This window comes from Lonchura striata, chromosome Z (genome assembly GCF_046129695.1).
Source record: "Lonchura striata isolate bLonStr1 chromosome Z, bLonStr1.mat, whole genome shotgun sequence".
NCBI classification, from domain to species: Eukaryota; Metazoa; Chordata; class Aves; order Passeriformes; family Estrildidae; genus Lonchura; species Lonchura striata.
In genome coordinates this window covers 2,535,275-2,678,445 of record NC_134642.1, presented here as the reverse complement: position 1 = coordinate 2,678,445, position 143,171 = coordinate 2,535,275, and the positions used below count along the sequence as shown (strand labels likewise).

Below are 143,171 nucleotides of genomic sequence, written 5' to 3'. Positions count from 1 at the left end.
ATCGATACAATTTATTTTGCTAACTTTAATATAGGTACAATATTGTACACTGTTTTATGTAGTCTACTAGATGTACATTTTGGTTTATACCGTGTAGTAACTCTGACTAAGGCCTTGGTTATCTGCTCTCTGTTGAACAAATAACTAATTTTATGAATAGACCTGATCTGCCATGCTTAGAACTTGCAGGCTGAAGTGATTTTAGGTGTGGGCGACCCAAATTTAAGCTGTTGCCAAAAAATCTGGGTTTTAGGCAGATTTGCTTGAAGCTCCCACTCGATCCATGACAATGGGGAGGTGATGCTCCAGATGCTGCAGCCTCTCCTGGAGGAATACACAGAACAGCTGGTTGATGGCACTGCCAATTTCATTGTGGGCCAATGCAGTGAGGAAGCCCAGAGGCTGCTGCGCTCCCATGCTGCTGGAAAGGAGGACCCAGCCCTGAGGCCAGCTCCTGCTCCACCAGCTCCCAGGGAGGGACTCCCACTGGCATCCTATCGCCGGCCGGGGGACAATGTACAAATCACGGATGGGATGGGACTGCTGGGAAACGTGGCTTGAGCTGTTTGTTTTCCAGTACCAGTCTCATTCCATGGTTATGACAATGGGAAGAGGCCAGCAGCTCACATCCCAGCAGCTGACCAAGAACTTTATGTTACAACTTCCCTTAAAAACTTAAACTCTTAAAATAGTCAAAAACCCGTAAGTCTTCACTGGGAGCTTGCAGGTCCTCCCATGGTCATGGGCACACTTGGCACTGTATTTCTACAATTTTTGTAAGTTTAGCAAGTTAGCATATTTAACAAATATTGTCCAATTAGAAGAGCAGTTGGTTAGGTATTTTTCCCTGGGTTCTGACCACTGGAGTTGTTTAAGGGGCTTTCTGGTTATGTCTTCTAAGTTCTAGTGTCCTTGAAACACAGTGAAAACACAGTGTCCTTGCTAGCCTAAAAAAGCAAGACTAAAACAGTATTTCAGGAATGTGTTAGAAGGTTACCTTTCTGTTCTGAAATGTAGGGGTAAAGGGTAGGAAAAGTAGAACCATGTATTAGTAGTCTACTAATCTACAAATACATGAAAAACATAGAGAAAGCAGAAATCTCTAAACATCAAGAGTAGCAGCCACCGTCCGACTGTTCCTTGTCAGGGCTAGGGACGCTTTCACAGTGACATCCCTAACAGAAGAGGGCTGCTGGCCCCAGTCTTGCAAGCAAACCATTTTGCTGGCAGAACTAGCAGGGGTCCAGCACATTTATAGACTGGAAAAAGGAAATACATTATTTCTCTCACACAGTCTCTGGCTGCTGCTTTCTCCCCTTTCTGCTGCCTTTCCCCTTCCCCTTGTGCCCCACTGTGGTTGGCGCTTGCCTGTTAGGGAGGCAGGATATTGAGGAAGTTGCAGTTGCAATGGGAGCTGCAGGCTGAGTCTGGATGGGAGCCAGAGGCCATGAACTGCCAGCCTGGCTGGAAGATGCCCAAGCCTTACACCCTTACATTTGGAAATGCCAGCAAGCCCATAACTCAGATTTCTGATCTTCCCTCAGACCCTCACTGCACAGCAGTGGTTGCAGAGTTGGTGAAGTCCAGCAGCACCTGGGAAAAGAGAAACTGCCGAAAACCCCTGGAAACAAACACCTGCTCCAGCAGGAGCAGTGAGTGTCCAGTGGGAAGGCAAGTTCTGCCACAGGAACCAAGGCCAACATGAGGGAGTGAAAACTTGTGCAGTTTGGATCTGCATGAGCCACTTTGGAGTCCTGTGGGCCTGCTGGAGGATTTCTTGGGGCTGTGCCCTGGAAGAATGTCCATTAGATTTTAACCTTTCCATTATTGTGTGTCCTAGACTTTAAACTTTCCCATGGACTCTGTTTTTTTGTTGCAATGTACGTTTGATATATTATTAGTCTATAATATAGGTATAGATATAATATAGATACCTATATATATAGCTATATAGTGATCATATTGTGACATATGCCATCTGCCCTCCTTTTCTGTGCCCTTGATTACATATATATATATGTGTGTGTATATATATGTATATATATGTGTGTGTATATATATGTATATATATGTTTGTATATATATGTATATATATATATATCTGTATATATATGTGTATATATATATATATATATATGAGATCAGCAGTGGCTGGACGTGCAAGACACAACAAGCCATGGCCTCTCTCAGCTCATTTCTGTGAGATGTAGCTCACTTTTTGATAGAATTAAGAGGGGACAAAATCTTTGAAGCAAAAAGTATTTATTGACACCAACAAATCAGCTGAATCAGGTGTGTGTCTCTCCTCCAAGAAGTGCACACACACACACTTCGTTGAAATGGAAACCTTTTTATACCCTTTGCAGCCAGGGGGGTCCCTGTTGCCTTTCCCATTTGTTGGGTACTCAGAAAGTTAAAATCTCTCCCCACCACTTACCCTTCCCCCAGAACCTCCTTTCCCCTCCCTTCTCCTCCTTCTTTTGGCTGCATCTTCAACCCTGCTTTTGTTTTGGTTCTGGACAATACTTAACAGGTGCCAGGAACAGATCAAACAAACTCATCTCAACCATAGAAAACAGAATAGAAAACACAACTTTTCCTTTGCTTACTCCATATTCCTACTTGACTGAAGCAAAATGATCTTTTTTTTTTTTTTTTTTTTTTTTTTTTTTTTTTTTTGTTGCCATGTCTGATGGCACCCACCACAACTGAAGGAGGTGCCCAGACAGAGCTCCTCTGGGGTCACACTGGATGAGAACCTGGAAGGAGGCACAGCCAGAGCAGGTGACCCAAAGAGGCCAAAGAGATATTCCAGACCATCGGACATCCTGCTCAGTATTCCAAGCTGCGTGCAAGAAGACGGAAGGAGGGGACATTTGGAGTGATGGCATTTGTCCTCCCAAGTCACTGTGAGGTGTGAGGGCCCTGATGTCCTGGAGATGCAAAACTCCTGCCTACCCATGGGAAATGGTGAATGAGTTCTTTGGGGTTTTTGCTTGTGTGTGCAGCTTCTGCATTCCCTGTGCAACTGAATTATTCTCCCCCTGTGAGTTTGCCAGCTTTTACCCTTCTGATTCTCTGCCCAGTCCATCCTGCTGGTGGGTCATTGAGCGAGAATGACTGTGTGTGGTGCTTGGTTGCTGTCTGGGGTTAAACCACAACAAGAGAAATAGAGAAGAAGTGGTTTAAATGCTAGAGGAGGGAGAATGAAGCTTCCAAATTTTGGAATGGTGGTGGTTTTTCTGTCTTCCTAAGCCTGCCTTCCTCTGGCCTGTCTAGCACCTGGTGTGTGGTCTCTCTTTCACAGCTTCCAGTTTTGCTGGGACTGGCCCATTTGGGCCCACTGCTTTCCTCCTGCCAGCACTTTGTGAGTTGTCCCACAGTGTGTTGGAACTTCTCTTTATTTCTTTACATGCATAGCAGGCAGTTCCCTCTCATGCATGGCTGTGCCCAGGGAAGTTCCCAGATGGGCAAGGCTCCTTGGAAATGCCACAGCAGTGCAGCAGCAGGATGATGTGTTTGCAGCGGATATTTTGCTTGGCATTCCATGCTTTCATTCATCCTACCCTTTGCAGATCTGTGTCCCACCTTGTTCTGTGTTGAGCATTTGAGAAGTTCTATGAATGTGTTTCCTGAGACTTGGGATGCAGCAAGGTTGACGTGGTTTTTTCAGTCCTCAGCTACATTACTTGCTTGCTGATGTTAGCTCTGAAGTAAATAGAGAAAATGACAGGCTTTCATGTTAGCTCTGAAGTAAATGGAGAAAATGACAGACTTTCAAGTCTAGGCAATTACACTGGATATTGAAAACAATTATTCTTCAACAGGATTTCAATATAGTACTGCAGCTTCTCAGTGTTTGGATCAATTTTCCAATTCTACTCTCACTCATAGTTCGTGCAAGAGTTCATCCAAGGCTTTAGCACTCCCACCCTCTTTTCCTGATCTGTTATTTCACAACTGACCCAATAAGGTGTGTGGTGTTCATTATAAATTATTTTCAGGCTGAACAAAGACACCAGATCCCGTGTAAGAGAACTGTTACTTGGAAATGGGGTGAACAGAGAGAGTGCAAGAGACAGAGAGAGAGGGGGACTGATCTGCTTCCTTTTATAGTTTTCCTGATGTAGAACAGATTTTGGCACTGTTTCGGGCCTGTGCAGTCAGCCCTTTGGTGCTTTCCAGGAAGGGAGTCTGGAGTGGGAGTTCACACAGCAGCACTAAGCACAAATCTCAAGGCAGAAAGAGATGTTGGCTCAGCTCAGTGCTTTCCCATCTCCACAACACCCTCTCTTCCAGTCACAGCTTTTCTGTTGCAACAGTCAGAATGAGATAAAACATTCTTATGCCTGGTACTCCACAACAGGTGACTGTGTAAGTTATTATCTTGTTATGCATAACACTAATGGTTTACTATTCTAGTAAAAAAAAAATAAATTTGAAAGCATGGAGCTTTATAATATCTTTTGAGATTTTGAAAGAGAAATGTAGTTTTTATGTTTCTTGAAGAATTGCTGGCATGGAGGTTGAAACATGCAGTAAATAGCATGAGTCACCAATATGAGGAAAGCTACTTGGTTTAGCTGAAATCCCAGAATCATAGAATGCTTTAGGATTTCAGGGATACTAAAGACCAGCTAGTTGCAACCCCTGTGCCATGGACAGGGTCACCTTGTCCAAGGTTGTCCAAGCCCTGTCCACTGGCCTTGAACACTGCTAGGGAAGGGACAGATGCAGCTTCTTTAGGCAGGCTATGCAAGTGTTTCAGCATGCTCACAATGAAGAATTTATTCCTAACATCTAATCTAACCCTGTCCTCTCTCGGTTTGAAGCCATTTCCCCTTCTTCTATCACTACATATCTTTGTAGTGTCCCTGTTCAGCTCTCCTGTAGCCCCTTTAGGTACCAGAATGGGCTGTAAGGTCTCCCAGAGCCTTATCTTCTCCAAACTGAACAAGCCCAGTTCTCTTGCCTGTCCCTCATAGCACAGGTGTTCCATCCCTGTGATCATCTTGGTGGCCTCCTCAGCACTTACTCTGATAGGTCCGTGTCCTTCCTATGCTGGGGGACACAGAGCTGGATGTAATGTTTTGGGTTGTGTCTCACAGAGCAGAGTGAAGACACACCCCCATCGACCTGCTGCCCAGGCTGCTGGTGATGCAGCTCAGGACACAGCTGGCTCTCTGGGCTGTAATCCCAGCTTTGTTGAAGCTGATGAGGTTCCTGTGGGCCAACTTGTTGAGCTTGTCCAGGTCCCTCTTGATGGCATTTCACTCCTCATGTATGCCACCTGCTCAGCACGGTGTCAAAGGCAGGGACCTTGTAAGACAGGAAAACTGGACAGGACAAATGCAGATCAGGCCAATGTGGCCAATCAAACATTCTCCATTTATTAGTTAGAAGATGGCAGTTTACATACACTTTAATATAGTTTACAGTTTACAAAGGCACTCTCATTGGCAAGCTAACATTGTTTGTCTTTGTCTTAAGGTGGACTAAACTCCACACTATAAACCTATACTAATTCACACCTAGAAAACTCAGTGCTTCACATCCACACCTTAATATAATTTCTAACTGCGCCACAAGCTCTTTTTCTTACCGTGTCATAGGCTTGGAAGGCCTCACAAAGCTCATATCTGAGGCCTAGGCTGGAGGAGCTCAAATCTCATTCCAGACATAAATCATGCCCTCTCTTTCTCAAAAATTCTGCAATATGGTGTCACCCCCAATTTTGCTGAGGGTGCACTAGATCCCTCTGTCTTATGTCCTTGGTGAAGATGGCACTGGTTCCAGTATGGGCCCCCAAGAAACGGCCCCCAAGAAACACCACTTTTCTCTGAGGCCCATAGGCACTCTTAGCCATTGACTACTACCATCTAGATATGCCAGTCCAACCAATTCCACTTCCATTGAACAGTTCCATCAAACCCACCTCTCTCCCATTTAGAGCAAAGGATGTTGTGGGGAATAAAGCCCCAGATCTGTAGCTTTTCCCTTATCCGTGAGTGTGTTCACTCCATCACAAAAGACCACCACCATTTCCCCTGGATGAGTGTCTGCTGGTTGGCCCCTTCCTCCTCCTGAGAGAATTTTTTTGCCACCCAGGTTCTTGTGGGCTGAGTCATTCTCAGAAGGCATCTCATGAGATGTTTGTGAGGTATACAGCACACTATGTCTGGGAGCCAGCACAGGAACATGCAGCAGGACAGCAACTGCCTGTCCAGTCACTGAGCTTGCTGCTTGCTGCAAGGAAGTGGCAAATCTGCAACTTCCCCCCTGTGCTCCATCAGCCAACCTTTTCTCTGGCCAGAATGAGCTGTCCTAGACACTGTACGAATATGAGAAAGGCAATGTGCTAAATGTTATTACTTCTCCTTCCTCCTTCAACTGTCTGTATTAACTTCTTTCTGCTCTCCAACAAACTGATCACCCAAAATACAAGCTTAATGTGTCCAAAAATAGTTTACAAAGTTTTAAAGAACAGCACTTCTATTTTTTGCTGGGTTTTGGGGTTTTCTTGGTTGATTGGTTGGTTTTGGTTTTCTTGTTTAGTTTTTTGAAGAATATCTGCAAAACGTATAATTAACATCCTTAGAAACAGTGCTTCTGGTACTACCTCCTCTTCCACTCTCCAGTTTGATGCACATTTCCTTTTCCTCCTGACCTCTTTTTATAGTGGTCTACACTAACATAGATCAGAGTGCATCTACGTTAATGCAGATTATAGCACATTCTACATTAATGCATAGGTCTTTTCCCTCACACTGATTGAATGAACTCTAACTGGTTGTACCTTCAGGCTGTACCAGTCCTCTGACTGTACATCATCAAACTGTACATTTTGTGTTAATGTCTTAGGCAGAAATTGTGCTAGGCACTAAGAGTTTTCCTCTTCTCATGTGTTGAATGCCTGGTCAGTCTTTCACTCCTGAAACCTCTGGTAGCACATCCCAGTGTTTGTTCAAAAGCTTTTCAATCACCACAGCTGCAGCAGGATTTCATGTGAGGAGGTACTGTGGAAATGGCCCTGGAGTCCTGGGGGCTCTTGGCTGATTGTGGAGCACAATGTGCAGAGAAAGGCACCAGAACAGGGAGAAAGCAGCACTCAGAGACTTTGTCAGACAAATGACAATTTATTTCTTTTTTTCTTGGCTGAAGAGTCCCTGGATGTGTGCTAGTGCTTCTGGGGAGGTGGCCTCTTCTTGGGTCTGGGGGAATCCTGGAAGCTGGGGGTTCTCTTCTTTCAGGCACGCTGGGGCTCTCCAGAAGAGTGGTCCCTGCCCTGGTCAGGAGCAGAGGGGCTGCAGCCCTGAGCAGATGGACCTGCCACTGCCACCGTCTGCTCCTGCTCTTCCTGGGGCTGGTCCTGCTCTGAGCAGGTAGGTGAGGGGTGGCTGGGACTCTGCTGGAGACCAGTTTCTTGTGTACCAGCTTCCTCCTCTACCTCAGAGTCTGTGGATCCCCTGGCAGGCATCACCTCCTGGGAGCTAATGTAGCTGGGGCTGCCAGAGTTGGTGCTGGCATGATGGAAGCACAGCAGCCTCTGGGCTTCGCCAGAGCACTGGCCTGCAATGACATTGATGATGCCATAGACCAGCGATGCTGTGTGCCCATTGAGGAGAGGCTCCAGCAGCTCGGCCAAAGTCTTTGCATTTGGACCACAGAGACAGAGGCCATGCAGGATACAGCCCTCTGCAGCCTCTGCTTGCCACCACTGGTCCTGATAGACTGCTGCCAGCCTACAGTGCAGCCAGGGAAGCACAGGGTCCAGCAGTTGCTGTTGCCTTTGGAAAAGTTCTGCCCAGACCTCAGGTGGGAGGCCACCTATGAACTCTGGCTGAGCATCCCCCTGCTCATCTGGAGACAGCACCCTTTGTGGAGAAGGCAGAGGGGATACCCCAGGGTGGTGGGGGATGTTTTGGGTCAGGTGGAATGGAGCATTCCCTGCCTGGCTGCTGTCCTCTGCCAGCTCTTCTGAGGCTGTGATGGCAAACTGTAGATAGTCCTGTTCGCTCCGCTCAGAAAATCTGACAATCTCCATAGGTCTGCTGCAGAGTGGGCATGCTGGATTTGTCTTTGCCCACCACAGGATGCAGCCAAGGCAGAGCTGGCCATTACAGGGCAGAGCAGAAGCTACACCACTCCGAGTGTGGTGGAAGATGGGGCAGCTCCATTCTGTCCCCGTGGCCACGTCTCCTTGCTGCAGCAGGCTGGGAAGAGCTGAGGGCCAGAAGGAGCTCCCACATGCAGACACACTCAGTAGAAGCCCAGGCTTGAGCTAAACTGGCTCTGCAGGCACACATACAACCAGTGAGGGATGTGATATCACAGTCCATCTCCTGTTGCTACCACCCAGTGATGCCACAGTCAAAGGATGTCTGGCCCCTGAATATAAGCAATGGGGGATGTTAGGTTACAGTCCATCTCCTGGTGATGCCATCTTCCCACCCACTGGTGTTGTACTGGGACATCCATCTCTGCATTTCCTTGTGCCTCTGTGCATACATCCATGGCCACTCCAGCTCCATGTTACCCTCTCTCTTCTCACCCATGTCTCTGGCTCACCATCACAGTTAAATGCCAGGCACCAAGGCCTTGGCCATGTCTCCAGTTTTAGTATCAGTTCATCACAGCATTTCTATGGATATTCCTGTGAATTTTTTAGGTGAATTTTGATTCCTTATTTTGAGCAGGTTTTCTGTTTATGTGTCTGATCCACACTGAGTTTCATTTTTCCCATTTCCTACCAAGAATTTCATCACTCTTATGAGGCCACAGTAGTTTCTGGAAAGAAGTAGTTAAAAGATGTACAAGGTGGAAGCAATAGAGTCCTTTTGAGAGGGAGGACCAGGTCAAACCCCACAAAAATAATGGCCTGAAAGAATAGATATTCAACTGGAAAGTCAGATCCAAAACCTGGCTCCATTCACAGAGGTCTTTGCCAAACCATTCTAAACTCATTTCCACATTAGGATGATGGGTCTTTGGGTGTATCTCTTCCACTTCCTTTGTTCTCCATTTTCACTGGAAGCAGAGAATTAGAACAACAAAAAAAAAATACAAAATTTACCTTTTCTGATAAAGGAAACCAAACAACAAAGGAAGTCTTTTGCTCTGCTTCAATGTTCTCCCTTTCTAGGCTGCAATTTTTTTTTTTTAAGCTCACAGTTCAACTGGAATTAGTGCTCAACAGATGTTTTTCAGTAAATGCATGCTGGGGTTTATATCTGAAAATTAGTGTAAAGGGAGATGATTACTACAAAAGCTTTTCTCAAACCTAGAGAGAGTTGGGTAGAAAGGTAGGTGAGTAGGTGGGTAGGTAGGTAGCTAGATATCTGGACAGATGGATGGACAGACATAAAAGCTGCCTTGATGTTACATACAAATTTAATGCAATTTTATATTAACCCTAGGATGCTTGGATATTAGAAATGTAAAGAAAATAAATACATATGTTAGTTGTATATGTAATTTAGAAAATCCAATGGCTAGATCTAAAAGGCAATAGCATAAAAATTGGACAATACCATCTCCGTTGCCCTTCATCATGAAGGAAAATCAGCAGTATTTAATCAAATAAGCCATATTTCAGGAAAGCCCCCACACTTTTGATAAGGAGGACCAGGAGAGAGAATTAATACGCTATGCAGCTAAGAGTGCTTACTGAAGTAATGATGAATTGGCTCCCTGTCAGAGACTCTGAAATGGATTTTCATCTTGCCAGCCTTGTGAAACAAGATTCATCACTTGAAAGAACAGCAATGGTAGCAGTAAAGTCAACAGCATGTGACAGAGGTGTATTGAAGCAATGATTTAAGTTCAGTCTATAAATTGAATTATAAGGCTCAAAATGGGGTCAAAAGTCCTTGCATTTCATGGCTCTGTAGGAATGTAAGAGTAATGGGAAAAAAATTCCTTGTTTCAAGAAAAGTAAGAGGGGATTGTTTCCTTGAAGTTTTTGTGCATGCAACCCCACGTGTACAGGGATATTGTCTAAGCTGAAAATAACTGCAAATGATTCTGTGAAGGCAGAACTTTCTTAGAGATCTTGCCATTTTCATGGTAATTTGAATTGAAATAACCAAAACAGAAGTATAAAAATTTTTCATCTGACCTTTGATGACTGTAAACAATCAGAGTCTCTGTTAAAATAAAGCAGAGTCACTGGTCATGCTAACAAAGTATCAGCAGTTTGGCTTTGAGCCTTGTAGTATCTGTTTCTCCACACAATTGGACTTGCTGCTCTTGACAATCAGCATGTTGGAAGTGGTTAACACAAATAGATTGAGATACCACTCACCACTTATGCTACCAGACTTAGAGGAAATACATAATCTATCCTCCAGGCTTTCATATCCTCAGGGTATATATCTGTATTTTGTTAGAAATTGCTGGAAGATCAGATTTAAACCACATTTTTGTTATTTATTTAGTAGTGTAAGGAAGGAAAAGAAAGTCACGAAATATTGGGGAGAAAATATCTGTGAGCCACAAAAAAAAATCTAACACATATCTGTCTAGCATTGCTAGATTAGCTTTCCTTATTCACTAGAAGAAAAATGTAATCCAACATCATGCTCTGTAGAATGACAGTAGATGTTCCCTGAGAAAACTGATTACAACTAGTTCATCTGTAATAAGAAGTTAAAAAGGAACATTTTTCTTTTTTAACAGTTTTACTTGCTGGTAGTATCCTTCTCTCTTATATATACAAGTGGGACAGAGTATTATAGAATTAAAAATTCAAAATAAATATGTCTTGTGGCTTTTCCAGGGCTATTCTAGGTGTGTCTAGAAATATTACTTTGCTTTTTGTTAATTAGTAAATGACTCCTAATTTTCTGTGTCACATGCAATTTCACATTAACACAAGCTCTCTCAGTGTGCCTTTTTACTTACATACAAATATAAACAACAGACACCAACTCAGTGTTGCCAGGTGTGGATATTTATCATGGTACAAGCACAAGAAGGTCAGTTAAACCCAATGCCCATCTGCTAGGACATTTAGATACAAAGAGAGCTACCAAGCTGCAGCCTACAACAGAAAAGTCAATGGAGTGAGCATTCAAATGTTTGCATTGAATGTTCACATTTGACATTTTAGCACGTCAAACACATGTTAAACAATGTGTAGAACTGTCATTGTATTCAGTAGAAGACAAGGGCTTATAGCTTATAACATGGCACAAAGGCAAGAGCTGCTCATCACCCTGAATGAAACCCTTGATATTCCTCACTCTAGGATATGGCAGTATTGAATTATTTGCATCGGAAAAGACCCTTAACATCAAGTCCAACTGTAAACCAAAAAACTTGTTATAAGTGCAAATCCAATTATTTAAAGTTTCCTGCAGGGTGAGGAAAGGTATTGCTTTCCCAGGTGCTGCAGAAATGCATACACCAAAAATGATTCCTGACAGCAAAACAATGAAGGAAATACCTAGCAACAAGTGTGATCCATCAGGGGTCTAACCTGGGATGTTTCCTGTTTAACCTGTGGGCAATGGGCAAAGCAAAGAACCACCATGACACTGGCAGATGATGATAAACTAGGGAAGAGGAGGAGGAGAAGAAGGAGGCTGTCATTATGTACAAGAGCAGAGCTGCCATCCGCAGGTAGCAGAACTGAGGGAAGAATGAGCTAAAAGGAATCCTATCACATTCAGCAAGGACAAAAGGGATTATCACTTCTGCTGCATATGGATCCACAAATGGATCCTGCATCCAGGTCCTGATCCACAAATCAAGATGGAAATTGGCAAAATTCAGGGAAGGCCTCCATGAGAGTGGGGCTGAGGCATAGACTCTGATAGGTGAGACCACGGATCCAGGACTGGTTCACTCTGGAGCAGAGGTGGCTGTAAGGTTTCTGAAAGCACCTTGAGGCTGTGGGATGGGATCAAGGGGCTGAGGCCATGCTCTTCACAGGCGTGCCTCACAGGAGAAAAGAGAAGGTGGCATCAGCTGAAGTTACAGAGGGCTGGAAATAAGGAAAAGCTTATTACAACGTGGAGGAGTGAGAGTCCAGAGAGTATTGCATCCTTTAACTGGTAAAGGCCCAGGCAGCCTGGTCTGACCCAAGGAATGGCCGTGCTTTGAGCAGGAGGCTGAAGGGGAGATCTTGCAAGGTGACTTGCAGCCTGAATGATTCAGTTCTAAATTTTCCGTGGCTGGTGAGCTCATCAGTGTCCCAGAGGTTCATTGTAGGGTCACCCCACCTGTCTGAGGGATGGGTTCGGCGTAGCTCTCGTGTCACGGCCACTGGGGCTCGATGTTCCCTCTCGTGTGTCGCGACTGTCACCAACTGCACGCGATGGAGGAGCCTCACCCACTGCCATCAGCCCCACCCCGGCTGATCTCAAGGTTTCAGGCCCTCGAGTGATTTACTAAAATATGAATATCGATCTAATATTGATATCCAACTGAGATGGACAAAAACTCTCTAACAGTTTAAAGCTAGAAAGTGTATGTTTATTACAACAGCCAGGCAGTATGTAGGATAATTTCCTAATGCACACTGCAAAAATCACAGGTATTACAAACCCCTTTTATTTACAGAAGTCTTGAATACACAAAATATGAATGCATATTCATATTCCTATCACTCTGTCTGCTCTGCTTCATATGCTAATTGGCAAAAAGGCATGTGTAGTTTTGTTCCCTGAAATGACTCAGGGGTCCATTTTGGAGAGGGGTCTCCAAAAGAAGAAGTAAAATAAGTCTTCATCCTTCTGACCTTCCTACCTTTCTCATGCATATGTGATAAATGAACCCTTGGTTTTCCTGTGTTTAGTGGATTCCTAAAGTGTGGGAACTCTGCAACTGTTTTTGTGTCCCTGAAATCTGTTTATCACATTCTGTTTCTTGTGATAAGCACAGCTACCCAAACATAAAGTTGACAAGCAATGAGTTAATGGATCCGGCTACTGTTAACTATGAACAAAGTCTATTAATCTACTTCCACTAACCCAGCAACATCTAATTTAACTATCATCTTAACTTTCCTAAAATTCTTAATTCTTCAAAATTAATGTCTCACAAGGAGGTTGTTCCGTTGTCCCACCCTGAACTGGCTGCCTCTTTGGAGGCAACTCTATTTGACGACGATGCTGGGGTGTGCACTGAGAGATTTTCAGTGCCGTCACCTGCCTGAGAAGTAAAAGCATCTTTAGTTAAGTGCTTGTTTATTAAAAGCAAAATTTAAAAAAGAGAAGTGAATCAAAACTACCCCACATTCTGGAGCATGTGACCATTGCTTGGGTTGGCCAGATTCAGGTGCTCATTTTCAAAAGAAAAATGCACATTTTAGATTCATGCACGTAGATGAAGTGGAAAGTTTTTAGGTTATGTTTTTAATCCGAGTATTTTGAGAATTGCCACAGAAGGCAAACATTTTTGTTGAAAACCCAGGGAAATGTTTAGATGGAGTTACTAATTTTATGTCTTCTATGGAAAATACAATTTTTAAACATTTGGTTGGTACAAAGTATGCCCATATCTTATGGCACCTGACAAGTTGTGAATGTCCTTTGCTCTACCTGTGGTCCTTCTTGTATAGAAAACTGTAAGTCTCATGTGCAGAGAGGGGCATGGGAGAGGTCATTCTATTAGAGCACCAAATGCACTCTCTCTTTTTGGTTTTGAACACAAAGGAAAAGAAAAAGGTTGGCTGCATCTCTTGCTGCTTCATGAGACCTGCCTATTATGTAGGCACTTGTTTGTGTATGTGTTGGAGCTACACTTTTTTTATTTTGTCCTCTCAGTATCCTGATGCCTTCAATTAAGTTTCTACATGGGAAATCCTCAGCTGGTGCAAACTTGCCACTAATGCTGTCTGTGTTGCAATGATCAGTCATCTTCCTCTTGGGTGTCTTTCAGAAAGATGCATATTCTGATGAATCCCTTACAAAGTTCCATCCTGGACAAGGCTGTTCTGTTCAGTGCTGGGTAGAGACGAGCGTGTCCGTGTGCCAGTGCACACAGAGGTGGCAGGACTACTTCCTCAGTGCCCACTAAGTGAATTACCTTGCCTGCACTTCGAACTTTTATCAGTTTTGACAGCTTTTCAACAGTGTTTCGAGAAGTGTATATTTTCCATTGTTGAAGGCATTGGCAATTAGAGCCCAGATTTCATCCTTAGGAATAGAGGGATTAAGTGTGTCAAAGTGTCTTGGTTTTGAGTCCTCATAAGTTATGTGTATGATGAGAAGGTTATTGTTGATCCTGGATGTGAAGTGGTTAAAGATTTGCAGCTTATTCTGTGTTGAAGAGTAGTTCAGGGACTACTTGGCCTTTGGTTTGACAGCTTCATTATTTTGATTAAAAGTCTTTTCTTTAACTCTTGGCTCTTCCCTGGCTGTTTAGCTCCTGTATTGACGCAGCCTTTTTGCATATTTTCATATGGCTTCATCAAAAAATGCCTATTTCTATTAAAATACACAGTCATTGTCCTTTAAATATTTGAGTAAGAGCAGACTAAATGTGGGGAGTGTGATCTTTTGGAACTATCCATTTCCTTTTACTCAGTATGATGCCCTTTTTTCTTCTGTAAATTCACACGTACCAGTTTTCAAAAGCCTTCTCTTCCTTAATAGAAGGAAATGTTTCAGGCTCTAAACAATCATTCATCTTCAAGATAGTGATGGCTAGCCAGTTTGCAGAAGAGACTTACATTCTTTAACAGGTGATAATGAGAATATCTTTCTGTCTAAAGATAAATTCCAGGTACTTAACTTCAGGCCTTTACTTCCTTAGTGGAACAGAAACCTAACTAGGTTGTCTAGCTTTATAAGGTTTTTTTAATCCTATAAACTTTTGCCACATAATAATGGAAACATACCTGTGCAGTAAATTGTTGCCTACAAAATACATATGGAGCAAGAAAGAAGAGCTCCAAAAAGCAAGCCACATGTTATCATTTAATAATCATTAAATTATTAATTTGTAATTAGACCTAGTAATTTTATGAGGTGAGTGAGAGTCACAGCCAGAAAATTATGGCTTATGAATGTAGTTTTGCAGCACATAGACCTGTGCAGTGCTTTGAGCGAGATCTTTCAGTAATAACACACATGTAAGTCTAATGGTAACTAGGAAGGCGCCTTGATTTCTCCCTCTGGGTTTCTTCTTGTTTCTTATAGCTAGTCACAAGCAAGGGCAAAGTTCCGACTGCGAGGACATGTATTCTTACTTGCTGTATTCTGTTTTTTTTTTTTTATTTTGTGTTTTGATTAATAGGTATTTTGTAAGAGTTTGAGTTTCCATTTGTCAAATATCTGAATTTAAAAAGCTGGTCATGTTAGCAGTGTTAACCTTGTGTTACATGTCCTTCCATGGCGGAGAAGAACAATTATTACTGTGTCCCAAAAATGATTGCAAGAAAATAGCAAGTGATCATTGGGTTTGCTTCTTTTTTCTTTTTGTTTTTATTCTTTTAAGAAGAATATTTTGGGTCAGTGTGTGTCTTCAGGAAGTGAGCCTGTGAACACTGTGGTGGGAGAGCTTCTCTTGACAAAGCATGAGCTGTGGGAACAGTTCCCTTGAGCCAAAGGACCCTGGTGAGAAGAGATTCTACATGTTTTTAGAGATGACTGAGACAGCTACTCTGAGCCTGACTTCTACAAAAAGGGAAGATCAGAGAAGTTAATCCAAGAGCTGAAGAAAGAGTTGAAGAAGAGGTTACTCACTTCACAGGGTAGTTTCTCTGTCCCAGGTAGCAATGTTAGGTAATAACTCATCTCACAGTGCCCATCAGTTTCTCCCATTTAAGTGAGGAGTGAGGTCTCTTTGTCAGTACAAAGAATAAACAAGGCTGGAGTTCTTTTCATGAGATGTGAATGTCTCTGTTCAAAGTTCTTGTGCGTGCCATTTACAGTGCTAGTGTTGCAGCTTTTTTCAGGATACTTCAAAACTTTAAGGTTTTGAAAACTTGGAAGAATTCCTATTCTTCAAACAGCAGGTTCAAATTTCCAAGGGAGAACCTGCCTTTTGGACAATGTTTTATAGTCTGTGGTAAAAGTACAATTGCTAGATGTGCTGCCAGGGGAGACATAAACTAGGTCCAGTGTTGACTCAGTGTTCCCTTTACTTCCTAGATGTCCATCTGCTGTACCTTTCCAGAAAGGCTGCTCTGCATAAGAGGAAGCTACCAAGGGAAAGCCTGTGAAAATGGACCTGGGATCCCTCTCTATACACTTACGCTTATAGATGTATTATGTTATTATACTTACACAGTTAGAGGTATATGGATATTTAGATAGATATACTGATATTTGCATGCTTAGATATAGGCAGTACAGTTATAGCAATCTGCGATAAATTAAATTTTTTAACTGAAATGGGTATTTGTCTATTTATATGTAGTCAGCAAACTCTCTGCCCATGTCTCTCTTCTGGGCAGGATGTACATCCTGCCTTATCCCTGAGAGTTCAGCTGAGCCTTCCAGGGTTAGGAGGAACAGCAAAATCACTGCTGTCACTCTCTGTCGTCCTTGCAGACCCTGAGGGCTGTGGACACCATGCTGGAACCAATGGTGCTCAGATCACCTGCCTCCAGAGTCAATGATTAGATATGCATTAGATCTCTGATCTCTGGCCTGTGAAAAGGCTGGACATCACAGGGCTGTTCCTCACCCTAGGTAGGAGGGATTGCCCACACCTGGGTAAGTGGTTCCAGCCCAGTGCCATGCAGGCAGTGTGCTGTGGGGAGGGTGCTCAGTTTCCCTAGAGAAGCACCAGGGGCTGGCACCAAGCTCCTTTGGAGTACAGTGGCTGCAGGGGTTGGCATCTGCCTTGCAAGAGGGTTGGCCTGGAGCCTTTGTCCCAGCTCTGAGAGGGACTCTTGGAGCAAGAGCCTACCAAGACTTTGCTCAATGTCAGAGGAAGGCTTGAGGGACCATGCAAGTCTTCCCAGAAGTGGAGTCACATCTGCTCATGAGCCTGTGGAGAAGCCCGGCTCCCTCCCCCTCTGCCCCCAGCAGCACAGACACTCCCAACCTTTCCCAAGAGCTGCGGCACAACCACAGACACAGCAGCATGCCCAGCACTGACACCACTGCTCTGCTCCATTTGGCCCTACTCTGCTCCTCTAGTCACAGCTGCCAGCCTGTCTCTCCACAAGAGGTTGTGGTCTGGAGGCAACAAAGGCAGAAGACCTTTGCCCGCTTCCAGTCCATGACACAAACCCCATCTATGGCTCTTCCCACATTTAAGAAACACCTGAACATTCAGAAGCAAATTTAGAGCTTATTCACAGGGTGAGAACAAAGGGAAACTTCCAACACAGTGAAGGTCTTACTTATTGTAATAAATGGGCAGGAGATGATTCTCCTTTAAAATGCCTTTCTTTAATGAGATCAGCTCAGGTGGGGGCCCAACAGGCTGTGCACACCGCCGCTGCTTCCCGGAGGGACGCCGAGGAGGAGGAAATGCAGCTTTGTCCACTTCACGTGCAGGCAGAGCTGGGGGATCTGTCGTCACAGGAGTGGCAGGGTTCTTCCCCTTCTTCTCACGGTCTGTGCTATGGTCTAAGGTCCTCACGCTATTCGAGGTCTCTTGTGGTTAGAGCGACAGATTAAAAGCATCTCTCTAGGTACTAGAGTTAATTGCTCAACCCTTCCGCAAGTGTCCCGGTCCATAATTTTGTGAAAGTTCATAGTTCTAGGTGATTCTAGCATAGTTTCTGAAGAGTTCCTGTATTTGCATACTGTCTCTGATGGCCCGGGGTGTCATTTTCTAGGAAGCAACAGCCGGCAGCACAGTGAAACAGAACCTAACACAGAAAGATTTCTAACAAGGAATGAACACAGGGAAGTGATTAACAGTAATAACAACATTCTAATAGAGGATAATTCTATAACTAGGTTAGCATAACTTTATAGCCCTTCTTTTTATAACAACTATTATCTTATTTGACTACGATCTAAAGAAACTACGAACTAGGACCTATAGAACAGAAACTAGAAACTACAAAAAACAACAATGGCCTCTTCCAGGGCTAGTATTTCCTGTCGGCCATAAACTGCTGCATTGCCACGATCAGAGGCGTCAGGCTGGAGGTCGGCTTGGCTGAAGTTACAAACGGATGCTGCCCAAAGAGAAAAAGAAGAAATTAATTTCTACTGACCTCACAGGCTGATACTGGATTTCTCTGGCAACCAGAATCATACACAAACGAGGGCATTCCCTGCACCTCTGTCTCCACATACAGGACCTTGCTACATGAGGCAAACACGACTCCCAATCCCACAAATCCATTAACCAAGATGGCTACAGATGAAGGAGATTTGGTCTAGGTGACCTCGAAAGGCTCCTCCCAACCCATGCCTGGCCAGGATTCTCCTCTGTTTTCCTTTGAAAAGCCCCCAGACTGGAGATTCTCAGGAGCAGGGCCCATCTGCTGCGTTGGAGCAGACGAGGAGCCCCTGGCAGCCGCTTTGCCTTTTACCTGCAGAAGTTCCTGGGCAGACCAGCGCCTGTCCTCGTCCGTCTCCAGGCAGCACTGCAGAAAGTCTCGCAGCCAAGCCGACTGTTGCCTGGGCTCCTGCAGCTTCGGGGTGCCCCTGGTGCTTATCAGCTGCTGAACCTAGAGAAGAAGGAAATGCCACGCTCCACCTGCCACCTTCACACACCAAACTGCTCACACAGATCCCAGTGGAAAAGCTTCACTCTCCAGTGATTCTTCACTCCCTGCCAGAGAAAGGGAGATATCTTTCCTACTCCTACTAAAAGAACCCAAAGCCAGAGGCAGCCGTAGCCAGTCCAATATGCAAAGGCTCTTGCCTTGACCCCTGATTTCATGTGCTGATGGAATTAGGAGCAAATCCATCAGCAGAAGCACACTTTGCTTCTCTGAGCACTGACACCTGCTCTACAGGCAATGTGGAAGACAGACTTTAATCTAACTTTACTATTTCAAAGGATTCTTGATAAAATCCATCTCAGCTCTGCTCACTGCTCCCTTAGGCAAAGATTCCATCAAGCAAAAGGCATCATGATTTTCTTGTGCTGTTCATGATGAAATGCCAAAGGGATAATCTGGACAAGAATAACAGACTATACAGCCTGGCACCTTTCATTTTCAGGTGTTAGCAAGCTTCCCAGGCAGCAGAATGGGAGCAGATTTTGTCAGAGTGACAGCAGCATCTGAGAGTAGTTGCAGCGTACCGTGTGGGAGGTGTTCTGCAGGTAAGGAGGCGCTCCTTCCACCATCTCGATCCCCACAATACCAAAGGACCAGATGTCTACTTTGGGGCCGTAAGGTTTCCTGGTGACAATTTCTGGCGCCATCCAGTGAGAAGTCCCAACAACTGATCTCGGTTTGCTCTGCTCAGTGGTGAGCTGAACAGCAAGGCCAAAATCAGCTGCGGAGAAAAAACCCCTCGGGTCAAACCGGCGTGAAATAGGACAGCAAACAAAAGAATTCCCAACTGTACCAATGTCCAAGAAGGCAGTGTGGAATCCATCTGTACAAGGGGCCATGCTGCCACTCCTCGGGCCTGCAGCTGAGGAAATACTCAATTGTCCACTTAGCAAAAGCCCCTGGTTGCAGGCAGTGGCTTTTAGTCCCCTGAAGCTATTAGATTGCAGCTGCCTTGCTGGGGAAGAGACACACACAACCCAAAGGCACTCCTGGCCTCTTCTGCCCAGCAACACCTCCCTGCAGCTTGTGGCTGTGCTCTGGCTCGCAGCAGGGCAGCCTGCACTGCCACAGGCACCAGGGAACTGCAGCACCCAAAGGCAGACCCACACCGCAGCCCACCACGGCTGAGCCTGGCCAACAACACCCACCCAACTTGACAGAGCCGTCCAAGCCCAGGAGAATGTTGTGGCTTTTGATGTCTCGGTGGATCACTTGCTTGGAGTGAAGGAAATCCAGGCCTTGCAGGCACTGAGAGAGGAAAAAGAAACGTGAGAATGAGTGGATTTCGTCCCACAAGCAGGGCAGTGGCACACCTGCAGGACTGACTTCCTGGGGGATGGTGAGCCACGGCAGGACAGGCTGCTGGCAAAGGCAGCAGAGCTGGCTGCTCCAACACGAGGACAGCAGTGCTTTTCTAAGGGTGGGCTGTTTGCTTTTGAAAGGGAAAGGGCAATTGTTCCTCTGGCCAGCGCCCTGCAAACACAGACTCAAGGTGCACTGCTGCAGTGCCTGTACTCTCTGCAGCCAGAAAACAGTGGCTGCTTTTGCAAACACCACTTGGGGTGCAGGGCTCTCCTTTGAGGCTGAGCTCTGTGAGAGTCCTGCGAGTATCTCTTTGTCTTTGCCACTTGCTCGATATGGTGCCACCAGCACCTTTGCTCTTGTGCACACACAGGCTCCAGGCAAGGCTTTAGAGAGACAATCACAAACACACTAGAAGAAGGGCAGGGACACTGGCAGGCACTTCATCTGCTCTTGCTACTGCCAGGCATAAGAGAAATGCAGAAAGGAAGCTTGGAAGGGGAAATCTCTCCTCTCCTTATCACCCATTTGGAAGGACCGTCCCGACTGAGCCATGGGAAGCACAAGCACCGTCCCTTACCTCCCGAGAGACAACTGCTACCTCTCCTTCTGCCATACAAGTCTCCATAATGATATCGTGTAAGGAACCTCCGTCCATGTATTCCATCACGAGCCAAAGTTCCTCGTCCACCAGGTAGCTGAAAGGAGGAAACAACAGCCTGGAGATGAAGGTGTGCACTTACAGGACCTGATGGATTCTTGCTCCTGTGTCTCTCTCAGAGGAAGACAGGAGGAAGTTAATAGTCATTCACGATGCTCTACAGGGCTTGAACACTTTGCAGTCTAAAGGCTGCTTGGTGTCCACACCAATGCAACAGGGCAAAGGAAATACAATCTACAGCGCTTTGTCAGCACTTGAGACCCGTGGGAAAAAATCAAATGCCAAAGTGAACTGAGCAATGGTGGAGAGAGGACAGGAACTTGGAGGCTGTTGGCTCAGTAAGACAGGGCCAAGGCCAGTCTTTGAAAGCACACTTCAAACTATGTATGCCAGCAAAGATGAATGCAGCCCCAATGCAATCTCCTCCCAAGACGCTGTAGATCAGCCCAGAAACAGGAATTAACAGTTCCATTCTCTGCCAGCCACCAAAGGAGTGGTTGAACCTCTGGCTTGCTGGATGTGAATGACCTTTCACGGCAGAACAGCAGAACCACTCACCTGTCTATAAAGCTCACAAGATTGGCATCCCTATTGCCACGCATGACCTGGATTTCATTCAGGCACACCTCCCTGTTGCTCTCTTCCAGGAGACTAATTTTCTTTATGGCCACCTAAAATGACATGGAAAACCATGAACCAAAGTCGGTGACACAGAACCACCAGGGGAACATGGAGACAGTGATTATGGGGTGACAGAGCTGGGTTGGGCCAAACTGCCTTGTGGCTGGACATGAGACCACTTGCTTGGGCACCTCCCAGGACAAAGAGCCAGATACCCTTTCCTTGGAAACCTGGGAGAAATATGGTCTAAGTTGCCCACCTCAAAGCTCTAAAAACACTCTCCATGCCCACAGACTTCTCCCATGGCTTTACTTTAACATCCCCATTTTCATTCACACACCTCTTGCAGGCAGAAAGCCAATTTCTGCCAGTAAAAATGGAGCAAAAGTGCTGGGCAACCTTTGGCAGTTCTAGGGGGCTTGATCATTCCTCCAGCAACCACTGGCATTCTCCATTGCACAAAAGCAACAAAGCAAACCCTTCCAGACACCACAGATCAAATGCTGTCCTAAAATAGCACTGCAGATGCTGTGGTGCTGCTTGATGCTTACCTCTTCTCCTGTGGCAGTCTCCACTGCCATGCACACCGTGCCAAAACCCCTAGAAACAAAACAGCAGCAGGGAAAGAAGAAGTCCTTTAGTCCCTGCAAGTGCAGGACTCTGCAGTTCAAGAGGAAAAAAGTCCTGGGGCAAACAGTAACTGGAAGGGACTGTGGCTGCACTCACCCTCTGCCAATTGTTTCCAGTTCTATGTATTTAGCCTCAGGATCTCCCTCGCTCACCAGCATCTCTGTAAAAATCCCAAGGAAAGATGCTCCCTTCAAAAGAGATCCCACCCTGCAGCAGATCAGAAAGGCAGCCCCACTCTGGGACACTGCGCCCTTTCAACTCACTCCATCAGGAAACAACACCACCACACCACCACCTCAAAAACAGCAGCAGCAAGACAATCAGCCCTGCAGCATAGATGGCCTGTCCAAAACTAGAAGTCTAAATTAAAATCTAAGCACATCAAGAAACAGTCAGAGGAGACAGGGATCAAAAAACTGTAAGGAAGAGAAGTGATTGTTGCCTTCAGACATTAAGGGCAGCAGGACAAACATAATTTTTTTGTTCTTGGCAATGAACACTCTGGGACATTCAACTAAAGCTTTAATCCTTGCAAACATGCAAGCCATCTTGGGTTCTGGAATCCATTTTTATCAACAGCTTCCCTTTCCAGAACAGGAAGAATATTGCAAAGTGCTTCCAGCAGAGCTGAGATCTCCAGCTTTCAGCAGGACTTTGCCTAAACAATGCCCTTCTGCCTTCCAAGAGCAGCAGCTGATGTTCTACCCTACTGTGATGGGCCTTAGGAACGAGGTCCCTCAGCCTTTAGGACGGGCTGAGCTCTGAAGATGACCTTGGCCGTGCCCCACAGGAGCTCTGGAGGCCTCCCCATCCGCTCGGTCACAGCCTCCTGCTCATCCAGAAACAATCTCTGCTTTGCCTTTTGAGAGGGAAGCTCAGGCCCAGCTGCCCTCAGAGGCTGGAGCAGCAGCCCAGCGATCCCTCCCCACCTCACAGCACAACAGCAGCTCCTATGGAGGCCCCAGGAGCCGGCACTCAGTGAGGAGGAGCAGGAGCTGGGACAGCTCTTGCTGACACTCGCACACACCAGGCACTGCTCAGCACACAAGGGTCACAAAGGACGCACTCAGCATGGCCAGGCACTTGTCCTCCGTGCTCTCCCCCAGCTGCTCTCTGCTGCCAGAGGAACTCGTCGTGCTCCAGGTGCACGAGCTGCTCCTGCTTGAGTTTCCAGTTTGGGCACTGAAGGCTTCTTCAGAGCTTTCAGCTGCAGCCCATGCAGGTGCCACGACAGAGGAGCTGGAGCTCTGGGACAAGAAATTGATTTGGGTCACCAATGTGCCTGGCAGAGATGCCCCTCCAATCCCATTTCAAATGCAAGCCCCAACGAAGACGCTGCTGGCCACATCCAGGGCTCGTCACCTCTCAGCTTTTGCAGCCCACTTCTCCAGCTCAAGGCACAAAACCCCGCTTTTACATGAGGGACAGAATGACACCAAAGGCACTGCTAACCCAAACAGGCACTTACTGATGCTGGCTGCTCAGGCTGTGGGCTGACATCAGGGGCAGGCTCATTGGCACCTTCCTCCTCTCCAGCCTCTTCCTCAGGTGCAGAGGCAGCCAGAGCAGGTGCTGACACTGCGCTTGTGCCCTGTGCACAGACAGCAGCAGGAGGGTCAGGAAAGAACCTGTCATTCAGAACCTTACATCTCTTCAGCTACTGGCCCCGCTGCATCTCAGCTGTTCCTTCTGCTGCTGACTTTGGCTGTTCTGTGGGGAGGGCCAGGTCCCTCCTGGGGACAGAGTCTCCTCATATCCTGCAAGGCTGTGAACTGCACCTTTGCACTGCTCTCTTCACTGGGGACAAGGAGCCTGCACAGCCCCTGGGCACAAAAGGCCTCACTTGTACCCCAGGAGCATCCAAAGACATCCTAATTCTACCTCTTGTCTCTTGGTGAAACAAATTCCCAGTCCCTGTCAGAACAGTAGGGAAGTGATGCCTAAATGTCCAAGTTCCACACCCCTTCTCCAGGCCTCACAGGCTGAGGGAAGTGCTCTGGGAGAGCTGGAAAGATTCCAGCCCTCAGCATCTTCAGCCAGGCACGGCAGGTGCTGTCTGCTCAGAAACTTGCAGCTCTGCTTTGCTCCAGCCACGGGACTGCCCAGAGCTGCCACTTACTGATTCTGGATGCTCAGGCTCTGCAGTGGCAGCAGGTGCACTTTGGTGGGAATCTTCCTCCCCTTTGGCCTCTTCCTCAGGAAGACACGCAGCCAGAGGAGTCTCAGAGGTCGGTTCTGGGCTCTGCAGACAGACAGCAGTGTCAGGGACAGGTAACCTTTGTATTCAGCTCTAGAGCCAGATGCACTAAGGAGAAATCATCTGCAGAGAAATGGCATTCTAAGTTGTTCAGGCTCAAGTAATATGGTCCAGTTAGACGGGTCTGCACTCTCTTGTACAAGAGAAATTCCATCATGGCTTCGAGCACCAAGCAACCCCACTTTCAGCTGCTTAAAACCTCCAAAAAGGAACTGGAGAAAAGAGCCTGGGATCCAGCTCCTCCTGCAGCTGCTGCTGCTGCTGCAAAGAGCCTGGACTGTTCTTTCATTCATCCAACCAGGCTGGCACTGGACTGCACCAGGCCCAGCTCACAGCTTGCTCCACAACTGGGAAATGCTACCCACACCAAAGGCTCCTTTCCCACTCACCCAAGGAGCGGATTCTCTCCAGGCACGGGTGATGTGACCTGCAACATACAAGGGAAAAAGAACCAGATGCTGTAAGGAAACTGCCTGTGCTGGGCAAGCCCACCAAAAAGTCACCAACCAAAGACAGAGCATTCTGTTTTCACTCCATCACTCCAGCAGCAGCCCTTGTGCCACACAGCAAGCAAGGCAACAGCACAAACTACTGCCTCGTGTCTACCTTTTGTCCTCTTTGGCCACTCAACCCATAGGAACTTGAGACTGAGAAAGTCCCAGCGGTTCTGTAACAGGCATTCCAGCTTCTGCCCCACCCCACCCAGCAGGAGCTACGGCTCCCCTCTTTCCTGTACTTCAGTTTTCTGAAGAGATTGCATGCAGCAATTGCCATGAGCTTACTGAAAACCCTTCCCCAGAAAAGGTTCTCCCAAGTCCCCTGTAGCCATGGTGGCAGTTCTGTGATGTCACAACATGGGAACAGCTCCTGGGTTCCGGAGCATACAAGAACTGCTCTGAAATGTCCATCTCAGAGGCCTTTTCCAAGCTGATTCCCTGATTTCATCCCAGAAGGAATGGCTCTTTTAGCACTCAGGAAGTGTCAAGTTCACTGGCACATGCTGGGATGAGGGAATGCAGACAAGAAGATTTGAACTGAGGAACTTTCACTCTGTTTTGGAGAGCAGTGCACAGCTTTTCCAAGGACTCCTGCCAAACTCTCCCAAGTCTTCCTGTCTTGGAAGTTGTCTGGCTTGAGCCAGAAAACTGAGGAGATTCCAGACTCCATTGCCACAGGCTATGGCACGGGAGGAGCAGAACCCCTACAGGCTACATTACAAATGCTGCCCAGGCCCCTTCTTAGCTGCAGGTGCTGACAGCAGCTTTACCCAACTCAAGGCCTCTTGGTGGCATTTTGGTGTCCCCATGCCACACTGCACAAAACCATCCACTTACGTGCCAGCTGGGTGAGAAAGTACCCAGAATAGGCCAAGGAGAAAGCCGTGCAAGCTGCAGCACACACTCTCTCCATGGCCTGAGCAGCGCTGCTCAAGTCTGCACCAGACAACGCCTGTGGGGAAAACCCAAAAATCCTGCGAGTTCTGCTGGCAGAGACGTCGGCGATCAGCAGGTTCTGCCAGCAGTGAGCATAGCAGAGATGCTCTGCTCACTGAGCCCTGCCGGGCTTGGGCACAGCAACTCTGCCTTGGCAACCCTGGGATGCGGCGCTGACATCACAACAGCAGCCACCCTAGGCTGGTTTGTGAACTCAAAGAGTGCAGAGAACCAGACCTTCTCTACAGCTCAGGCCAATAAAAGCCTGCAAAGCTCTCCTCTGCTACAGAGCAACACAAAAAGCCCTCCTAGTCCATAACCTACTGCTCAAGGCATCCAAGAATAACTCCAAGAACACACTAAGCCCCTATAACCCACCCTGAGAAGCTGAGCACTGGGAACGAAGCAGGATGTGCTCTTTGGCCACTAATGCTTCTGAGCAAAAACCAGAAGGCTTCTTCCAGCTGGACCTTGCTCAGTTCTAGAAAGCAGCAAACAAGGAGAAGCACTGCTTCAATTCCATTTAGAGGTTTCTCCTAGCTACAGAGATCAGGTCATAGATCTTTCAGCACTGTTTATTCCAAACATTTTCCATCACAGCCATGGGTGTGATTTCAGCAGGGAAATGCAAGGGGGATCCTTCTGTCTGGCTCCCTCTAGCAGAGAGGCCTTGGGACCAAAGCACCACCACCATTTCCCCCCCAGTTTTGTCCTTCCACAGTATTTTTTAGGCCACAGGGCTGAGATGGGTGGCACGGAAGTGACAGCTCTGACACACAGCTGAAACCATCAGGGCCAGGGTGGCACGTGGGACTGCTTTTCTGCCCCAGCAGAACAGGGCAGCCCAGAGTGGTGACACTGATACCAAGTGAGGTCAGCCAAGCCAAAAGGGACTCCAGCCAAGCCCAGTGGAGCCCAGCAGGGTGGTAGGAAGAGGCAGTGGAGCAGCAGATCCGATTCCCACGTGCACGCCCAGCGAGGCGGACTGATGATAGCAGCAGTGCCAAACAGAGCTGTGCAGGGAGAGACACCCATCACCATCGCCACTGCCACCATCTGTGCTGCAGAGAGGGAGCAGGAAACTGCCACTGCAGGTCCACAGCTGCTCCAGGCAGCACCAGCAGCACCCATCTACCATCAGAATCCTTCTCTGAGCCCTCCCATCTTGTCTTTGTTCCAGGGCTCCATGTGACACTTCACCTTTGTTGGTTAAGCCATTACCTCTTTTGCACAATTTTCTTTTTATTGTTGTATACTCCATTTTTTGTTTTCCTTACTACAATGCAACTCTAACATTTTTAGCCACTCACAGATTGGTTTTTCTGTTGTCTCCCTCCATTTTCATGGAGAAGGGGAGAGAGGAGAGGCGTTACAAGGACTATATCAGGATGAGGATATAGAAAAGAGGGAACGTCTTAGAAAGAAAAAACAGCCCTCCTCCTGCCTCTTTTGGAAGCAATAAAAGTGCAGGATCTGTAATATCCAGACACAAATCTTTGGAGTCTTGACAGCCAAGAAGCATGGGAACCTAGAATGTTGTGGAAAATTTCACTGTCACCAGTTCCACATATGGTGAAGATGAAATTGCACCAATGAGTGATAATATGGTAAAGAAGATATAAAAACTTTGCTGTGGTTGAAACCCAGTTTTGGAGAATACCAGACTTGAAGCAAAATAATTGCATACATTTATGATGGCAGTTCAGACTCATTCTTCAGTCCCCTTTCCCTCTCATTGTCCCATGTTCTTTCTTTTGGTGATGTTATTTCAGACCAAACAACTGGGGAGTGATAGCAACTGGGTGGGAAGGGAGAATTCACAAAGCAGGTCATCCTCTAGTGACAAAATATGAATCCTCGAAGTGGTTTCTCAGTGTCATTCAAATCCCAAATATCAGACATCTGGCTGGAGCAAACTGCTGAAGGGGAGCTGTGGGATTTTAAATCCGAAAGATTGGTTTTCTGAGCCTCACTTTGCTGCTTCTGTCACTTACACAGCAAGAAACGTGGCCTTTCTGCTGTTCCTGACTGAGAAGATATTTAATTTGCTCCGTTCTGACATAAAGATGTCTCTGTTTTTCTATCAGTAATTATATGATAATGTGCTGGATACCTCTGGAAACACAGTTGAATAAAAAGACAAATGGTATTTCCTGTGTTGCAGCTGAGAACTGTAAAATAAAAAAGCAAAGTCAATTGGAAGTTTCCTCTGGTCATCCAGCTGTTAGGGAGAGGAATTGTCAGAACTGTGCTGGTTCAGATACTATTTTTTTCAGCAAAGAGGTACAAGACTGACTTTCTCACCAGTTTTGAGTCCTGTTTCCCTTTGTTCAGATGGAATTCTCCCTGTACTGGCTTGTTTCACAGCTGAAATTGACTGCAGCTTACCTAGTTACTGAAATAAAGGTCTCTCAGCTAGGATTTTACGCTGATTCTTATATTCCATGGATCTCAGCCACCCTTAAGTCAGGCCAGTTCCATCTGTGTGGCAGGAATGAGCCACCTCTATTTAAAATGCCAGAGAAAGTTCACTGACAACTCAGTTAACATCACAAAGCAATCATCCTCCAGAGCTTTAGAAATACATTTCTCAAGTTTTAATTTGACTTTTGTTATAAATATTCCTGATGTATGGAATGATACTCTTGCTTCAAAGCTGTGGCTGAGCTTGAAAAGAAGTGGAAGAGCTGGAGAGAAGCCTCTGGGGTGGAAAGGAAGCAGAGAGAAGGCTGCAGATCCATGCTGAGATACCACAGTGACACTCTGAGGATGTCAGCGGTGCATACAAGTGCTTCTGCTAGGCTGAGCTCCCACAGGCAGCCCCAGGAGGGAGTCTGGAACTCCTGAAACAAAAATATTTAAACATCTGAGTGTTAAACCGCGACACCGAGAAAGGAAAATTCTTGTCATGTAGATATTCTTCATGTGCCTTCTCTTCTCTGTAAGAGCAGAGGGAAAATATTCACTCTCACAGCTTCAGGACCTAAATTATTTCATTGGCCTGCATTGATAAAATTAATGTACAAACACAAGATGATGGACCAAATCCAGTCTTATGATCCCATGAGTGTTTGTGTGAATTTAATGGACCCAAAATTGTTGAAACTAACAGGCTCGATTTGTTATTAGCTGTGTAGTTGCTGTTAACAGAATGATTTATACAGGTGTGAAAGTTCAATGTATTTGCTTGTCTTCTGTTGCCTTATAATAAACGGACCTACCTTGATTCATGTAGCTCACAGGTTCCTCCAGGATTTATCTTATTTAAATGATTTTAGCAAGGCTTCAAAAGGCAGTTAGAGATAGCAGGGTGGACTAGGAGAATTCTTGATAGTAAAACCACATTAAGTGCCTATTTCCCCGTAAAAGCCAAGAAATCAAAGAATCCCAGAATGGTTTAGGTTGGAAGGGACCTTAAAAGTCATCTATTCTAATCCCTTGCCAGTGGCAGGGACATCTCTCACTAGACTAGGTGGTTCCAAACCCCTGTCCAACCTGGAAAAACGCAATGTTTATAGTAAAATCAATCAATCAATTGCCTAAATTAACAAAAAGCCATCCTTTGCCTTCACAGACTTCTAGCAGTTATTCTATATTGAAATTAGCCACCTTCTGTTATTTGAATCTCTGCTTAAATGTGAAACTTTGCAAAGCTTTATTTTAAAAGTAACTGAGTGGAAATTTGCAGGGGAAATGGATGAGTAAAAATAAACATCTCCTTCAGATGTTTTGATCCAGCAATTGGAAAACTCAGCAAATGAGCCTCTAGCCCAGATGGAAAGAAGTTGCTGAGGACATTCTGCCAGCTAGTTCTGGATCCTGTCTTTAAGGTAAAACAGTATTTTGTCTTGATTTGATTGCAAGAGGGTAAGTGTAGACTTTTTTTTAGTTTAGCAGGTTAACCCTTAGGACAGCCAACCTTCTTCTAAAGTAGGTCCATACTTTCTGTGGATATTAGGAAAAAAATAACAGTGTGAAAAATGTGGGACAGAAGAAAAATCTGAACAGTCTGGAATAACATATCCAATTGTCTTTTTATAACCTGGTCAGTGCTAAATTTGTGTGTCAGGAATGCCACAATATGAAATGTTGTGCTGGGAATAAACTGCACTGAACCTGCCATGGAGATAACAGGATGTGAGTGTGGTGCAGCACACAAAGCACACACCTGGTCTAAGCAAAGAGAGGAATTTTTTATTTCATACTAGAAAGAGACACCTGCCTCTTCTCAAGGTGTCAGTGTAATGCTGATACAAATGCTGTGTCTGTGCAATCAAAGTGAGATTTCTGTGGGCTCTCACAGATTCCAGTGTACCCAAAAAGACTGAATTCCAGACAGTCCCTGGCAGAACAATGCCTGAAAGCACATCTGCACTTTCTGTGCAGCACTGAATGCTAAGAGAATTTAAGAAGCTGCCCAGTTCTCTTTGTAACTCATGTTCTCCTCAGATCTGGTAAAACCCACAGGAAAAGGGGTCCCAGGGGATGTGTAAATTCCTTTAACTCTTCACTGGAGAAGGGAAATTCTAACACATCATTGTGACAAGTGGCCAGAGATTTATTAAAACATTTGTGTTTATTTTTTAATATTCTCTATATGGAAAATACAACCATAAAATATGGCTATCCATGGATTTTTTTATTTTTAGTAGTTATAGTACCGTTTTGGAGGACATTCTAGGCTTTTTTTAGGAGCTTCATATAACCCAAGATCCCAACCTTTGGCTGGAACGTAAGCCACCAGCCCACAGACTACAATGAGTGATGATTTTTAGTAATTCAAACACAGAATTGTGTCCAAATTGCTTGTTTATAAATAAGTATTTTACCCATAGCTTTAAGATTAAAAAGATTTAAGTAGTCATTGGGAAATCTCAAATGGCTGCCTTGACTTATTGAATTTAGTTTAATTAAATTGAAGTGAATCCATAACTTAGGCCTTCTATATGGAATCCAAGAAGTTTATTTTTATATTTGTTGTTATGTTTGTTGAAACAAGTTTAAATTCTAATATGAATTTTGGGTTCCTAGGTTGTGAATGATGTGCTGATGGCTCCCTGCCAGACATGCCTTGCTTCAGGTGATCAGCATTCACCTACCCTACCCTGTACCAGCAAAAAACCCACCACTGTGCAGTCCTCCATGAGGGGCCACCAGACAGTGAAGCTGCTTTGGGGAAAAAAAAAAAAAAAAAAAAAATTCCCCCAATACCAAGGGCTGTCAAAAATACAGCACTCCTCCAGCACACATGAGCAAAACTGCCTAAAATGGATTTAGATTAAGTGTTCTGTGTTATAATTAGTAATCTGGCACTGTTGAACAGAGTATTGCAAACAGAAAACAAGGAAAAAAAGCCTTGGGGTACCGCACAAAGTTTGGCTTATGTCTCTATATGCTGGATGCTGTTGTGTGGGAAATGAAATTGTATTTATTTTAGACTCAGAGAATGTGTGGAGATCAGCAGGAATATGATGGAGGAATGCAAGGATTAAATTCTAGCTCACTTAACTTTTTTGTAAAGGAGACAGAGCTCTCTACTAATCCCAGAGTAGTTTTGCTTGGAAGGGACCTTCAACCTCACCCAGTCCCACCCCCTGCCTTGGGCAGGGACACCTTCCACTGTCCCAGGCTGCTCCAAGCCCTGTCCATCCTGGCCTGGGACACTCCCAGGGATCCAGGGACAGCCCCAGCTGCTCTGGGCACCCTGTGCCAGGGCCTGCCCACCCTCCCAGCCAGCAATTCCCAATTCCCAATCTCCCATCTGTGCCTGCCCTCTGGCAGTGGGAGCCATTCCCTGTGTGCTGTCCCTGCCTGCCTTGTCCCCAGTCCCTGTGCAGCTCTCCTGGAGCCCCTTGAGGCCCTGGCAGGGGCTCTGAGCTCTCCCTGGAGCTTCTCTTGTGCAGGTGAACAGCCCTGAGCACAGGGGCAGAGGGGCAGAATCCTCCCTGCCCTGCTGCCCACGCTGGGGGATCAGCCCCGGGCAGGGGGGTTCAGGCTGGGGCAGGTCCAGCTCTCACCCACAGCACCCCCAGGTCCTTCTCCCTGGACTGCTCTCAATTCATTCTGCACGTGCCTGTACTTGGGTTTGCAAGTGCCAAATCATTGAATCATTGGAGGAGGAAAAGACAGTTAAGATCATCAAACCCAACTGTAAACCTGTGACAAAACCAGAGATGCCACAGATAGAAACCTAAATGTATTTTCACATTCACTTCCAGGAAACCACAACAACTCTGTTCTAATGCTGAACATTGAACAATGCCTTTAGATCAGTGATGCAGAAACTTGGAGAAGGGTTGGACTCAGAATTCCCTGGATTCCTGTATTCACCTCTATGGCCCCCAAAATAAGACCTGGACCTGTTGGAATAAAATCCAGAGGAGGCCACGGAGCTGCTGCCAGGCTGGAGCCCCTCTGCTCTGGAGCCAGCCTGGCAGAGCTGGGGCTGTTCCCCTGCACAAGAGAAGCTCCAGGGAGAGCTCAGAGCCCCTGCCAGGGCCTCAAGGGGCTCCAGGAGAGCTGCACAGGGACTGGGGACAAGGCAGGCAGGGACAGCACACAGGGAATGGCTCCCACTGCCAGAGGGCAGGCACAGATGGGAGATTGGGAATTAGGAATTGCTGGCTGGGAGGGTGGGCAGGCCCTGGCACAGGGTGCCCAGAGCAGCTGTGGCTGTCCCTGGATCCCTGGAAGTGTCCAAGGCCGGGTTGGGTGGGGCTTGGAGCAACCTGGGACAGTGGAATCTGTCTCTGCGCATGGCAGGGTGGGACTGGAGTGACTTGAAGTCCTTTCCAACCCAAACCATCCTCATTCTGTGATTCTAGGAGGCTTTTTATTCTAAAGTTATGAAAATGTTAAATGGAAATAGCAAAATGTGGGTGGGTAGGTAAATTGTTCTTTAGTAACTTCTGGGAAGTTATTATTTGGAGGTAACTTTTCTCCTTTCTTTCTGTCACTAAATCTTCAGGATAACAAGCAATGGGTAGCCTAAAGAACCAGAAAGAGCAGAAAGAATTGGGGGTTTAAAAATAAACTCTTTTTGAACTGTTTAAACATTAACTTCTGGCTTTTGAGTAACTAGATTTTCTTACTAAATTAAATTTTTCCACAAAAAAGCCTGAAAAATACATTCCATCCTAAAAGTATTTATCACTAAGCCCAGATTTTCACATACCAATTTGTCTTAACTATCTTAAAAGCAATCTGAAGATTTAAAACCTGTTTTAAAAATTTATTCTAGACCACAGTGCTGAGTGGTTGGCAGGAAATATACCCACCCAGCTCTTAAAAAATCTCTTGGCCATCAGGGCTGAAGGTTGTGAGTGCAAGGACAAAAGAGCAAATTGGAGAATTTTTTCCACCTCCATGACTTATGAGACCTATCCTGGCAAAGCAGGGGAGTTTTGCAGCTGTAGTGATATTTTTAAGCCAAATTGATGGGGTTTCTTTGGTACAGTATTTATCAGATTGCTTGTCAGCCTGTTGTCCTGTACATCTTCAGTTCAGAATAACTCCAGATAATTTACTCCTTTTTTCCTGGCAGCCAGCTCCTCCAGGCGTTGGTGCCAGCATATGGTGCCAGAAAGATGTGGCAGCTCCTGCACACTCAGACTTTTCCTTTTAGGTTGGGTTTCCATCATTTTAAGTAAAAATTTTCCTTTGCAGCAAGCCTAGGAGGAAGAGTTGATCACCAGCAGCAGCAGGGTAGATAATTTAGTACAAATTTGAAGCTTTAAAAGGAGGACACTGTGCCAGCCAAAGGACCTTCCATGACAGGACACCCCCTTGCCAATCCTTAGGTTACCTTTACAATAATGTGATCTTATGCTGCTGCTGAACATTTTTCAGTGTGCTACAGAGCCCTTCCTCTGGTACTGTGGTTTGGTTTTGTGTCCCATTTCACTCCTGCCTTTTTAAAAATGCACTTCAGGAGTATCCTGTAGCATTGGGAAGTTTCATGGGGCACATTTGGAACTCCTCACATGGAAAAACTGCAAGAAATGCCATGTTTTATTTTGGAGGTGTCTCCTTTCAAAGCATCACTGTGGTACCTGCTTAAGTAATCAAGTGATAAAAAAAGTGATTAAATAAGAGATGGCCAACTTAAGAAGTCTAAACTGGCAATCTAACTCCTTGAAAAAATAATTTACATACTTGCATAGCTGGGTTTAAGTATTTAGGAGGTTTCTGTCCCAGGTTTAATTTTTAGCCCTCTGGATCTGCTGCCTTTCCCATGCTGAGGGCCTGAGCCTGGCTGAGTGTGTTCAGGGCTTTGCTCATGTTCCCCTTCTGGAACCTTCTCTGCAGTAATTGCTTTGATAATAACAGAGCCACACTGCACAGGTTCATAAGGACAGGCTGTCACTGAACATACTGTTTTGTGTCCTGTTCCTTTCCTAACAGGTGCAAGCACTTTTATTTCTCATCTTGGCTGCTCCTGAACGCTGAATTAACACTTCTGGGTCCTTATGGTGGCCCAAGGAGCTCAAGCTGACCAGGTCAGCTCCTGTGACGTGTGAAACACCTTTTTCTCCATACCCCGTTCTATCTGAATTGAATTTTGCCTTTTATTGCCAATTAACTTGGTCACATGAGATCTTTCTGCATGTGGGAGTTAGCCTTACTTTTACCTGCTTTAAAGAATTAATTGGAAAGCAGCTGTTTCCTAGCTACCATTAGGGTGTTCTAGGGTTTTGTCTATGCAGAAACACACAATAAGCCTGTCCTATTTTTTCCTATAGCTAACTCATCCCTTTGTGATTTATTTTTCTTTTTCCTTCACAGTAGATTTTACTGCCAATTTGAGATCCAACACTGGCAGCCAGGTTTTTCCAGTGCATCTTTGATCATTGGCAGATTCTGCTTGGAGATCCTTGGCAAGTCGGGACTGAAACAGGTAAAGGCAAAGGCTTCAAGGAGTTTGTTCCACCTCTGGATAACTTCCTAGGTAAGTAGTAATCACTCTCTTTCATGGGGTGTGATGCACTGCCCTGTGGAAATTTATTTTAGAGTGTCACATTGAATACACAAAGTGTTAACAAAGTGTGGTGATGACATGACCACCCAATTAAAAAAAAATTTAACTTACATCCGAATTTGACATACGTGGTTGTTGTTGTTGCCGTATGTTGTCTGTGACCACTCCTGCCTGTGTCAAAAGCCCACTTTAAAAAAAAGCCACTTAGGACTGTTCCAGTTTGCCTAGACCACAATCATTTTTAACCTAGCAAGTGCCTCCCATCACTGTTGCTCCGGCAGCAATTCTTGCTGTATGGTCAGGTTTTGTCATCTCAGACAAAATACAGTTTCTTTGATTTCCTAACAGGAATCCTCTGTGCTCTGGGGGATGGATGGCAAAAGGCTGGCAGTTCAGAATCACAGAAAGAATTAGACTGGAAAAGCCCTCTGAGGTCATCGAGTCCAACCTGTGACCCCACCACCACCTTGTCACATCCAGTCTTTCCTTGAACACCTCTGGGGATGGTGACAATGTCTCCTCCCTGGGCAGCTCACTCCCATGAAGAATTTCTTCCTAATGTCCAACCTACACCTCCCTTGGCCCAGCCTAGGACTGCACCCTCCTTCTTTCCCTGTTCCCTGGAGCAGAGCTGTCCCCATGGCTGTCCCCTCCTGTCAGGAGCTGTGCAGAGCCACAGGGTCCCCCTGAGCCTCCTTTGCTCCAGGCTCAGCCCCTTCCCAGCTCCCTCAGCCGCTCCTGGGGCTCAGCCCCTTCCCAGCTCCGTTCCCTGCCCTGGACACGCTGCAGCCCCTCCGTGTCTCTCTCGTCCTGAGGGCCCAGAGCTGTCCCCAGCACTGGAGGTGCCTCAGCAGTGCCAGCACAGGGACGGGCACTGCCCTGGGGCTGTGGCCACACTATTTTCCAATTCATGAAATGCCTGTTCCTGCTACTGGACGGGTGCAGTCTCCTGGAGCAGGTGTGATGGTGTTGGGCAGCAAACTCCTGCCTCCATAGCTCTCCAGCAGCTTTATTGGATGGTGAATATGAAAATCAGAAGCCCTTTCAGGCTGAGAGCCTTTAAAGTAGATCTTCCTGTCACTAGGATTTTAGCAGCTAGCTCACTTCCAGAAACTGCAGAAAAACTCATAGCAAATGAGTAGGTGAGGGGAACACCAGTGTGTGGAGCAAGGCTTTCACAGCGTGGTGTTATCTGTGCAGAGGGGAGGAATTAGTGTGTTAATCTCAGCAGCTTTACTGCCCTTCTGCAGCTGGCTCAAAAGTGTATTTGATACGGTCCACTCCAAGCTGCAACCATAAACTCCCACAGCAGAAACAGGCAAGACCTTATCTAACCTTTTCTCCAAGCTTTTTCTTGTTAGAAGTTCCTGGACAGACATTCTGATGTGTTTTAGGGTTTGCTGAAAGGGAAATAAACAAAGCCACACCTAGCTACACTGGCCAGCTTGACTGAGTAGCAGGGCAGTGGTGCAGGCCCCACCTCAGCTGCAGCCCCTGTGCCCCTCCCCATCCAACCCAACAAATTCCTTGTTCTTTTGTGGAGGCAGGAAGGTGGAAGGGGGCACCGCACTGCTCAGCCACCTTGGTACACCCTCATCCCCAGCAGAGTTCAAGGATTCAGGGGTTACACAAGCCTTGTACTTACTGGCACTGCAGGAACGCACACACACCACGGCCCGTGACAATCCAGGCTGAAACGTCTTCAGCTTGCACTGTTGGTGTCACGGCTCTGGAAGGTTTTAGGCTGAAGAACACAGTCCTGCCTCAGCCCCAATTACTGCCTGCTACATGTGGCACAGTAATTTACAAAACTGCAGCTGTATTTTATTATACCCTGAGTGTTTAGAGCACATCCTAAGGACACCTGTCCTTATTTCACTTCTCTGATGTACATGTGAGATGCTCTCATCCCCTCAGCCACACTCGAGTTTGACATCAAGAGCACAAACAGCATTTTCAGCAGAGACCAGTTTTAAATCTTTTATTCAGAATTACTCTTGGAACCTCTTTCCACACTCTACTTACAGGTCAAGTCGACGTGCAATGGTGATGCAGAAAGCACTGATCTGCTGCAGGCCATCAAGAAAAACTTCATAACAAGCATGGTTTTATTGGAAATAAATCGTGCTAACAACTGATCCTTAACAGGTACAAAATATTAAACTGATAAGAAAAAAGAAAAGAAAGATTGGGGCACTATTAAGACCAACATGTGAACTCAGGACTGCGTGAAATATCATACAAAAAAGGCAATAAGGAACAGTAATGCAGCATTAAAGGTAGGTATACAGGGCAGACAAAAATTACAAAACATCCTGTTTCAATATATTTCATCCATGTACTTGGTTCAAATACTGTAACAGTACTGGAAGGCAAAAAGCACCAGACATCCAACTAAAGAGGTAAGAAAAAAGGAACATAAAATTAGCAAAAAAAGTAAGATCTGGTCATTAGGGAAGAAATAATCTCAAATACAGTTACTTAACAGAAATGCAACACTCAAAAAGCTGTTATTTCAGCATACATAGACAATATCATTATTCCAGCTCTATGGAAATGACTTGGTTTTCCTAGTCTGTAACCTCTTCCATATACAGTACTGCTGAGGTTATCCCCAGGTGTGTGTGGGCAGACACTGCATACACACTAACAAAGCAGCACAGTCATTAGAGGAATAAAACAGGGGAAAGTTGTTCCCTTTGAAGTAGAAAAGCAACAATCAGGAGGCCAGGAAATGTGGGGCAAAGCATCATTAAGCCCTGAACACACAATTCAAAATTAGGTGGGGACACTGTGCAGCTATGGCTTCTATTTCCTAAAAAGCCAAGCCTCCCTCACAGTCCACATGGAATACAGCAAGTGCTGAAGAGACATAAACCATAATCAGGAAATTCTAGAAAACATTCCTGCACTGGAGAAACTCTTTCATATTTATTCTTCTTACAGCTACCACAGAATGCAGCTGTGCATTCAGCTGTATGCTGGGAGTTTTTGGTGGTGGCAAGGTGTCCCAGTTGTAACACGGCAGCACAGAAGACTGTGTGATGCAGGGTTTGCATAGATAGTCTGTCCCCTTCCTAGCTCAAAAAACAAAAAAAGAAAGAGGTCACAGCTTAGGCTCTTGTTGCATTTATGAACGTGAATCTAGGCAAAAAACCCCCAACAACTCCATTTATAGTGGCTTCCACTATGTCCCCTTAATGGGGGATGTGGGGAACAAGACATAAAACACGTCATGGCTATTTCAAAGCTTCATTCTCTTAATGAAGTTTATTACAGGCCCCAGTGAAAATATTACAAATTCACTAATTCCTACACTTTTGCACTTTTTTCTAACTGCTGTCCTAGAGCGAGTAAGTGCTTTTCTTTATCAAAAAAAACCCAAAAAAACAAACTCATTTGTTTTTACATTATTGCTGTGTTTTACAACAAAATTAAAAAGCACTTATGGAATCCACACAACAGAAAGTCAGTATCCCCAGAACAAACAAAAAGCTTGAACACGTATTCTCAAAAGGGCCTTTTCTACACCAGCTATTCAACGAGCAGGAGAAAGAAAAAAAACCCAACCAAAAGTCATCCAATCGCTTCTCTTCCGAGCATCAGCGAAATTCACCCCACTCTCCCAGGAGGCAAATCCATTCAATAAATATCAGCGTGAGCTCCGAGGTGCTGGAATTCCGGGGTGGGGGGGAGGAGCAGCAGCAGCAGCTGTGTGCAATGCCTGCGGGGTCCCGTGCTGCCCCGAGGGTCAGTCCAGGGAGATGATGTCGGGCGCGCCGCCGCCGCTGCTGGTGATGACGCCGGCCTCGGCCCGGCCCGAGGAGCTAACGTGCGTGCTGCTCTCGTGGTGGCTGGTGGAGGTGATGATGCTGCCAGGCGTGCTGCTTGTTAAGGTTGAGGTGAGACTATCCAAAAACATAGGAGGACAGTACTGCTTGAAACAAACAACGAAGAGTGAAGAGACTAACTGCACGAGAGAAATGTATGCTCTGAAGATACATCTTCCCCACACAACAAGCACCAGACGTGTTCTAAGCGGGACCGCGGTGAGAACCAGAGTTCTGCAGATTGGTGACCAAGTGGGGATGGCAGCCATGAACCTCCTCCCTCAGCCTCCCCTTTTTGCTCTCCAGAATGGTTTGGGTTGGAAGAACCCTTCCACTACGCTAGGTTGCTCCAAGCCCTGTCCAACCTGGACAATTCCAGGGATGGGGCAGCCACAGCTGCTCTGTGCAGCCTATGCCCGGGCCTCAAATACACTCTGGGTATATTCAAGTTAGTGCTGAGTACATATTTACTTTAAAAAGGCAAACTGTCAGTAAAGAATGAGTTTCCAGGCCTGGGTTCATCATAGAAAGGCAAAACTGAATCCTGTTTAATGCATCTTCATTACCAGTTTTTGCTAGGTGCTCCTAGACTGTGGTTAGCTCTAAGCAAGTGAACTCCAAACACAGTTTGGATGACACCCTGATAATTACTGGAGCACAATGTCAAAAAAATCAGACTTGGAAATTAAACCGATAACAGATGAGAAACATACCTGTGAATCAACTGGGAATAGCGAAAGAACATCCAGACCTAGGAAAAAGAGAAGGATTATAAATAGTCAAGTCTCTCTTTTATTCACACACAACAAATTTAAGGATTTTTTTTTTTTTGTGGTTGTAGAATAGATTTTGCAATTCATACAGAGTTTCTAAATGGATACCACTGTGACACCACTCTCAACGACTACTTCAGGCAGCAGCAAAACGAATTATCTAGTACAAGTGGCTCTTTCTAATAATGAGGATGACATAATGATGTATTATTCACTGAATACTGCAGGGTGGTTCAATGTGGTTGCTTAGATGGAGGTTGCCATTTGGAGCTGTTGGTTCATTAATGCAAGTTTCACTGCATATTGTACCTGACTTGGCCAAACTGGGACATGAAGAGTGTCATCACATTAAAGATGCTGGAATGAAGTAAAGTCACAACATGCACAAGTCCAAAAACAAGCAGCAGGTCTCTTCCTCCACCCACGGGCAGCCAATAAGGAAACATTTCTAATATCATCCCCGTTTTGTGTCTAGACAAATAAAAGGAATGAAGAAGAGGAAACTACAAGTAGTTCAATGTATATCCTCTTAGAGCAGTCACAACTAGTGTCCATCTTAAACACCATTTGCGTGTAAGCACTTAGGGCAAGATGTTTAGAATTATGAAACCAATGAGAAATTACCACTTTTTTTTTTTTTTCTAAATATTGGCCTTGTGTTTGCTATGTCAACAGAAAGAAATGATATACTCCCTCCCTCTCCCCTCACCTCCAAATCTCTTCTGGCCCGTGAAATCTCTCCTCCTCTTCTCTATTAAGAGAAAAATTTTGAAGGAGATTTTAAAGGTCAGTTGCATTTACAGAACTGACAGCTTCTTTTGTCTGTACAAGTTCTAGAACTTGGTTGGTAAGAGCTGAACAACAGTTTTAGACTTCTGTTCTCTCAGCTTATTCTCCCATCCAATTTGGGAAGACTACTGATTTCTTAACAAGGGAGAAGTGGAGGGAGGGAGCAGTAAGGGAGCCAAAATGGACAGAGAAACAAGGGGAATGATATCCATCTCATTGCCAAACTGGTGCTGAAAGAAGAGGAAAAAACCCAGAGATGTTGCAGGGGAGGAATGGAGACAGGCAATGGAGCAGGGAAAGGGAAGTACAGGAGGCCAAAGTGACACCTGTCACCACAAGTCACCACTTCCTGGGCTCTGGGTTTGTTACAGCCGGCCAAGAGAACCCCCAGAGTCCCTATACACAGTGTTCTTTTCAAGGAGCCAGGATAGAAAACAATCAGTATCCCCACCTTTTGTCTGATATTTAGCAGCAGTGTTGAAGAATACATCATAGGCATTTAGGGTATGTCTAGGTAAAGAAAGTCAATAGAGGTCAGCTCACAGATTGTAGCTCACCTTAACCTTTTTCATACAGTCTAGACAGAGCACCACTACAATCAGCTAGCAGAGTAACTACACTGAGGGCTGGGATGAGTCAGCACCCTCACAGCTCTAGTAACTAAAACAAGCAACTACTCTCCTTCACATCTACAACACTTAACTACAGGATGTTTACACAAAGTCTGGCCAAGCACGGCAAGAGCAGTTTCTGGCTGCTGTGCTCACGTGCCAGTTTGTACCCCAAAAGCAGTGCTTTTCACATCACTGCTGCAAAATGCAATCTGAAAATGGGCAGACAGCCTATACTAGGCTTGTCTAGACATCACATCAGTGCCATACTGCATATAGACTTGTTCCATTAAAAAAAAAAGCCAAAACCAAAGAGTTAATAAATTCTTCCAATTTCTACCCACCCCATAAATTAATACTGCTGTCAGAACATACAGGAAAAACACCCAGCACCTACCTGGCAAGTCTGATGAAATACTGGATATTGGTGGGTGATGGAATGGTACTGGGTAGTCTGTTAATGAAGGAGGAATAGCAGCAGCATCGACCGTTGTCACGCTGGGCACTCTGGCAGTAGATGGCTGATACATGAGAACCCTGTTTCAGACAGCATGGGAAATTACAAACAACCTGGCTGTTAGTTGCACAAGGGAAACCATGCACTGCTGCGCACTCTCATTCACAAGTCACCGTGCAACAACACAACTACAGCGTGGCTACTCACTACACAGTACTCCACTCTAATTTCCTTTTTCATAACAGTCTTCACAATAACATGACCATATCTCGGCTCTCAACAGCAGCTGTGACATAAGAGCAAGTTGGCATTAAAACAAAGTACAGTGCTGGAGTCATTGGCAACAGTCAAAGACCAATGAGTGTCTGTGACCACCCAGAGGGATGTAAAAGTGACCAGAGCCAGGAGGAGAGTGTTCCATTTGATTTCTCCACAGAACTGCTGCTCAGTGCCCACCTATTACACCAAGGGCACAACTGGCCATTATCCTGCCCCACAGGATGACAGAGATTACACAGATGGGAATTAAATATAAGCCTGTTCTCACTCACAGCCTCCAGTTCAGCTCTCAAGAAGCATGTTACAACCCTTCTGCTTCCCCTCATGCTGCCTGATCTCTTGACAGCATTGTTACAAACACCGCCACAGGTGCCCAGGCACCAGCCACATGCATAAAACACATCATGAGCTCCAAGCAGGTGGAAAAACACAGAATTCTGCTCCCAGATGCTCTGCATTGCTCTCTCCAGCCTTTAGTGTTATCCACTCATCTTCCTTCCCACACTCCTACCTGTTAATCTGCTTCTGATGTCAGAACCTTGGATTTCAGACCCTCACTTCTCAGGCACCTCTCATACTTCAGCCTACATTGTTGCTTCCTCTAAGAAGACACTCTCGTTTTCCCAAAGCCAGCATTCACACAGCACTGCTTAAAGAAGCTAAACCCCAAAAGCCTGGCTTTGATCTGAATTTGAAAGATGAAAATATGCCACATCCATACCCAAAAATCAAGGAAAATACATGGGTCATAGAGAGAAAAGAAGTCAGCCCTCCTACAATTACAGTTGCAGGTACCCATTTCAAACATAGGAGCACAGAAGGAAGCCTTGGTGCCTTCTGAAACTTCATTAAGAGATCTATTTGTAGCTACACTTTCTTGTAAAAGTGAGGAAGAGTTTCTTGCAGAAGGACTCCTCCACAATCCTCACAAAAAAGCAACAGCATTGCAGTATCACTGCTCAAAGTGGTTGAAGATAACCAACTACTTGCTCACCAAGGACCACACAGACATTCCTGTGGACTAGAGACTCACCACACCTGCTCATTACTCCTGAAAGAGAAGGGGAACCTTCAAAACAGAAGGGGATTGGGTTGTTTATTATTATTATTTTAGTACAGGTCATAAGCCACTACACAGAGAGACACAGACACACACCTCATGCAGGCAGCAACACTAACTGATGGGCCACTACTAAAAGCTGAGCTTGGAGCAGTGAGTGCTGGTGAGCCTGACTAGTGGCCCTCCCTCCCTGCAGGTCTGGGGTGCCCCACGGGCCAAGAGCAGAAACGTGGGAGCACAAGCAGCACCCCAGCTGAGGTGCAGAGATCAGAACAGACAGAAGGTGGCACAGCAGCAGAGAAGCTGGTCAGCCTGGTGCTGAAGTCAGGCCTGACTACAAAGATGGAGGAGTTGCCAGAGGACTTGGGAATTCATTGGTTGTGCTAATCAAGGTGCAGGACTGACTGATGACCACAGCCAACAGCAGCATCCAAGACATTCCAGGGTTTAACAGAGAGACGGAGGAAAAGCTCATCTTGATTCAAAACAGCAAAGTGGCTTCCTTCCAAGACTGACAGGATGGATGAAACACACAACATAGTCTCATTCCCTGGGCACCAGAGCAGATTAGATAGAGGATATAGCAGACAGCAAGAGAAAAGCCTTTAAGATGACACTAACTCAGCAAGAGTGCATGAAGTTCCTCCACTTGGCATAATCTACTTTCTCACGAGAACACTGCCTACTAGCTTAGTCAGGTTCCTTTTCTATGGAGAAATGTCCCTGAAAACAGAGCAACAGTCAGCGCAAAAAACAAAGTTCTTTGTGAGGTAAAAATCTATTTAATAGATTTTCCCTGTACAAAGTTACTGCATCAATACAACCTTCTACAGGAGAGGCCTAGACATTCTCTTCAGCAAGTGCAGAGCTGGATTCCAATTACTCTACTGGATTACATTACTCTACAGATCAGTTCAGCTGAGACATTACAGAATAACAACTAACTTTAAAATTAACAAACCCTTTGGTTGGGCTCCCGTGTATTTCAGACATAAATATGCACTTCCTTTTGGCTGGTGGATCTTCTTCTTCATCAGAAGAGCTTTCTACTGTCAAATCGATAACATCAACCTTCTTGTTTACCTCACTGGCCACTGTCACGGAACATGGTTTGCTAACAACACTGGAACCTGAACAAGAAAATAAAACAACATTGTTCTCCAAAAGCTGGTTATATCAGCAGTTTCTATTTGCAAGAGAACCAGGAACCCAGATCCTGTACACTAGATCACCTTCCTGGCCATTACAAAAAATATTTTGCCCCAGTACCTGCTTTATGACTCTTCTGTGTCACATTGAGACTATCAAAGAACAAACTTTTGTTTTCACTTATCATTTTAAGGATGCAAACAAAAGTAGCTTTTCAGTTTCTTAACTGCTATTATAAAGAGCAAAGACAAAGATCAAAATGCACTCTTAGAGATACAACCCTTTCTTCTCTAGCTTAAATTACAAGAAGGTTAGTAGTAGTAAGCCCTCCACAAAACAAACACCAACATCCACACACATTATCCAAGCTACAACTAAGTCTCCAAAACTTTGTGCTGGTTTGCAACCAGTACTCAGATGTACATACTTTCAATTTTGGTGCACTGTGGACTTGACACTTTCACAGCTTCTTTCTTTGGCCTCATGGGGCACCAGGAGCCATCCTCCTGGAATTTGATCTCATCCACATCAGAACATTCATTAAGGATTTCCATAAAGAGGCTGAAAAAATAAAGTTTCCTTTTTGATTCTAAGTGACATTTTATTCTAAGTGAAAAGGAGACACAGATAGAAAGATAATTATGATCACTTTCTACCCACTGTGTCTCCTCTCCCCCTAGTTCCTTCCTCTTTACCTGAAAGCCTGTAATTACAGCCTTTGCAGATATCAGAAAATAAGATAATCCCAACCCATCCACCATAACTCACTCCAACACTACTGCAATGCATGGATTTCCATACTGAAGCAGAATCCATCACCCCTTGAACCAAGTTAGACAACTGGTACGAGTTAGAAGTTACATTTTGAAGTTAACACCTTTTAGGGATAGAGACATGTAAAAGGAAGACCTGTCCTTTTATGTTGCATTTATATTTCCCCAGAGGAAATACACTGAGACTCAGGAATTTGATGATGCAGTTAGGAGATAAATGTACATAGCTCATTATGGGAAGAGAAACTAATGGAAATGGTTCGCCAGTCTGAAGTATTTTGACAAAAAATAGTATGAAATGGCTAAACCTCAAGTCACAAAAGTAGCTCCTGAGTACATAATGAAAAACTTTCTTACCCATCTAGTATGAGGCTCTCGTAAGCTGCCTTTTTGTCACAGACAGGGCAGATCCAGGTAGGCTTCTTTTCATTCATTTGAAGATAAAGAGCAGCATCGAAACATTGCAGGTGTGTGCAAGTCACAGCCCTGCATGGGATTGTCAGTCTCATTTTTCCCAGCTGAAGGAGATGCATTTAAAGGGTGTCAGAATAAAAGACAGAGAAACAGGTCTGAATGGTTAACAATGAATCCAGAGGCACCTGGTGAAACAACTCTTCCTGCTCACTACAGAAGTGTCTGGGGCTAAGGGTGCTGCAACTAAATCCACCCCATCACAGCACCCACACAGAGCTCTTAAACGAAAAATTAAAACCCTGCTCCAAGGCTTCACCACACTGACAACAGTCAGAAATACTTCTAATGAACCTGAAACAATGTTATTTGCAGGATTTCATTTTTCTTAAACAATCAACTGAAATACCCACTTCTATAATTTTCTTTTAATTCAGTATTTCAGGTGTTTTCCTGAGCTCCAGGTACTTATTATTAATCTCAGAATGACCATTTTCTTCCTGACAAGAGAACCCCCAAGGCAGCATTACCTTGTTATAAGGTGATCACCTGTTTTTCTGTTTGCTTCTGCATCTACAGTATAGGCAAAGCCACCAAGATGAGGAGATAAGAGGTTTTAATTATCATTCCATTCTTTAATTATTCTGTCAACCTGCCTGATTAGCCTCAGCACGTCAATATAGGAGATAAATCCTTCTACAGGCCTCACTGTACACAAGTAGCAGCTTGACTCAGTGCATCACAGCTGAGGCACCCACTGTCCTAAACCACAGCTAGGTTACTGCTGCTTCTCCCCACTATTTTATCTTAGCTTGCTAATAAAATATAAAACAAGTGAGGTTTCTAAAGCAAGGCCTTTGAAAAGCAGCCCAGTTCTGCAGTACAGATGAAAATATGAATATTACCCGGAAACTTCCAGCCATACTTACAGGACACATCAGAGACACCCGCAGACTGGTTGTGGCAATCTCACTATCAGGATCTGCAGTTAGTTTTTCTTTAACTATTAAAATAAATTAAGAAGTTATACATAGAGGTCATTATTTCAAATGCTAACCTTGGTTCAGTAGTACATACACCTTTCTTTCAGCTATCTAAAAAAATTAATCTAGGAAACTAGTTCATATACAACAACAGTTTCATTACTTATCAGCAATGGGCAAACTGCATCACATTATCAGATGTTGTTTGACTGCAGATGCAGTAAAACCACACAGAGAAAACTCAACCCAACATGTCAAGAGATAAATAAACCATTGTGTGAGTGAGGTACAGGTGAAAAGAACTCAGGACATCTAGCTGCACCTTATAGCCCAGAATAGTAAGGGCTTGTGGCATTCCCAAAACCACATTTCAGATGGGATCTCTGGGTATGCTCCCTAAAAATCCTCACTGAAAAAGAGTGTGATGCCTCACCAACAGCCAAGAGAACCTGTGAAATCCCAGGCATAGACTTTATTCTCAAAATATAGCAAATATCTTCTGTATTACCAATTCTAGTTTTAAAGAGCCAATAACCACCCTCCAAAAGTACAGACAGGCAAGTTAATTACTTACTTAGAGCTCTGGAATGATCAGGATTTCTGATACCTTTCATTTTTAACCTCTGCAAAAGCATAGCTGAGGTGAGCTGGCGAACCAGATACACAGACATGGAGTAATTCTACAAAAAGAAGAATTAAAGATTAAATGTTGATTTCTTATCATACTCTCGCTAGGACAATAGATGACTACACAACTTGTAGCATACAGTAAAAACAAAAATGTGACTTTTTGCTTAATCATTACGAAGAGCATTGACAGACAACTTCAATTCTGTGGAGGTCCAACATTCTGCCAGAATTCTCTGGCCAGTCAGTTCTAATTACCAAACTCCAGTTATGACTGAATTAAGAGGTAATTTCACAATCAAGAGACAATCCGAGCTCTTCTCCTGGAAAGATCATATGCAACACATTTCATACATGTGGTCTTTTAAGAATTTCTTACATTTTGTCTCCTTAATCTTCCCCTTTTTTCCAGTGTCAGTGGGGAGCTCAAAGAATCACTTGACAAAAGATAAATGGTCTTTATGGTATAAACAACAGATTCAGATGGCACAGAGCTGCCCCAATTTCTTTGCACCTTTTCTTTAGCTTGTTCTCTGCTTCTAAACCCAGCCTTGTTACACCATGTCCGTTCCACTGAGCCTGGCCCCATTCCCCAGCAATTTCTACTCCTCCCTAACTCACACCACTTGTCAGCTTCTTTTGTTCACTGTTCACTCCCTCTTCTAGGTCACTAATGAAAAGTCTGCAAGCCCCAGTGCTGCAGGATAATAATGGTTTCATATCCACGTAACAAGAACAACCTGCGACCTCTTATTTCCACTGCCTGCCAGCCATCTTCCTATGGCTCCTGCACTGCCTGGGTACTACACAGGAACTTCAAAAAACTCCTACAGCCCTGCTCATCCTTCACCACCTATTGGAAAACCAGCTCTTACCTAGAGCAGCATATAAAGCATTTTAATTGCACATGAAAGCACTAAGAAACCCAGATTTTTGTTTTTTTCCTTAAAGAATGGCCACTTGTTGCCTTACAGAGGATTCTACAGGCTCAGTCTGCCCAGCAGCAAGGGGTTTATGCCCCCTTGGCTCAGCAGCCCTCCAGTATCAGCCCAGTCCATGCTAACAAGCCCTTATGTGACACCTGGTCACTTTGAGGATGAAAATTCTGCAAATTCTGGCACCAGCACTAAACCACAGAACTCGCTTCACCTCTCAGGCCAAGTGGAGGATGTCCAAGCATTCCAAGTCATCTGCTTCCTTCAGAGTATATTTTGGCATACAGGGAGGAAAGCTAGCAGGCCTCAGCATAAGAGGCCAAGACCACACACAGGACTGGAGCCATTTTAAGATTCTGTGCTTTGACTGGGAAGCAATGGCTCAGATATTTATCTCCATCCCTGTTCTAGAAAATCCTCCTTTGATGTCAGTACTGACCCCTCATTTATTTTTTGAACATTATCTTTCAATCCAATTTCTTTCTAAAATTTTATTATAAATGCTTATACTGGAGTCTCTTCTAAATTTGTGGTATTTTTAGTCCAGAGAATTTGATTTTGAATTAAAACTCGTAGAGAAAACTACTCTGATAACTGCATCCAGAATTAACACAAACAGTCACAGATAAGGAATAAATAGTTCTTGACTTGACAGCAGCTGAAAGGGTGCTGCAACAGTTTTTTAAACCTAGGTTGAAGTAAAAAATTCCTTGCACTCTCCTTTTCTTTCCTTAATAAATCTACAAGGGCATTTACTATTCACACCACAAAAAGTTTGTTATTTTTGACATGCATTTCAGGCAAACTCTAAAAGCAGACTTTTGAATGTGAACCCTGTAAGAAAATCTTTCCATCTGTATGTAGATCCCACATGTGTTACTGAAAACTACCACACTTCTAGAGCAAACTTTGTTTCCTGGCACTGACAGTAAGTTCAGCCACCTAACAAAAAACATTTGCCAGCCACATCAGGCAGGAAGGGAGCGGGAATGCTCAAATAGCTTATTTAGATGACTTCCTACATCCTACAGAACATGCAGGTTACCTTTCCAATTTCAGAAGCCCAGGAGATGGAAATCTGGTTTGGCACTGCTGATGACAGCCTGACTAGAGATGTGATATTCAAGGGACGCCCAGGTCGCTTCTGTTCAATTCCATTTTTTGGTGGTGGAGCATATCCCTGTGGAAAAAAGGACAATGGATGTGTTACCCAGACTCCCCAGTGCACTGAAACTGCTGACATGTACTTGTTAGTTTTAAACAGCAGATCACCAAACTCAAACACAGTTATAAGGCATTTATTGTTTTAAAAGGGTTTTACAGAATGGCTGGAAAAGTGATAGAGAACACAGTTTGGGTTCTGGTAGTTCACTGGAAGAGTAAAAGGTCATGTGGAAGTTCTGTCCTCTTTCTCACCATGCCCTACTGGAACACAGTGAAACATCACAAGATCATAGCCTTAGTGACAAACAGAGTAAGTAATGAAGACTTAACTCAGTGTCTCAGACACTGAAAACACTTCACTGATTAAGAAACAATTATACCTTGCTCCAAGAGCTCCACATCCCCTCCGTGACTTCTTTGCCTCGTATCAACTACCTCTGGCCCCATTAGCAACAGGTGTCACCTGTTCTCTGCCAAGGCCCCTGAAGGACTGCACATGGAGTACCCATGGAGTGTATTTAAGAGATCATGGAATCAGAATGGTTTGGATTGGAAGTGACCTTAAAGATCATCCTGTTCCAACACCCTTGTCACGCAATAAGCCTGTGGCTTATTCCTCTCACCCTGCATCTGTCATGATGACAACAAGCCAGTCTGACAGAGCCACTCTGAGAATCTCTGCTCTGAGCTCACAGCCAGCCTGCAGCCACTCATCTCAAACTCATCCTGCACCTGAAGGATGCCAGCAAGATGCAGCTTGGCCTCTTGCACAGACCTTATTGATGCATTAAACAAAATTACCGAGAAAGGATATGCCGAGAAAAAAAATAAGTATTTCTTTAGCCAGAGAAATACACACACATTCACAACCTAGTGCTTGGTAAAGGAGTTACTTTGAAAGATGCTAAGTCTGGAAATAAAAACAATAATAATTTAAAAAAATATATAAACAGCCTCTTCTACTCACTAGCCCAGTATGCCACAAGGGCTTTATTCCAGAACACAGAGGCAGCAGATATATGGGAACTGGTGATAATTTCACATTTAAAATATATAATTATTTCAGAAGAGAGTGAATGCAAGTTCTCTTACATTTCACAATTTTTTCTTCCAGAGAGAGACTCTGCAGTGCACATGCTTTGTTTCAGTAAAGCTTTTAGTTTTTTCTTCCACAGAGCCTATTCTTGAGAACAGGTTCACCCTCATACTCCTACAACAATTTGGAACCTTCCCTTCCTGTCTTTTTAGAAGCATTCTGTTTGCCTCCCAACCAGCTTGGCCTGGCACTGTTTAGGCAGGCTGCCAACTCTAGTGACAAGAAACTGCCAATATTATTGAGGCCTTGAAGTCTTCCATGGTTCTTTAAAGAACCACACTACTCAAGGCAGGTATCATCTGCCACAGCAAGGAAATTCATCAGGAGAAAGCCTAACTGATCATTTATCTGGCTTTTCCCAGTGACACAGATGCAGTATACAAGGAAACATGTTAACATTAGCAGAACCTGGTACAGTATTGGCACACAGGCAGCATTTCTCTGAAGCTTCTGGTAAGGATTGCAAGGAAGGAGATGACCAAGAGTAATTTACAGACTTCTGCAGAGGCATGAACTGCCCTACCAGGCAAAGACAGAAGCTCACTTATGAACTGTGCAAGTGGGCAACAGAAGCTGGCATCACTGGTTAATTACCTAACACTACTGGAAATGGAAAACAGTGGTCTTTGAAGCAAAGAAGTTACCTTACACTTCCTGCAACAGAAAGAAGTGCCAGATGATGCAGAGAGAGACCAAATGAACAAAAAAAAAAGTCTGCAGAAGCGCTCAGACTGAGACTCTATTTGTCATTCAGCTCACAGTGAATGAGGAGGAGAAGTTGCCAAGACAATAGTGATTTCTTCACTTTCCCACCTAAGGTTCAGCTGAACAGATTAAAAAATCATTTTACCACGTGCAGGAAGAGCCTAGCGGATTTAAGCCTAAAGCAAAGTAATAATCCAAGATTAGTAGTAGGTTTTGCTACAACTGTGACACCTTGTGCACAAAATGGAGAGCACAGCAGGGTGTAACCTATGTTAACAAGATTGAGAATCAGCTGACACTGAAGCCCAAAAGATAACATCAGACTGAATTATTTTTCATTGGTTGCTGAAAGACAATCTGCAGAAGAGAAAACCGTCAAAGTTATCACACAGAATGTAACCAGCACTTGCAGAAAACAATGACCAGAAAATGTGAGAAAGAAACCATTTATAACCTGAACACTGAAGTAGGAGGAAGAGAATCTAAGGAGTCTTATTTAAACTGAGTAGAGGCAAAAAAAAACAAACAAAAAAAAAGCAGTCAGAGTTGCATAGGGGAGGAGGGAAGGTATAAAACAATATGTCTGATACACCAAGGTGGTTAAAAACAATTTGAAAAAGAGGTTTCACACCTTCTCTCTCCACATGGTATCTTTGCAAACCCACTACTGAAAAAACCCTCTTTTCCATGACTTTTACCACACTTTATAGCCTCAAGAAGTATTTCTGAATGGGCTGTGCAAGGTGCAAGAGCTTCTCCCTGTTCTATTGAAAGAAAAAAAGAGAGAAACCCATTCCAGAGGTATTTTGAGAATGAGAAAGCTTTTCCCTTTCTGTCTATACCCAGGCCTCCAGATAACCCTGTGACTATGCACTAATTTTTGCAACATCAGACACTCCTGAAGTGTGACTGCCAACAGTGTTCTGTTACAGTATCAGCAATGTGCTAGGAACCCTAAAACACCTCTGTCCTTCATCCCCACAACAATGGTGCCCTAGCCAGACAGATGCAAAGCAGTGCACAAGTAGCACACAAGACGCTGATGCCATTTCCTCAGAAGAAGAAGGAACTCAAGCCTCTCACAAATACAGGCAGCCCACACAGCAAGGGCTACCACCCTCAAATAAACTCAGTCTGAGCACCTGTGAGGAGGATTCTCCATGCAGACAGCAGATTGGTTTTGAATTATTTAGTTACGTTAACAGCAAAAGACGAGGTTTGCTGTAGGGGGCTTAATCACATTTAGTTAGTGCCATGGCTGTAATACGATTAACAGAAATAATGGCTATCTCACACAGCAAATGTACAAACTCCACACCTAACATTAGAGCAATCTGAGTGATAACAAACAGCTTGACTGCTTTGGCAAGCTAACACTACAGAAAAACACATACACACTCCCCAAGTCACCAAGAAGCCACAAATACATATATACATACTTACTGGCAACGGGAACAGCTTCCCATTTACTTTAATGCACAAACTATTAGGATAATTATCCTCTTGAGGGCAGCTTGTCTCTGCTAGGCATAGCCTGTATCCATAGAAAGAGAAAGCATCATTTTCAAGTGTCCCCACGAACATCCATCAGCCACTTAAGTTTTCAGAGAACACTGCACAAAACGTACCTTAGCTGAACTTGGACTGTGTAATCTCTCCTGCCTCCAGGCAAAAAGTCCCTGTGACAAAGAGAAAGAAAAATAGAAGTATCTACTTAGCAGGACTCATATTGCAGCCATACAGAGAAACAACTGACACACCTGCCCCAGTGTCACTAAACTTTGCTCTTGTTTTTTTTTTTTTTTTATTGAGCTATGAACACCTTACAGGTGACATTTCTGTTTAACTTCTCCCAGGTTACACAGGGCTTCAGGATCAGCATCTTCCATCAAAAGTTCACAACAACAATAACGTAGGATGCTGCCAGGGATGAAAAAGCACCTACGGATTTTCATAGTTTACAACATCAACCCTGGGAAAAAAAGAAAAGCAGGCTTCCATTCCTGCAGCCAAGAGAAATGTGGGGAAGCTTTGCACCTCTCTGAACAACAACAATTATCTGGAACTGAGTAATTGCTAATTCTTTAACAGGGCATGATTTTCACAAAATGCACACAAATTCTGTGCACAGTTGTTCCTGAAGGAAACAGAACAGATATAAACTCAAGAGTAACTTCAGTGAGGATTATCACTCTGCATCTGTAAGTGATACAGTAAGATGAGAGTAAGTGATGCATATGGTGAATGAAAGCCTCACACTTTCTCCTGAAATTCTGTAGAAATTTACCTACACCATACCACATTCTTACTTCTTACCTGGAAATACAGATTTCTCTGACCTGCTGAGGTGTTAAAGCAAAGATAAAAAACTTCTCCTGGAACCTCTGAATACTGCTCTGTACTAGAAGAAGAAAAAAAACACAAAAGAGGTTGAACCATGGTGATTAAAGCCATTGATTTAAACAGGATCTGCAGTTTATGTCTGGAACAAGGAATTAAGTCACTCAAATGGTGGTTGAACTGCATGCAACTGTTAACAAAAAAAGCAATGGAATGAATCTTTCATTAAATTACCTTCAGATGGTTTAATATCACATCACACTTCAGTACTAAAGCAGCTTGGCAAACTGTTACAATCCTTTCTCCCAAAGGAGGAAGGTTCGAACAAATACACAACAAAATATTTCACTGGATATCTGACAGAAGGAATGCCACAGAGATGCCAACAACTACAGTAAGGTACCACAGGAAGAACATGTGCACCAGAAATTATTAATGGATAGCTGGAAAATTAACAAACAGCTACAGGTAATGGAATCTTTGGGGAGGAAGGGAGGGACCCCTCAAGCCAGAAAAGCCAGCTAGACTTCATGTCTGGAGTTACCCTTTAGTGGCATCTGACAAAAAAAATAAATACAATGTTCACACCAGAATATAACTTGTCTGTCAGTGATGGGAATTGGCAATATTTCTGTATGTAAAGGCCACAGTAGACATATGTCACTTTCCTACTTCCTTTAAAATTGAAGTTAAAAGTTTTGACCTGAAATAAAGGCAGATTGTGCATGTCCAATTTAAAATAAGCAACAGGGAGGACAAATGCAAAAATAGCGCAACTAAACAAGCAAATTTGGAAGAGTTGGACTGTCTTGTGCACTGTGACATTCAGTGGAAATGGCTCCTATACCCAGAAAATAAAAAAACACATAAAAAGGAGGCAAAGATGAAATGGAAGCCAGGTGGAGCACACACACCAAGTACCTCAAGCAATTCCAAGCAGATAAAGTGTGCATGTATGCACACACACACCACATTTGATATTTAAGGATACTACTTGAACACATGTAAAAAAGACAGTGGAAGTATTTTATTACTTAATTTGGTGTGGGTTAAAACTAAAGCCCACACTTACATTTGTGCTCTCATATTATTGCAAAGGAATACCACACTCATCCCCTCTCAAGCATGAAGCAATGAGGTGGACTATACTCCTAGCTGTCTGACTTAGCTGTAATTACTGTTCGTTGGTGAAGTTTTCTGGTAAAGTTTGTTGGTAAAGTTTTAGGTACAGGAGGATGGCAGATGATCAGTCATCCCTCAATGAGTTACGAGTCACAGCCTAAAAGACTTCATGATCAGTTAAAAAATGAAATTGCTTAAGAGGATGCAAACTATTTTATAAACATATTACTAAATAGTTACGGAACATGTAATTTAAGCCAGACTGAACTTCAAGACAGAAGATGTAGCTCCAAATAATTAAAAATATTCAAGACTGAGGCACTTGGAAAGATAAACCTGATTTCAGGCTATTTGGAAGACAATGTCCACTCCATATTATAACACACAGTATTGCAACAACTTTCAGGCTGAGAAACTTCACCACTCTGAGCACAACATCACAGCACAAAGTATCTATTTCAGTGCCAGATCTCAGAGCCTGCAGAATTGTTGCAAGTGAGATAAGGGTGAAGTAGCAAACCAACGAACTCCTTTTTACCCTGCTGCAAACTGTCAATTACTGACTCTGAAATCCCTTCTCTCTACTACTCCTGACAAAACGATCCTCATTTGCACTAGGCAGAAATTTCAGGTCCAAATCTTTCAGCCAAAAAGTGGAGGTTCAGACTAGGTATTAGGAAACATTTTGTAACCAGGAGGGTGGCCAAACACCACAACAAAGCTCAAAGAAAAGCAGTCAATGCTGTCAGCTGTCCGTGTATAAGAGGAATCTGGACAATGTCCTTAACTATTATTCTCTAACTTTTGGTCAGACAGTTGGAAGATCATAGTAGGTACCTTCCAGCTGAATAACCCTACTCTTCTTCTTAATATTGAAAAGGGAAAAATCTTTAATCGTATTACTTTTATAACAGAAAACTCTATCTTCTCAAGTGTGGTTTTGCACTTTTGGGGAAAATGGTAAAGAAAAGGAAAAGGTAAAGACATAAAAGGAAAGGAGTTTCCATTTGTCCCAGCTCAAAAAACTCACTGAAGTCTGGGCTCAGTATTGTCAGAAGCAAAGCGTATTTAATGAGTTAAGCAAGCTGCAGAGGTATTAAACACTTACCTAGACTCGTGGGTTTAATGAGCACGTCGAGCACATCGTAGAAAGGTAAGCTTTTCAGCTGAACATCAGGATGAACAGGCGGAATCGGAGGGGATGGCTGCTGCATCTCAAAGTGGGGCTTAGTGTCTTGGAGGAGCACAGAACTGACAGGTGAGGATGGCGACTGGGGCGTGACTGAAGTGGAAGGGAGTGGGTGAATGCCCGCGACAGCCAAGTCAGGCTCGACTGGAGAGGAACTGCTGTCCAAGTTGAATGCTGCAGGTTTTATAGCCGATAAATCCGACAGCCCCTCAATCGTCCTTGGGTACCGACGCCTATAGAGTTCTCGGATTTTGATCTGAACTGCTGGGCTGCAGCCGCTCTTCAGTAAGTGCAGTGCCCTCATCAGGAGGTCATGTTTGCGCCCACTTTTATTACGTCCAGCAAATCCCAGCAGCACTTGCAGTTCAGAAACACGAAAACTTGATACCATATTCTAAAAAGGAAAGAGAGGAAAGCACAGGTGAGCCAACAGCACCCCAAGGAGGCCTTTCCAGGAGTATGATGCGGCCTCTTTCATCTCTAATCTGACAACTTGTCACTTGGTTATGGGTGCTGCCCACACCTTCACAGAACACAAATGTATAGTTAGTTTAAAATGAAGAAACAAAGTGTCCAGGATGCAGGTTGAGTTTGCCCATGAAAGATTTGTTTCCATGCTCAAACAATAGTAGCAACAAAATCTTAAATTCACAAGCACAAGCTGTACCACAAAGAATCTGTCTCACTTTGTGGAACAAAATATCAAACAAAAAAAAAAAAATCAAGTGAATCAGTATTATCACCTGTCTCCCAACACACTTTAAGCACTTCCTTATTTTATTTTTTATTTTCTGAATAGTTTATTGTGAAACTCCCTTTATTTTGGACACTGTTAAAGGCAAGCATAAAGAGAGATAGGCATATTTCATTGCTGAAAGATATGCACAGCAAGGAGGACAGTTCTTAAAAGCTATATTACCTACTGTAAACTGTGGCATACAGTATGATACACAAACATAATTTATTCTTCAAATGCCACAAAGCACCTCCTGTCCTTTTCAGATCACATTCTCGTATCAAGAGTCACAAAGGTATCTTCAAAACAAACAATACTATTTACTTGGTTATCAGGTTAGTTTTGGAAGACTGAGGATTGAACTGTGAAGTTAAAAAAATTAGAATACTACTGTTTCTGAAAATGTAAATTAAAAAAAAAAAGAAAAGCCCACTATACAAAAGGAAACAATCTTGTGCCTCACTGCTTGTAAGAATTAACTTGCACGGATGCATCATCTCACAGTTTTGTGAGCACTTTATACCTCCATTCCAGAGGTATAAAGTTGTCCAGAGTACTTCTAGCCAACTTCCTCCCAATTTCTGGGAGACTCTTTCACCATAGCAAGAAGGTAAAGTTTTTAAAGGTGAAAGAAGACCTAACTTCAATCTGTGCTGCTGCAGCATGGTAACTCCAGACTCAAGGAATGAAGGTGCTAACAGAAGCTATGAAATAGTGGACATCAGGGATCATATGTATTTTTACCAACAGTTCAGAAGTGCATCTGGACTCTTACTCAGCTTTTGGCATTGATTTCAAAAGGGACACAATTCAAAACACAGTTGTTTGGACTTTATCATCCAAGACCTTACTACACAGAGTAAACACTTGTGTTCTGACACAGATCTGATCTCAGCTGAAGTTTTAACACAATTTTTGCCCAAACACAGAGTCAGTCACCAAGAAAAGTCAAAATCCTCCCTGTTTCCATGGCTTGTTCCCTATTCTCTTTTTAATATTGTGAAAATGGTTTTGGCAGTAAGACCAGGGAATTATTTCAGATCAAAACTGAACTTAAAATCACAGAATCATTAAGGTTAGAAAAGACCTCCAAGATAATGAAGACCAACCATTGCTCCAGCACTGCCAAGGCCACCACTAATCCATGTCTCTAAATGCTACATCCACATGACATTCAAATCTCTCCAAGGGTGAGGACTCCTCCACTGCCCGGAACAACTTGTGCAGGGTGGGACAACAGCCTTGGTCAAGAATTTTTTCCCAGTATCAAATCTAGACCTCCTCTAGAACAACTTGAAGCCATTTTGTCTTGTCCCATCTCTTGCTACCTGAGAGCAGAGTGCAACCCCCCGCTGCCCCCACTCCGGTCCCTCAGCCGCTCCTGGGGCTCAGCCCCTTCCCAGCTCCGTTCCCTGCCCTGGACACGCTGCAGCCCCTCCGTGTCTCTCTTGTCCTGAGCTGTCCCCAGCACTGGAGGTGCCTCAGCAGTGCCAGCACAGGGACGGGCACTGCCCTGGGGCTGTGTCACACCCTGGCTGGGACACCATGGGCACTTTATCCACCTGTGCACACGCTGGCCCACGCCCAGGCACGTGCTGTCTCAAGTCCAAGCCAATGGCTATTTCTCGTGCCATTGAAACACAGCAGGAGCAAGTAGCCAGGACCTGCCTTCTCAATGGCCACATTATTTATGCAAATCAAAATGACCATCTAAAACACTATGGTAGAAACCTCACCTGACACACCCTTTCCTCGTCATTGATGGGACAAGGTTATTGCATTTCAGCCCCTGATTTTCAATATTTCCAGACAACCCATTTGGATCCAGTGACTCTTCTATCAAGAAGCTGTTCTGAGCAGAGATAACACAGCAGCCTTCACACAAGTATTTCCCCAACACCCTGTTTATAAATGCACCATGGACACAGCAGCCAGCAAAAAGTCATGGGAGCTACTAAGTGGCTCACCCAAACTTCTGAAGAGGCCAACAGCAGACGTCACCTTAATTTCATCCCAGCAACTTCCCTCAACAAAACAAGATGGAGAATGTTAGTGTCTACCTGGCATCCCCCTTCTACTTTTCCTTGCACTCAGTCAAACAGAGTGATTAAAAGAAAGTGTTTCAACGTTCACAAAAAATGGCTTGGAATAAAGTAACAGTTTATGACAGAAAAGAGAAACTGTGTGAAAAGATAATACTAGTATTCATGAATTTACAAAATCATCTTGTCGCATGGTTCTGTAGATAACTGCCTAAGCTTGATAGCAATGCCAGCTTCTTTATTTCAGATGCAGGCAGTAAGCATGATGCTGGATTCCATAATCACAATGCAAATGAGTAAAATAATCCTTTACATGGAGATTATGGAAACAGCATGTATTGCAAAATACTGTCTACTACCCTGCCTGCTGCCTTTGGTGCATTCCTGCAAGTTAATCAAGGTGAAATGTGCAGTCAGTCACGCCTCAACACAGCTAACATTTCATACAAAAAAAAATTCACAAACTAGCACTTTGTTACAAGATGGATCTCATTCTACTAGAAGACATAGCCTGGCTTCAATACCATAGTCATCAAAATTTTAAATTAACACCTACATGGAAAATGCTTGCAAGTATAAAAATATACACTGTTTGTCCACCAGTGTAAAAATCTTACACGGATTTTAGAAAGAACACTTGCAAAAAGAGAGGTTTACAGGAGTATCTAAACAATAGCTTTTACAACACTTTCCCTCTAAACCTGTTTCTACTTTCCCTTTAAGGCAACAATGAACATGTATATGAAAACACATCTGCCAGTGCCTAAAGGGGCTCCAGCAGAGCTGGGGAGGGACTTGGGACAAGGCATGGAGGGACAGGACACAGGGAATGGCTTCTGCTGCCAGAGGGCAGGGATGGATGGGATACTGTGGGGGCAGTGCTCCCTCCCTCTGGCAGGCCCTGGCACAGGGTGCCCAGAGCAGCTGTGGCTGTCCCTGGATCCCTGGGAGTGTCCAAGGACAGGCTGGATGGAGCTTGGAGCAGCCTGGGACAGTGGCCATGTCCTGCCCATGGCAGTGAAGCTTTAAGGTTTCACCCAAACCACACCTATGATTCTGTACTTATCTTCCTACTCCGTTTACAAATACAGAGTGGACATTCATTATAATCAATAAACTCTTATAGGGATGTAGGTGTGAGAACAGCTTGTACAAGGCAGACACTGCCTCCAACAAACCCTTATCAAGTTCCTTTCTTTTGGTTTTCCAACATATTGCGGAAGACTGCAGCCTCATTATTAATATGCTTTTCACATCACTCAATTACGATTAGACATTCAAGTTGTGTCATGTACATGACATTTTCTGTTAAGAGAAGTTCTTTACAGCTGCACAGCCCAATAGAAAAAGCTTTTTTAACACAAAACCAAAGCCATTTTAGTTTTAACATTACTCCATGAACACAAAGCACTTTGACAGAACGCTAAGGGAATCAGACTGCGTAATTCAAGCACTTTTATATTCCAGAAATATTTCTCCCCCTGAAATTCATACTTAAAGGTTATAAGAACCTTCATAGGCTTTTTTGTTTCTCAGAGTTAAACTTTAGCAACCATGATTCATCAGCAGAAGCACTGTTCTAAAGCATTAAGCCGTAGGTGTATCTGGAATGGCATTAATTTCCCTGGCATGATGATGCTAAAGAGCCCAGGAAATGCTGACATGCCACTGAAAGTAAGGGACAGGCATGTTTCAAAGCAAAGGAAAGGGATCAAACATCTCTCCAAACAAGAGCTCTGTGATTCTTCACACTTCCCTGCAATATTAACAGTCACTCTACATCGCTCTCTCTCTTTTTATATATACATATGTTTTAAAATTTATTTATTTCAGTGGAAGGTAACTGAAAATGCCTGTTAAATTTGTTTCATTCTTGATGTATGCCTACAATAAGCAGCAGCAATTGTGCCTTTAATGCAAGCACTGCTTGAGTGGCCAACTGGACACTTGCACTGCAGAAGCAATCCAGCCTACTCAGAACTACTGGTCAGCCTGCCCCTAAGAGCTCTGCTTCAGCCCCACTGGCTTTCAGATAATCCCCACAGTGTCTGAATGCTCTGTACAAAGAGACACGCCAAGGACAGGTTCCACAAATAAATCCTCACTCCTGACTTTAAGCCCTTTCATGGACATTCAGTAGTACATTTGTGATATCTTCTGCAGCAGATTTGTGTCCATGTTGACTTACAGCAGGCTAGAAATGGGTAATGATGGTAAGGAAAAACAACCTGTGTCCTGGGATGGTTGAAGACCTCTCTGCTGAGTGGAAATGTTTTCTCAAACTAATATAACCATAGATAAAGAAATGCAAGCCACAGGGAAAAATAAAGATGCCATTATTGAAATCTGTGTCAGTAGTACACGACAGCAAAAGCAGCTTTAAAAAAAACCATAGTCAATGCAAATCATAACCACCAGATCCTCAGTATAATGGAGATTTTCCTCTGCACAGACTCTAGCCTGGCTTCTTAATTAAGAATCAGCTCCAAAGTTGCATGCACTTAGTAACAAAAATCCTAAGTTAAACAAACACAAATATTTAAGGCATTCAAAACAAAGCTTGGCCATTTCACTGCAGCTCCATTTTTAGAGTACCTAAAAGCTCATGATCTTCTTCCTCTCCCAAACACTGTATCTCAGCACAATCAGTTAATTGTTAATGATTTTACATAAACAAACTTTCAAGGCATCTCAATAAACCCCAACGATCTAGAATAGTGACTGTGAACCTATGGAGCACATAGGAATTTTGTGCAAATACAAGGCAACAGCACATTATCGTAGGCTATTAGTAGTATTTTATCAGCATTTATGTTATTTAATACACTCAATTTAACTGCAGCCTAAGGATCATGACAGCACCAACAGCAACTTCTCATATCTACTCTGTTCACCATCTTAAGTTTAGCCCAGACCATGATGTGGAACTTGATTTCTACATCAAAAACATAAACTGGTCAGCACGACAATAAAATTACATTAACACATATAAAGTAAAACAGTATTTGTCAGTGACCTTGGGGAGGACACATGAAAACAGCTCTCAGCATTTTCTTGTTAGCAATTTAATACTAAGCACTGCTTCACCTGGTAAATGTGAGGCCGTCACTTAGACTGTTCTTCCAGGCTGTAAAAATAAAGCAAGTGAAGTGGAAAGGCACCAAGGCTGGTATTAACAAGAGAGCCCAAGTATAAAAGAATGAGACTTCAACTTCTGTATTTTAATATGGCATCCAAACAACATTTCTCCTCCCATTTGAATCATGTGACTTCACGATTAGATGTGCAAGAACAAAAAGTAAAAGTGGAACCTACTTCCAGCATTTATAAACATGATTACCCAGTAAATTTTGTGCAATCTCTCCCACCAGAAAGGATATATTAGCATGTCTCCATCTCTTCTCAACCAAGTAAGTTCTTTTCCACAATAGCTATGAAACTGCTCACAAGTGTCACAGATTAGTTTTGGCACAGGCAGAGTCATTTGCATACAAAGAGCCTTCTTTTTTGCCCCACAAAGATGACACTAACAAATTACTTCAAAACGTGACTAAACACGAACTACAAGACTGATGCTGTCACCTACACTAGAGATCTGTTTCAAAGACTGCATGCACTCCACATTATTTGTTTCCATTTTAGAGTCAGGACGCCAGCAGAAACACAATGGACCCAAGAATATGAAATAATAATATGTAACTGATCCTCTTATCTGCAGTATTTTGTTGAGATTCAACAAGCTTCAAGCTAAATCTTGGTGAGTTCAGAATCTGTTGGGAGCTGGAATTGTTGTCTCACAGATGGTGCTCACAAGGAGCTGTAATTCCCCATTTCTGGGCCAATTCTATTCAAAAATGTGTCTACTCGTCATCTCTGGCCTCCACACCAGACTGATGATTCTCTTCCACATCCGCCTGTGCCTGAGTAATTCCTTCATCATTTACTGGGTTGCTCTGGAGAGGGGATTATGGATAGAGGTACGAGCCAGGTTTAAAAACACATCTGTGAACAGCAGTTCTGGAAATGGTATCTCAAAATGAACCATAAATAGACACTGTTGTGCTCCCCTGAAAGGCAAAACATATTCTCAGCCACTCCCTAATGCTCCAGAAACCAGTAATCACATGCTCTGGAAGAGTAAACCTTAGACCAGACATTTTCACCAGTATCTTGAAAAGTAGCAAATCCTTTAACAAAACTGAAGATTTCCAAAAGGCCTGATGTAACAGCAGGTTTCTTGAAGTCTGGCTTCTTTCACTACAGCCTCTCAGTTATAACCCTGGAGTCCCAACTCCACAGAACTTTTACTGTGAAGATCCAGAAGATGCCAGGGATAGTCCTAACAAATATTAAAATGTTCCTTTGCCCTGAAAAAAAAAAAAAAAATGCTGCGCCTGCATGCTTCCCTCAGGAAACAGTGTTTAAGAGAGGACTCTGATCTCCTACCTTTAGACAGTCTTTAACAAATTACTAAAATTCTGCTCTCAAAATGGCCCAAGTGGTCTTTTATATAGCAGGTAGAGATGATATGCTACAGGAAACTGCAATCATCAGGAGAGCAGCAAACAATACTGCTATAAAAACATTCAGTCGGTTAATCTATAAGGCAGCCATTTCAGATCACACCTAAAGGTTAATTCACAAAATCTACCAGGGGTGGGGGAATCTCTCTCATTTTTGGTGAAAAGCAGGAAGATTTGGTAGTCTGAAAAAAAATGTCAGCCTCAAAACCAACTATCTGATATTCAAGCAGACACATTCAAATGCATCCTCAAATGTGAAAAGAAAAAAGGAAAAATTCAGCCATGGCCTTGCAGACATGAGGCAATTACATTCTCTTCCAAAAATTACCTAGAGCTTTCCCACAACAGTCCATGAATTATTATCAGACAGATACTGAACATTTAAAGAAGCTCCAGGCTAACGGATTCATCTCACAAGCACTCCTGTTTACAAATAAGATGAATGGGAATATCAACAGATATGTCTTTAGACTTTTTTTTTTTTAAACTAGTGGCATTTCTTGAATGATGAAAGGGCAGCTCTGCAGTCGGCCTGAAACACAGCTTCCTTTTCTCTCCATACTTCCTGCATTACATCTATCCATGCACTTCAGTTTCTTGTCAATTTTAAAGGTATTCAGGAACCTAATGCCCAGAGGGAGATTATCAATACTTATCGATATCTAGAAAACCAATGACAGCGTTCCGGGAGAAACAGATCACAACTCCACCTCAAGACTGGAGAGGAAGAGATAAAAGAAGAGTCACCACTGTCACAAAGTTTACACAGGGGCTTCAGCCAAACCCTTTGAGACACCTTGGAATGAGGGCTGAGAATGAGTGAGGACACCGAGCAAAAAAATGTGTAAACACATTCCAAGGGGGGGGAAAAACCCCCAACAACACAAGGCTCACGCACAAAAAAATAAGCCAACAATTCCTAAACCTAAAACTGAGACAGAGCACTGCTGTCTTCAGACAAAGAAACACAGTTCTTTCCACTATATTTTTATAAGTGAGCTCCTCAGTTGCACTACCAGTATTAGCGCTGGAAGAAGGCTCAGCATGGGAAATTCTGGCCATTGCAGCGTTTCCCACTGGTCACACCGACACCAGCTCTTCCTCTCCACTAAAACCCAGCTCATAGTAGCTCCTATTTTCCCGGCTTTAATCCCTCATTTAACAAAGTCCAGGTCGGGGGGAGCGGCCTGCACGCAGAATTCTCACGAAGAATTCCACTCCTGCAGCTGTGGACGCTGGTGAAAGATAACCTCCTCCTTCCGCACAAAGCTTAAGAGCGGATATATATTCAGGAAATAGGAGGAAAAGCACCGACTGTGCAGTCAGTTCTTTGTGTACACACCTTAACAAAATGAAAGGACACGCACGCACACACCCACGCCGACAAATCTGCTAGAGAGAGCCCACCACAATATGAAAGATAATGAACACGAAGACAAAAAGTCTGAAAAGCGGCACTGGGTTTCACGCTAGGCAAGCACAGCTTTCCCGGCTGGAAAGCGGTCCACGGATTTCCAGAGATTCCACAACTATCAGCATTTTTAACAGTGGTGGTTCTTCACCGCCCTCCCTTCAGCCGCACGGAGCGCGGGGCCCAGCAGGAGCCGCCCGAGCCCTGGGGCCGCTCGGTAGCGCCGAGATGGATTTTAAAATGTCGGGAGGCGAGCGAAGAACCGCCCCGGCGGCAGCGGCAGCACAGCCCGCGCGGCGGGGACGGGGAACCGCGCACTGACAGGGAGGGTCTCCCCAGGCAGAACCCGCCGACCCCCGGCAAGTCGGGGCGGGCCCGCTCCTTCCCTCCCTCCCCGTCACCCCGAGCAGACGGCGCGGACGCCCCAGCACCGACATCTTGCTCCCGCCGCCACCTCCCTCCCTCCTTCCTCCTCACCCGCAGCTCCTCGAAATCCGCCATTTTCTACCCGCCGCCGCCGGGCGCCGCCGCCACCATCATCGTGCACCCGGAGCGCGCTCCCGGCACGTGACGGGGAGGGCGGTCCGGCGGGAAGGGCGGCGGGGCGGGGCGAGGGGAGCTGCGGGGAAACCGGGCTGGCGCGGCACACACACCGGGAATCCTGGGGGAAACCGGGCTGGAGCGGTACACACACCGGGAACCCTGGGGGAAACCGGGCTGGAGCGGTACACACACCGGGAATACTGGGGGAAACCGGGCTGGAGCGGTACACACACCGGGAATACTGGGGGAAACCGGGCTGGAGCGGTACACACACCGGGAATCCTGGGGGAAACCGGGCTGGAGCGGTACACACACCGGGAATCCTGGGGGAAACCGGGCTGGAGCGGTACACACACACCGGGAATCCTGGGGGAAACCGGGCTGGAGCGGTACACACACACCGGGAATCCTGGGGGAAACCGGGCTGGAGCGGTACACACACACCGGGAATCCTGGGGGAAACCGGGCTGGAGCGGTACACACACACCGGGAATCCTGGGGGAAACCGGGCTGGAGCGGTACACACACACCGGGAATTCTGGGGGAAACCGGGCTGGAGCGGTACACACACACCGGGAACCCTGGGGGAAACCGGGCTGGAGCGGTACACACACCGGGAACCCTGGGGGAAACCGGGCTGGAGCGGCACACACACCGGGAACCCTGGGGGAAACCGGGCTGGAGCGGCACACACACCGGGAACCCTGGGGGAAACCGGGCTGGAGCGGTACACACACCGGGAACCCTGGGGGAAACCGGGCTGGAGCGGTACACACACCGGGAATACTGGGGGAAACCGGGCTGGAGCGGCACACACACCGGGAACCCTGGGGGAAACCGGGCTGGAGTGGTACAGACACACTGGGAACAATGGGGAAACTGGGCTGGAGCGGTACAGACACACCGGGAACCCTGGGGGAAACCGGGCTGGAGTGGTACACACACACCGGGAATCCTGGGGGAAACGGGGCTGGAGCGGTACACACACACCGGGAATTCTGGGGGAAACCGGGCTGGAGCGGTACAGACACACTGGGAACAATGGGGAAACTGGGCTGGAGTGGTACAGACACACCGGGAATCCTGGGGGAAACTGGGCTGGAGTGGTACAGACATACTGGGAACCCAGGGGGGAAACTGGGCTGGAGTGGTACAGACACACCAGGAATCCTGGGGGAAACTGGGCTGGAGTGGTACAGACACACTGGGAGCCCTGAAAGGAAACTGCCCCACAGTGGGACAGACTGGGAACTGTGAGGGAAAACTTGTCCATGTGCACACACACATGTCCATAGATACCGGTCCCAATTACACGGTGTTCGTGCAGCAGCTGCAGGGTGCGAAGAATTCAAATGGCCCTGGAAAAGATTCCAGAGGGATTACAGAATGACAAAATAGATATATTTCTGGAGATCACCTAGACCTGACAAGGCAGGGTCACACAGAGCAGGTCATACTGGAACTCCAGGTGGGTTTCAAATGTCTCACAGAGGGACACTCCTGGAACCCTGGAACCTCTCTACCAGAGCTGTGCCATCTTCAAAATAATGTTCTTCCTCATGCTGAAGTGAAACTTCTTGTATTTCAGTTTTGGCCATTGCTCCTCATTCGGTTGCTGGACACCACTGAAAGAGTCCAGCACTATCCTCTAGATCCTTTGAGATGTTTATCTGCATTATTGAGATCCCCTCTCAGTCTCCTCTAGGCTAATCATACCCAGTTTTTGCAATCTCTCATCACAAGGGCTACTCTAGACCCTTCATAATCCTTGTGTCCTCCACTGGACATTCTGCATTAACTCCTTGTCTTTCCTGTACTGAGGAGCCCAGATCTGGTCACACCTGCCATGTTTCTTCCCCTCCAGAATTAATACTCTGCTCTTTAACTAAGTTGTTCTACTAAAAACCAACCAAACAAAAATAAAAAAACAACCAAACTAGGAAATCATAGAATAAAATAAATAGAACATATTCCAGTTTGCAATTGAAGTGGATTAAATAGAAAGCTTGTGATTTTACAGCCCAGTTTATCCACCCAATCAACAGCACTCATAATTCGTGTTATAATGATGATGTAGCATGTTTTATTAATAAAAAATGAAGGGAAAATGTCATCAGCAGTAAGCCTCAAAAACTGGATAATGGGTTTCCAGCTGTAAGGAATGTAAATGTTAGGACATTTATGGAAAATAAACATCGAGGTGCAGCCGAGAATATTGTTTTCAAAAGCAGCCAGAGATCATTACCTAGTCACAATAATTACCTACTCACAATATTCAGTTTCATCAGCAACTTGGCTGTAAAAGCAAACTACCGATTTATTGCAATAAAAAATAGGAAAGACTCAGCCAACAAACAGGCGAGCAGCCAGCATAACCCAAACAAGAAGATAAAAAAAATAAAAGAGGCCTGGAATGCAAAACATATTTGCTCATATTAACCAAAAGGCAGCTTGTTTTGTACGACTGACACATCCAGAGCAGCAACTTCAACAGTAACGTATGGGCCAAGGGACAGGCCACGTCAGCAGCAGGCTCTGCAAGGAGGGATGCTGGCAGGCAATTTTAGGGAACCTTTTCTACAGGATATTGATCCCTGCCATACACGCTACCTATGGGCACTTAATGCCACTGTAAGACCTGGATTCCAAGGAACTCAATAACTAACATCATTAGTTGCACTTTTGCAACAGCTTGCTAAGACAGGCTTTCCTTTTTATTTACTGTTTACTCCAAGATAAACCCTTAAATGTGCCAAAGTTTTCCACTGCAGGCACAAATACCTAGTCCTCTGCACTAACAGCTTTTGTGCTTGGTCTTATGACACCCCTTTCCCCTGAAGATTTAAACATAAGGACTTCATTAATTTCAAACACCTTCTGTTAGTCAAAACCAATAATTGACAGGCTAATAAAACATGCCATCTGCCACACCACTGCATGAGTTCAACTCCTAAGTCCATCAAATGCTTATTTTTCCCTCCAATACCAAACTAAAGGGGCAAGCTGCAGGTTAGACTCTCTTAGATCATTAAAGCATGACCAGACCAAAGCCTTCTTTTGTTCCTTTAACAAACCCTCTAGTGTTCCTTCCTTCAAACACACCAGGAAGGACATCAGTGTTCAAGCTCACATCAGAGCCAGGCGGTTCTTTTCTAGTGTACAACTCACCTCTCACTTCATAACCACATCTTTCAACATTTCCATTCATCTTATCCCCAATATCTGCAGGGATAGGAGCAAATGCTATTTTTATATATCTCATATACATAAGATAATAATAGTTTATGTAGTAGCTTTCCACAATATTTTACTGAAGTGTTCCTCTGTCTTTCCCGCAGTCTTTGTACTACACATTCCATTATCTCCCCACAAAAATTTCTTTCAAATCTCCCTCTTCTGTTTTTCCAGTAACTAGAATTAATCTCCCTGCTCTAGTTCTTTAAAATCCTGCTGTTTTATAATAACTTCTCACAAACACATCAACTCCAGGCTTATACTCCACAGCTACCAAGTCATCTTTGCTAAATTTCAACATTTCCACTATTTCTTTTTCCACTAAACTTACCTCAAATGTCAGAAATTCTTCTGGCATATAAAACTTCTGCTTCTTCTTGGACCTCCATCTCCGAAACCCCTTTCTTCTTCTCCTCTTTCTTCTCACTAAACCTGCTGCTGCATCTCCTGAACCATCTCCTAGGCTCTTTCCTTGGGCATTTTTTGAATTTTCAATATTAGTGTTAAATCTCGGCCCAGAATCAGCCATTGGAGGATGAGACCTTCCCCAGAGCAGCCACTACATACTCCTATCTCCCAGAAATCACTGAGTTAGTTGCTGGGTTTTTATCTTCCCCAGTAGGCTCTAATTAGGGCACTTAACGAGCCTCTAGGTGCTAAGCAACCTGCCCTCTAAATTGAGGCTTGTTAGGGAAAAAAACCCATCTGGTTTCAGCCTTTTCTAGTAATCTTTCTTGTGCTATGAACAGTATGTCTGTATAAGCACTGCCTGTTCCCACAGCTGTGTTAACTACGGAAAGACATCTGAACATCCAAATAAACCCTCCCAGTCTTCCACAAACACTACAGTTAAAAAAAAAAAAAAAAAAAAAAGGCCCAAAACAACAAACAAAACCACTCTGCAGATGCTCGAAGGATTGCAACAATTGCTTTTATCGGAATTACACCTCATCAAACCCCTCCTGTGCTGCTTAACCAGCTGCTAATAGACCACAGGCAGGCAAGGATGGGGCTGGGGCGACTTGGGTGTAAAGTAGATTTGTTTTGTGTGTCCTGTGTTTAAAGGAAAGAGTTTTATGAGGTCAGCCTTAAGCTTCTCCATCATCTCTCATATCCCACAGTCATGTCCTTTTTAAGGTAACATTAGGAGTGAATGGCAAAAATATTTAAGTGGTTGTCAGACCTCTTGTGTGAGGTCTAGAGCTGTCAAAGCAGAGAGACTGAAAGACACGCTTAATCATGCTGCTGACAAAAAATATGTGTGCTCTGGCTATAAGACAAAATATTCTAAGTTGGATGCTTAGGCTGCACAGGGCTTGGAGAAACCTGGTCTAGTGGAAGGTGTCTCTGTCTGAGGCAGGGCACTGGAACTGGATGGTCTTCAAAGTCCCTTCCAACCCAATTATCCTGTGGTTCTCTGATTCTGCTTATTGTAAAGAAATAAGTTATGTTGCCTGCATTGTATCTGCATTTTCTATGCAGCTGTTTGACAAAACAGAGTTTGGATGTAATCTGTCAAAGTGATGCTGTTTGGGTTTCGCCCTTTTAAATTTTATATGCTCTCTGTATTCTTCACACATATATTTGTAACTCTGTCACTTATTGTATTAATAGCTAGTTTTCCCAGTACTTTTCCATGGCCTTTCCCTAAGCAGAAATACACAACAAATTCCAGAGCTCCAAGCCCCGGGGGATACAAGGCTCCAGTGCTGTCTTGGTTCTTCCTGGGAGCCAAGGCTGGGAACAGCCCTTGAAGACACATTTTCATGGACAAAGTACAACTGGTGCTGAAGGAGGGACTGCAGAGAAGGGGCTTGACCTGGGGGGAATTGCATCACCATTTGTCCTCCTAACTGGCGCCTTTATCAATTACGCTAATTTTCTAAAACCTATAAAAATGTACTCAACCCTGGGGGGGAGTGGACTTTTGTGGACGTTTTGGTAGTGAAATATTAATTTTTCCTGCCCATTCTATTATACTACAGTGATACACCTGTATTTTGGTAATAAGAACAACAGCAAAATATTTACATTTTGCTATGAAGTTGCTTACTTGATCATTATTATTTTTATTAAATTATGTCTATTGACATAGGCGTAGATTCCAGAGTCTTGAACACAGCCTCCCTGACTGTGTGTGAGCATTTGCCTCTATGGAGAGTTTTTGTGAAAATTACCCTCATTTTTTTTCAAAGGATTTGAAAAGTCACTTTATCCATCAAAACTATAGGAAACCACATATTAAGATAGCATTACCCCTTTAACAGTACTGGTGGAAAACTCTCCAGTCAAGCACAGACCTGAACCCAGGCTATTCTCCCAACAGTGATGAACTTGGGATGGCTTGAATTCTAACTTCAATTGCAGGAATTTCTCTTTCAGAGGCATAAAAAAAGAAGCCCACGGTAATAGAATTACAAATGCATCACCACTCTACTACCACATTCAGGCCACAAAATTAAGCATACATTCTATTAGGAGGGGACCTAAGTTAGTTAGAAAAACATTAATCTGACCTACTTTGAAAAAACTCCATGTTTTATGGGAGTAAAATGTAATAAAATGTAATAAAAAATGTGTATTGAATTGCACCCTTGACAGGATGAACGTATAACCATCTGCATCACAGCTACCTGAGATGTGAACACACATTGAAGCCTGTGTTGGCATGTACCAGGTTGGGAACGTTTTAGAAAAGGGCTGGGGAAACATTCCACAGTGGGAACAGAGTGACACCAAAAGGACAAAGCCATAATGGAGTATTGACGCATATACTGAGGAGTATTTTTGGAAGAAGATCTAGATCTCTGGAAAAAGCATGGTTTTGAGGATGATACGCTAAGCAAGTATGGTATAGAATCCCAGAATGTTTTGGGTTCAAAGGGACCTTAAAACTCATCCAGTTCCATCCCCTTGCCTCTTCATTAGACCAGGTTGTATTGCATGATGTGAAAACCTGGTCATTGCCCTGAGAACTGAGCAGCTGTTGGATTTGGGAACAGGGATAATAAAAGCCCTGCCCACAAAGCTGTGCATGTGACTATCAATTCCTCTTCCCACTGTGCGAGAAAAGCATAGCAATCCTCACGAAAGAGGAGTTTTGGTAGAGGTCCTGATACTGAGCTTTACGTTTTGTCTTACCGATCATGGGCTCTTCTCCAGCTGCACTGAAGCTGGACCACATCCAACAGGCTCAATTCACCTGTTGAATAATTCACACCCTGAACCCCAGGAGGCTGCAGCAGTCAGACAGCCAAGTTGTGCTCCCAGGAGAGCTCCTCTTACAGCGCTCTGCTCCCTCACCGTGCTGGTCTCCATTTTAATGCCCATGGCGCATCCTTGACGCGAAAGGCAGCTGCACCTTGCTGCTTCTCAGGCACACCTCAGCCTGTGGGTGAGCAGGGCAGGTTTAACAACGCAGTGAGCTGGCTGCGCTCATTCGGGTTGTTTTGGCTCGATTTGTTTTAGTTGTGGTGGGGTTTGGTTGGATTGGCATGGTTTGGGTTGGTTTGGCTTTTTTGGGGTTGGTTTGGCTTAGACTGGCATATTTTGGGTTCATTTGGCTTGGTTTAGGTTGCTCTGTCTTGTTTTGGGTTGGGTTTGGGTCGTTTTGGATTGGTTTTGGGTCATTTTGGGTTGGTTTTGGGTAGTTTTGGATTGTTTCGAGGCCGGACCGCTCCATCCCCTCAGCCCAAGGCCCCCGCCCAACCGCCCCGCACCAGCCAGGCGAGCCCGGCGCCCATTGGCCAGCGCCGCCTTTCACCCACGCTCCTCTACTCGTGATTGGGCAGATCTCCAGTCAATCATTCGCATTCCGACGTTCCGATTGGCTGCACTGGTGAGGCGGGGCGCGCCCGTCCCCCTCGGGGGTCGGCGGGGCGCGGGTCCGGGCGCTCGGTGCGTTATTCCGGATGGCATTCCCGGTAACATTCCCAGCGGCACCGCTTGCCACCATGGAGCTCGCCTGCCAGGCGCTGAGAGCCACCCACCAGGCTCGGGAAGCGGTGAGAACCGGCGGAGCTCGCGGCTCCGCGTCGCGGTTGCCTTGTCAACGGGGAGCGCGGGGGGCCTCTGCGCATGCGCGCGGGGGTGTTGGTGTTGTCATGGCGGCCGGGACGGGGCTGGGCATGGTGGGCAGGGGCAGGCGTGGATGCCTCACAGCCCTCTCTGCATAGTTCTGGAGCAGTAGGCACGGCCAAAGGACGCAATCCGTATTTCTTCCTCCATTCGTTCTTGTTTCTAAAAGTCACGGCTGTATTGCCCCATCCCAGGTCGCGTTGGACGGGGCTTGGAGCAATATGGGATAGTGGAAGGTGACCCTGACCATGGCAGGCCTTGGAACTGGATGGTCTTCAGGTCACTTCCAACCCAAACCATCCTGTAATTCAATGATTCTATGGTTCTTGCTCTAGAAAACCGAGAAACAGCAAGATTTTGCTGAATTTCATAACCTGTTCTTCTGCTTCCATCTGCTGGTTAAATTACACCAGAGGGAGAGAGGCTGCAGGGATGATAAAAGCCTTCCCATAAGACGGTTGGGTGCTTTGCGTGCATACACCAATCCCTCTTCCTACTTGAGAGTGAAAAGTGCAGGATTCTTCACAAAAGAGGTGTTTGGAAGGAGACTTGAGACAGCTTTAGGTGTTACATCAACCTCCTGTAGAATCATAGAATGTTCTGGGCTGGAAGGTACCCACAAGTATAATCATGTTCTTGCTCTTGGCCTTGCACAGCACAGCCCCAAAACTCCATGCTTTTGAGAGCATTGTCAAAACACTCCTGGAGCTCTGGCAGCCTTGGACTACTCCTTGAGTGCCTGACCACCTTCTGGGGGAAGAACCTTTTCCCGATATCTAGCCTAAAACTCCCCTGCCACAGTTCCATGAAATTACCTTGTGTGCTGTCACTGGTCACCAGAGAGAAGAGATTGGTGCCTGCCCTCTATTTCCTCTCCTTAGGAAGTGTTAATAGGATAGAAATATTTACCCAGGAATGGGATCCTCTAGCACAGTCTCCTGAGCCCTAAAGTGAATTCAGACCTGGGCCACTGCAAATGGAGCCTGAAGGTGTGGTATTGAAACATACCACATCCATTAGGAGAGAAGAAAAGGGGACCTGAATTTTAACATCACCAGTGGGGATTTGCATGGCCTTTGTCCCAAAGTGGTGCTGCACACTGAGTGCAGAAACATTTGTGGGACTGAGAACTGGAGCTCAGGAGTTCTGTCAGCTGTGCCGCAGGATTTGGTTTGATGTGCTTTTGGTAAACTGGCTTCTCCATAGCCTTTTGAAGGTAACAGTCTATATTTAGGGTATAGAGGCGAGGGAGTAATTTGTTTCACAGAGGAACGGAAGTTTGGAGCCTCTTTTTTTAATTAGTGACTTGAAAAACTACCTGAAGCTGCCAAGCCAATTTTTTCCTTCTTGTTTCCTGTCAGAAGTTCTATGGTGAGCTTCCTGTATGTCTTTAATTATGAAAGCTCATTGTAATCCTTGAAAACTTTGGCAACTCTATTGTTTGCAGCAGCCTCTTATTATTTGGAGGAGAGAGGAGGGCAAAGTGCCCTTTCTTTGTCCTGGGAAATTCTATTCAATGGCAGCCAAGTTATACATTGTTTAAAACTCACCAGTTCCATTCTCTGCTTGTGTTTCTCAAAAAGTACGGTCAGCAAGCCAGACAAGAACTGAACATTCAGCCTTCTGAAAAGTCTGTCGAGGGTGCAAATATCCAAAGGGCTATGTGGAATGGAAAGCTGTGGGGATACAGGATGGTGGAAGGAGGAGGAAAACTAGGTGAGCCCATCAAGCCTCTCTGTCCTGGCACAAGGTGCCAGCTTGATTTTGAGGAACTCCATACTTGTCAGCATCCTGGTATCCCAAACCCGAAGAGGGAAGGGGCTCTGTGTGTGTATTATTAGTGCTTTCCCTGTGATTGCACAGACAGCTGGCTGCCCCTTGTCCGAATTCCTAATCAGAGATCATTCTGAACACATCCTGACTGCTCCAGGTGGATGCCCTTAGAGTGCATACACTAAAGCAGAACAGTTCTTATTCCCAAGCTCCCCAGATGGTGACTTACTTTTGTAGCTCTTTATTTTTCATCCCAACAAACATGCAAAATTCATGCAGAATATATAGGGTCAAATGATAATGAAATGTTACTGAGTTAAATTAATCTTTTAGTAGGTTCATTAATTTCAGGAAATTGCACAAGAGACTTGGGTGATTTAGAATGTAAATGCATTCTAGTGAAAGGTATGGAAATGACTAAACAAACAATTGCACCTAAAGATGCACAACTCTATTAGAGTTTAATTCAAAATGACTCAAAGAAAGGAATATGTGCAACTCTTTTGTTAAGCTAGAAATAAAGAAAATAACACTAAGTGTTGAAGCTAATTAGTTAAATGCTCAACTATTTAGGTTTTAAAACAAGATCACATTTAAGTGCCTTAAGGTTTTATTAATTTCATGGACCCCAGAATCCCCTATAGTAATTGAAAATTTAATTACATATGTTTTCTGTTCTTTTACGAATGGAAGCTTATTAAACTTTAAACATTTAAACATCTATTGAAATACCAGTGGCTATAAACAACATGCAATTCTAAATACTAATTAAACAGGAAGGCTAGATCACTATAAAGCTAAACTGAATTTTAAGTAACTTTGCACTTGTAAGAACTCCTGATTTTTTAATGTTATGTTAGATTTGTCATTTTTTCTCTAAGCACAGCAGAAGCCCTGGGCTGTGTTAATATCTGCCTGGACTGTGGCAGGCAGCTTTTTTTTGGACATAAGTGCAGTGGGTCAGTCCTAGAGGACAAACTGGAGCTCAGGACAGCAGACCAGGGCTGGCACAGAGCTCTTTTAAGGGGACAGATAAAGCTGCTGGTGGCACTGACACAAACAGAGGCTCGTCTGCCTCGTGGAAAGAGTGTGTGCTAAAATAACAGTGAAATAATAATCTGTTAAAATAATAGCTAAAATAATGATGAAATGCAGGAAAGGGATTGGTGGGGCTGGTCAGGCAATGATCCGTGTGCTACAGGTTCATCAGATTTGTGACTTGGTAACAGTTGCATGATGAAGAACACTCGCAGAACTGAGCTACCAGACATACCTTGGTTCTGTTTCTCAGGTCCAACCTAATAAACATTGCCAGTTGATCAAGTGATTAACAGATTGGTTAAATTTGTTTGGACACCTCTGACTTCTCAAAATCAGCCATTGCTGTTTGCATTCTTCTTAGCAAAGGTTAAAGACAGAATTACCCTCTCAATCTAAACTCTATTCTCATTTTTAGATGGAGCTCTTTTGGGGTCCAAAGGTTTGTTTTTCCTTCTGTTTGGTCAGCACAACCAGAACATTGCTATATCAAGGTTGAAGTAGGTGGCTCTCACGTAGACACAATGTTATCCTACCCCCAAAGCAAGTCTGTACTTAAATTGAGATGCTGCCAAACACTGTATCACTATTTATACTAGAACTTAAAGTGCTTTAGGGATAGCAGAAGTAACAAAAGGAGATGAACAGCAGCAGATGACATGCTAGAACACAAATTCTTTTCGAGGAAAGTTCCAACCATCGATCATGAACCCTGTCAGTCCATCAAGCAGAAACAATTCCTCTCTTGTCAGAATATCCATGTTTATTACATGAAACACTTGATGTGTTTGTCTTCTGTGGCAGCCACCGTGTTTGCATACTGTGTTTTAAATATTCAGAGGTATCTGTAACCTTGCCCTTTGATACATTAGCAAACACAACAGTTAATCTTTCTCAACATAAGCCTTCAGGAGCAGCTGCATTTCAAAGGATGTACAGGTGGGATTCTCAGCAACTGATGACTCCAGCTTGCTTCTTTCATCTCCAAATGTGTTTCAGAAGTTTCAGGTCATCCAGGAGAAATAGTAAAAGGACAGAAATTCAAAATCTGTTTTCCAAGCACCAGCACATCAAAAGATTAATAAGGGAAAGACTCTTTCATTTCAGAGTGGGTGTTTTCTCTCTTTGCTCATGGCAATTCTCAGAATTAGTTCATTTCTTGTTGCAGCACCTCCCAGGAACCAGTCTGCTTCATTCAAGAGTTACCAATCTAGAAAATATTTACACAGCACTCCTTTCTCCCCAAAATGATTCAGAAAAATTATCTTTGTACCACCACTGTAGCGTTATTGTAACTTCCTTTTGGAAACACTTTCTCAAGAGGGTATCAAAGGTAGTAAAGGTAGAAGAGGGTTATGATTTTTTCCCTAGCCATTTTTAGTCTTCATTTTAAACCAGAATGAACATTCTACGATTCTTATTTGCAATATGTGAAATGCCAATACATTTTGAATTTTCAGGAAAAGTAAAGAGCAAACGCCAGCTCTTCCTTAGTCGTGACACTAGATGGCCCCACGACTGAAGCAAACGTCCCAGGAAATACCTGCTGGACTGGGATACTTTTTCCTTGTTCTACCCAGTACATTTCACAAGCTGGCACATTTTATTTTAAAATAAAACAGCTGATGATGCTATCTCAAGTGTTGAAATTAGCTGTGGAATGCCACGTGATACCCAGCGCTGTGTACAGAGCAGAGGGAGGTCTAACCTAGCAAATGAATGGTGTGTAAAGAGGTAAATTGGTTTTGTACCACCCAAAAAACACCTTTGATTTTTGGAATAAGTTATCCTCTACTATCAGAAGTCTGCTATGGTTGCTCTGTCTTCCAAGAGACCAGAAAGAATAGAGCAATGGTCGTTATGTATGTATATTTATTTTGCACATCTTGTGGGGGTTAAAAACATCAGCCTTGGTCAGTAGTAGTTCCTTGGCATCTTTGTGTTCCAGGCACAGGCAGAGAGCAGCCCAAGTCCTTGCTACAGGTCGTGGGGCTCTGTCTGCAGTATGAAGAGGACAGAAATCTGCATTTGTCACCTGCAGGCAGCGGGTGACACTTGGGCTGGGCTTTTCCTTGGGGGTGGATGAGGATGCTGCTCTGTTGGGATAGAAAGAAGGGAAACTGGGTGTGGAAGTGGGAGCCTGTGTAGCTCTACTGTGCAGTGTGATCAGGGGTGTGTGTGCTGTGCAGTCAACAGAAATCGTTGCTCTTTGCCCATCCATTAAGTGACACTCTTTCCTGTTCACACTGGATCCTCACAAGCAATCACAGAATCATAGGAAAGACACAATACCTCAAGTTGGAGGGGACACATGAGGATCATGTACCACTCTCAATGCCTCCCAACCTAAAAGAGAAGGGGAGTCATTCATTTACCTATATCTGCTTTCCCCGTGGTCACAGTTTCAAGTCCCAGTGAAGCAGACCAAAGGCAATGTGCTGATTTCTACAGCTTTCATTGTAGAACCTTCTGTTATGACCCAAAAATCTCAGAAGTTTTGTGCTGACACTGAGCATAAATGGCATGTTTCATCAGAGTAAGGCTTTATTCTATCATCTTGCATGACTCTGTTTTCACTCTGCCTTCTCCTTGGTATTGCATCTGATATTCTCTCAGATGATGCTTCACTGAATGAAGAAAAGGATGTTTTATGATGCTTTGTTTTTGTTGCTGAACCATTTATAAATGACTTTGGGATTTCCAGTCTGTACCAAGACATCCATGGGACTGACTCCATATTGAATTTTTTCATGTTGAGTCCTGATTTTGGTCAGTCTTGTGTGAAAATCATGCAAGTTTTGTGTTACTCCAATCCACTATTTTTTCCAGTGTCTGTGTTTCATTCATTGTCTTTATACATCAAGGCCTGTGAAATGGGAGGTGTCAGCAAGGGTTACAGCTGGTTTTTGTAGCAGAGTCATGCAGACCCCAGACCTGCTCACCACTCCCCCTCTCCAGGCACTCAGAGAACAGGTTTCTGGTTACAAGGGAAGGACAGAGACAGGATGGTGCACAAGGTTTCCTTGCACAGTCCCTGAAGCATTGAGGTCTGCAAGAGTCCTGCCCTGAAATTCACAGCAGTGGCAGCCATAACCATAGTAAGAGAAGTTATTTGTCCAACCCGAAAGTAATTTCCTCTTCTCTAGCAAAATGTTTCTACCCATCCAGTAGTGCTGATAATGTGTAAGAAAAATTAGATTGAAAACCACTTTCCTTGTTTTTATTAACAGTGAGTTGTTTTACAGTTCTTACATGCTGTTGTGTTAATTTGTTTGTTTCCAGAGGCTACATTTAGATGTTGTTAACAGCAATAAAGAGAATATTACATTTGATCTAGAGTTCTGTCTTAATTCACAGGAGGAGATGCGAACAGAAGCTCGTCGGAAAAATCTCCTCATTCTAATTTTGCATTATTTAATGGAGGAAGGGTATGTTTTCTAAATAATAGTGCTCTACCCTTGTGGGATTGTGTGCACCTGACCTGTTGTACTGCATCTTCCTGTCCTCTGTTGGCGGAGTGGACAGTGTGGGCCTTTGGGTTGATGTGAGGAAGTGGTAAACTACCATGAGGTATCCTCACAGTTTGCTTTGCTAAATTGTTTCAGTTTCTGAAATAAAAATTCCCTATATAATTTAAAAATATTTTAGATCAACCAAAAAAGCTTATTAAAATAGAGTTTATACTTCTATAAAAATAGGACTTTGGACAGGTTAAAGATAACATTTGCTTACTAGTGCTATTGTTTGCTTCTTCTCTCAGAAATCAGAGTAAGATAATGACTCTCAGTTTTTTGATCTTTGTTTGTTTTGTTTTTAAATTGCCAGATATGTTGATGCTGCAAATGCTTTGGAACAAGAGACAAAATTAGGTTTACGTGGCTTTGAAGTTTGTGACAACATTGATCTTGAGACAATTTTGATGGAATATGAAAGCTACTATTTTGTAAAATTTCAAAAGTATCCTAAAATTACCAAAAAAGTCCTGGACACTGGTATGTGGCTCTGTTCCAAAAAGAAAGCTGTTGTTTCCAAAGTCTAAAATGTGTATTTCCCTGCTATGCTCACAACCTTTGTCATGTATGTCAGCATTTAATATTCCAACCCTTACAGTTACAGATCTGAAGTTCTAGCACACAAGGCACCAGAACTGAGAGACAGTTTTGAGCCCTTCTGTTTTCCTTTCTTTCCTTATATGAAGGAACTAGAAGGTGGAATTTTTCTGTCTTTTGAAATCTGCTTTGGTACCAGAAAATGTCAGCTAACCACAAAGCATTATGGCAAAGATATATTTATCCACTTTCTTCACAAAATATAACTTGGAGAAGCTGTAATAACAACTGTATGAGAATAAGAGCTTGAAGGATCTAGGTTTGGATTACGCATTAGGAAAAATTTCTTCATGGGAAGGGTTGTCAAACCCTGGCACAGGCTGCTCAAGGAAGTGGTGGAGCAATATCCCTGAAAGGGTTCAAAACACATGTGGATGTGGCACTAGGGGATGTGGGTCAGTGGTGACCACTGCAGGGATGGGGAAGTGATTGGACAGAATGGTCTTAGAGATGTTTTCCAGCTTAAAGAGTAATTATTTGCTTGAAAAAGGCAAGTACATCTAATACCTATGATTTGTGGTGTTACAAAGAAGAAGAAAAGCCCCTCAGGACAAAACAAAAAGTATTTGTTATGAGACAAGAGTGAAAATATATTATAAAGCATATTTTCACATTGTAGTCAAACTGAGCAGTAGGCAAGACTAAGTAAAAAGGAATTTGCAAAAAGCCACTCTTGGACACTTAAAAGCTCTCATTATGCATTTTTTGGTCAGTAAAGCTTCTCAGGCATGAAGCAGTCTGCTATTACCTAAGACCAGATTTGTGACTGTGCTGGTAGGGAGGCATCATCCTTTTTCCCTAAAGCATAAGCAGCTTCTTCTCCTGCACTGCGTGTAGTTTTCACCATGCCCTAAATTGTGCCTGTTGCCAGACTTGATATCTAAATAAAATCCTGGGTGTGGTGCTCCTTCTTGTTGAATTCTTTGCAGCACTCTTGGTGAGTCCTACAATAAAAGGTTGGTCATTTCCATGCTGAATTCCAGTTGGAGAAGTTGTAGATATACCCACAAGAGTACAGGTTGCTCCATGGGCTCTGCTGCCCCTAAACACAACATGTTTCCAAGCTCTATCAGGGAAAGAGCTGTTTGGGAAGGGTTATTTTGTGCAAGTGTGTGAGAATCATGAGTGGAAGAGCATTGTACTGAGAACGCTGAAAAGAGGTGTTTTGGAGCAACACCAACAGGGGCATGCTGGTAGCATACAAACCCTAGGCTGTATGAGTTCACATCTTGGCTTTGTGAGTTTGACATTTCGTGAAAAAAAAAAGCTCTTCTTTGACGGAAATTGTTTAAAATTATATAAATGCAAAAGATAATATAGTTTGATAACCCCTATTGCAACGTGACATTTATTCTGTCTTGTTATGTTGAACTTGATTCCTCTTCAGAGGAGTAAGGCAAATTAATATTTCCCAATTCAGCAATGAAAAAATTATTAGCATTAAATAAGCATTCTGTGTGATATATTAAATTATTGTACTTAATCTAATTTTTGGTGGTGTCTGTTTTACTGTGAACATGATACTGGTCTTAAAATGAAAGTAGAGAAACCAAAGACTGAATGAGCTAAAATGTAAAAAGCTTGAAGCAAAAGCATTCTCACCAACACCAGTTTGTTTTCTGTAACTTTTTGCAAGCTTGCAGTGCTTATAATCATGCTGTTCCTGTTTATGCATTATTATTTCCAAGGTCATTATCATGTGCTTAAAAATATTTTTAAAGAGAAAAAAATTGTTCAAATTGACCTCTTTTATATCTTTAATTATTTTCTATTTTAATATTAATTTTGCCTCAGCAGAAAATAAACAACAGCTGAGAAGTGGAGGAAGAGCAAGAAGGTGAGATATATGTGTGGGGTGTTTTTCTGGGCAGAAAATTTTCCTAGTAAAAGCAAACATACACAATGGTTAAAATAATGCTGTGATACCAGAGGAGTACCAAAGCCTAGAGCCATTCTCCTGACTGTGTGGTACATTTTTTCTGTATGTGCCAGGGGAAACTAGACAAATGGAGAGGTAGACAATTTACAGAGCTTCTGCAGTGTGGGTAAAGTGGGGTGGGGTGTTTGAAAAAAGTAAGCATTGAACTCTACTGTGATTGAAATTAACACCATAACTTCAGTGGAAGCAAAGTTAGCCTAAAACAGCTTTATTTGAAAGCTTTGGGTTTTAGTCTTCTGGTATTTTGAAAAAAATAAAAAAGGTAATGAAAGTCTTGCATTTTTTTTTCTTTTTTCTAGGACAGCAGCTTCCTCTCAGAATGTACCAAGGGTCAAACAACAGACAGTGCAACGATCAGTATCAAAAACTTCACCTGGGTGTACAGCAGAACCTAAATCCTCCACCAAGGAGAGCCCCACCCAGGTTTAAACATGTTTTATCTTGGCAGCAGTACAGTTGAAATTAATGGGATTTTTTTAGGGGAGTCTGTAAGCAGCAAGAGGGTGGGACTTAGACAATTAATAATTGGGCAACTAGTGGGTTTTACTGATTTTGTCAGTGAAGGATTATAGGTGCAGGACTTTGAGAGAAATTCTGGCCATGAGTTTGGGGGCAGTCACAGGCAAAAATTAGAGGAAAAGGAGGCATATAATCCAACCTATACTCTGACTGAAACTGTGATTGAAAGCAACCAGAGGTTTTTTTCCATGAATACCAATATATTCATCCTTTAGTGCCAGAAAACAAAACAAACAAGTAAAGAATGAAGTACTATCAGTTGTAAGCATCTTCACAGTGCATAAGTGGTTTGAGACTGGGGGAATACTTTGGGTCTGTAATGTTTAGGTTTGAGAATCTCATTTTGTTGAGATTGCTGTGAAATCTACATTATTATCATCCCTTTACAGAGGGTGGACAGGATCAGGAATTTGGTGGGCAAGCACTGTATCAATTGCAGCCTTTTTTTTTAAGGGCCTGGCTATATTTCTGCATCAAGAAGAGCTCTTCTCTGACCTATTGCTACCCCTAAGAATACCCCAGAACTTTGCCTTTTGGATTTTACAGCAATAACTGCTGTGAAGTTACTAAAATAGCTCCTAGAATAGCTCCTTATTTCTGAGTTGACATGCTGTGCCTTTTACTTGACCTGTCATTTCCACTCTTCATAAGAGTTGCTTCTTATGTAAAATGCAGTTTTGTGCTCAGTACATGGAATAACTTCACTGCTGAGCTCCAGAGCCTTGGCTTTCACTGCTGTCACCAGTCAGGTGAAGTCCAGTTAAATCTACAGTGATGTTTAAATGATCAGTATTTCTCTTGGAACTTCATCGGGGCCTGTGTGAAGAGAGGGAATGATACATATAATGTAATACCTTCAATTGATTTAGTTGGCAACACGTCTGTTTTAAAAGGGATTTTTCTTTAGGATAGTGATGGTGCAGATGCTCTGGATCAATCTGATTTTGGCTTAAACATCTCAGGAATCAGCAAAACTGGAGGAGACAGTTCTCACCCAGGAAAGGTTGGTGGAAACCTGGTATGTGGTTTCTCAGAAAAATACCTATGTGGAGAAAAAAAAATCACAGAGGTTTTCAAAAATATCAAATGGAAGGGTTTTTAGTCTATTTTTATATAAAAATGTTTCTGTATAGTCAGCTGAAGAATCAGTTTTATAATTTTATATTAAAAGTACCTCCTTTGCATAGGAGGGACTTTTTGCATTAAATACTATTTCAGACATACTCAGAGAGGAATATTTCTTTTTTTAAAGCCTGGTAATAAATAACTATGACTGAAGGTAAGTTTTGAATTCCTGAATGAGGTAATGAAAGGCTCTGCAGTTCTGTTATTGAATTGACTGAGTTCTATCCCTATTGCTACCATGGTTTTTGGGATAATTTTTTGCCATAATTAGGACTGTATATGCAGAAAGGAAACACACTGTTGTAATTGCAAGCAAAATTTAGTCCAGTGTATTTTTAAGAGTAGTGTTACCATTGTGTCTACAGCAACATTTTTTTCTCCTTTAGGGCCAAATAATTGACTTCCGCAAGATGATTCAGGATGCTGTCAGAGTGTCACCAGATGGAATTCCCTTGAATAGCCTTAATTGTGATCCAGATCCATCAGTAAGTGTTGTGTTCATATTTCCGTGAACAGAAAAAAATTAAGTTTTGCACAACCAGGAACAAAACAAAATACTGCAACAAGCTTGTTTTTGTTCCCAAGTGCTAAAAAAGGCCTTGGATTTCTGAGAGGTGTACTTCCTCCTTGAAGGGACAGCCATACTTGATAGTGGTGTAATTTAATGACAGTTGTTTATGTTTACATGAAAGCAGGCAACAAATAAAAATGAGGCCTTAAGATGAAAAAAAATTGCAGACACCTGCTGAAGTTCTGGGGGTGAAATCCTGGTTCCTTTCAGCTCAGTATGTCTCTAGCATTTGCCTCAGCTGAGACGACAGAATTTTGATGGTTGAGATAAGGTTTCTGTAAACACTCCAGACACAAGCCAGAACTTATATAGTGCATCCAGCTTGCATGGTGCTTGTCTGCCTAGGAACTTGCTACACTGGAAGAAACTATCCAAAAAGAAAATGTTGCAAAACAGGAACCTATGGTTATATTTTTCATTCCTTTTAATCTATGTAGGGCATATTTAGTACTATAAATGCAATAAGAAAGCTGCTTATTTTAATGTTGATTAGGGTTAGATTCTGTCAGAGGAAAACATGACACTGCAAATATGGTTTACTTTAAAATTTGTATTATTACACATATTTCTGCAACTTTAACAGTTGATATTACTATGATGCATCAGTTTTTAAAAATATACATAATAGTTTGCCTAAAAATACTCGCAGTCTGACAGGAGCTTATGTTTTTCTCTTTTAGGAACGATTATTGAAACCTCTTAGTGCTTTTACTGGCATGACTGGTGAGATGAGAGAACTTGCAGTGGTTGTAAGCAAAGTAAGAACAGATCTTCATGTCAGTTGTAGAGAGATGTTAGTTATCTTTGTCATCTGGGAATGCTATTTGTCTTTTTACTGTCACTGATAGTGCTCATTCTTGAATTTGCAGATTATTTTTCCCTCCACATAGCTCCCCAACAAGTAATTTCTTTACATGTAATGATGTTTCTTTCTGATGTACAATGGGTGGAAATAATTAAGTCCATTCCTTTCTAATGGGAACAGGTAATTTAATCATGTTGTGCAGACTGTCATGGCATTCCTCTTTGCTACAAAAGAAAGTGCAATACTTCAGTGGAGAGATCTAAATATATTAGCTAAAACCAACTATTATCTAGTGTTTTATCTAGCTGTGATCAGGCAGTGGGAAAAGCCTTGATTCCACCTTCAGGTGAAGTTTCCATTCCAGGCATAGGGCTGTAGTCAGTGTGGGTGGTGTGCCAGTATCACAGCAATATCTGAATTCTGAATGTATCTACTAGATAGCATCTACCAAAATTACTATTAAACTATGGTATTCCTGCATGGTTTAGAATCAGAGAATCATTTATGTTGGAAAAGCCATCTCAGGTCATCAGGTCAAACCATTCTGACAGCACTGCCAAGGCCACCACTAACCCATGTCCCCAGATGCCACATAAATATCACTTTTAAACCCCAGGGATGAGGATTCCACCACTGCCCTAGGCAGCCTGTGCCAAGGCTTGAAAAACCTTTCCACGAAGGAATTGCTTCTGATGTCCACCCTGAGCCTTCCCTGGCCCAGCCTGAGGCCGTTCCCTCTCCTCCTGTCCCTGTTCCCTGGGAGCAGAGCCCGACCCCCCGGCTGTCCCCTCCTGTCAGGAGCTGTGCAGAGCCACAAGGTCCCCCTGAGCCTCCTTTTCTCCAGGCTCAGCCCCTTCCCAGCTCCCTCAGCCCCTCCTGGGGCTCAGCCCCTTCCCAGCTCCGTTCCCTGCCCTGGACATGCTGCAGCCCCTCCGTGTCTCTCTTGTCCTGAGGGGCCAGAGCTGTCCCCAGCACTGGAGGTGTCTCAGCAGTGCCAGCACAGGGACGGGCACTGCCTGGGGCTGTGTCACACCCTGGCTGGGACAGCCCAGGGGCCACTGGTCCAGTACTTGTCCTGTGCCTTGCTTTGTGCAGCCTGCACGATCTGCACTCCCTGTGCATTCTCACGTGGTGCAGTGGAGAGATGCTGTAACTGTGGGCTCTGCAAGCAGTGCCCTCATCCCAGCACTGCCAGAGCAACATCAATAATACACCATATCCCAGGGCAGACTTGGGGATTCTTCCAGATTGGGCAACATGACCCCTGGAAGGAACCACAGCATTGTCAGCAGCCTTTTATTTCACTCCTGGGTTGAAGCAAAGCCCAACGAACAAGCCCTGGTCTGCTGGGGATCCGTGGCTGCAGCACACAAAAATGCTTAGCATCCACCACTTTTGGATGAGTCATTCATCCAAAATAATTCACTACCACAGTGTTTGGTAGTGTTGTGACTTTCTGGATATAAATATAATGAGTGGTATCAGCTTGAATAAATCTGCTTGTAATCATCTTTCTAAAAAGCCTGGAAGATTTTTGCACAGATTTTTATATCTGTGTATGGCCAAAATTCTTGGTCCGCAAGTTTTGTATTTGATGTTTAGTAGAACTTAAGAAATGTCTTAGGAAATTTCCAGCCTTAAAGTAAGAAAATTCTCATTTGTTTCAATTCCTGTCTGGTCTTTTATTTATGGTAGACCTTTAAAATAATGTTGTTCTTGCTGCTACATTACCAAAAAAAGCAATAAAAGATAGCTTTCCATTTGTTATGGTGTGTTTTTTGAATTGTGCTCCATTATGGTATGTTCCTAGTTGCTATGGTAATCAACACTGTATAAATCAATACAAATAAATAGCATGTTATATCTATTTCATAACACAATCTAATTTAATTTGGAAACAGTTATGTAAGTCTCTACTTAATAGCAGAAATCTGATTCATCTTAATTCACTGTTAATAGACAGGGAAAGTGTAATCTACTCTATATAAATAAATTTTTCTAATTGTATTAACTTTTCCCCTTGGATGCAACCACATAATTTTTCTTCAGTCTGTGTGGACTATTTTTGTTGGAAAGCAGAATTTATCCTGAGTATTTGTTCTGAGGATGCAATATTTTTTTGCAGAACAATTAGCCCCTGGAACACAAAGCCACAAAATATTATGAAGGCAAATTGAAAGATTCATAGAAGATTTGAAAAGTTTGATGAATTAAATTAAATTAATTTAGTGAGTGTTTCAGGGCATAGACTAATTACCATCTATCTTTTGATAGACTCGTAGGGGAAAAATTTCTTCCTGTTGCAGTTTCTCACAGCTTTTCTTGCAGCATATAAAATCTTGCACACAGTGGAGTAAATAGAAATTCTTCACTGTACTTACAACACAAGAAATAACATAAGTAATATTTATTGACATTATAATAGGTAATAACGTAAGTAATAGGTGCAAGCATAAAGTTACTGAGCATCGAGTTTAAAAAAAGAACAAAATATATTTACATTGGACATGAGTGAGCTGTGGAACTTGTGACTATAAAATAAGCATGTTTAAAAGAGGGAAGAAAAATTCACTGAAGAATGAGTGTCAAAGGGTGTTTCAGCTGAAAGATTCAGATGTAATTTGAATTACTGAAGTCCATTGATGGGTGTCAACTTGAACCAATGTATCACTATGATTACTTCTTTTTTTAAACATCCAATACTTGTAGGAGTAAAGACAAAATATTAGGGTTGATAAACCTTCGTATCACCAAACTAACAGAAAACAGACCTGAAGAAGATCTGCTCAGCATCTACATTTGCTAGGATTACATTAGGGAAACTGGGGCCTGGAGGGGAAGTAATTACTGTGGATGCTTCCCTCCTGGGAGGTCCTTGGTACCTAGGGTTAAATAATATAGCCTGTATCACTTAACAGCACCACTATTTTATCCCTGAGTCAATCCTTTTACTTTGCCAGAGTCATTACCCGACTGCAGAAGGAGTTTTGCTAACAAGATGTGATGTGTGTTGCAGGACATTTATCTCCATAAGCCGAATGTGAAGTGGGATGATATTATAGGACTGGATGCAGCTAAAAGGCTGGTCAAGGAAGCAGTTGTTTACCCCATAAAGGTAAGGTGCTAAATAGCTTTGGCAAAACCAGTGTTGGGCTTGTTAGCTTGTTTCCTTACAATTACAGTGATTTAGGGTTCTCAGTATTTCTGTGATTTTGTAGGCCATTTGTGTTAGAGCTGTTGGTGTTCCTGTTTAATGCCAGAACTATTCCTGTTCTATCTGAAATGGCACCTGCATTCTTCTACAGGAAAATTACCTTTCAGTATTAATATTGTAAAAGGTTCAATTCTTTGGCACCTTTGGCATTGTAAGAAGTGCTGGATTTCACCTATATTAATTCCATGAAAAATGACTTACAAAAGAGAATGTCACATCTACTGCACTTGAAAAAAAGAAACAAACACTGGAATCAGATTTCAAATAATAAATTGCATTTAAAACAGCATTTTTCTCAGTACTCAGATCATACATGTCACATTGTTTTGGTGTGGTTTTATGCCTCTCTTCAAATTTCTTATGTTTCTTGAATGTGCTAGGAGCAGTGAAAGTAAGGACTACAATCCCTTGAAGTTTGTTTTAGATTATATATTTTAAATATCTGAATTACTTTCCTACAGTATCCAGAACTGTTTACTGGCATTCTGTCCCCTTGGAAAGGATTATTGCTCTATGGACCGCCAGGTATGGAGAGCTTTTTGCCACATCTTTGTGTTTGTCTTGTTTTGTCCTATGGATAAATCATCAATGGTAATTAGATCAGATTGTTAAGAAAGAACATGCTCTGTACATAAATTAAAAGAAGAGAATGTTGGATGGTTTTGTTCATCTCTGACACTCAAACCTGGCCTTCCTTGTGAGCCTTGGCTGTTTTTATACCCAAATCTTCCAGAGACAGCACTTTCACTAGCAATTCAGGGAATGAAGTCTCAGATCTCTGTTTTTACTCAGCTTGGACCATTTTAATCAAGTTTGGCGTGATCCTATGATATGTTAATAAATCTGCCATGGACTTACCTCCATACTGAAAAATGTCCTTCCTTCTGCTTTTCAGGATTATTTTGGGAATGGGGTGGAAGCTTTGCCTTCTTCTAGCAGGGTGTTTTCCTTGTTAGTGCAGCTTCCCTGCTCTCATTGCCCCTCTTTGACACCAGGATGTGGCTGGAAGGGGGCAGAGGGCACAAGAACCAGCTGAGTCAGGTTGCAGAGCATCTCTCTGCAATGAAATCCCTTTGTTCCTGTGAATGTTTGGGTGTTCTGCCACAGAAGGCATCTTACCATTTCAGCATGCACTACATCAGGATGTGGAGAATCTGCATTTGCAGTTGTGTATTACCTGAGTTTCTCCAAACAATCCTGAAAGGGACACAGAATGTTCTGAGGGCTGAAGCCTCCTGCTCTGGAGCCAGCCTGGCAGAGCTGGGGCTGTTCCCCTGCACAAGAGAAGCTCCAGGGAGAGCTCAGAGCCCCTGCCAGGGCCTCAAGGGGCTCCAGGAGAGCTGCACAGGACTGGGGACAAGGCAGGCAGGGACAGCACACAGGGAATGGCTCCCACTGCCAGAGGGCAGGCACAGATGGGAGATTGGGGATTAGGAATTGCTGGCTGGGAGGGTGGGCAGGCCCTGGCACAGGGTGCCCAGAGCAGCTGGGGCTGTCCCTGGATCCCTGGGAGTGTCCCAGGCCAGGCTGGATGAGGCTTGGAGCAACCTGGGACAGTGGAAGATGTGTCTGGTCATTGCAGGGTGTTGGTCTCTATGGCATTTAAAGGTCCCTTTCAACCCAAACCATTCTATGAGTTTTTTATTGGTTTTACCTGACTTGTAGTAGGATTTTATTCAATCATTCACATTTTATTTCTTTGGAGAGTGAATTTCTCAAACACTGTTGTTTGTAGGTACTGGAAAAACTTTGCTTGCTAAGGCTGTTGCCACAGAATGCAATACAACCTTTTTCAACATATCAGCATCCACCATTGTCAGCAAATGGAGGGGTGATTCAGAAAAACTTGTCCGGGTAAGAATTCCTTTCCCATTCATTATGCTTTAACAAATATCACACTCCCCCTTGAAGAACTTGGGTTCAGCACAGAACTGGAAACAAGTGTTCCTCTGATACTCATAGTCTTTCCTGATTTAGACAAAACATGACTTCGATTATACCTACTTCTGAAAGCAGGAATAACATAACTTCTGCAGAAATCTTGTAATGCATTCTTGCTGTGAGACTTCAGTTCTGTAATGTAAGATGGAGCAGATGTTCTGAAGGCAGCAAAGATCATTGACTGCCTGATCAGAAGTCAATCGGAGTTCCAAACTAGTGTGTGCTTAGTGCTCTTCAGAGCACTTCACATCCATTTTGCAAGGGTTGGCCCCTAGGCACTGTGCAAAATGTAATCTAGATTCCCAAATTCCTAATTGTTCTTCATGGCAAAATGGGCAAAGAACTCCCTTGTCAGAAAGGTCTTCCAGTCAAATGCAGATGTAATGTTGTTTCAAGGAAGGTAATTTGCTGGCAAATGGATAAATGCATTCTTGTGTATAAACTAGCAAAGAGTCTGCATGGTTCAGCTGTGGTACAAAAAAAGTCAGGGATTCAGGTATAGCATCCTTGCCCATCTGAATCTCTCCATAACATCCACCAGCTCAGTGGAAATCCACAAGCCCTTAACCTGCCTTACCCTCATCTCTTGGCCTGCACTTCAGGTAAATGCAGAGCTCTTGGAAACCAATAACCACAGCAATCTGTTCTCTGCAAATGGCATTGTTTGTCTCTCTTGAAGTGTGGGCAATGTCTGCAGCACACACCCTCGTCCTGCCTCCTATGTCCTTTAAAATTGCATATTTTTCTTCTGACATTCTTCTATCTTACTGATTCTCTTAACATCTGTCTCAATAGCTTCCTGGAATTTTCTCTTCTGGCAGGAGTATGTGGGGACAATCTGGTTTCTGCTACCATGATAGAGAAGGCTTTTGTGAACATGCTATAGCACATGCATTGATATTTGTGGCATTTTTCCCTAAATTAAACTTATGGCAGAATCAAAAATGAAGTAAGATTGTGGATCAGGAGAGCTCTAAGAAAAGTATTGTGTGAATTTTTATCCTAAAATCCCATGTTGCTGGTGAAAGGGAAGTATACAGGGGTTTGTGGTCATTTAGAGGCATATCCTCTCATCCTATTTTGCTCAGTACTACACTGTATTTCTGTGATTTTATGTTTTTATATATTATATTTCTAGTAAAATTTTATACTGGTCATGGTCTACTTGTTGCTCTGGGCAAATGACTTAAACCCTGCTTTTCATGCTCAAAGTGATGAAAATAATATGTATCTTTTAAAATATTATTTTTTTCAAGTGTTCAGATTTAAAAGTGCTGGACTAATATATATTAATAGTGATACTTATCTAAAAACTCCAAAACCACTTTACTCAAGAAGAACTGACAGTGATTTCTTACTCCTAACACAGGCCTCTCCATGTTTATGGAAAATTAGATGAAACTTCGTTCTCCAAAGAGCAGATCCACATTTTTTGTTTCAGCTTTCAGTCCATTTTTAAAATTGTGATTGTTCAAGCAATTTATGTTTGTTTTGATCAGGAAAAAAAAAATGAGTGCTTGATTCTTATCAAAAGAATCAGTGCATTTTCTTTCATTATGCTTTAGCTGACCTGCATTTTTTTTCCTCAAATCCTTATTTTTAAAAAAAAAGTACAAATGGAACAACAACAAAAGGCACATGTTTAATCTCAGTAACAATTTAGGAGTTCCCAGAATCCTCTGATGGATCATTTTCTTCTATCCCATTATTCTCAGGGTACTCTGATAGGATTTAGACAGAAAGATTTACACATAAAGACAGGATTACAAGGCTATGTTCTTTATATCTCCTTTATAAAACCTCTCAGATTTTGAGAGGATTCAGGAACCCTCAGCTTGCCCAGAGCTTTTTTCTAGCAGATATCCCTTGGGATGTGGGTGCTGTTAATTTATCTTCTTTGCCAGTTCACTTTAGTACCTTCTTGTGTTAGTTTCTCCTTCACATTTACTCTTCTCTCTGACAGGTGTTGTTTGAGCTCGCCCGGTACCATGCTCCTTCCACAATTTTCCTGGATGAGCTGGAGTCAGTTATGAGTCAAAGAGGCACTGTTCCTGGGTAACTGGTGGGACCATTTTGGGATTAAAAGAGAGAGGTTCCGTGGTTGTGCCAGTCACAGCTGACAGCTTCTGTGAGAATTAGCAAGGGGCAGCAAGGGGGAAGGAGGTGCAGGGCTTTATAACCAGTTGTGCTGTACTTTAAAGGGATTTGAAATAGAAATAAAGGGCAGTGGTGAGGGAAACAGCATACCTGCTGTAGTTAGAGGAAAGTAAGAAGCATTATTTTGTGACACTGTGAACATAGGCATAGCAGAGTAATAGGGAGTGTACACAGTGGAATGGTGTTTTCATTAGTGACAGATTTTGGTGGCATTCTCAGGACTTCCTGTTGCAGGATTGGGATTGTGTTGTTACTTGAATCCAATATTCAAGACAGTTTATAGTTAAAAAACACATTTAAAAAGGTTAGGGATGGGAAAGAAGCCAGACAAATATAAAAATATTATTACAACCATTAGGAACCCATTACAGGGGATTTTATGTACAGTGAATTACATGATCACTTTATATGTATTATATTGTATGTCTGTATTGTTTGCTTACTATTTGTAAATAGAATATGCCCTATTGTAAAGCTGCTACTTGTAGTCATTCTCACTTAATAGATGCAAATTATGAGCCAAATTTGTCCTTCATTAGTACATTTAAAAGCTCTCATTAACATCACTGGGTTATATAGTCTAATAAGGACTTTTATCCTAGATGCTGTACTTACTTTTACATGTACTTATTAATTACTGACTTGGCATTGATGTTTGAATGCTTTTGCAGGAATAAGTCATTAAATCTGAACTGCAGCCCTTGCCATCTAAGGTCCTGCTGTTTTCCCTGGGCTTGATCCAGGAGTTTCCAAGAGCTTCACATCTGGAACCAAGAGTTCCAGCTGGTTTTCTGCAAAAAAAATTACCTGTATTGGGGCCAGAGTTCTTAGTACTTTGCTTAAGTTCTCCCTTTTTTAAGAAGGATCCTTTCTGTGTGGTCTCTGCCCCTTTCTTAATTCATATCAGTATAGTGTATTTTTCTGTTTTATTTTGATAGAACATTTTGCAAAATGTTGAATTCAGTAGTAGTTTTATCTTCTTGTAGCCACTTCATATTCACTCACAGAAAAATGCTATCCTGAAGAGGTAGGTGCACCAGTTATTTAATCGCAACTATCACATTATAAGAATTCCCTGCTATAGATCAATCAACCAGTCAATCAATTGAAGCCCTAGCTATTTTGCAGTAAATGTTGGTCTTGCATGGAGATTAACATGAAGAAAAAAACAGATAAATATTTTCTTTGGATTCCGTTATAGTGAATTGTCCTCACTTTAATGCACTGAAAAGAGTCCATTTAAGTAATCATTAGAAAGCTTGACTTTAATGCTTAGATGTTAGCTAATGGAGCTTAATCATGCTTTGTACTGGGGCAAAACTGTGACAAGGGCTCAGTTGCTGTGAATGACACTGTATAAATAAAGATGATTAATGCACTGAGCAAATAATATTTCTCTGAATCTTGGTAGTGGTGAACATGAAGGAAGTCGGCGGATGAAAACAGAATTACTGGTGCAGATGGATGGCTTGGCCCGATCTGATGATCTTGTATTTGTTTTAGCAGCTTCCAATCTGCCATGGTAAGAGATCCAGAGAGTACATTTTGAATACATTTTCATGAGCTTCTAAGCACAGATAAAGATTTTATTTAGACTTCTGCAGAAAAAGCCTTGATATTTGGTTAAAGCATTTAAAGATTAATTTGGAGCTTTTACTTTTAAACTCTTCAATTCTTGCTATTTGTGTCACATGAGAATAATCCATAATAAAGTCAACATATGCTGGTCGTACCAGCTGCTAATATTTAAAATGGAGTATTTGACTTTATGGGCAAGTTATTTACTATGTTTAAGCTAAGAAGGGTTTTCAGCCTGGAACTGTAAGGTGCTTAAAACATCTGGCACTTAGAAGGATACTCCATAAATAGGAATGTTGGATTTTATTAGTATCAAATGTGACTTTGAAAAGTTGAGGGACAAAATTCTCTAGTTTCTTCAACACAATTTAGTATAGAAAAAAAACCAGTTTAATATTGGAACTGTGAAATTTCATCAAGCAGGACAGGATGTGTATTGGGAACAAGACAAGTTGGAGAGGATAAGGAAGGGAGGTAACATTTGTAATGTAAGAACTGTGGGTGCTCAGGAGAGGAGCTGCTGATCCTCACAGCACTGAGATCTTTCTGGATACCCTTGTCCCTAAAGGCACATGGACCAAAGTGGGTCTATTCCCCTCTCACATGGAGAAGAGCACAGGCTTGGGTCAGAACGGAGAAGACAGCAGTCCTGTGTCCAGGGAACTTCAAGCCATGGTCTGGGAGTCATTTGTTGGAGCCCAGTGGGAGGTGTTCCTGGAATGATCTTGTGTGAGCAGCAGTTCAGCAGCATTTCAAGAGGCAAAACTTGAAATTTGACTTAAAGGTGCTTTGTTTAGTGAGATGACACTTGCTCAGCTCTCCAGTGTGACAGACACAGAGCAGGGCACCTAAAACCAGCTGGGAGCCAGAGAGGGCTGTGTGCCTACAAAGCCACAGGCTTCATTTATGGACTGCTTTTCAAGATGAGTGATTTTTGGCTGACTTTTACAAAGTTGCCATGAGGACAGATGTTGGAAAAGTCTCTCTTTGTGACTGGAGAGCTCTGGGTTGTGATCAGCAGACTTTTGGGATTGTCGTGAGTCTGAATTTCACTGGCTGTGTAATCACAGCTGCTTCCTTTTAAGTACTTATGATAAGTCTAAAGTCCTAGAGCATATATTATTTTGAACATAAAAATGCACATTTTGGTTGTGCATATCACCAAATATCCTCTCACAAAGTCTGTGGTAATATTTATTCCCCTTGTGAGCTGATCCCCTTTTTGTCAGGCCTGGCTGAAAAGGTGCAGGGAATAGGCAGATAGAATTAAACAACAGAAGAGGAGTTTTTGCTCGAGACTTGAGGCTTAAAGATAATATTTTCAATCAGTTCCATATGGCAGGTAAGCCTAGCTTGTCTTGTCTAGGGTTTTCACGCTCTTTAAATGAAGGCATGGCTGTGTGAATACCTAAATAGAAGTTGCATAGAAGTAGTTGTACTAAGTTAGGCTGGTCCCTATACTAGCCCAAAAGTGTGACTATAGAGCCACAATGGGGCTTTTTTTTATAGCCATAATAGCAAAGTCTATGTGTTGGTTTCAGGGATTTATGTCATGGACAAACTCATACATTTAAATCAGTGCAAAATCCACCCCATTTTGTTACAGTATCTACATAAAAGGAACTGAGCTGAATTTGATTTGTGTTCCAATTGTGTAAGAAAATGCTGAAAAAATAACTGCTCTCTGTGTAAACAGTTAAGTTTGAAAGTGAATTAATACAGTATTAATACTTTTGTCTCTTTGTTAGTAGTACACTATAAATATTTACATTATTGCAGCATTGTTGCCCTTTCAGAAGAAGCTCTGAGCAGTGCATTGCATCTGTGTTTCTTAAATTATCCTGTGAGATAATTATCCATGCAGAGAGATTTTTGAATATGTTTTGTTACCCTGTATCTGCCTTACACAATCAATAAGATTTTTGGGAAGTTGTGTAAAATACACGGAATTCAGTTTTAAGTATTTTACATATTTGATTTTTGATCATTTTGTAGTACTGAAGTTCTGATTTCTGCAAAATTGCTTCCTTGAAACATCCAAAATGACAGCCTTTGTTTAAGGTTGAGACAAAACTACAAGGTTTCTGTTTTGAGGGACCTGCCCTGAAAGAAAGCAGTCTGTGTTGGAACAAGAGTGTCAGCTGGAGTGTTCAGTTTTGAAAGTTTTATACCTGAGACTGTAGAATTTCCTTTTGGACTTTTTCTCTTGTCTGGTGGAAATGTGCCTACCACATAGAAAATGCTTTAAGAAGGGGCTGGGCAAATGCTTAGAAAGGTGTTTGAGGGGGATGGAAAGCCTGATGAAAGCCTGAGCTTTCACGTCACTGGGGTTCTCCAGCCTCGAGGAATTCGGGATTATCTGCCTCCAGAGAGGTCTTCAGGTTTTAAACCTCTTTTAGGATCCTAACTAAATATTTACAGATTATTTTTATGAATATTAGGTGACATTTAGCCCTACTGTCAGACCTAGACTTCATCTCCACAGGAATATTTCATTAAAAATTTTCAAAATACCTACTGCTACCTAAGTTGTGGCTTCACAGCACGGCCCTGTGCTCTTGCAAACATTTGTTGTTAAGCTGGATTTAAAGAGATTTATTTAACATGGATATTTATTGATCAGGGAAAAAAAAACTTAGTACCAAGCTGCTTTTAGAAGAATGAAAAGAAGCCTAAACAAAGCTCTTTACACTGTCCTAAGCTGCACTGCAGCTATTGATCTTCCTCTTCAGCCTGTGCTTGCTGCCCAGCCCTGCTTTCTGCTGCTCATCTGCAAGGCGTTTCTATTAACAAATTACTTGTTGAAATGATTGAATGTAATTAAGAGCCTGGTTAGTGAAGGAATAAAGAGATCCTAATAATGTAGTGAATGTTTCCTAATGTATCAGCACATTTAATTCAGTTTGCATTCCAGTGCTGTTTTTTCCTCACCCTTACCCTCAGGATGGGTGAAGTTGTGGTGCACTCCGATAGATTCTTACCTTCCAACCCAATCCTTTTTGTGAATCTATGATGCCTCCTAATGTTAATTGCAAAAAGCCATCCATCTTATGGATCTGTAGAGCTTTGTTTACCCTTTCATGAGCATCTCAGTACTTCCATTGGCTGTTGTTTCAGAGAATATTTAGGTTGGCTCAGTGCTTTGTATTCTGCTCTGGTTAATGTCACTTAACCTTGCATTTGATCACTGACAAAACAATTCAGCAACAACCTAAACACGCGAGATAACAAAAACATTGTTTCTTTATTTCCCTCTTCAGCCAATGGGTCAGTATAACCTTCTGGATGAACAGAATAATAGAATCACAGAATCACAGAGTGGTTTGGGTTGGCAGGCACTGTAGAGCATATCTAGTTCCACTCTCCTGCCATGGTAAGGGACACCTTTCATTGGACCAGGTTGTTCAAGCACCCTGGTTTTGAACACTTTGGAGATGGGACAGCCACAGAGCAGCTGTGGCAGAGCTCCTCTGGGCAGAGCAGAGAGACTTCTGCTAGAGATTTACTTATAAAACATGGCTAAGGGGTCATGAAACTGTATTCTTGGGGGGCCTGAAGCAGAAGGAGTGATGGAAAATGTCATTTGGAGGATTTGCAGGCTATTTGCAGAGGCTGGCTGTGATTGTCCTTCACCTGCAGAGGCTTTTTAGAGTACCTGTCTGGGCACCTCTAAAACCCTGAGAACTTTTGGCCTCTTTACACAGATGATGTTAATGTGGGTATTAATAACACGTAAATAACAGCAAAGGGTTATCAGTCAGAGTAATTATTTCCAGTCATGTAAGGCAATTTTAAGAAGCTGAGCTGAAAAATACATTCGGAAGATGGGACTAGCATGGTTCTTTGTGCTGGGTGGGACCCTCTGCGAGAGGCATTGCTCTGAACATTGGACAACACCTGAAGCAGCCTAAAAATAATAGTATCAATATAGAAATAACAATAATAATACCAATATTGCAACAGCTGTTGATTAACAAATTCTGGTATTTATTTCTGAGGCCTTGATTACAAACATAGGGGTGGATCTGAGTGAATTCCTGTTGTCCTCTGGGCTCCTGGTTTTCTGATTTTTGTGTTCATTGTTTGGATGTGGAACAAGGTCTCCCAAACCAAGATATTGTGGGGAGAGGGACACTTCTATTCCGGCAGAGCTGCCAGCCAGGCATGCTAAGGTCTGGCAGGCACCTCTGTGGGGATTTGGGAGCCCATGTTTGAGTTTTTTAATCATGTGCTATGCCATAGAAACATTTGATATTAAAATAAAATAAGGACAAGTCACCAAAGGTGACAGAAATCAGCTCTGGTGTTGGGCTACAAATCCATCTTGAGTTGGTGAGCTCCCTTTGAACTAAAAGGGAATTTCCTTTCAGAAGGAAACAAGAAACTCAATTTGTTGCTTTAATATTGACTTTGCTGGGAAAAATACTTCACCCAGGGAACTGGCGATAGGTGCAGGTTTATTTAAGTGCATCTGCAGTCCTAGGTTGCAGGTACAACCCTCCAGCAGCTGGTTCCTTTTGCTCAGCCAGCACATGTGGAAATGATGCTTAGGGCTTCTGTTCTTCTGCCTGCACAAAAAAATTTGAAGTGGGTTTCCCCTGGACAAGATTTTCTTGACAGGTATAAGGACTAAATAATATTTTAAACTGGAATAAGGAGTCTGTGCCTGAATGAGGCTAGTAGAGAAAGATTGGTACAGGACCTTTTCCTTATCTTTGTTGGACAAAAGATCATAACCAGTGTTGACATTGACAGAATCAGAGGTTTTGGCTCACTGACACATTTATCCAGCATGTTCATCCTGCACATGATATTTTTCATTTGGATAATGGTTTTTATGGATGTTTATTTACAATAATAAAAATATAAATTAAAAACCACAAACAGTTAAACAAAATATAAATAATACAAACAAGTATTTATAATTTTGCAGGAGAAGTCTCAGTTTGGTGTCCTGTTCTGCCATAATACATGGCCTTATATCCAAGACCTTCAGTCTGGATTTTATACCTCCTGAGCATCCCTTACTAACTAGCAATTAATTAGTCCTGAGAGTGCTCCAGACAGGCAATTTGTAGTGACTTCTTAATAGCAAAGGGGGGAAAGGGAGAGGTTGTTGGTGATGAGACATTGCTGCTGATGAGTACCAGGGCGAAGGATGGAAATTGCCACTTATGATTGTTACTTTTAGCATTGCTGTCACAAGTAACATGTCACTGAACAGGAATAAAGTGGATAATTTGGATAATTCATCCCTTTTTTTTTTTTTTTGGCACAGCTACAGGTGAGGGTCTTGCTGTCAAAGCCACGTCTCCACTGTGAGACGCGCTGAGACGCTCCTGTCCTCCTGTGCTTGCAGGGAGCTGGACTCTGCCATGCTGCGGCGCCTGGAGAAGAGGATCCTGGTGGACCTGCCGAGTGAGGAGGCACGGCGGGTGATGATCCAGCACTGGCTGCCCCCCCTGAGCAACAGCGGCAGGCTGAAGCTGAGGACGGATCTGGATTACAGCCTGCTGAGCCAGGTGGGCAGGGCTGCAGCTGCTCCTGGGCCAGGGCAGTGATGAGAGCTGGGATAGCGCCTGGGCTGGGCGCCACCTCAGCTCCCCTGAGGCTCCAGCTGCCTTCAGGAAGCTCTGCCTGCAAAACGGTGTGTGCTGGTCCTCTCTGCTGGGCCAGCTTTTCAGCCTTAAATACAGGGAGACATCCAGCAACAGCAGATTTCATCACTGCTCTCGCCAGGCTGGGAGCACTTCCAATTCATCAGGGTAATGAACAGTTAATTGTGTAGGGAGGGTTTGTCACAACTCCACTGCTGCGGCAGAAAAGAGCATTTGGCATCGAAGAGATTCACTAGGTACCCCAGATTCCTTCCTGTAGCCCTTTGTCACGTCCTGGATTCTTTGGAAAGAGAATCCTAGAATGGTTTGGGTTACAAGGGAAGTCAAAGAGAATCTTGTTCCAACTTCCAGCTGTAAGCAGGAACACCTTCAATTAGCCCAGGTTGCTCAAGGTCCCAGCCCTTAAATATTTCACTTTACCCAGTTGAGATTCTTACATCTGTTTACAGAGACAATGCTGCTCAGTACCGGGTTCGTAAGGGAATACATTTACTTTATTTACTGGAAAGCTGAGGATAGACTCAGAAAGGTGGGTTTTATTTTACCTACAGAAAATTGGCATTTAGTAAGAAAATGCCCAGTATTTTTCGTGGTCCTATGAGGTATTGTGGGCATTCAAAAAATAACAAGCTACATAATTTTGAGGGGACAGTACAAAAAAAATTTAGATTTCTGTGTGTATATAAATGTGTATTTCAGACAGCAATAGACTTCATGAATATTTATATAAATACATAAACAACATATATGCCTGCAAATTCCATTTTTGTCTGATTCGTGAATTGTAATTTATTGTTCTGATCCCCTCACAGGAAACAAATGGATACTCTGGCTCAGACATAAAACTCGTGTGCAAGGAGGCAGCCATGAGACCAGTGAGGAAAATTTTCGATGCTCTTGAAAATCATCAGCCAGGTACTTTAGCTCTGAGCAGAGAATCTGGCTTGGGAAATGCTGATTTTCTGCTCTAACTCTTGGGATGAAGATTCTAACTCCAGCAGGTGGAGCTCTGATACCTGCCAGGGAAAGTTTTAAAATCTACAGTTCCAAACCCTGTTAAATTTCAAAAAATCAGGGCTTCTTTTAAAGCTGTCATTATTTGTGCTCTCAGTATAAATATAATTTTTAATTTACCTCACTACATTTAGTCTGTTGTTTTCCTGCATTAACTCTTGGACTAAGCATGGACATAAAATAGTATCTTTTGGTAATAGTAACAGGATTTATTCAATTCTCTTTTCTTTAGGTAACAGTAACTTGGCCATGATCCAGCTGGACACAATCACAACAGCTGATTTCCTGGATGTGATCACCCACACCAAGCCATCAGCAAAGAATCTAAGCCAGAAGTACATGGCTTGGCAGAGGGATTTTGAGTCTGTCTGACATGACAGCCCCAAAAATCAAAACCTTCCAAGCCATTTGCCATCTGAAGTGGCCTCCAAAGGATCAAATGGTGATGTGGAAGGAAATGCTGTTAATTCAAGGAACAAAATGAGGTGACAAGTGTCAGAGGGAAATCATTACTTTCAAAATGCAGGGGAGGGTGAAGGGTTGGTGGTTATTCTTTATTCAAAAAAGTTCTTATTGGAATCAATGTGATGGTGCAATCCTATGCAACAAAGCCTCCAGCCTTAATTTTATGTATAAAGACTTAAAAGATTGATTGATTGATTCTCAGTTTTTATTCATGACAGATTTTGGGTAAAATTGGAGCAAAGTTTAAAAGCAGATAGACAATTAGCGAAACCCTCCATTTCTGACACTCTGTAGAGCATTCCAGTCAGTGTAGCTTTCTTAGCAGAGACCTGCACCCTTCTTAATAAAACACAAAGTAGGCATTTTCAGTGAAATTCAGGACCTTAGCAGGGCATGTAAATTTGGCTAGTTTGTGACTATTTTCAGCTGAGTTCAAAGCCTTGAAGTGTGTTATTGTTGGGGTATTGCCAAGGTGAAAAAGGCAAGAAATTAAAGAAAAACTGCAGCAAACCAGCAGATTTACAATAATTAACTAGAAACTGTGTTGGTGGCTACCCAGTGCTGGTTTGCAGCCAGCCATAAAGCAGAATTGCAGAACCCCAGGATGGGTCAGGTTGGAAGGGACCAGAGAGGGTCACATCTGACCTCACCTCCCTGCTCCAGCAGGGCCATCCCAGAGCACAGGGCACAGGATTGTGTCCAGAGGGCTCTGGAATATCTCTGGTGAGGGAGACTCCACCCCTGTCTGGTGTCTGTTCAGGGCAGAGTTGTGCCTCCAGTGCAGGGGAATTGCTGGGCTCAGTCCCTGTCCGTGGCTCTGGTGCCATTGCTGGGCCTGGAGCAGAGCCTGGGTTCTGCTCTGCCCCTCCCTGCACCCAGGGACACCTAGGGACACCCAGGGACACCCAGGGCTCACAACCTGAGCAGCCCCAGCTCCCTGAGCCTGTCCTCCTTAGAGAGATGGTCCAGGTCCTTCCCCAGGTGTGCCAGCCTCCCCTGCCCATGGGTGCTGAGTGAGCTGTGCAGGATGTCAGATGTCCCCATGCTGGACTGTCCTGCTCATACATGTGGCCATGTGAGCAGCCAGCACTGCCACGTGTCCTGCACTCTTGTCATCAGAAATTCCAATGTTTTTTTCATTGTTTTGTTATTTTTTTCAGGCTCCAGGTGCTATCACTGCCCTCTGTCACCCTCCTTCTTGCTCAGCAAGACACTTCCCTTCCATGTAGTTCTCAATTTTCCTTGGGCTGGTGTGTCTGCATTCCAAGCACAAGAGTTGGGCATGCTTTCCAGCACATCCTGAGACCTCTGAGGCTCTGACAGTCCCTTTTAATTCCTGCAGCAGTCACAAATTGGAAGTCCCCAAGGGAAATGTCTTCAACAGATCTTGCTGATACATCTCCCAACTCCTGCACCTGACTGTGACCCCAGGTCACAGACCTCTCTTACATCCATCCTTCCAAGCAGAAACCAACAGGTTCAGAATGGCTGGCACAAAACCCAAACCTGTGAATTTATGCAAAACTGAAGCTGGCAGAACAAGGGCCCACAGACACTATCTAAAGATGTTCCTCAGAGGTCTCTTCTCCCAGGCAGAAGGTGTCATGTGAGAGGAAACAACCTCAAGCTGCACCAGGGAAGGTTCAGGTTGAATATTTGGAATTATTTATTCCTGGAAGAGATTGCCCAGCCCTGGCACAGCTGCCCAGGGCAGTGGTGCAGTCTCCAGCCCTGGAGGGATTTGAAAGCCATGTGGATGTGGCACCTGGGGATGTGGGTCAGTGGTGCCTTGGCTGTGCTGGGGAATGGTTTGACTCTATGATCTTAGACAACTTTTCCAGCCTAAATGATTCTGTGATTTATTCTTGTGTTTCCACTGCAGAATCTCCTCCATCCACCTATTCTGTTCACCCACCCTGACAGTCTAAATCTGAACGTAGTAACCACCCACCAAGGGAGGCTGCAGAGAGACACTGTCACATGTGAGGAATTCATTCATCACCATGGTTTTGTTTAACAAGAACGAGCATGGCTCATTAACACAAAACTGTATTTTCAATAAGGTTAATACTCCAGTAATGCATAATTACAATCTAATAATTTAACACACAGGAGCACTGTAAAACAACTGTAAAGGACTTTGATTATTACAGTTTGCAAATGGACCAGAAAAGCCATTTACAATCATTACAAAGTTGGTTCATATTGGGGGATGTAGTGCATAGGAAAAGCATTGCATGCTACAGAATTAAATTTCATTTTACAGCTCTGCTAACCAACTGTAAAAACTGGAATCTGTCCCCATGGCTTGTGAAGGATTTTTTCCATAACATTAAAAAGAAACAAAAAAATCCCCAACAAAAGTGAAATTTTGCAACTGTAGCATTAATAGGACCCTGCTGAAGCCTAATTTTAAAAAGTCGCAGTCTCTAAGGCATTTAATACCAGAGTTTTGTTTCTGTATCATTCTTTTTAATAACAGGATTTAATTAAAACATCTGTAAAATGCTGACAGTTTTTAATTTTATGTAAAATTTGAAAAGCAAATAACAGGATCTTCTCTAATGAAAGACAGCCGCAGTAGTTATTATTAAGCAATGGTGATATTTTCATTTAAGAGTCACTTCTAAACGTGCATAATCCCCACCTTTAAGTCAGAGCAGAGCAGAGACATCAGTGAAACCACTACAGGCCACTGAGGCTCTGTTGGTGTTTGAGCTTTATTTACTTGAGTGTTTTCAGTGCATGTTTTCAGTTTAGCTTATTCTGCAGAAGCTTTTCAGACAGCGCTCTTCATCAGGTATTCTTAGAAAAATGAAAATAAGAAAAACACTGCCCTGTGTGTGTGCCTGTGCTGGGCCCACATGGATCCCCTGCCCATCACAGCCCAGGGTGGTTTCTGATGGATTCTGATTTCAAGAATTAAGGAAATGGTGTGAAACAAATGTTTCTTCAAGCTACCTGTTCCCTTTCTCACAACATCTGCTTCAGGATATGTTCCACTGCCTCTGGGAAATTCTCACAGGTTAAGTAGGGAGCCGGGTTGATTTTGTCTTCATCTGCTGGACGGTATTTACCTGTAACAGATTAACACAAAGATCCCTCCACCAAACTCCTCTGAGTACCTTTTTTGTTTCCCTCCCCCCGAAAATTACCGTCTTGTAATAGCAGTACCAACCAGTAAAATGCCCATCTGGGCAAAAAAACACCCCATAAGGCTTCCCTAAACAAATGTTGAGCCCTCCTGGAGATTCCTCCAGGGGCAGCTCTGAATCAAAACTACTGTTAATTGCACTGGTTCATTCTGCTGTACTTGCAAATATCCACATTGTAGGTTCTTAAAATAATAATCATCATAGAATCCCAGAATGGTTTGGGTTGCAAGAGACCTTAAACCATATCTAGTCCCATCCCCTGCCATGGGCAGGGTCACTTTCCACTATCTCAGGGTGCTCCAAACCCCATCCAGCCTGACCTTGGACACTTTCAGGGATCCAGGGGCAGCTTCTCTGGGCACCCCGTGCCAGGGCCTGCCAACTCTAACAGGGAAGGATTTCCTCCTAAAACTTCTAACCTAAATTTCATGTCGTTCATTTTGAACCCAATACTCCCTGTTCTGTCAATACAGTTCCTGATGAAGAGTGCCTCTCTGAAGACTCTTCTGAAGAAAAGCAGGATTATTTCCCTTCATTTTCAACATATCACACTGTGTGGCATGAGCAGCTGCCACCTCAAAGAGACCTTTCCAGTCTAAGGGTCTATCAACAACACAAAGAGTACCTGTCAATCCTTCCAGGTTCCACTTCCATACAAAGCAAAATTAATAATGACCTTGTAATTATTGAGGAATGTCACCAGAGCTCCTGCACGATCAGAGGTTACATTGCTGTGACTGATTTTGGCAATCTAAGCTGTGACAGTAACAGTTCCCTCTGTTCTGGGATTACTGCTCTGAATTTTTGAGTCAGAGCAAAAATTCACACCTACAAGAGCAGCTGTCCCTAACTTTGGTCACCCTGCCCTTAAACTGGGGGTGTGTGCTGTGTTCTAGCCCTGTGGTCACAATGTTCTGCTTGACAGGCTGCCTCTGCCCCACCCCAGAGTGATGTGGAAGGTGGGGGCTGGCCCCAGGGCTCAGAGCACCTTCACTTCTGGGCACAGGGTGAGATCACTGAGGGCACCACTGTCTCCTGAAATGACTGATCCATCGAGTACTTACCTGTCCTCACCAAAATCCCACGCATGCCTGCCTGCTGGGCACCACCAACATCATCCCTGCAATCCTAGGACACAGCAGGAGAGCACTGGGTTAGTGGGCACAGACATTTCCATAACCTTTTGTGCTTTGCACATCACTTAAAAAGCAGCGACACAGTCAGATCTTTCAGCCACCCCATCGGTCACACTGTCACAGGAGTGGTTTTCTGTGTGCTCTCTGCCTGATCAAGTAGTGACTGAAGTAAGAGAGAAAACCCCATGGCTTACATACTAAATCCTGTGAGCTTTCATGGAAATGTTTAGGTTGGAAAACCCCTCTAACATCACTGAGTCCAACCATTCCCCCAGCACCGTGCAGGTCATGACTGACCTATGTCCCAGCTTTTAAACCCTTCCAGGGATGGGGATTGCACCAATGCCCTGGCAGGTGTGCCAGTGCTCAAAGTCCTATTTCATGAAGAATTTTTCTCTAATATCCCATCTAAACTTCCCCTGGCCCAGCCTGAGCCATTCCCTCTCCTCCTGTCCCTGTTCCATGGGAGCAGAGCCCAACTCCCCCGGCTGTCCCCTCCTGTCAGGAGCTGTGCAGAGCCACAAGGTCCCTCCTGAGCCTCCTTTTCTCCAGGCTCAGCCCCTTCCCACCTGCCTCAGCTGCTCCTGGGCTCTTCCCCAGCTCCATTGGAAGCTCTGGAGCCCCCTGTGCAGGCCCTGCCCAGCGTGGAGGGCAGCACTGCACGGCTGGGCAGTGAGGAGGGGTTTGTCCCACGTACATCTCCGATCATGACGGCCTCCTCGGGGGCACAGTCAGTGCCCCGCAGAGCCTCCAGGAAGAAGGTCTTCTCTGGCTTCCCCACCACAGTGGCTTTGGTGTCTGTTGCATACTCCAGCCCTGTAACAAAAGGTCCAGGTCCCAGACAGAGGCCATCCTTCTTCTTGAAATACCTGGCTTTATGGATCGCTATGAGAGGCGCCCCATCAAGAATCAACCTAAAGAAAGAATGAATGAAGAAGAGAGTACAGAAATTCTATTAAAGGAATTATATTTACAAGCCTCAGGAGGCTTTCACACAATCCCAAGGGTTGAAATGGACCTTAAAGCCCATCCAGTCCCACGTCCTGCTATGTGCAGGGACACCTTCCACTCTCTCAGGTTGCTCCATGCCCTATCCAACCTGGCCTTGGACACTTCCAGGGATCCAGAGGCAGCCACAGCTTCTCTGGGTACCCTGTGCCAGGGCCTCAGCACCCTCACAAGGAACAATTTCTTATAAGTACAGGATGAATCATTTGACCTTTATATTTTAGCATTGAAGGAATTACAGTGACAAGTTACATTAAAAAAAAACCCTCAAAGCCATTTGAGGCATTCACATCCCTCTGAATTTCCCCATTAACCCAGGGAGTTTGAGCAGGCTCACTTCCACAGAACCTGCAAATCATCTTTAGTTCTCTCATTTCTGTTTTGTGCCCTGCAGACTTTCCTTCAGCAGACACTGCATCCCCCTGTCCTGCAGCAAAGGGAAGCTGTGTGGATGCTGCACTACAGGAATGCTTCTCATGCACCAAGCACAGCAGTATTATTGCAGTCTTCCCCTCCCCAGTTTCAGTGCAAAAAGCTCTGAACTGCCATCTGGATTGCCAAGCCTTTTCCCTTTGATTTTACACTTTTTCCACCTAATGCAGGTCATTCCAATCCTTATCACAACAGTGTAAAACACTGGCTGTTACTCTCAAGGCAGAAAGGAGGATTTATTTTCCTCTTAACCCCTGATTTGCTAAACAAAACAAAAGCCTTTAAGAAAACAATGTCTTGCTTTTCCCTGTTGTAAGAGGCTGGCTGAGGTGAGCTGGATTCTCCTTGGGGATGTCTGCAGAGCAGTCTGGAAGCTCTGAGCAGGGCATAAATGATATTTAATTTCACTTAATTATCACAAAACACTCCTATTGAATCAATGCATTCCAAAGCAAGCTGAACAAGAAGAAAGCTGGGCTGTGTTTCTGTGAGCAGCCAGACATGTTCATGATGGGAAGATGCCTCTAGGACACAGAAAAATTTAATTTGACAGCATCACCACAACCACTATGTTAAGCAGTTTTTAGGAGAGATCTCACCTGAGAGAATTCTTTTAAACATGGCATCAAAATCCCACTTACACAGGAAGAGAAATTTAGTCTCAGCCATTTTCAAGTGGTGCCTGGAGAATGGCCAGACACTGTATATGTTGTTTTGGGAGTCATGTTGGGTTAGATTTACCTGAGTTAATGTTGGGTGTCAATGGAATAGTTGCCTACCATGTAATTAGTCAGCCTGGGCTCCTCACAGTTGGTGCAGAGGAAAAGGTACTCCTAGGGCACAGTTCAACTGTCCTATTTTAAGCACTATTAGGTAAAAAAATGCCCTGAAGTGCCTCCCTTATCCCTCCAGATCCCCAGCAAAGACACAGGAACCTGCACTTAGATATCTGCATTTAATCAGATTCACCTCAGAGTTCTGCAATCCCAATGCGTTTCCTTTTTCAATGCATATCCCAAGTGACTTAAATTATCTGAGCATTAAAGGAGAAGGAATAGGGCAAGGCTCAACAAGAAGAGAATGTGCTGGTGGCCAGTGTTTCCATCAGGCCTAACAAAACTGACACCAGCAAAAGTTTATCCCCTATAGAGAACTTGGGGAAAAACCCAGAAAAAAATCAGCCCAGGCAGAACCCATCCTGGGTTTTTTTAAGTGTCTTGGTCTTCAGCCCAAAGCAAACAACGGATATTATTCAACAATTAATATATTCAGGACAGAAACACAAATCAATAAAATGATGTAAGAACTGGGATACTCAATAGGTTAAGCTCATGCAGTTGTGAAATTAAGAGTCCACTCATGATCCAAAGTAAAATTCCAAAGTCAATGCCTTTGGCAAGGCTCACTAATGAGGCAGACAGGGTCAGTTTGGGTCAACATCTGTTGATGCAACGTAGAATTGGCAGCAGATGAGGACAGCATTGGCCTCCCACTCCAAGAAACCTCCCTAAGACACTGGTGGGCAGTAACTGATACACCCTCTTCTAATTTTATGGATATAAAGACAGGTTAAGGTGCTTGATATCAGGGTTTTCACTGGATTTGAAGGTGCAGAACTGTGGTAGCCACCATCCTGTGAGCAAAGATGGGAAAGGGCTCTTCACACACATCACCAGGGCTATGCTCAGCTACAGGCTCACATCCAGTATTTGAAAGCTGAAGGCTTTTCAAGTTAAAATCAAGAGTGTGGAGTCAAGCCAGAGCCAGAGAGAAGGACACATGGCTCTGCACACACTGTTGCAACCTGGCTCATATATGGTCACAGATGAAGTATTACCTGACTTACCCCTCAGCCTAGAGGCAAAAAGAGCATTAAAAATAAACCACTCAAGATCAGCTCCATAGCCCACCTGGCCTGAGAGGTTGTGCTGGCCACTCCTGAACAGAAGATGCTTCAGAAGATACTGCTGGATATCCTGCATTAGGTAGGTAAGGAATAATCTGCCCGAAATCCTGGATTTCCTTTCCTATAGCACACAGGCTCTCAAGGCTGGGCTTTGAACACAGAATCTGCCTCTCCTCTTGGAAAGTAAAAAAAACAGCCTCAGGCTGTGCCAGGGCAGGTACAGGCTGGACATGAGGAGGAATTTTCCCATGGAAAGGCTGGTCAGGCTGGTATTGGAAGGAGATGCCCAGGGAGGTGTTGGAGTCTCCATCCCTGGAGGTGTACAGGGAAGGCTTGGATGTGGCACTCAGTGTTCTGGGCTGGTGACACAGTGGGATTGGTCACAGGTTGGACTCAATGGGATGGGAGTCTTTTCCAACCCAAGTAATTATGTAAATGCTTCCCCACATCCCTAGTTTTGTGTATTTCCACTTGAGGAATTGCTAACTTTTCCCCTCACTGACAGCTGTGACTGTACTTTGCAGTTTATTTAGACTGAAAGCTGTAAAAATGAGGTCTGGACTGCCTGAAGTTCTTGCTGGAGAACCCAAATCCCACAAGATTAGTGGCTCCCTCACAAGCTGCATAGTGTGTGATATTCCTACACCCTTTTCTTCCCAGAAAGAGAAGAGAGCCTAGCACAAGACAGCTCCCACTCCACCCCCAGCCAGGGGCTGCCTTACCGAAAGGCTCTGTTCATCATCTCGTAGTGGAAGTGCTCAGGAGCCAGTCCCACCACCACAGCATTGGGGTTGTCTGTGCCAATCCCTGGGAAATCAGAACAAGACTCTGAGCAGACAGGATTTAATTCACACTTAGCAGCCCACAGTCAGCAAAGTGCATTTAATCACTTTAAGGCAAAACCAAACATTTTCTGACACAGTCGTATCACAGAGACTGCTTTTATGTCTTTTATAGATGAAGAAAACATCTGTGGAAAAGGTGCTGGTCTATCCAGACTGTTCCATCCTCTAAGATCTGGACAGTCTTAACAGCAGCTGTGGGATGATTCTGCCACCACTCCCACTGAAATACAGGACACAAAAATCCCTCCTTTAATTCAATGATTGCTTGCCATCTGAGAATCCCTTTCTACATATATTTATGTTCTTTGTAAGACAGTAAGGCAGGAATTCAAGTGAATCCCATCCAGTTTTTCTATTCCCTCTAGCCACAGGAAATTCCACTGACTGCTGTGTCTGATTCTGATAATAAAGACAGTACTGCAGCACACCCCAAAAGCTGTTAACCTAGATAAATTTGGGCTTTTCTGGAAGGTCTTTTTTCAAAGTGGATTAATGCCTTTGGGAACAGCTCCACTGCAGTACCACCCCTGGACAGAACCAGCAGTGGAAGCAGAGTAGCACCAACAGGAGGGTTTTACTAATGGCATGTTATCAGCTGAGGATTTTGTTCCACCTTCAAACACACCCTCTGCACCTTTAGAAGGACAACCAGAGCTCCTGCTGGCTGAGGTCTCCTACTGCATGTCCCCCATGTGGCTCAGCCAGCAAAACATCCACTCAGAGGTGCCACGGTGGACTTGTGATATCACCCAGAACCATCTGAGTCCTTAAACCAGGGGAGGATTCCTTCATCTGCCTGTGACCAGCTTTAACAGAGAGATTAGCCAAGAACAGCTCAACAGCAGCCATTAACTGGAATTTAAAGAACTCTCCACTGTACTTGCATGTTCCAAAAGCAGCACTGAGGAAATGTGAGCCAAAGACCTTGTAGCAAAAACAAGCTAAACAACCCATTCCAAATCCCAGCAATACAGATGATGCACCAAGGTGTCCCCATGTTACCTCTGTCTCTGCCATCTTTTATAAAATTAGTATCAGCTCCTGAAAAGCTAATGGAAAAGATCCCAAAACCATGGAGGCTGAGCTGATTTAAATGCTGTCAGTGAAAGAGCTGCTGCCTCTGCTGTTTCTCACCCAGGAAAGCTTTCCAAGGAGCACAAATATTGCTGAATATTGCTGGGGGCACATTTCTCTGGATATGCTGTTAGGTAGAACAGATTTAGACTAGAGCAGTTATACTGCTCTTACAGAGGCTTTTCTCCTAAACATTGACCTCTCTGAAGATTTCTGACCAGACTATGGCACCAAAATTTAACAGGAAATTCCTAGATCCTGGCAAGATTAGAACCTACTTAAATTACACAGCCAAAAGATTTCAGTTTGTAAGGCAAGGACAAGGCAAGTATATCTCTGCTGCCTTGACTTTAAATAAAAAAAAAATTCAGTGTACAGTATACAGTTTTCAACTCTGAGCATGTTAAAAACGTGGGTATCTTTGCTACTCTCAATGTCCAAGTGAGAACACACCATTTTCTGCTCCCCTGACTGCTGAGGGAGGGAAATGGGAGCATCTGACAGCAAAGCAGATTTTAAACAATCTTTAGGGGTGACAATTTAGAGAAGTCAGGGTGATGAACCTTCTGTCATCAGTGAAGGTATCCAGGTACATGGGCTGAAACCTAAATGTTCAATATAAGATAAGCAATTGCCTGGAGATTTTGCATTTAATAATAATCTATTAACAGAGAAAAAGCCTACTGTGTATGCCTACACACTATTTGTTCAGGTCTTTGAGTAAAACATCTGCTGGAAGTCAGGTATTGTGCAAATTGACATATCTTTGCTATTAAAAAAAAAAACAGCACTGGCAGGGCCAAGAAAGTACCAATGACCTGGTGATAACTATTACTTCATATCTTACACTAGAAATTGATGGAAAGTATTGAGTTTTACCTGAATTCCTGACTATTTGAAGGCCTTGGCTGCCATTCCCACTGCTCCTCAAGAAGATACAACTTCAGGCTTTTCAACAACTTTTTGATGTTTGATTTAAAATGAAGAAAGGACATTTATGACCCTGCAGAATTCCACATTTCAGGCTCCACCATGGCTGGTGGTCTGTAGATGATTAAGAACACAAAGTCTCCCTAGCTGCTCATTAACTGCTGTTCATTAATTAGCTGCTTCCTGAGCACCTCACCTGTGAAATCAGGCAGGGCCTTATCATCCACCAGGAGCAGGGGCCGCACTTGCTGCTGCTCCAGGAGGTTCCTGGCTGCTGTCAGGGAGGTGAAGATCTCGTGCTCGGCGATGTCGAACCCCAGCCCCGTCAGCCTCTCCAGCAGGTCCCTCTTGCTCTCCTTGGTGGTGTTGGTCACAAACCGGACGGTCACCGGGGCACTGCGCAGCCTGGGGGGGACACAAGGGCAAAGTGGACACAGGCTCCTCCTGCTCTCACATCTGTGCTTCTCTCTGGGGCTAAAAACAGGCCCAAAGATGAAAAGAGCATACAGAAGACTGGTGCCGCACAGAAACTTCTGTGATGTGGAACAGACAGCAAGAATTACACCCCCCCAGGCCAAGACAAGTCATCCTTCCCTCCTCTCCCTCATCTACCACAAAAATTCCTGAGGAAAACAGTGATTCCAACTCCCTCTTCACAGCAGCAGCCAGCACATCCATGATAACTAATTCAAAAAGCCTTTTTATTCAAACTACATAATAAATAAGCCAGTCCCAGTTCTTGATCAAAATAAGCGAACAAAAGAAGCTTGTTGCTGAATTAATATATTGAACTCCACTGCTGGGTGAATTTCCCAGCAGCTGTGGCTCCAGGAGCCTGTGTTATCTTGGTGGTGGTTTTATGTCAGCTTCTGCAGCCACTTCCCCCTTTCCTGAGGAACACCAGTATCATATAAAACCACGTTATTTCCCTGTGCTGACAGTAAATGCTACCAAACAATCAAATAATTTTAAGTGACAGTTTCAACAGCATTCCCTTTAATTATTCCCCCACCATCACTTTCTTTGTTGCTATAGGAACAAACACAGGCATCAGGACTGTGTGGAGAACATCAGAGAAAAGTTGGAGACTTGCTTCCACCTGCCACTTCCTTCTCCTGTTTATCTCTTGTTTTACACTGACCCTTCACAGGTGTGAGCTGATAAAAGAGTCCCCTGGTTGATAATAAAATAAAAATTAATATGATTTTTCCCTCTGGCCCTCAATAGGGAACTATGAACATAGTAACCCTAAAACAGACATCTCTCCATTTGTTCCCTAAGCAAACTGCATGCCATTCCCTCCAGCTTCTCTTTGGGAAAGACAGGGAATGGACTGGCAGAAAGGAGAGTGGGATAGTAATTTTTTTCAAACCTCTGAGCAAAGAGACCTGGCTGTTCTCTGCCACCAGCTCCCCATACCTGTGACAGCACATTTATATTACATGGAATTTCGGGAACATTGACTCTCACCTGGCACAAGTTCTCCCTGAAGCAGGAAACAGTGCAGTGAGGGAAAGGGCAATGAATGAATAGCCAGAGTTTCACCAGTTTTTACTTCCTTGCAATTTTACATCTTAAGGACATAATCATTTCCACGGTATTACCTGTGGGAAATGTAGCTTCCTCATCCCTCTGTGAACTTTTCCTCTGAGCTACAGTCCAGCTGTATAAAACCCTTAGCAGCCCATTCAGCTCCAGTAGAGAGTTCAGTTCTGCTCCTATATCCTATTAATCTTTAGTGCCCCAGAATTTTAAAGTGTTCCCCTTCATTCACCACAGTATCACCTATCCCTTTGGGATTTTTCCTCATCCATTGCAAGATGTTTTCTCCAGGAAAAGACCACAGATATTCCTGGGATTTTGTGTCCTATTTCACCACTGATTGGTTGGAATAAGGCACTTTGCTGTGCCTCAATATCTTTAAGCACCCTTTAACCACAAGAGTTAATTTGACAGCCCTGTTTATTAATGTGTTGAAATTCCTATAAAAGAAAAAACAAATAAGGTTGTGTACCCAGCAGAAAGAAACTATAAAACAGCAATAACCAAGAAAAGCCTTCTCTGAATGAAATGAAAACTCTGCAGAGGTTGCCTTGCTTGCTAGAGCAAGCTTTTCTGTCATCCCACTTTATCTCAGCACAGATCTAAAAGAGCTGACAGATGATCAGAGCCCCAAGGAACAGCTCAGCTGAACTGATTTTGGGGTAATTCACCCAAACTCAGCTTTGGCTGTGGCTGTCTCATCTGTGAATCAGTGGAGACAATTTCAATATTGGAGGTTTTATGTCTAGAAAAGGCTTAGAAAACACAGAAAGAGCCACCGAGGAAAGCAGCAGGGGCTGAGGTGACACCAATTTCTCTCTCCACCCTTTGCCGAGCTCTCCTGGCACGAACACAGCGTGGAGGATTCGGCCGCGTGCTCACTCCACTCACCCACCCGTCTGTGCAAACAGCACTGACACAACCTCCCAGAGCAAACCCAAAAATTAAAAAAAAAAAAAAAAAAGAGGGCAAACTTGCTTTTTGAGGGCCTCCTGGGCGCCGGGCACGGCCGAGTCCTCGACGTGGAGGGTGCCATTGAGATCCACCAGCACGGCCTTCAGCGCGCGCCGCGCCGCCATCGCCCCACCGAGGCACCCTGTGGGGGATTTTTAAAAAAAAACCCCACATTAACTGATTGCAAAGACTCTGCTCGTTCTTTAAGTGCATCCAAACAAAATAAAGCTCTCTGAATGACTCAAGGGCGCTGGGGAGAGAGAGGGACATTTGAGATTGCTGTCTTGACACCTCAGTGAGAATATTTCAGCAAGTCCCACCAACAGCAACAATGAAAATGAAGACACAGTGCTCTAAAGCTGTGTCTCTAAAGGTCTAAAGCTGCATTTAGGCTCAAAATGCTCTGCCAAAGTGGATGTTGTTATTTTATTTTTGTAAGAGAGACCCAGGGTGATGCAGCCCACCCCCCAGCCATTCCGAGAGTGCTCAGTGACAGTCAGGATTTTTGCAGATTTTTAGCCTGGAAGCTCTCAGGCATATCCAGTACCTCGAAGGTTCACTGCACACTCGTGCAAAAGGGGCTTTTTTTTCTGGTTCCATGTACTTAGCCCAAAATAAAAGCCAGGATTTGAAGCATAAAGGCACCAGGGAAGGAACAGAGAGGTGATGTTTGAGTCCCCAGGATAAAGATCTGTCTTCAGAAACACTTCCCCTCATGTGGGCTGCAAGCGCTGCATTTTGCTCCATGAAAAGTCTGAGGAGCTGTTTCTCAGAAAATGTCCAATACGGCAAGGTTTTCTCCTGTTCATTAGACAAGAGCCATCTGAAAGAGCTGAGTGAGTTGGGATTATAGAAGAGAAGCTTTGAGGTGATCTGATTTTAGCTTTTCAGTGCCTGAGGGACAATTGCCAAGTGATGGAGGGACAGCACACAGGGAATGGCTTCCCAGGGCCAGAGGGCAGGCACAGATGGGAGATTGGGAATTAGGAATTGCTGGCTGGGAGGGTGGGCAGGCCCTGGCACAGGGTGCCCAGAGCAGCTGGGGCTGTCCCTGGATCCCTGGAAGTGTCCCAGGCCAGGATGGATGGGACTTGGAACAACCTGGGATGGTGAAAGGTGTCCCTGCCCATGGCAAGGGGTGGGATGAGCTTTAAAGTCCCTTCTACCCAAACCACTCTGGGATCTGCCAACCCTACAAAATTTTGTGACTAAAATTTTGTGTTCAGCTGGTTTGGTTACAGACCGCATGCAGCACGTCTGTAATTCTAAAAAATCACACAGAGCAGTCAGCACCATGACTGGAACCTGCCCTAATAAATTTCTGTCAGCTTTATCTTTGCAGACGGTTTTATAAATGGTCATGTGAGCCTGGGGTCTCAGGTACATCACACACACAACAGAAAACTTTGATATTCCACATTGTTATTCCTGCGGTAAGAAAATAAATAAAAATGCTTCTTTTACTGTATGGCTGTTGATACAAAAGCCAAAGTTAAATATTAATGACACACAGCTGAAAATAGAAGTCTTAAAGAAGCTTCATCAATTTCAATGGAAATTGCTCCTACTATTACTGTTATTACTACTACTATTACTGTTTTTATTTTACTGTTACTGTTTATTTTTACCCTACATTTCCATCGGTTCTGCTGTTCACGGTGCATTTATTTGGGAAATATGGCAGTTATGTACAGAGCCAGTTTCCAGCACAGCCTAATTTCAAAGGAAAAGCTCATAGATTGACAAGAAGTCCTAAAAGACCTCCAGAACCTCAGTTTCCCTAATCACATCCCAACGAAAACTCACCTTGTCAGGACAAAGGGACACCCCAGCCACGGTCTCTGGTAAAAGGACACAAGGAACACAAGACACAACCTAAGGGAAAGAGGGATATATTCTATAAAAATATATAGGGTTATATACGTCTCTCGGTGGTATGATACTGATGGCACAGGCGCCTCCCCCGTCTCGCGGGGATGGTACCGCCCCTTCCCGCCAGCTCACAACGGGCACACGGGCTGGCCCATTCCCTACCGGGGGAGTTCCGACAGCGGCGACCTCCCCTTTTGCTGGCACGGATGGTTTCGCCCGCCCGTTCGCGGCCGAAGGCGGCGGACGCGCCCACGCGGAGGAGAGGGGGGAACAGCCAGCGCGGCTCCCCCGGCACTGACGCGGCTCTGCCCGCCCAGCCCCGCGGGGTCCTGGCGGAGGCGCGCCCGCCCTGCTCCGCGCCGGGCGCGCCCGCCGCCAGCACGGCAAATAACAAACAATTATTATTATTGGTGTAACGATTACTGCCATAAATAAACACCGAGCTCGGCCCGCAGCCGGCCTGCCGCCGGCCGGCGCCCGCCCGTCGCGACAGGCAGCGCGGCAGGCAGCCCGCGGGGCCCTGAGGGCACGGGCGCACCGTGACGTGGCCTGGTTATAAATTAAACAAATACAAATTACACCCGTTCTAGCCATTGTATCCTTTCTGTTATACCTGTTACAGCTCCTTTATCCTACATATACACTATGTAGTCATACCTTCGGTGGGTATGATCATAAATCATGCAAGTTATGTCCCTTATATCCTCTATGGACGTGTTTATATCCGTAGCCATACACTATGGATTTCCGTAAACTATTTATCAATAATATATCCATAATCTGTATATTATGGATATATTATGCCCTGTATGGATATTACACATAATAATGTATTTATAACTCGATATTATTATTATATATTTATACATCTATATAAACATTATATACAAAATGTTATCATATCCTGATATGGATATATTATACCCATAATATATCCATGGCAACTATCATATATTTATATATAAATACATATGTATATCTCTTGGATATTGGGTAGAAATTATCCCTGTTATATATCTACATTTTCAGTTACATCAATAATATGACCATAGTGATAATATATATTATTATATTATAACCCACTGACTATATCCATATATGAATATATTTTACACCTATATTTATAATTCCACAATTATATCATTCATATATTTTTGTAACATGTATTTTAAGCTATAAACATATGAATTTTTTATACAGCTTCACAAACTATTACTAAGGTGTATAACTTTATTTTTCATAATCCTTGTTTTTTGCATAAAAACGCCAATCACTTGTTCTAAAATTTTAAAAATTGCTATAAAAACAGTAATAAAAATTAAAGCAATGAGAATTTGGACAATCAGGATAATAAAAACAAAGAGGATGCTCTTGGGCACTAGGCCACATGCCTTGTGACCAAAGGATTAACTCCTAAAAGCAAAAGCCTGTTGTATATTCATATATTCATACATGATGCATACATTCCTTTTAAACTGGGGATTTCTCTGGTTATTGCCAACTTTCCTCCTTAATCCTGTTGGTGCCTCAAAGACGAGAAGGAGGTAGAATAAAGTTTGTCTTTTTTGATAAGGAGGCCTCCTGGGAATTTTGGTGTCTTGTTGCTGTTACCTCTGTGCAAAGAATTTCATTATTATCTCATCTCTTTCTTGAGCTAGTTAAAAAGTACCTTACATAGCATAGTTTCTCATTATGTTATAACCTAAAACTATATTTAACACACTACTTGAGAGAAGAATTAACACAGCATAACTTTCTAACATAACACATATATTAATTTGAATGTTTGCAAAAAGCCAATCATAAAATGGGCATTTTTCACACTGTCCCACTTGTAATCCCTTTTTTTCACCTGTCAGGTGAAGCTCGTCCCAGTTCTGTCTCCAGCACAGGATTCCCACTGCTCCTTCTCCCTGCGTGTGCCCAGCCAGCTCCACCTGTGTGCCTGCAGCCCCTCTGGAAGCACACCAAGAAGGAAAAAATTGCTTTTCACCCGTTTTATTTTAAAGCTGCTGCTTGCAATCTTTTTGCTGGCCTTTATTTCAGTACAAACAAATTAAGTTTTGATGCAGAAATGGAGTTACAGACTCGCTGTGCCTCAAATTGTTCGGTGCCACAGCCACAGAAACATAGACCGCCGCTTTTCTTTCCAGAACTATTTCATAGGAATACAAAATATTCCACACACCCATATCCCCATTTCCACCAAAGACACATCTAGGACAACAGAGCCAGGCTGTACCCTTGCCTATGACTGACACAAGGATCATCACGTAGAAATTACTTCTAACAGATCCACAGGTTTTAAAATTTAAAGATCCTGAAGGTCCCATTCTGCCTCAGGGCAGCGTTACTATGTCTCATTGGGTTTGCTACAGAAACCAAAATACAGCAGAGATAATATTACCATGTGCCACGGAGATGAGGAAAAAGTTACACATTTCATATGAGAGCAGTAACTCTGGTATCCCTAACAGGATGGAGCAGAGTTCTGAGATATCCCCACTCTACACAGACAGAGTTAGGAAAGAGAGTGCTTAACTTGGAAATTCACAGGATTTATTTACAAAAGTCACGAGAAAAAAGAAAACAACATAAACCTCTCCTCCTGGATGTATTTTACTCTGCAAAAAAACTGTGATTGAAGATCATTAAATGCATTTACATGTTTTACAGATTCTTCTTCACATACAACAGCATATGCTTTAGTCATTAAGACATAGGAAGAAAAGATGATTGACTAAGCCGCTTTAAAATAATGAAACTGCCAGGTTTCCCTTGGCGTCCCCTCTTTAAAATTAAAGTCAAGCACTTTAGCAGAGGAACAGACAAGCAATTCTAACTTCTCTAGACGGATACAGGAGAATCACCTTTTCCAATTCAGACCTAGCTCAGCAGTCTTAACTGAGACAAGACCAGTAGGAAAGCAATTAGGAGCATTCTCTTCCACAGAACTGCAAAGTCACACACAGAATTGCACTTTCAAAGCTGTTAATTTAACAAATTATGATGACGGAGGGCCGGGGAGGTAGCAGTAAGGAAAGAGGCTGCAAATTGTCTCGGGTTTTTCCCAAAGAAATGCATTTGAAAAGCACAGGGTATTCACCTCCCGTGGTATTCCCCTCCCAGGTTCCCCAGGAAGCTCAGAATACAAACGGTTCTCCACTTCAACCACAGTGATCACCACGCAGAAGTTTAATACATATTTTAAAAAGTATAATAACAATTCTTGACAGAAAAGTAACAAATACTAATCACTAATATCCCCAAAGTTAACAGAGTTGCCCAGCTTTAGGTACAGCTTTTGTTTTCTTTCTTGTTTTTTAAATTTATTTTTTAAGTTTTGTACTGCAGTTGCACCCATTTCCAACTGACTTTTCTGTCAGTATGAAATACTGATTTGAAGACAAAAATCCCCAATCAAAGCAAGAAGAACTCAGCTTTCAATGTTAAGCTGAACCAGGACTTTACCCAGCTGATTTTATCTCCCTCCATATCACAGCTGGACTTCAATCCTTTATAACAAATATTCTTTATAACACACTTTCAGAGCTCAATTCATATTCTCTTAAAGAGTTCCATGGTAGTAACTGAAATGAAAGCAAACACGTTTGTTGTTCTTTTCCTCAATTTAAAAACAAATAGGAGAGCGTACTGAAGGAAATTCATCCCTGAGTAACAGAGCATTTAAAAGCTGCATCCCATTGCCAGTCACTGCGACATCCTATGACATTTACTCTAATAATTAATCAACACTATGAACAGGCAGCCAACAGAACTGGTCACAGTTCAATTTGTTTGCAGCGTTGTTGCATTGATCCCATGATCCTGCTTAATGAAACTGCAAGGGAACATTAGGAAATGGGATAAATAGAAACAGTGTCTTTTATTATTTTAAGTTGAATGTCAGATTGACAGCTAAACTGTGCTGGATCCCAGGGTACTCCGAGCAGTGGTGGTCAGCAATTGGCTTCTCTGGAAGTCCAAAGAATTTCTACGGGGTGTCTTCAGCCGAACAGCAGGAGGAGAACGATTGTGATGGAGTTCAGGGCTATTAATGGCACTGCAGAGGGGGGAACAAAGAGAATTAATACTGAAAATTTTGCTTTCCATGTCACAAAATGACAGAGCTTCATATAACCTTGGGAGAAGGAGCAGAACCAGTCAAAATTTTAGAAATACATTTAATTTTCCTATGTAAAGTTGTTACCAGTGGAAGGAGCCAGGCTCAAAGACATTAGTAGAAAGCAACAGCAGAAATATTTTTCACAGCGCGTTTTAACTTTAACCCAGAGCCTTTAATTCTGTTTTAACTTCAACACAAATAACTCTTTCTCCAAATGAAAGTAAACAATCTAAAATTCAGCTTATATCCTTGGCTTTACTGTGCTTTAGAATAAATGTTTTGAGTTCTACTCAGTGATAGGCACAACAGGTTAAGATTTGTTACTCCCTCTCTATCATCATCTACAAAATGAATTTTTGGTGTCCATAATTAAGAACTATCAGTAACTTACAAATTAAGTATATTTTTCTCCTGATCTTCTGAGGCACATAAGCCTGGCTTGCCTTTCAGAAACCCCGGAATTACATTTCCCTCACAGGTACTTCCCATAAAGTTGGATTTAAATGAAGTGATTGACACTGATTGCACACTTTGGCTGATCACCAAACTTCCTCCCAGCTGACAAACTCCAAGGGAAGGAACAGCTCAGCAGGAGAAACACAATCCAGAGCCAGGGAATGTTACTGCATTTTTGGTGAGGCCTGCACCCTCTTACAGAGAGTCTAGGCCCAGAGGAAATACAGATTAGTGCAGAAACAAGACACTACAGATTGTAATAATAATAATCATCACAATCCTAATAATACTAGAAAATATTGTGCCCTTACCTCTCATAACGGTTCGTATTGATCGAATGAGGTTTGTCAGCTGTGCTTTAATTCCTGGTTCCTCTCCAAATCCTCCAATCCCTTGATCGCTTCCCCAGCCAACTGGGTCACATAAAAACAGACACACACTTTAGGAAAAAAACCCCAAAACCACACAACAAATGCTGCAATTTTAACGAGCAATCTATCATGAATGTAGTTTATACTAACACAGATAGACAGCCTTATTTCACGAGCACATTTTAATACAGCAGGCTGAAAGCTGTTAAACCTCATGCTAAACGATGACAAATCCATGTTTCTGTAAAGAAAACCCTCACCTTTTCAATACACCACAGTTCCCTGCGAGTTCATCTGGGCTTTAAAAATTAAACCGCTGTCAAAATAAACCCTAAATGAACTGCAACCTTTTCATAGTCCTGAAAATAAAATAGCAAATAATCCCTGGGTGTGAAGTGATGATGCTTCAGCACTGAGAAAGGGGCCATACGAGAGAAAAACGAACAGCACAAATTCCAAAATAGGAGTGATGATTTTTGCAATTGCTGTTAAAAAAAAAAAGCTAGAACTTTTTAGGGAAAAAAAAAAGGGAACTTTTTGTAATGTAGCAAAAATCCTGAAGTTTTACGATGCCCAGACACAGCATGATGGGACCAAGGATGTATCCAGGCATTTCTAAGACCTGCTGTCTGCAGCCCTTACCATTTCTGGAAGGAGCAGAGCAAGGAGCAGCTCTCAATACACCAAGCTGCACTGCCCAAGCTGTGCATTTCTTTCTCCAGAGGCCACTTTTGAGTGATTTTTGCTCTCCTTTTCTCATCTCCCTGGCACCAAACTGGTGGGCGAGTCCTCTCCCTCACCAGCCTTGCCAGCCGCTGCTTCCCACTGGGATGAGCCTGGAACTCTATTCCCAAGTTTCAAGAGGCTGACAACTGGCTTCATCCATCCCAGCTGTCCCCACAGCTCCCGTTTTTAATTCCAGCTGCTCGTCAAAAGAGCAAAAGAAAAGCCCAAACCCAAGATGAGCAGATCCCTCGAAACAAATCCAACCGGGGAGCAGGAGAGAGGGATGCCCTTCTGCACTCCTGCCAAAAATCCTGGCTCAGCCTGACGTGGAGAAGTCAGGATTCTCCAGTTCCCAGTGAACTGGGAAACCGTGCATCATTGCCCATTTTTTTTTTCCTTCCACAGCTCTGCAGATCTTTGTCGGTGGATTTTCTCTGTTTTGCAGGGCTTGGCTTCATTTGAAGGGCAAGGATGCCCAGCCCTGGGAACCCCAGGGACCGAGAGGCGCCATCTCACCAAGAACCAGGCACAAGAGAAAGGAAACCTTTGTGCGACACCCACCACCAAGGGGCGTGAAACAGTTAAAACCGGATGGGGAAAAAGGACAACTACATATTAAAAAAAAATAAATAAACACAAAGGTACGAGGAAAGCGGGTGGGAATTCATCCCCCAACCCTCCCCGATGACTCCCAAACCCCTCCCCCGCGCGCCGCCGCTCCCCCCGGCAGGGAGCGGCGGGGCCCCGAGGCCGGGCGGCCCGTCCCGGCTCACCGTGGCGGAGGAAGCGCTCCTCGTGCAGCACGGCCACGGCATTGACGATGAGGAGCGAGGCCTGCAGGAGCGAGTAGAGCGTGAACGCCATGGCCCGGCAGCGGCCCCGGCAGCGGCGCCCGAGAGCGACGTGGCGGGGCCGGGCGGGGCGGGGCCTCGGGCGGCGGTGGGCGGGGCCTCGGTGGGCGGGGCCTCCCATTGGGCCATGGAGGGGGCGTGGCTTGGCATAATGGGCGTGGCCTCGGGAGAGCGACGAATGGGGCGTGACCGCTGATGGGCGTGGCCTCAGAGGGGCGTGGCCTCGGAGGGTGTGACCTCATATGGGGCGTGGCCTAAGGGGGCGTGGCCTCCGGCTCCCGGGAGCCGCGATGGAGTCCCCGGGCTCGCCCGCGGATCCCTCGGGATCCCGAATCCCTCGGAGCTCCTCGGGTCCGGCGGATCTCGCAGACCCCCCCCCCGCCCGTGGATCCCTCGGTGCCGCTGGGATTCCAAGGATCTGTGGATCTCTCTGGTCAATGGAACACTTGGGTGCCTGTGGATCTCTCGGAACACCGTGGGTACCACAGAGCCCCGTGGGTCCATTGGATCCATGGATCTCTCGTGCCCATGGATCCTTTGGAGCCCTCAAGTCCGTGGATCCCTCAGAACCCCGTGGGTCCCTCGGAGCTTCTTGGGTCTGTTGGGACCGTGGATCCCTTGGGTTCATGGATCTCCCAGAGCCCTGTGGTTCCATCAGAACCCCTTGGGTCCATTGGATCTGTGAGTGCCTTCGGTCCATGGATCCCTTGGAACCCCACAGATCCCTTGGGTCCATTGGTCATTCAGAGACCTTTGGATCCCTTGGGTCCATTGATCTGTCAGAGCCCCTTGGGCTCATTGGGTCCATGGATCCCTCGTGTCCATGGAGCCCGTGGGGCCCTGTGGATCCCTCAGTGCCATGGGTCCCTCACATCCGCATGGGTTCCTAGGAGCCCCTTGGGTCCACATGGATCCCTTGGGTCCATGGATGCCTTGGAGCCCTGTGTTTTTCCCAGGTCCTCAAGTCCTTTGGAGCCCCATGGATTTCTCAGGTCCATGGATCTCTCGGAGCCCCGTGGACCTCACAGCACAGGCTGTGACGTGGGAAGCTCTCCTTGCCGTGTAGCAAGTGCCCTTTGGATTTGGGGCAGGAGTAAGGCTCATCCTCCTCCTCCTCCTCCTCCTCCATCTGTAACGTGGTAGCATGGTGTGTCCTGTCAGCGGGAGCTGGAGACATCGCCTGGCGTGGGACAGCCCCCTGGCCATCCATCATCAGCAACACAAGTAGAATTAATAAAAATCCATAAACACTGCACATGCAAAAATACATGAGTTTATATTTGCATTTAGCCTTATGGACAGCGGGGTTTTTCCATGTGTTTTCTCACTACATGGGTTTTCCTTCTATCCTGACTGAGGATCAAGCAGGAAGTCAGTCCAGATCCCAGGTGCTGGTTGTCCAACACGTAATGCTGCAGAACCCAAAGCACAGCCGAAAAGAAAAAAATTACTTTTTATAGTGGATTGATCATGACTTCTGGGCAGTTCTGCAGTCAAATAACAAAATAATCACAGCTGGAGCTCAGGGATACCGTATCCCTATTATAACTACTGTAGTTACAGAGTTATCCCCGTACTGTAGTTACACAGTTATCCCAGTGTAGTTATTGATGCACAAATAGACATTTTTTCCCTTTGCCTCTTCCAGTCCGATTGGCTGAAAGGGGTGATTTGCATAATCCCCCTGATTTTATTTCCCAGTAATTTCACAGTGCACAAGCCCCTTAGCTCTGGATGAGCTAATGGTACAGATTTTGGTACTTTTATTACTCAATCGGGGCACGATGATTTGCATGATCACTTTGTGGTTGTGGTTACTAGACCCTTCTGCTGCAACAGAGGCGACAGCTTTGTGCTCAGTGTGGGGGACTGCAGAGACCCCAGCTCGATTCCCTGCCCTGCCACAGACTTCTGACACAAGCTGGACAAATTATTCTCCTCTTATCAGTATTATGTCCCCATGCTCTATGTGAAGATCCCCTCACCAGCAAGTGATGATCTGATATTTCAATTAATTAAGTGCCATGAGTATGTAATCAATAGATGCTCAGACACCACGTGAATCAGCTGTGAAAAAACCCACACCTCAACTTCTTCTTGTGTTCATCTTTCCTTTCCAAAACACCCACTTTGGTACAGTCAGTGTCATAATATTGTGCAACTTAATAATCACTACTATTAAATAACATTACATTTTAATACTGGAATAAAGAAAAAGCACCTCGCCACCAGCACCACAGCGTATTTTCTTTACAATTTACTCCCAAAATTACTCCTATTGCACAAGGGAGATAGAGAATCAAGGATATTCATCAGAGTTCTGTCATCTGGTCAAAAGCATTTGTCATTTCAGCCTCAAAAAGGAATATAGTCTCAATTTAGGGTAGGGACTGAAACATCTATTGCAGTTGCAGTGAGCTCAATATTTTTGAAGCCTGTACTGAAGTGTTTACTTACATGAAAGCTTCATTGTTTTTCCCAAATGCTGACTTTGGTTCTGAAAACTCTTGTGTGTGTGATTAACTTCATAAGCCAGAAGTTAGTGGGAACACTCGAGTATAGAGGCACATGTGAGCACATACTTGAAGGCTTAGGAGTTCCAGAACAGCTTCTCTATTTCTCATCTAGGATTTTAAATTTGCAGTGACTGCAAAACTCCTCCAAAACACCATTTTAACATTTTCAAATTGAGCCATTTCTAGTTGCCCAAATCCTCCCCCTAATTTTTGGGGTTTATAGTTCAAATAATCTTTTTCCATCTGTAAATAGCACCAACAACAAAAAGTTTGAGTTTACCAAACTCCATACAGGCAGAGAAAGTCAACATTGGCCTGAAAAATTTCATCCCAAAGGCCACTACAAATTTTTAAGAAGTTCTTAGTGGTGATGTGTGATGGTCTAACAAACAGAGCTGTCTTTTGTCCTCAGACATAACTTAGGGCATTCTGGCAGTGGTTCTATAATTAATTACAGATAAATATGGGGTTCAGTAACATAGATATCTAATAATCACCATGATCAAGTAGCATTTCCTGGGCTACCTCCTTACGGTATACAAGCTATAAATAAATAAATGCTAACCTCAGTGAAGAGCTAATGCTTAGAGTTATGGCCCTGAAAAAAAAAAATCCGAGGTTTTGCAATAAGTACACAAGTTATGGCTTAGTATTTTTACCCATAATTAAGATGTATTTCAAAAGAGCAGCTGCCGTCAAGCTGACATAAACTTGACGTGATTTTCCCCTTAATTAAATCCATCATGGCAACTTAGCAACCACAGGAGTCTTATCTCTGAATCATGTTACGTGGTTGAAGAGAAAACCAGATAAAGTTGCTTGCATTAGAAGGAAAGGGGCTTTTTTTTATTATTATTATTTGTTTCATTAAGGTGTCGTGTTTCAGTACCATAAATTCCCGGGGTGTCATCTGCAGGGTGCAGTCAATCACCATAAAGAAGAGTTTTAAACCACCTTACAGATGTCAAAGGATTAAACTTCAGGCTGGTGAAGTATTGCGAAGGCACTGGTGTTTTTCACTCTCAGTTTCTTGTTCAGTGTTTTCAGGCAGAGCACATCTCCCCGGGTGTCACTGTCCCCTACACTTAATGAGAACCAAGCTTGTTGCATGCGAGATTTTGGGGTTAACTGAGTTTAATTCTGATGAGAAAATACCATGACAAAGGAAGACCTGTTATGACTTCAGCCCCTGTACCCTTCACCTCACTTGCCACCACCATCTCGTGACTTTATTTTCGGATCTAGCTTTAACCATTTCCTTCTTTAGACGCCGTACACACCCAGATATATGCACATCAGTGAGAAACTTTTGGGGACCCAGAAAATTCTGGAAATTGGGCCCAATGGTCCCAAGCTGGAAGTGAAAAAATGCATTTTGTTGCTGTCAGCTTTTTTACCAACTCCTACCATAGGCAGCTTCATTAACTGAAAAACTTCGTGTAGGTGAAATAAATTAGGCTCTGCCTCTCAGCCAGGTGCTATAAATAAATACAACAGCTAAATTTCACAGTTAGACTAAAGCCTTTGTCATCTCTCACTCATCACACCTATAGCACTGTCGAAGAGCTGTAAAGTTAATGGTGCATCTGACTGATGTAACACGTCCCTGGTAAGCACAAATTGAGTGACTGCTTTAATGTCCAGATGGTTTGCTTTTTTTTTTAAACCACCAAAGCTGGGAATGCAATAGGATTTTGTGCATTTGGGAAAATGTGTGTCTGGTCCTCACCTGTCAGCAGCTGCGTGCAGGAAAGAGCTTTGTCTTATCTGTGACTCATGGGTCACCTCTGCCCTTGCTTGTTTGAGAAGTGAACAGCCATCCCTCCAAAAAACACGGCCTGACAGCCTTCCTGGGATTTGAGAGGACATTAATAGGCCCCCACACACAAAAGAACTGCCTGGGGATTGAGGAACACAATGAAAAACCATACACAATTCTGGATTTACACCTAAATTTATCAGCGCTGTTTTCCTAAGTTACTTGGCTCTGTAACCATAACAGGCTTTAAATGTCATTTGTTGCCTGGTTCTCTCTCTCGCACACACAGAAACAGACAGACAGACACACACACACACACACACACACACACAAATGCTGTTGCTCATCTTGCTACCACCAAGAGTACAGAATGGTTATAGAACCAGGTTTGAGCTGGAAGGGAGCTTAAAGATAATTTCTGTGACATGACATTGTTCTGTTATTATTGGCACTGTTTGCGTTGCTTTTGAACTGGAATACACCAGTCCAGACCCAAATCCTGTCATGCTCAGTGCCATGCAGATATTTTTCAGAGGCAGGCATAGGGATTTTCCAGTCCATCTCTGAGATGGAAGACAGTGGATATCTAAAGCAGGCCAATGTGGGGAGCGGGGCAGCAAGGAAACAAATGGTTTTTTTCAGGGAATTACAAGTCTCTGCTTAGCCCTGCCTCACTGCTGACAGACGGGCAGGATTTTCAGGCATGGAGGCAGCAGAGAGTCTTAGGGAGGGATTTAGAGGATGGGGAAACAGCTCCATGAATTTTGAAAGGTGGGGGATTTAGTCTCTGTGCAGTGAGCAGCATGAAGAAAAGGCAGGGGGATTAAAGAGTGCGAAGAGAATGGTGTCTGAGGCTGGTGCTAAAGCAGAGGACAGGCAGGAGGTGTGGAAAGAGGGAGGGACACCCAGGGGACACAAACCCCCGCAGGCACAGAGCTGGTGTTTGCCACCACGGGCTTGCAGGGATGTGCTTCTGTTGGACCAGGGAAAATGGTGCCAGTAGAAATATTCTCAGTGGGAATACAGTTAACATCAAAGGACCAGGGATGGCTGACATGTGCTCACAGTTTTGGAATCAGGTCTGGCTTTCACCTGTGCTTACAGAAAATTCACTCAAAGAGCTTTTTTGGGGACAAGCACAAGGAGCTGCAGTGGTGACCAAAGTCTGACCACCTTTGGTGGCACGGATTTTCCTTCAGGGCTATGAAATGGGAATCTGTGTGGGGCAGCCTCACCTTCCTGTGCCTGCCCTAAGTCTCCCCTTTGATAGGTGTCATGTAGAGGAGGTAACACGAGGGTTTTGGTGTCCTGATGGGTCCCAGTGGGGCCAGGCCTTCCACCAGCATCTTCCCCAGGGACAGTGGCCCCACCTAAACCTGGAGAAGGAGGATGCTCACAGGCTGCAGCCTAGGGGCTCCCAACAGCACTTAGCAAAGGGCATGAAGCTGGAACAGGCTGGCCAGATCCAGGGATCACACTGATCCCTCTTGGAGCCAGATCCTAGCCCAGCCTGATCCCTGGAATCACCACCTGAATGAGAAGGACAGCCAGGCCAGCTGGCGTCACACCAGACATCATCAGTGCCCCGAAAGCCGCAGCACTCAGTTTAAAGATTAATAGATGGTCTCTTTCTCCAGGCTGTAAAAGTGGGTGGGTAAAAACCAAATCACAAGCCTGGTGGCTCTGGAGGCTGCAGCCTGTCCAATAATGTCAGCATTAACAAGCTGGAGTCATGCAGATAATAGTGAACCATGTGCAGAAGGTCAGGTCTCAGCATAAGGTCTGGGATTCTCAGTGAGTCAGAGGGATTGGGAAATTTTTGTAAAAATAACTAGAATTCCCCCTCCTGTATTTTTTTTTCCATGACTCACCCCTCAGAAAAGAGGCAATATGAAAAAGATGTAAATTTCTGCAGTAAATTTCTAACACAACATGTCACAGAAAAAAGGTACATGTATCTGTGCTTTTTCTCCACTTCCATTAAAAAACTCAATTTTCCTGCATTTTCTAATACTTTTGTGGTACGAGTTCACAGTCCAGCACTTTGGTGGAGAAAATGAAGTGCAACATGTCAGTCCCTCCTCTCAACTAGCACATGTCCCCCGAGTCCTTTATCCCCATTTCTCTCCAGAAGAAAGCTGCAAATGGAAGAAGCTGTGGGTTGTCATTGCTCTGGTGCTGAATTGAGGGGTGTTGTCAAAGGAGAAGCATTAGAAATCAAAATTGTCTCTTCAGAGATGGCAAACTGTGGCTGGGCACGCATTTTGCTTGTAAGAAATGTAATTTATGCACATCGGGCCAGTCAAATCCACCGTCGAAATCTTGTCAGAGCTGCAGTGTGCCACTGTAACTTTTTCCACCACCACAGGTGTTCTAAGGTTTTTGGAGGAATAATTTGACGTGCAACGCCTGGCACAACAGAAATGGACAAAAAACAAATAGCTGGGTGTCTGATCAGCATGAGGAGCTGTTGGTGTCTTGAAGCCAAGTCAGTTAATAACAGAATGTAATTTGTGGCAGTAAGAACTGATAGCTGGGATAGAGCTGATTTAATTAATTATGGAGGTGACATACTCCTATTTTCCTTAATCTTCTGCCTTTTATAAAACTACATCCTACGACCTCATCACCCTGCTTCATTTGGCTAGATGCATTCAAACTAAAACTGAATGAATTTTTTGTTTGAAGAGACTCCTCAAAACACATAATTTACCCTCTCTTTATAGAAAGAGATGCCACAAGGAAAGTCCCTCTTTTTGTGACTTCAGCTGATTGAAAACAATGAAGACATTTGCATTAATGAGGAATCAGGGGCTTGGGTGTCTTAATTTTCCTCTACAAAATTTAAATACATATCTATATAATTATACCTATATATGTATATATGTATATATACAGGTATACAGATATAGGTATGGATAGATATAGATATAGATATAGATATAGATATAGATATAGATATAGATATAGATATAGATATAGATATAGATAGATATAGATGATATAGATATAGATATAGATATAGATATAGATATAGATATAGATAGAGGTATAGGTATAGATAGAGGTATAGGTATAGATATATAGATATATAGATATAGATATAGATATAGATATAGATAGATAGATAGATAGATAGATAGATAGATAGATAGATAGATAGAAAAAATCAGGAGGTGGGGAGAATTTGGACCAGATACAAAACAAACCCAATATCATTGCCCTAAATTGCTTTTACCCAAGCACCCACCCTAGTGATTCTCCATCCACTGCTGTCCCACCCAGCTCTAGGCTGAGGTAGGAGCCTGGGAAGACCCCAGGAAGCCCCACCAGGGCTTGGCAGGCTGCTCCTGTGGGCTGCCTGATGACTCTTGGCTCGAGCAGGAATTCATCCCTGCACACATTCCCATGGCAGCCCTGGTTTCCCTCTCCTCCCCTGATACTCACCTCCGGAGAACACCTATTGCCATGCTGATGGCAACCAGCAGCAGGAGGCTTCCACTGAGAGACACCATGACAATGGCATAGATGGAGGGTGGTGAACCTTGAAGAGAAATCACAGGTGAGTTTTGCCAACAAACAGCTTCAGGGAACACAGCCTTTTGTGAAATTACAGGCTGAAAATACTGACAGTCCTCCTGCTCAAACCATGAGTGGAAGGGGGTGACCAGCTCTGTATTAGAGGGGTGTTTCTGGAAACAATTTTTCTTCAAAAATCTCACAGCTCAGTTAAATAACTTGTGTGTCTTTATCTACCTAAGAGCAAAGCAAAACTGCTTTTCAGGACTGAGACTGAAATGCAGCCCTGTGGATGTCAGGGTGGGAGAGCCTGCCCTGCACTGCTAGACCACAAAGCCATTTCACATATTATCCACCTATTTATAGTAAAGCAGGATCCTGAATATTACTGCCTGTCTAGCCAGCACTTTCAATCCACTTTCACCCTTTTCAATCTGTTTCCATCCTTTTTTAATTCTTGTATATAATTCCAAACTTAAAGTAATGAACACTGGCTTACATCCCTGCCTCCAAAGCTCTCATTCTTTTCTGCTGCAACCCCTCCCTTCAGTTCCAGCATCCTCCCCACCCTAAACCCCAACAGAAGCGTGTCTACCTTGTGTCTGATCCATCCACTCCTTTTGAGCCCACTCAACACCCTGTATCCATAACCTGACAGACTTGGTGACATGCTCAGCTGTGTCACCACACAAATAAACACTGCAAAACTGATTTAAAATGCTGATGGAAACAAACAGTAAAACACCTTCTCCCTGGACAATCACAGAGTTGTATAAGTCTTCACCACCAGCATGGGCCATCCTGAAAAATTAGGGAAAGAGACAATCAGATCCCAGCTTAATGTTCAAACCCAGTACATTTAGTTCAGATTCCTTTATTTCTCTTAAGTATTTCACTATCTCTAATGTGAATGATCTTTAACTGGAGATCAAAGGAAGATGTGTTAAGGGATAGATCCAAAAGACAGAAGTTAATCGAACTCAGAACCCCTGAATACTTCTGTTAAGGCAATGAGCTTCCACTGTCTTGAGTTTGACTTAATTTTTCTGCATGGCATCTAATCTTTATAGAATCCCAAAATCCCAGAATGGTTTGTGTTGGAAGGGACCTTAAAGCCCATCCAGTGCCACACCTGCCATGGGCAGGGACACCTTCCACTATCCCAGGTTACTCCAAGGCCTGTCCAACCTGGCCCTGAACACTTCCAGGGATGGAATTTTGGCATGGATAAACAACCCAAAAACACTGACAACATGCTCTGACTTATCTAGCTGATACTTTTATCTAATCCTGGCCAGTTTGCCCCAGGACACAGAACCCTTTCTTTTACTGCCTCCATAGGTGGTAGCTAAGTAATCTGTCCAGGCTTTGCCTCTTGTCAATCAGTGCGTGTGAATAAAATGAAATGTCAGCCCAGAATCTGAGAAATTCTCCCTCTCCCCAAGGAGAGCTGAGCTGAGTTTAGTGAGAATGGAAAATCAACTTGCTTACTAGAGAGTCCTGCAACCCCCCCAATATCCTAAGGAAAACCTCAGTTTTTCAAGCACAAACCTTTTGTGCTTGTAAAGAAGTCAAGAAAATACAGCATGGAAATTAAAATATAAAGCAGAATTACATTACAAATTTGTGGAGTACCTTGTGACTGCTGAAGATCCTTGTGTCAGCATCACACTGCTCAAACCTTGCCTGAAAGAAAAGCTGGTCCGAAGGGTTTCAGACTAATTGCTCACTTCATTTGCCTCTGTTGATTGCTTCCTTCTCCCGTGGTTTTTATAGGGCAGGGTAATCTCTTCCGTGTTTAGACAATCAATAAAGTGCGGAGGTGGATCAAGCAGAGGCTTTACTCACCATCCTTTAGATAAGCAATTATTTCCACACTCTTTCTGGTGGAGCAGGAGGCAGAGCTGGGCTCCACCCAGGAGCCTGACAGGGCTCCCACAGGGCACGGGACCCACTCTGCTGTGCATGAACTCCTCCAGCAAAACTACCTCTGTAGCTGGTGCCCAGGACTGGCTCAGAAATGTGCTGTGTCCCAGGAGGGGTGCCTCTGGGTCTGCTCCAGAAGGCTGGGTGGGGAGGCCAGGTGTGGGTGCTCTCCAGGCAAGGGAAGCCCACCAGCCGTGACAAGTCTGAGCCCTGTCCTTGCTGTGTGGCTGTCGCATGGTCTTACCTGGCTCTCTGCACTGAAAACAACCAGGCAGGAGTTTAAGGAGCTGCTGCTGAGCTGTTAAACAGGGAGCTCAGGGCTCCAGAAGTGCTTCATGTTGGTGTTTCTTGCAGCCTGGCTTCACTGCACCGCAGGCGGGAGGAGAACACGACTTTATCCCTAAAGCACCTACCCCTTTCCATGCCTTGGCTGGGGAGGCCACATCTGCACAGCTCTGGACCTCGCTCTGCTCTGCAGGAGCCCCCATTCCCTGTGCCAGGCTGGGGCTGGCAGCTGCACCGAGTTATCTCATGGAAGGCTGCGGTTGCCTGTGCTCTGTGGTCAGAGAAGGAGTGGTGCTCCAGGGTGGAGACCCTTTCTTCGTTAATGCAGGCACAAGGAAAACATTAATGAAATCCATATTGGCAGGTGTTTCAAAACAATAGAGATAGAATGTTTTTTCTGCTGTGCCTAGACAAATAGGTGCACAACAATTCCTGCTCCTCTTACGTCACAGTAGCAAACAGGACCCAAGCACCTCTCTGAGTGCCCTGGAGATTGTTTGGAAGGGTTTCAGGCATCCACAGTCATAGAATTCTAAAGAATTCACAGTCAGCTAGAAGTCTAGCTGACCACAACTGTGAATTTTCCTCTGTGGCTCAAGAAAACAGTGAATTAACTGCATTGGATAGATTTTACAGAGAGATGAACAGCAAAGAGCAGGCGTGCAAACATATGCAGGTATTTTTTCTGTTTAAGCCACACATCCACTCTTCATTTTGTGTCATCCATAGAGGAGGACACTTGGTCTGTATGAACCTCCTCTCCCTGCTTCAGGGATTCGCTGGACTTGTGTTTGGCTTTAAGCCTGAGCATGCCACAGAAGAGTTCCTGAGCAGAGAGGACTTCATATTCAGGCAGGTGCCAGCACTTTCCTTCTTTATCAAACAAAGGGACTTCATATTCAGGCAGGTGCCAGCACTTTCCTTCTTTATCAAACAAAGGGACTTCATATTCAGGCAGGTGCCAGCACTTTCCTTCTTTATCAAACAAAGGGAAAGATCAAATCAAACCTGAGATTGCTTTGTGGAACCCATTTGTGATTTTTGAGTCCGATCCAAAGGTCACTGAAATGACCTCCAATGGGAATCTCTGCTGATTTCTCTGGTATCCCAGACCATGTTTCTAAAGAAAAAGCTGCTTAATACACATCAGACCTCACTCTTGAAAGCCACTGATCATCTGCATGGTGGATCTATGTGTCTTGTGCATGCCCAGTATGAAGATGTGGTGGAAGCAACTGGGGTGTGTTCTTCTCTTGGAAATGGAAATTAAACTTTATTGAACTTTCAGAGAAAATAAGGAAGAAAAGAGATCACAGTATGGGGAGCTGTGGTGGAGGAGGAGGGGGCAGCTCTTTCCTACAGAAACACCTTATCTCACGTGGCTTGGGTGCAGTTCCACCACTGAAAACTGCCAGCACGGATAACAACAACCCCAGTGAGACCAGGACAGGCTGCCAGGTGTGCATAAGGCCACACACCACAGGTCTCAAAGACATGAGCTCTGTGCAAGGACAGAGCTTCTCAGCACCACTGTAGGTCTTTTATCTGCTCTGGGACTTATTAGTGAACACCTGGCTAGCACTTTTGAGATAAAAAATTTCATATATGAGGGTATGCATCAAGGATAATATTACTGTAGTGGAAAAAAAAAATTCCTCTCAAAATTATACTGAATAATCCAAGGCAGCTGGTTAAAACAGTGTCAAAATACATTTAGAATTACAGACTCACAGCATCATATGGGTTAGAAGGGACCTTGAAGCCCATCTTGTTCCAAACCCCTGCTATGCTCATCTGGGCATAAACTGCATGGACAAACCTCCTGGAGGAAAGAAAAACTACAGGAGATGATAGGAAAACAGTGGTATGTCCTAGAGGAGCTCTCCCAGCAGCTTTTCTCAGCGCAGTGATTCTGCTTTAAAAGCCAGCAGGGTGAAAGATTTTATCATAGAGGGTCAGAGAAAACACTTCAATTTCTTCTTGTAAATTCTTCAGTGATACACCCTGGAAAACACTGTTTTTTTGAGGAGTAGCTATTTTTGTACACTGCAAAATTTATACCAAACCTTTGGCACAGCTGCCTCAAGTTTTACACTACATAAACATCTATGGAATGGGAAAAATAACCCCGAGGAAATCTGAACTTTAAAAGGCACAGGAATTTACTTAATCAGTAATATGAAAGAAAAGGTGTAGCATTTTTTTGTTTTGCTATTAATAAGTGCCATGCCCAGCTCAGACAAAACTTCCTGATCTTTACTTGATCTTTACCTTGAAGTCAGAGATACCTTTTTTTAAAATAATCATCCAGGTATTTATTTCAAGGTATTTATTCATCAATGTGATCAATCTGGAAAACAGTAAATGCTCAGATATGCTGTCTGCTCACAAGGCCAGGTTGGATGTGGCTTGGAGCAGCATGAGCTAGTGGAAAATGTCTTTGCTCTTGGCAGGGCATGGAACTGGATGAGCTTTAAGACCCCTTCCAACCCAAACCATTCCAGAATTGTGCAGATTGCACCTTCCATGTTACATCAAGGTCAGCAAAATGTAGAAAGGGTCTTTGAGTGAGATGGCTTGAAGGCACATAAAGTTTTGGTGCTGAGAGAAGGTCTGTTCCCATTTCCTGGAATAAGTGAAAGCACGTATCTTCATGCTTTTGCATGCTGCACTTCTTCACCAACATAAATAGCTGTGCTAAAGTACCTCAGAAGCAAACAATGCAAGCCCTAGGTCCTGTAGAAACACCACCACAACTCGAGCACAGAGCCCCCCTGGGAGGTGTTGTGGGCAGCTCATGGACACACAGCTGTGTGGGGTAAATGTAATACTCTCATTCCATTCCGAAACTCAAATCACAGCTCAGTGTGTAGCCTGTGCTGTGGGTTTTGCCATGCTCAGGGGATTTTGGTGTCCAGAAGGCTAAAACCAAGGCCTGTGAGACCGCTGTTACCCTTTGCCTCTCTTGTGATAACAGCGGTGGAGGCGATGTTTGGTCACTTACGCAGGTTTCTTCAAGGTGTTGACAAGCTGCGCGTCACATGTCAGAAAACCTGAGTGTTTATTTTCCACACCAACACGTCATCCATTTTGCACCAAGGGCAGCAGCAGTGCTGCTCTGTGTGAGCAAACTGGGACTGGGACCATCCCCGCGTGGCCACACCACGGCACTGTCCCCTTCCAGCCCAGGGAAGGCCTGCGCCACTTCCCTGGCCACTTTGGACACTTCCCTGGCCACTTTGGACACTTCCCTGGCCACTTTGGACACTTCCAAACTGCCATCAGGACAGGCTGGGGTGGCTCCTCAGCCACACTGGGAAGTGCTCCCCAGTGGGCTCAAGCACAACCTCTCAAGGCCACTGCAGGGAGGGAGCTGAGTTCAAGTCAATTTCTGTAGACACAAGTTATGTGTGCTGCAGATACAACCATGCCAGCTACTGGGAAAATCTTCCATTTTCCTTTTTTTAAAACTTTTATTTGTGATGCCAGCTGGTGGAAAGGTTGAGTTGGTGAAGCACAACAGTGTTTAATGGGATCCTTTTCACTTTAATGTGTACAAGCTTTGCCACAAGAGGAAAGCAAACAAAAAGCCACTGGTGATAAGGAGCTTCCATGGATATTTATCCAAGTGATTTGTTTAGGTGGAGGCCTCTCTTTATTTGTTTTCCAGAATCATGTTCTTGACCTTTATCAGCATGAGGAATTATTTTTTAATTCAAAACACCTCATTCATGCTTATCTCTGAGATATATGTTCCATCACAGCTTTTGCCATTGTGGCCTGTGAATCAGCTACCAACCAGGCAAATGGTGCTTCCATTTCCAGAGTGGGCATAAATAACCAAGTGGAAATTGGACATTTAGAGTCTGAGTGATCAGTCTGAAGTGAATTTGTTGCCTATTTATTTGTGTGAGCTGTGCATTTAATGCACGGTTCCACAACTGCACCAGCACACACGGCTGCACTCTGGAAAGTCCCTGGGGAACACAACAGCCTGAACACTGCTGAGCTGGGAGCAGAAAACAAATAAATCTGCTTTCGGTGCTTTGTGTCTGCTCCTGGGCCTGAACAGGCTGGTTCTCAAATGGTGAGGGACAACGAGGGCTGCTCTGAACGCCTGACCACATCCAGGAGCTCTGGCACTCAGAAGCCATTAGGGAGGTAATTTCTTATTGAGCAATGGGATTACTTTATGTCTGGGCAAAACTTTTGATCTATAGTGGTAAGAGATTTTACCACCGCCCTGCAGCCGGGTCCATTCATCACAGAAAGCAGCACACTGTCACTCTGTGCAATAATCTACAGAGGATCCTGTGCCCTGAGTATTCTGCACATCTATTTCTGCATCTCATAAAGGATGCACCTGGTTGGGAAAAGGGATGTGAGGACTACAGAGCTATGGGGCTGCTCATGCTGGAGGGATGACTACAACTTAATCTGGAAAATGATGGCCAAAAAGGCTTGATAGATGCCTATGAAATCATGTCAGACATGGAGAAAGTGGATAGGAATGGCCAGTAGTCAGCAGGCAATTTGTCTCATCCAGTACAAGAAGCCCAGCACATAAAATGAGGCTAAATTTGGCAGCTCAATCATCAGAAGCTGGTTTTCTCTTTTTTCCCCACAAGCTGTATTTAAGCTGTGGAGTTTATTGCCACAAGATGCTGTAATCTGCTAAAAGCATGCCTAGGCCTTAAAAGTCACTGGTTGTGTTCATGGAAGAAAAAAAAAAATCCACTAGGGGTTACTAAAAGCAAGACATCACGTCGAGGTCAGAAAACCCGTAAGCAGTAAATCATTAGTAGTTAAAACAATATTCTGGGAACATATCTCTAATTACTGATGTGCTTACACAAAGTATCTGATTTTCTCTGTTCCTGGGGAAAGGCAATGGGTACAGGTGAAAATTTGAACTTCCCTGGCCCAGCTTTTCTGGTAGTTTTGCTGCCTTTTTTTTTTTTTTTTTTTTTCCATACAAAAGCCTTAATTCTGTTGGTTCAGTGAGTCTTGTCAGCTCACCTAACACCAGAGTAAATTGTGCAGGGGAAGGCATGAAAACTAGCTGTGCCCTTCCTCCCCTGCCTCCCAGCTCTGCCAGCTGCACCAAGGAACTGTAAAGACAGATGATTTAATCTCACAGGAGTTTGCTGGGAATTTGCTGGGAATATTGAGCGAAGAACTCTGCTGGGCATGGCTAAAACCACTTTTGGATGCTGGTGGTGCTGTTCTGGTTTGGAAGATCCTTTGAGTTTGGGACCAAGACCTTCAGCAAGGAGATGGATTCACTCAGGAAAGCCCTGAGAATCAGGGTGCTGCAGGTCACCAGGGAAAGACCTGGGGAATATGGCTGCAGTCTTCAAAATCAACTGATTTATTGCTGTGGATCCACAAGGCACATCCTGAAATTGTACTAAATCTACTTCTTCTGAGCGTTTTCAAAATAACCAGAGGCAGAAATTTCCTCCATGGAACTCTTCAGCATATTATTTGTGAATTAAAATACTTCTGAAAAGTAATTATTTGGGATAAATTTCCCAGCCGTTTTCTTCAGTGGACTAAGCATGGCATTAAATTACAGGGAAGCTCAACTATTATCTCATACTTTTCTTTTTTTTTTTTTATTATAGACTTTTTATCCACATGAATGATAAAGAAACTACAACAGAGTTAAATACCTTTTTTGATAACAGTGATTATATTCTTAATTACACTCAATATTAAATTGTAAAATATTTCCAGAGGAGTACAATCGTAATTCATACAGCAGGCAAAATACCAGAGGGGGGGAAGGGGAGAGAGGGAGAGGGCTGTGAGAATCTCCAGACTGCTTTTAAAAAGCACTGTGTATGGCTAACGCTGCTCTATCCATCCTTCCATCTGTCCACCCGTCCATCCAAACGTGGTTCTGGCCCATCTGGTGAGATGTTCATTTCCTTCCATAAAACAATCACTATTCCAAAGCAAAAGGTGAACTGGCAGATGTTGTCAGTGCCTGTGGCATTGAAAGGACCAGCAGTTCCTTTCACAGCTTATCTGCACGATTCAAAAGCATTTATTTCTTCTATCAAGCTCAATAGTCCTTCTAAAAACACAAAGACTTAAACTTTGGTACCACCAAAAAAAAAAAAAAAAAAAAGAAAAAAATATCAAGGACAGGCATTTTTTTTGTTGTTGTTGTTTTGTGTTTACTAATAAATGGCTGCTACATTCTATTTGACATGGTTGTCCATGATACTATGAGGTCACTTGTCCTTAGGTTCAGAGGAACCTGATTTTTTTTTTTTTATTTAGATCCCCAAACACTTCCATTTCACAGTCTATATACAAGTCAGGTTTCTGACTGGGTTATAACTTATAAGGTAACAGCTGCAAAAGCTCCTGTGCTTCTGGGAGTGGGGAAAAAAAAAAAAAAAGAGGGAGAAAAAGAGAAAGAGAGAGAAAGTGTTATCAACATTAAGCCAAAGTTTGAGAGAGTGACAGAATTATGACATTTATTTACAACCCTTGAGAAAGGGATGCACGTAGGTCACCTGCTCTACCAGCTCTTCTTTTTCAAATTCCCCTATTTCTCGTGGACTTTTTTAGTCAATCCACAAGCCAGATTTTCTGGCATAACACAGTAGCAGGGCTACCAGCTTTTGGCTTCTGTCTCCAATCCCTAATCTTCTTCTTTTACCAGGAAAAAAAACCAAGAGAATGTAATTTAAATGTTAATACTTCAGCACCCAAAACTGATATATCCCTGGTCACTGATGATACAGGTGGTGTTTCTACCAAATCAATCCTTCCAATAGACAGTCCTGAAAAATGCAGTGTTTGGTTTAGGAAGCCCTGCCTGTGAGCAGCAGGATAATTGCCTTCTATAGGACACTGAACTACAGTTCTGTGAGACACCCAAAATATGCTATGTACTGCTTTTTCTGGAGCTAAAGGAGTTCCATTGAGGGCAGAAAAACTCCTTCCTACCTGGAGCATGAACAATTTTTTTGCACTCTGAATGCCATGGTGTTTCCTTCCTTCCTTTTACTGAAGGTACCTTGACCTTGATGACTTTTCAGTGTCAGGAAAAGCACATGCTCAGGCAGTTAGAGCCATGAAATGGTTTGGGTTAAAAAGAACTTTAAAGATCCCTTCATCCTACCCCTGCCATGGGCAGGACACCTTCCACTATCTCAGGGTGCCCAAGCCCCATCCAATCTGGCCTTGGACACTTCCAGGGATGGGGCAGCCACAGCTGCTCTGGGCACCTTCTGCCAAGTCCTCACCCCATCACAGGAAAGAATTCCTTCATAACATTTAATTTAAAGCTACTTTAATGTTTAATTTAAAGCTACTAGTTTGAAGCCTTTGTCCTGTCACTGCAGGATCCATGGGTCAGCTCCCAGCACGACATCCCACCCCAGTGAAGCCTCATAATTTGTGCCACGTGTAATTTACCAGAACCAGCCCCATCAAACAACAGAATGATCCTCTTAATTCCTGCTGCAGAGGAGCACAGGCAACCAGGCCAAGTGGAATTAAGTCCCTTTTTCACAAGCTCACCTTTAGCTTTTGCTGAGGTGTGCACCGAGCTTTTCTTTCCTGATCAAGCTTGCTGCATAGGGAATCTGGAATGACACAGAAACAGAGACACTGCTCAAGCCAAGGTTTGGCTAATGAAACACCCAAGCTGGGAATCCCTGAAAATGAAATGTTTTGTTTTTCTTCCTGAAAATAGGGAGGAATCGTAGGAAACAACACCTTAAATATAAAGGTCCAACTATTTATGAAACCTCAGGGAGGTTGAAGCAGAAATAAAATAAAAAATGGCCGGAATGAAAACAACAGATAGAATCTTAAAATTCAGTGAAAAAGATGCATTCTGATGCTTTGTTTATATCAGAAGCTGGCAAAGGATAAAGCCACCTGTGAGATCATAAAAATCAGCAGTGTGTGTGACAGATCAGGCAATGCACACTGATCCCTGCACAGCCACAATACAGCAGGTTGGGAGCGTGAGACTTCGTGTATTTATATCCCCGTAATTAGGAAGTTCATAATAGTTATCTCCAACTTGCACCAATCTGAAGGGAAGCCACTGAAGTGGAACAAATAATTAAAGAAAAACAGAGAACATGGGCATATTAGGGAACACAGTTATATTTAGAAACAAAGTGGGATGATGTGCTCATTGGCCACTGGGAATGCATTACAAGGCTGCTCTTCCTCAGTGCTGGGCCTTTAGAATGCAACAAAACTAAATTGCTCTGAGATTTCCCCATAGCTGGGAATCTAAGTGGCTACAAATTCTTTGATGATGACTTTTGGAGGGACTGCTGGAGGAATTCAGACTGGGAGATCAAAAAAATTCTGCGTCTCTGCACTCCTAGGTGCTGCTGCACACTGAGCTGACCTGCTTCTGCTGCCAGGCACTCCAAATAATGTCAAATATGCTACTGCAAGCTGACAATTATGTCAGGATCAAGGCCTTAACCTGCACAAACAGCAGAAGCAGCGGATGGGCAAACACAGAGAGTTCAAGCAACCTGCCCACACACCTAGACACAGTGAATTTGTGTCCGTATCCCCACATGCTCCTGTACATCCCTGTTTTGCTTTTAAGTACATGATTCCCATCCATGATGAGGGTGTTTGTGTGAACTGTGCCCAGCACACCTCTGGGCTGGGGTAAAGCATCGTGACTGCAAAGGCATTGAGAGACTTACCCACCCCTGCCCACCTTAATAAGGAAAAAGAGGAGGGAAGGATCGGGATGAGAGGAAAGTGAGAGTCTTTTGAAGCTGAGGAGCTAACCCTTTCATTTTTTGGGAAAGGAGGTCAATCTGGCTGAAAGCAGCAGCACAGGATGGAGCAGTGTCTGTGGCTGAATGAAAGCAGAAGTCTTTCACAGGGGCACACTGCTTCCCCCCTGCACAGCCCTGGGAAAAGGGATATGTGAGTGCACGAACCACTGATGACCAGAAAAAAACAAGATTCCAGGTGTTTTGCCTGACTACTCTTATAATCCCTTCCCTTGACAGAAGATAATAGGGATCAGGAAGCTTGTGGCCAGATCCCCCCAAGAAACAGAGCTGTCCCCTCCACCACGTCCCCAAGCAGAGCTGCCTTCAGGACACGGTGCTTGCAAAGGCTGCAAAACTCCTTCCCAAGCTGCAGCAGAGATGGGGGTGCAGGGGAGCTGCTTCCCTGATCACCCTGGCCATGGTTTGGATGCAAAAAGGAGCCACAAACAAACTGCACAAAAAAATCAGCACGTTCCAGCTGGGACCTGCTGGGACCAGCTGATTCCTGCCTCTCTCCCACTCACCAAGGCCAACTTGGGTTTGCATGGCCACAAATTATATAGGACACCTCCCAAGCTGTACTGACCTAGATAATACAGTGGGGTACGTTCTGTCAGAAATTAACTGTTCTTAATCCACTTCTCCGCTATATTTGGCACACTGGTGTCTTTCTAGTGTGTGTTGTTTTAGCTGATCTCCTGGTAATTGATGGCAGTGGGAGAGGTGGGTGTTCGACAGGGAAATGACTACTTTCTCCATTAGTTAAATCGCCTACAATGTCATCTTCTATTTCTGTCGTTGTCAGAGCATTTGGTAACTCCGATGCTGTGGTGGAAGAGGATTTAGGGCTCTCCTGGCACCACAGTCCCTCTCTGTGCATCCATGGGGGCTGCTGTGATGAGGGCAGGACAGTACCCAAAAGGGCACAGAGATGCAAGGGGTGGCCCTTTTCAAAGGGTGCACAGAAATAGCAAAAATGAAGGCAGCTGGGTTTAAAGCAGAAAAAAACAAACACCAAAACAAAAAAAAAAAAAAAAAAAAAAAAAACAACAACAACAACAACAACAACAACAAATAAACCCAGTTTTCATGACCAGGTCCACATTTGTAGGAAATACAATGAGAGCATATCTGAAGAGAATCTCCAATAAAAATGTAATATGGACACTGAATCTTTTTTCCTACTGGCTGAATCCAGTGTAGTCCTGGTACTCAATAGGAGTCCCATGTGCATTCCTGGAACACATCCCCATTTGTTCTACCTGGAAGGAACCCAGTCAGCAAGCCTGGAGCCTGCTGCATGACTCGAACCAAAGCACAGGGAATGGAGGACTGGGGAGTAATTTCTGAAGTCCTGTCTGATCCCTGTTATGCACATTCACATATCAAAGCAGCTTCAGCTTCAGCCTCTTTCTGGGGCTTCAGCTCTGCATCCCATCTCTGACAAGGTACACGATTTTACATCACCCTGCCTTCTGTTGCTTAGAAAAACTACTTTGCACTCATACAGTAGCTGAGGCTGGCTTGTGGCTCCCTGTATATCCACACCCATTTTTGATCTGAATTTCTGCAGATTCTAAAGGAAAAAAGCATTCTTCTTAAATTTCTACAAGGCATCCTTTTCTTTAACATTTGAATTTACTGGAGAAAGAGGCACAGCTCCATCCTGTACCATGGCACATCCACATCTGTTGTCAAGATACAAGTTTTGCTCACCTGTCTTAGAAAAAAAAAAAAAAAGCCAACAGCAAGAAATGAAATTCTGGTGAAAACAGCTCACTTTCCTGTAGACAATCAGGGATGATCCTTTTGAGGACACAGAACACAGCATTCCAGCAATGTTGTTTTGCCTGTCATTATGTGTGTGCTGTGAGCAGGCACTTCAGCACAAGATGCCACTCAAGAAATCTGAGAGTCATTCTGCTGAACAACTGTTTGCATTCTTGTCAAGGACAATCACCTGAGCTGCACCACTCCAGGCCAAGCACAGAAGTCACAAATGGCACTGAAGCACTGCCATTTCCCATTTCCTGCTTTTGAGAACCAAGATCTCCCCACACAGAAATGTGGGTACTTCTTGTTTGGATAATGAATACATTAGTTGCACAAAAGCACCAGCTTTCCATAAACAATGTAAAGTAAGAATTATAACTACTGGTGCTCTTCTGAATTATAGTGTGACCCCGAGGAACAGGCTCTCATGCCTGTGAAGATTTACCAACATTTACCACATGGTAGATTTTTTTTCCCCCTTCTTTTAAACGTTCCTTGTCAGTCTTTAAGGATCAGGGTGAAAGATTATGCAGATATGGAAATCAGATTTGCAGAGAGATAGCTCCTGATTTATTTTATTGCCTGACTCCAAAGAACAGAGTTGATTTAAAGGAGCACTGAGAGCAGAAAGCCATAAAACACAGAAGAGTTCCAGATGGATCCAGTTCTGAGCTCTGAACATTATTATCAGCCCAAAGTGAGGTTGGTAAGGAGGAAATCAGTTCATGGGAGCAAAACCTAATTAAAATATCCCAAACAAAACCAAACCATCATTTTTCATGCAACTCAGAATGACAAAAGCCTGCCTGAGTGTTTCACATTTCTAACACACCTCAGAAACCTGTCATTTTTACCTCAATGTAAAATTAGTGTGATTGATCATCACCCAGTGATCTAAACCACCATGGGTGATGAACACCACCTGAGCTTGGATGATCCTCAGAATCTCAGAATTTGAACCTTTCAGGTTCAAAAAGATCTCTAAGACAATTGAGGCCAACCATTCCACCAATGCCCAGCTCACCACTGACCCATGTCCCCAAGTGCCACATCCACATGGCCTTTAAACCCCTCCAGGGATGGGGCTCCACCTCTGCTCTGAACACCTGACCTCAGTACTTGACAGTGAAGAAAATTTTCCTAATATCCACTTTAAACCTTCCCTGGCACAACAGGATCTGCATGCAAAATCCATATTTTATATATGATCTCCACGTACATGCCCTGCACTCAGCCAATTTGGGAGACAGCACTTTGCAAGAGGAGGAACAGATAAATGCATCCAGGGGTTTAAGATACATTTTCTTGTTAAATATGACGATTTATTGTTTCCTAGCATTCAGCTGAGAACCTGGCACAAACAGGTTGCAAAATTTCCTTGCAAAACTTCAGGTAGCTTTTTCAGACACTCTGAAAACTCTGAAAACTGAAACACTGGAAGTTCCACCTGTACATCAGGAAGAAATTCCTTACTGGAACAATCTGCATGGAGAGGTTGTGGATCCTTCCTCACTGGAGGTGCTCGAAATTTGCCAGGAGAACTGTTCTGAACAATGAGCTCTGGGGGACTCCCCTCGAGCAGGGAGCTGGGACTGGGTGACCTACAGCGGCCACTTGTAGCTATACTCATTGTGTGATTTTCATCAAAACTAAGGACCACGCATCAACCCGCTGCTCCAGCAACCCACCGAGCCAGGCTGCCTGCCAAGAACCCAACATCCAGCAGCAAAGGTGTAAGAGAACAGGACCCACCCGTTTTCCCAGCGACCCGAGCCTTACTCCTGGCTTTCAGAAGGCCGTGGGATATTATTATCTTTCGATTGCGGCTCGGGCAGAGCAGCAGCAGCAGCAGCGGGGTCGCTGATTGAGCCTCGCTTAATTTAAGCCGAGTTTGGAGCGCGGGTTCAGCGCGCCCGCCGCTGCAGTGGCGGTCGGCGGGCGGCAGAGGGCACCCGCGGGCCGCGCTGCGACGGA

At 43.9% G+C, this 143,171-nt stretch overlaps 5 protein-coding genes across 13 annotated transcripts in view; 1 reads left to right on the top strand and 4 right to left on the bottom strand.

Annotated features, from left to right (window-relative positions):
• Window positions 1-36,492: 36,492 nt before the first annotated feature.
• On the bottom strand, window positions 36,493-64,122 carry PIAS2 (protein inhibitor of activated STAT 2). 6 transcript variants are annotated; one of them, XR_002465844.2, is made up of 15 exons: window positions 64,010-64,122; window positions 54,740-55,214; window positions 52,486-52,570; window positions 51,798-51,848; window positions 51,613-51,703; window positions 48,250-48,384; window positions 46,217-46,322; window positions 45,589-45,662; window positions 44,606-44,766; window positions 43,903-44,036; window positions 43,288-43,456; window positions 40,928-41,067; window positions 40,371-40,429; window positions 39,071-39,108; window positions 38,381-38,435 (listed from the first exon to the last, which is right to left on the bottom strand). XR_002465844.2 is itself a non-coding variant. In XM_021535525.3 (14 exons), exons 1-14 carry the CDS (start codon window positions 64,031-64,033, stop codon window positions 38,279-38,281), a joined length of 1,866 nt encoding a protein of 621 aa, XP_021391200.1. In that variant the 5' UTR covers window positions 64,034-64,122; the 3' UTR covers window positions 36,493-38,278. The 6 variants fall into 6 exon arrangements, 3 of the variants coding, with proteins under 3 accessions (XP_021391200.1, XP_021391201.1, XP_077646225.1); XR_002465842.3 differs by lacking the exon at window positions 40,371-40,429 and adding an exon at window positions 39,440-39,601 and having other exon boundaries at window positions 38,405-38,435; XR_002465843.2 differs by having other exon boundaries at window positions 38,435-38,461.
• Window positions 64,123-71,210: 7,088 nt separating this feature from the next.
• KATNAL2 (katanin catalytic subunit A1 like 2) lies at window positions 71,211-99,439 on the top strand. Of its 3 annotated transcripts, none has more exons than XM_077790033.1 (16): window positions 71,211-71,313; window positions 77,555-77,625; window positions 78,023-78,189; window positions 80,104-80,143; window positions 80,545-80,668; window positions 81,672-81,767; window positions 82,276-82,374; window positions 83,141-83,218; window positions 86,282-86,380; window positions 86,941-87,004; window positions 88,215-88,333; window positions 90,384-90,475; window positions 91,989-92,099; window positions 97,515-97,677; window positions 98,586-98,688; window positions 99,020-99,439. In XM_077790033.1, exons 1-16 carry the CDS (start codon window positions 71,221-71,223, stop codon window positions 99,157-99,159), a joined length of 1,659 nt encoding a protein of 552 aa, XP_077646159.1. In that variant the 5' UTR covers window positions 71,211-71,220; the 3' UTR covers window positions 99,160-99,439. The 3 variants fall into 3 exon arrangements, with proteins under 3 accessions (XP_077646159.1, XP_077646158.1, XP_077646160.1); XM_077790032.1 differs by having other exon boundaries at window positions 81,672-81,782; XM_077790034.1 differs by lacking the exon at window positions 81,672-81,767.
• Window positions 99,440-101,283: 1,844 nt separating this feature from the next.
• Window positions 101,284-114,155, bottom strand: HDHD2 (haloacid dehalogenase like hydrolase domain containing 2). Its single transcript, XM_021535530.2, has 7 exons — window positions 114,041-114,155; window positions 112,259-112,376; window positions 109,935-110,143; window positions 107,612-107,696; window positions 104,241-104,457; window positions 103,472-103,535; window positions 101,284-102,329 (listed from the first exon to the last, which is right to left on the bottom strand). Exons 2-7 carry the CDS (start codon window positions 112,357-112,359, stop codon window positions 102,226-102,228), a joined length of 780 nt encoding a protein of 259 aa, XP_021391205.1. The 5' UTR covers window positions 112,360-112,376; window positions 114,041-114,155; the 3' UTR covers window positions 101,284-102,225.
• A 1,933-nt stretch (window positions 114,156-116,088) lies between these two features.
• Window positions 116,089-120,711, bottom strand: IER3IP1 (immediate early response 3 interacting protein 1). Its single transcript, XM_021535531.2, has 3 exons — window positions 120,559-120,711; window positions 119,000-119,101; window positions 116,089-118,169 (listed from the first exon to the last, which is right to left on the bottom strand). The coding sequence occupies exons 1-3, from the start codon at window positions 120,647-120,649 to the stop codon at window positions 118,114-118,116; spliced, it is 249 nt and encodes an 82-aa protein (XP_021391206.1). The 5' UTR covers window positions 120,650-120,711; the 3' UTR covers window positions 116,089-118,113.
• Window positions 120,712-136,790: 16,079 nt separating this feature from the next.
• SKOR2 (SKI family transcriptional corepressor 2) overlaps window positions 136,791-143,171 on the bottom strand; it is a 31,492-nt gene continuing 25,111 nt past the window's right edge. For both annotated transcript variants that reach the window (XM_077790297.1, XM_077790298.1), the window contains exons 8-9: window positions 138,184-138,248; window positions 136,791-137,027 (exon numbers count right to left, since the gene is read on the bottom strand). In XM_077790297.1, coding sequence (XP_077646423.1) covers window positions 138,186-138,248 — 63 coding nt within the window. In that variant the 3' untranslated portion in view covers window positions 136,791-137,027; window positions 138,184-138,185. The remainder of the gene's footprint in view (window positions 137,028-138,183; window positions 138,249-143,171) is intronic.

Excerpts from the sequence above, each read along its gene's own strand:
- HDHD2 (XM_021535530.2), bottom strand. The coding sequence starts at position 112,359 with ATGGCGGCGCGGCGCGCGCTGAAGGCCGTGCTGGTGGATCTCAATGGC. Across the intron at positions 103,536-104,240 it reads AGGCCGTCATGATCGGAGAT|GATTGCAGGGATGATGTTGG; the intron begins GTACGTGGGACA and ends GCTGTGTCCTAG. Across the intron at positions 102,330-103,471 it reads TGGGATTTTGGTGAGGACAG|GTAAATACCGTCCAGCAGAT; the intron begins GTAAGTACTCGA and ends AATCTGTTACAG.
- PIAS2 (XM_021535525.3), bottom strand. The coding sequence starts at position 64,033 with ATGGCGGATTTCGAGGAGCTGCGG. Across the intron at positions 48,385-51,612 it reads GGAAGCTGTTCCCGTTGCCA|GGATATGCTCCACCACCAAA; the intron begins GTAAGTATGTAT and ends TTTTTTCCACAG. Across the intron at positions 38,462-39,070 it reads TATTCCCAGTTGATTCACAG|TACTGTCCTCCTATGTTTTT; the intron begins GTATGTTTCTCA and ends TGTTTCAAGCAG.
- IER3IP1 (XM_021535531.2), bottom strand. The coding sequence starts at position 120,649 with ATGGCGTTCACGCTCTACTCGCTCCTGCAGGCCTCGCTCCTCATCGTC. Across the intron at positions 119,102-120,558 it reads GGAGCGCTTCCTCCGCCACG|TTGGCTGGGGAAGCGATCAA; the intron begins GTGAGCCGGGAC and ends TATGTGACCCAG. Across the intron at positions 118,170-118,999 it reads AATACGAACCGTTATGAGAG|TGCCATTAATAGCCCTGAAC; the intron begins GTAAGGGCACAA and ends CCCCCTCTGCAG.
- KATNAL2 (XM_077790032.1), top strand. The coding sequence starts at position 71,221 with ATGGCATTCCCGGTAACATTCCCAGCGGCACCGCTTGCCACCATGGAG. Across the intron at positions 92,100-97,514 it reads GCAGCTTCCAATCTGCCATG|GGAGCTGGACTCTGCCATGC; the intron begins GTAAGAGATCCA and ends CTGTGCTTGCAG. Across the intron at positions 97,678-98,585 it reads ATTACAGCCTGCTGAGCCAG|GAAACAAATGGATACTCTGG; the intron begins GTGGGCAGGGCT and ends ATCCCCTCACAG.